The 141,224-nt window shown below is 49.9% G+C and overlaps 4 protein-coding genes and 1 long non-coding RNA gene across 12 annotated transcripts; 3 read left to right on the top strand and 2 right to left on the bottom strand.

The window, feature by feature from the left end:
* On the top strand, positions 60,403 to 70,644 carry JPH4 (junctophilin 4). Its single transcript, XM_018054611.1, has 6 exons — positions 60,403 to 61,104; positions 61,617 to 62,166; positions 62,883 to 63,654; positions 67,077 to 67,195; positions 67,530 to 68,062; positions 68,980 to 70,644. The coding sequence occupies exons 1-6, from the start codon at positions 61,102 to 61,104 to the stop codon at positions 69,061 to 69,063; spliced, it is 2,061 nt and encodes a 686-aa protein (XP_017910100.1). The 5' UTR covers positions 60,403 to 61,101; the 3' UTR covers positions 69,064 to 70,644.
* Positions 70,731 to 79,248, top strand: AP1G2 (adaptor related protein complex 1 gamma 2 subunit). Of its 5 annotated transcripts, XM_005685238.3 has the most exons (22): positions 70,870 to 70,978; positions 71,353 to 71,557; positions 71,968 to 72,092; positions 72,234 to 72,375; positions 72,496 to 72,592; positions 72,760 to 72,836; positions 72,954 to 73,049; positions 73,450 to 73,530; positions 73,815 to 73,913; positions 74,084 to 74,139; positions 74,310 to 74,423; positions 74,591 to 74,731; positions 74,816 to 74,870; positions 74,951 to 75,073; positions 76,407 to 76,496; positions 76,584 to 76,711; positions 76,976 to 77,080; positions 77,371 to 77,494; positions 77,574 to 77,709; positions 78,384 to 78,547; positions 78,774 to 78,872; positions 78,960 to 79,248. In XM_005685238.3, exons 2-22 carry the CDS (start codon positions 71,354 to 71,356, stop codon positions 79,059 to 79,061), a joined length of 2,358 nt encoding a protein of 785 aa, XP_005685295.1. In that variant the 5' UTR covers positions 70,870 to 70,978; position 71,353; the 3' UTR covers positions 79,062 to 79,248. The 5 variants fall into 5 exon arrangements, with proteins under 5 accessions (XP_017910098.1, XP_017910099.1, XP_017910097.1 ...); XM_018054607.1 differs by having other exon boundaries at positions 76,407 to 76,711; XM_018054609.1 differs by lacking the exons at positions 78,774 to 78,872; positions 78,960 to 79,248 and adding an exon at positions 78,223 to 78,295 and having other exon boundaries at positions 70,731 to 70,978; positions 76,407 to 76,711; positions 78,384 to 78,475.
* On the bottom strand, positions 78,185 to 82,444 carry THTPA (thiamine triphosphatase). Of its 4 annotated transcripts, none has more exons than XM_005685236.3 (3): positions 82,082 to 82,437; positions 81,147 to 81,698; positions 78,185 to 80,038 (listed from the first exon to the last, which is right to left on the bottom strand). In XM_005685236.3, the coding sequence occupies exons 2-3, from the start codon at positions 81,691 to 81,693 to the stop codon at positions 79,926 to 79,928; spliced, it is 660 nt and encodes a 219-aa protein (XP_005685293.2). In that variant the 5' UTR covers positions 81,694 to 81,698; positions 82,082 to 82,437; the 3' UTR covers positions 78,185 to 79,925. The 4 variants fall into 4 exon arrangements, with proteins under 4 accessions (XP_005685293.2, XP_013822319.1, XP_013822320.1 ...); XM_013966865.2 differs by lacking the exon at positions 82,082 to 82,437 and adding an exon at positions 81,777 to 82,025; XM_013966866.2 differs by lacking the exon at positions 78,185 to 80,038 and having other exon boundaries at positions 80,045 to 81,698; positions 82,082 to 82,444.
* Positions 85,120 to 113,840, top strand: ZFHX2 (zinc finger homeobox 2). Its single transcript, XM_018054606.1, has 10 exons — positions 85,120 to 85,438; positions 100,067 to 102,156; positions 102,348 to 102,865; positions 103,428 to 103,671; positions 105,092 to 105,166; positions 105,590 to 105,648; positions 107,161 to 107,361; positions 107,704 to 107,830; positions 108,238 to 111,708; positions 111,955 to 113,840. The coding sequence occupies exons 2-10, from the start codon at positions 100,116 to 100,118 to the stop codon at positions 112,932 to 112,934; spliced, it is 7,716 nt and encodes a 2,571-aa protein (XP_017910095.1). The 5' UTR covers positions 85,120 to 85,438; positions 100,067 to 100,115; the 3' UTR covers positions 112,935 to 113,840.
* LOC106502519 lies at positions 88,422 to 120,195 on the bottom strand. The gene is made up of 2 exons (XR_001918739.1): positions 120,143 to 120,195; positions 88,422 to 91,093 (listed from the first exon to the last, which is right to left on the bottom strand). It is a non-coding gene; the product is annotated as an uncharacterized LOC106502519 (long non-coding RNA).

Here is a 141,224-nt window from a genome sequence, read left to right as displayed (position 1 = left end):
ATAAGTATTACATAATATTTAATAATAAATGTCACATTACTTAAAAGAGGTCAAATTATCAAGAAGATATAACTATCCTAGATGTGTATGCATCTAAAAAGAGCTTCAAAATAAAATAAAAACTGGTAGAATTAGGAGAAATAGGAAAATTTGCATTTATAGTTCAGGACTTCAACAGTCCACTTTCAGTGACTGCTAAAGCAAGTAAATGGAAAATCAAAGGGGAATGGAAGACCTGAACAATGCTATTAACCAATGTGTCTTCACTAACATGCCTAGAACCTTCTCCTTACACAAGAGCAGAATATATGGCTTTTCCCTCCAGGCACACTTGGGACACTCATCCTGATAGATTGTATTCTGGACCATGAAATAAATACCAATAAATTTAAGAGAATTGAAGTCATACAAGTATGTTTTGTGGCCTCAAGAGGATTGAACTGGAAGTAACCAGCAAAGATATCTAGAAAATCTCTAGATATCTAGAAAATCCTTAAACTTCTGGATATTAAACAATGCACTGCTAAGTCCTCTTACATAAAAAAAGAAATCATCATCAGGACTTCCCTGGAGGCCAAGGGAAGGTTAGGATTCTACGCACAGAGGCCAGGGTTCAACTCCTGGTCAGGGAAGATCTCACAAGCCACATGGCCAAGAACAACAACAAAAAATCACCAAAGAGATTAGGAAATGTTTCAGTAGAATGAAAATGAAAACACAATATACCAAACTTTGGGAGATGCAAACAAGTGTCATTGTTCTCTCATGCATGTTCTCTCACCCCTGCCAAACCGCTTGTATATAAAAAAAGGAATGATCCACTTCTAGTTGGCTAACTATTGATATCTATAAAACCATCTTGTCGTAGTGTTTTATTGAGAGGAAGCAGGGAGATGGAATTTGACTATTGATTCTTTTTCTCTAATTTTTAAATTCTTTTCAAGTTTTCTTGATGCCAAGCAATCTATTTGTTCTGCCACTGATAAGGTTGCTTCTTTGCTTGCACTTTGAGAGGGTATCATGGGGAAGAGAACCTTCACTGCGCTGCAGACCACTCTGTGGCTGCAGCAACCTGCAACTAGCCTCTACGGGATGGTAGAGGAGCTGGGAACTTCTGCCTTTTCTGGACAACTTGGCTTTGTAAGTGATCCCTTTCCCAGTGAAGTCTACTCTGTAACCTGGTCTACATCAGGAGTCCCCAAACCCCAGTCCTCAGCCTGTTAGTAACCTGGCCACACAACAGGAAGTGAGTGGCAGGTGATGATGGAAGCTTCATCTACCACTCCTTGTCCCCAACATCATCACCCTCCCATCTCCCAAACCAGTCTGTGGAAAAATTGTCTTTCACAAGACCAGTCCCTGGTGCCAAAAAGGTTGGGAGACTGCTGATCTAGATGATATGGAATTCACCTGCAACCTTGACACATGACAAGCGGGTACCAAGGACAGACACACCTCACTAAATATTATTTGTCCCTTCTCTTCTTTCTTTCCTCAGGTCTCCCCTGAGGTTTGTCTATTCTATTTGTCATTTTTAAAGACTCAACTCCTAGTTTTACCGATCATCCCTACAATTTTTTCTTTCTATGAAGACTGGAGGATGCTGGTGGAAGTTTGGTTTGGTGTTATAATTGTTTTGCTTGTTGGATGGTTGGTTTTCAGTTTCTGTCCCATTCTGTTCCACCAGCCTCTCAATTTCCCTCACCAGTGGCAACCAACGTCACGAGTTTTTAATGTACCCTTCCAGAAAGACTTTGTGCCTGTGTGAGCAGCTACATACATTTATGAATCACACTTATGTAGTTTTAACTCCTTTTTATAAAAGAGCAGCATATTGAGCACACTGTCTGTCCCATTATGCTTTTCACATAATATATTTTGGAGATGATGAATCACTACAAAATGAGATTACTCATTCTTTCTAATACTTATGAATAATATTTATATTTTATGGATGTTTGCTATAATGTAATAAATCTTTTGCTTTTATAAATAGGGCAATTAATAGCATTTCTCATATATCATTTTTCTGTATCCATAGACAAAATTAGGAGAAATAAAATTGGCAGATCAAAAGGTACATGTTTTTGTAATTTTACTCAGTTCAGTTCAGTCGCTCAGTCATGTCCAACTCTTTGAGACCCCATGAATTGCAGCACGTCAGGCCTCCCTGTCCATCACCAACTCCTGGAGTTCACTCAAACTCACGTCCACCGAGTCGGTGATGCCATCCAGCCATCTCATCCTCTGTCTGCCCCTTCTCCTCCTGCCCTCAATCCCTCCCAGCATCAGAGTCTTTTCCAATAAGTCAACTCTTCGCATGAGGTGGCCAAAGTATTGGAGTTTCAGCTTTAGCATCATTCCTTCCAAAGAACACCCAGGGCTGATCTCCTTTAGAATGGACTGGTTGGATCTCCTTGCATCCAAGGGACTAGCAAGAGTCTTCTCCAACAACACAGTTCAAAAGCATCAATTCTTCAGCACTCAGCTTTCTTCACAGTCCAACTTTCACATCATACATGACCACTAAGGTCCATCTAGCCTTGACTAGATGGACCTTAGTTGGCAAAGTAATGTCTCTGCTTTTGAATATGCTATCGAGGCTGGTCATAACTTTCCTTCCAAGGAGTAAGTGTCTTTTAATTTCATGGCTGCAGTCACCATCTGCAGTGATTTTGGAGCCAAAAAAAGCAGTCTGACACTGTTTCCACTGTTTCCCCTTCTATTTCCCATGGAGAGTGATGGGACCGGATGCCATGATCTTAGTTTTCTGAATGTTTCTCCATAGATGTTATACCAGTTTGCACTGCTGCTTGCAATGTGTGAGACAAACCTCACATACCCTAAGCACTGGCTAACTCAGTGTTTAATCAATTTATTGGATCATTACCAACTTGATCATTTTAAAATGGTATTTCAGTTTAAAACTGCATTTCTGGGACTTCCCTGGCAAGCCAGGGGTTAGGACTCCATGCTTTCACTGCCAAGAGCCTGGGTTCAATCCCTGCTTGGGGAACTAAGATCCCACAAGCCATGTAGTACAGCCAAAATAATAATAATAACAATAATTTTTTTAAATAAAACTGCCTTTTTTTCTATACTAGTGAAATTGAACATTTACTAGTGAAATTGAACATTTTCTGTGAGCATTCATTCGTTTCCCTTGACCATTTTTTTCTAAGAGTTCTTGTCTTTTTCTTACTGATTTTTAATGATTCTTTATACATTAGGAAATTCAGGCCTTAGTCTACAATATGAGCTGCAAATAATTTCCTCTAGCTTGTTATTTGTATTTTAACTTTTCTTGCAAATAAATAAAGTTCTCTTGATGGACTCTTCCTTATATAATTACGTGCTATCCCTTTTTATTCTCATTAATTCTTTATTGTCTTAAATTTTATATGGTCTGATTTAATATTGCTGCTCCAGCTTTCTCTTGGTTAGTAATGGCCCAGTATATCTTTTCCATCCTTATATTTACAGCCTCTACACTCACTTTTTCCACTCAGCCTCTTGTAATCAGCATATAACTGGATTTTACATTCCTTTTTAAGTCCAACCTGCTAGTCATTTAACGGATGAGTTTATCTACTTCTCACTTATGTGATTAGCAATAAATTTGGACTTTACCATATTTTATTGTGCTTTCCGTTTATCAACTATATGTTTACTTAGGGCTGCTCTAACAAATTGCCACAAACTTCAAAAAACAGACATTTATTTTCTTACAGTTCTGGAGGCCAGAGTTTGAAATCGGAAGTTGGCGTGGCTGAGTTCCCTCCAGGAACTCTCAGGGAGAGTCCATCCCTTGCCTCCTCCAGCATCTGGTGGCTAGGGGCATCCATAGCCTTCTCACTGCATCACTTCCATCCTGCCTCTGTCTTCAGTTGATATGACCATCAACTCCTTATTCCATGTGTTGCTGGACAGTTATCAATGGACTTAGGTCACACTCAGACAATTGAGGATGATCTCATCTAGGAATCCTTAATTTTTTTAAATAATTGTTTATTTATTTGGCTGCACTGGGTCTTGGCTGCAATGAGCAGGTTTCTCTCTAGGTGAGGCACACAGGCTCAGTACTTACAGGTGCATGGGCTTAGTTGCCCCACAGCAGGTGGGATCTTACTTCCCTGACCAGGGATTGAACCTGTGCCCCCTGCATTGGAAGGCAGATTCTGAACAACTGGACCACAGAGGAAGTCCTGGGATCCTTAATTTCATTACATGTGCGAGGACATTTTTCTCAAATAAGTCACACTCACAAATTCCAGGGATTAGGATGTGGGTACATCTTTGGGGGCTATAATTTAGGCCCATTCTTATTCTTTACTCTTTGCTTTTTAAATTTTGGGTTCTTTCTTGACTAATGTCATATTGATAAAGATTCATCTTTTTACCTCTGTTCAGAAGCTATGGCTTTCTACATTAATTTTGATAAGTGTCCTTAAATTTTAACATATAAATAGCCAAAAAATTTTCTAAAAAAATCTAATTTTTCAGTATTTACATTCCACAGAGTAGACCCCCAAATTAGCATACTTTCATTTATCACTGAATAACCCTCTACCCAATCTTCTTTGTTATTTTGTCTAGAATAATGACCTTCAAAAATTCCAAATACCCAATCTGAAAACTTTAAGAGTACAGCTGTAGTGTTTGTGTTTTCATTTATTTTTAGTTTATATACATGTATCACATCAACATATTATACAAATTTATAAAATATTAAAAATATAAAAAAGGAATATAAAGGTAAAAATCTAATATTTTTTTTCTGAACACCAAGATATCATTTTGCTAACCCTCTGGTGTGCAAGCACCCCATTTTGGATACCATTTGCTTAGAGATTTTATTTCACCTTCAAAATAACACATCAAGTATATTAACAAGAAATTTACTGTCCATTCAAAATACATTTACCAAAACATTTTACAGAATTCAATAATTACCATTGCTTCTTGCTTCCTATACCTTCCCTCTCCATTTGCCTTCATTTAGTAATCACTCTTCTGGCTTTCCAGTAAACATATTTGAAGCCTTCCAGGCTTTTCTTTTTCCTCTGTGTGTGTGTGTGTATGTGTGCGTGTGTGTGTGTGTGCTTGCACGCACCATAGGATCATCTTTACTGTCTCTCTTTGACTTTTAATTTGCAAGTGTTCATTCTTTCTTTCTAATTCTACTTCCAATAAAGCAGTGTAATGAAATGATTAAATGCTATGGAACCAGATTGCTATTGTTTCTGAATCCTTGTTCTACCTATGACACCCTGTGAGAAGTGGGGCAAGTTATTTTGAAACCACTAGGTGCCATTTCGAGGGGCTTTGAGAAACTCCAGTCCTTTAAGTCTCAGCACAGAAAGAATTCAGAAGAGGCAAAACGATAGTGATTTATTGTGAGGCTTACAAGTGCGTGGGCAAGGGAATGCAGAGCCCCAAGAACTCAGTGGGCTACAGTTTTATAATCAAAGGAAAAGTGGAGAGGGGGAAAAGACACACCTTCTTCTTCATTCTTGACTAGATGTCACACTCTCATCATCAATGCCTCCTCCAGGTTGGGCACGGGAGTTTTCTTGTCCCTACATAGTCAACTTGGGACTGGCATGCACTATGGAAAAATTATCTCAGGTCTCAGTATGTTGAGGGTCTTTCACTTTGAAATATCACCCTTTCCATAAATGATTGTTTTTTATGGGTGCAGAGAGCATGTCCTAGGGGTCATTAACTTATTAAGCTTACTGGGCAGGATGTGGGTCTCAGGTCACCTCCTGCTTTACTATTGCTTTATTATTGGGGGGCATAGCTCATGCTTCTGTTGCATGGTTTCATTGCTAAGCAGGCCTGCTTTCTTGAGTTATTATTAACTTACAGGGGTCTCTCCCATCCTTCTTTATTTACTTACAATCCCCTAGTTGTATTAACTGTTTAATCAGCTACTTTCTCCCTTTACTCTGCTCCTATCAATTTCACATCAGTTTCCTCATTTGTGTATGATAATACAGCATTCCTACTTCAAGGGATTATTGTGCTGATTAAATGAAATTTAATGGCTTACTATGTTTAAAGCAGTCCAAGAGACTCTCTGCAAGGATATCAAATCAGTCAGTCCTAAAGGAAATCAACCCTGAACATTCATTGGAAGGACTGATGCTGAAGCTGAAGCTCCAATACTTTGGCCACCTGATGCGAAGAGCCAACTCGCTGGAAAAGACCCTAATGCTGGGAAAGATTGAAGGCAGGAGGAGAAGGGGATGACAGAGGATGAGATGGTTGGATGGCATCACAGACTCAATGGACATGAGTTTGAGCAAACTCCAGGAGATGGTGAAGAACAGGGAAGCCTGGGGTGCTGCAGTCCGTGGGGTCACAAAGAGTTGGGCACAACCTAGTGACTAAACAACAATAATGTTTAAAGCATCAAGATTTGTGCCTAGCACTTATTAAATGCTTAATAGAGTTAGCTATTTTCATTTCTAATTTTGCTGAACTGAAGCAAAAAAAAATGTAGCTGGATCTCTCTCACTCTTTCTCTCTCTTTCAAATCTTTCTGTTGGGTGGGAAATTTTTTGACATTTTTCTGTGGCATTTATTTATTTACTTCTCTGTGACATTTACTGTAAAGAATTCCAGGAGCATATTGTTGTGTATTTGGTTTGCAGAATAAAAAGCTGCAAACAAAGCCAAGATCAACTCTCTCTCTCTCAGGACTAAGAAAACTAGACAAAATATTTTTAATGTATTTTAAGGTAGTAGAAAGCTATCAAAGTTACTGGGCTCAAATCCTGGGGATCGATAGGAAAATAGGTAATATAACTTGAAATATACCTGTAACATGTAAAAATTATGCAGTATTAAAATGGAGTAACTAGATTTGTATAGACCAACATGAGTAAATTTTTAAAAATTAAGTGAAAAGTACAAGATTCAAAATATTATACACAGTGTGGTATTAATTACATAAACTGTTGTAATACTATGCATTTTCTGTGAATACAAATATTTGGGTAAAAAAAAAGGTTTATGTCTGGAAGAAAAAATACTAAGTTCTTGAGTTTGGATAATTCAGGTGTGAAGAAGGGTTAAAGGCGGGAATGTTGCCAAAGGGAATTTAGTGTGAAGAGATGGGTGAAAAGTGGTCTACACATACAGTGGAATATTATTCAGCCTAAAAAAGGCAGGAAATTCTGACATACGTGACAATATGGACAGACCTGGGGGACATCATGCTAAGTGAAATAAGCCAGTCACAAAAAGACAAATACTGTAGATTCCACTTATGTGAGGTTCTTAGAGGGGTCAAACTCATAGAGACCGAAAGTAGAAGGGTGGTTGCCTGGGGCTGAGGGCAGGGAGAAATGGAGATTAACTGTTTAGCAGGTATAGAGTTTCAGTTTTACAAGATGAAAAGAGCTATGAAGGTGGATGGTGGTAATGGTCTCACAACATTATGAATGCATTTAATACCAATAAACTGTATACTCAAAATGATTAAGATGGTAAATTTTAAGTGTATTGAACCACATTTTAAAAAATTTTTTCAAAGGACTTTAGCAGTATCTGTAATATTTCAATTTTTTTAAAAAAGCAATTTTTAAAAGACTAAAATGAGAATAGAAGAAAATAGGTAATAATGCTACACTTAGCTGATCTATAAAGTGCTGTTAGGAGCAAAAGAGGGCATGACAGAAGGTGCCCTGGTGGAGTTTGGATACGCTGTCAGGATATGAGGGCCATAGGGAGAGGACATCAGAACCTGATGTCTGCTTATTAATGACAGCTACACTTGTGAGAACTGGTTGTGTGCCTTATTTTGTGTATATCCAAGGTTTGGGGTTCATTATCTCATTTAATTCTCATGGCAGCCTTTTGAGTTAGGTGTTATTTTTATTCGCATTTGACAGATGAAAAACCTAAAGCTCAGTGAGTGTAAATAATTTGTCAAAGTGACAAAGCAAGTGAGCAGTGGAACTATAATTTGTATCCAGGTATGTCCAACCCCAGACCCCTAACCATTTTGCTGCAATGTGATTATCTAGTAAGTTGAAGTAAATGTCCACACAATTATCTTGGCATTAAGATATAATCCAAAGCAATAGCTACAGAAGAGCATGTGAGATATTTGTTCATTAACGTGACTCTGTCCTTAGACCCAGAAAGATAAAACTTGTAGATGCCTCCCCTCTGAGACTTACACCAGTAAAAAGAAATCTTTAATGGATGAGAGCAGCTAGCTAAAGAATTCACTTTAGAGAACAGATCAAAGTTAGAAAAGACAAGTGGATGCAAACTTCAATCAAGATGTCTAGAGTGAAGTTACATGAAGGCATAATTGATGAGAATGATTTGGAGTTTTAAATGTTTATATCCTTTGATGCAGTGATTCTCCTTTTTGGAATCTATACTAGGGGCATAATACTAAATGCTTAAAAGAGCTTTGCCCATGAATATATTCATCATAAAATGATTCATAATAGTAAAATAAAAGTCAATCTAAATATCTAACACTAGCATAATGGTCAGGAAAGTTAAATCCCCATGTGAAAGAAAGTATGAGGCTCAGATACACATACATACATGTATCAGGAGCTTGTTTTCATTAAATAACATGTGTTATTTATATTGTTATACATGTATAAAAGACAACCTGCAAAGTACACAAGGAATTCTAATTGATGTGCTGGACAGAGCCAGGGTGACCCTCCTATGGACAAATACAGAGAGATATCGAATAACATATCGTAATATTAGAAATATGTAGTTGAGGAAGGAAATTAATAAAAAGGAATTTTATGGTAAAACAATAAGAATATAATAAATGTAGGAGGGTCTTCTTGGTGGTCCAGTGGTTAAGAATCTGCACTCCCAATGCACGGAGCCTAGGTTTGATCTCTTGTCAGGGAACTAGATCCCACATGCTACAAGAGTTCACAAGCCACAACTAAAGATCCCACATGGCACAACTAAGACCTGGCTCAACCAAATAAATATTTTTTTAATTAAAAAAATTAAATAATAATAAAAATAAATAGTAGGAAATTTTCAATTCTCAGAAAAAAAGACAGAAACCAAAGGTAGGAGGTAAGGAAGGAGAAACTAGGGCCATCTGTGGAGTGTTGGACCTGCAGACAGACCCGTAGGGTCCAGGGTCTGAGGCTTTAATATCCATGTGGGGATGGAAGTAAGGCCTCAGATCCATGAAAAGCAGGGACTTTATTTTAGTCTGATTCCCTCTAAAACAGAGGCTAAAGCAGGGAGGGGAGAGCTCAAGTCTTACTTAATGTATTAGCCGAGGTTCTCCAAAGAAACAGAACCAACAGGGTGAAGATTCATATAGAAAGTAATTTATTCTAAGGAATTGACGATTGCAATTATGGGCTGACAAGTCCAAAATCTGCAGGGCAGGCCAGCAGTGTAGAGGCCCAGGGCAGGCTTGGCCTCTGAAGGCTGTCTGCTACAGAAACCTCCCTCTCCTGTTCAAAAAAAATCGGCCCTTTATTCTGTTCAGACCTTCAGCTGGTTGAATGAAGCCCACACATATTATGAGAAAGAGTCTGCTTTCCTCAAAGTCCACTGATTTAAATGCTAATCTCACCCCCAAAATAGCCTCCCAAATATATAAATTTATCTCTTCACCGAAAAATGTTTGATACCATGCCTGGGTACCATGGCCCAAACGGATTGAACATAAAATTTACTATTATATTTAGGAAGCGCAAGCAAAGGCAGCAAGGCTGAGAAAAGGAAAAGCAAAGCAAAGAAATATGAGGATGTGTGAAATGGTGCATTGTCCTTCTGGCTGACACTTTATGCCAAGCCTCAGAGATCACAGCAGGGTACTCAGCAAGCATGTCTGGCTGGCATATGGTTCGTCTCTGAAAGGGCTGCAGAGAGACCTGATAGCGGTGGCAGGGAGGAGGAAGGGGGATTCCTCCGCCAATCTCCCTCTCATCTCCTGTTTTCCATTAGCGAAGATTCAGTCCACAGGAAGCTAACTCCCCAACACCACTAGGTGTTGTCAGGTGGCCCTTTTGGCAGTAAGAATCAGTGTGACATTTCATCCAGGTCTGGATGTGGTGGGAGGAGCCAGAAACTCTGGGTTCTCGGATGTTCAGCCTGGCTACCTGGTGGCAGTCAAGGTGAAGGACTGACCGTTTCCGGAGAAAGCTGTGGTCAGCCCCCGGTAGTGTCAGTAGAGGCCAGGAGGCTATCGGTGCCAGGGGAATGTGAGGATGAACATAGATTTGAGTTAAATATAACCCACTCCTCGCACCACTCAGATTCACTAGTTTCCACTGTTGACTCCCACACTACATTGTAGGGACTCCGTTTCTTGTGAGTACAAGATGCTCTAACCCCTTCCCCAGTGGGGAGGTATGGGGTCCAATCAGTCAGAGTCCCTTAAAGTTGGCAGCCAGCTGCAATTCAGACACAAGAGTCAGAAACAAGAGCTGTTGCTGTTGCAGCTGGTCCCAGGTCCTAATTGATAATCATCACCATCCACCATCCATTCTAAATGTCCTTATCTCCTGACTACATTTAACCTGGTCAAGGTTGATTGCCGGGCAGTGTAACCCAGACCTTCAGGCTCCTGTTTTTTCTTGCCCTTGGTGGATTGTAGTTGTAATTTCCAAGGTTATTACAGGACATAGGAATACTAAGAGACACCCAAATTCTCTTCACTGCATAGAAGCAACCCTAGTTCCTCACTGATCACCCAGCTAACACAATAAGTCTTTCCTTGGCTTCCTGGTCCACTGCGGTCATGGAGAAAAGTGGCCAGAAGGTATCTACCACTTCTGATTTGGGGGATCTATTCTCACCAAAGGTCACTTTCCTGTCAGGTGATCCTTTCTTTCCATACAGCTACCTCATCTAGGCTCCAGTAACTACCCCTTGCCCTTGCCTCTTTATAATGGCAGAATAATGGTGCCCAAGTATATTCATGTCCCTAACTCCCTGACCTGTGAGTCTGTTAGTTTATACAGCAAGGGGAGGAGTAAGGTTGCAGGTGAAATTAAGATTGCTAATCATTTGGCTTTAAAATAAGGAGGTTATCTTGGATTATCTAGGTTGGCCCAGTGTGATCACAAGGATCCTTTAAATGTCCGAGAAAGAAGCAGAATCGCCAGAAGTGGGGAAATGGTATCATTGGAAAGACTCGACTAGCCATTGCTGGCATTGAAGATGGAAGGGGGTTGTGAGCCAAAGAATGTGCAAAATTCATGGAGCTCCCCAAAAAGAACCCAGCCCCGTTAACGCCTTGACTTTAGCCCAGCGAGGTCCGTTTCACACTTTTGACTCCCTAGAAATGTAAGATAATACATTTGTGCTATTTTTAGCCACTCACTTTGCAGTAACTTTTTACCACACCAACAAATATACCCCTTAGAGGTGACAGTTTCCAGGGCACTGCCCCATCCTAGTTGATTTTCTAAACTCCTTAAACCTTTGAGTTTTGTTTAATAAAAGAACTGTTTCCAATTACCCAGTTTGAGTTATTACCCGTTTCCTGTTGAGACTCTAAACTGACCCAGAGTCCAAAGCATCACTGTGAGGATTTGAGTACCCTCGCCACAGGAAGGCTGAGCAAACTTGTCCAGAGAGTGAGAGGGGCAGCTGAGGTGTTTTCGCTGAGGTGTCCTAAATGCACCAGTGAAAAGCATAGCCTTCAGGTGGCCAATGAATCTAAGAGATTCTCTCACCCCTGCTCCTCCAAGTCTCCCCACCTTCCTTCCTGCAATCCCAAAGGAAACAACTCTGGACTAGGAATTCTGGTTTATAATCTGTCCTTTACCATTGAGTGTCTTTGGAAAGAGTGGCTAATTTCTCTGGGACATGATTGCTCCATCTGTTAAACAGTGGGCTTGGAGTCACAGCCCCTCAACAAGTCATTCCATCTCCCACATTATTAATCTGCATACTTTCAGATTACCCTAAAGATCCTGTTCTCTCCCCTGTGACCCACGGGACTTCAGGTTTCATTGCCAAGGTCCTCCCGGCACTATTAGTTGGGCTGTGCTGCAATAACCAGCTTTCCATGGTTAGGAGAACAGGGTGTTGATTTTTTTCACATGTTGCACTCCAGGGCAGTTTCAGGTCAGAAAGGCTGGGGTAAGGCTGGGGGTGGGCGTTCTGCCCCATGAAGTCATTCACGAACCCAAACTAGTGGCCACTCCACCATCTTCAACACAAGGCTTTCACCACTCTTGTGGCTGTTTCCATCTCAGTCAACCAGATGCGAAAAAAGGAGCAAGAAGAGAACTCGTGGGCGTGTTTTGCAGGCCAGGACAGGCAGTAAGGACATCACTTCCTCTCCCATTCTGGCTTTATAGCTCAGTCACACGGCCACACCCAACGGCACAGCAAATAATATTGCTGACAGCCTGAAAAAAAAAAAAGAGAATCAGGGGATTTGGGTGAACAACTGTGTGTCTCTGCCACAAAAGCTCACACAGAAAGCAGTCATCTCAACACCAACTTCTCTGAAGCACCCAGGAACACTTACCCTGCTGGCTCCTGCCTCCCTCTCCAATCCAGTCAAATCTCCTGCCACCAACACCCTCACTCACCCTGCCCCCACCCCATGGGCCTTCCTTCATTTCCTGAATCCACCAAGCCCATGCATCACCCCTTCTTTCTGCTGGAACTTTCTCTCACCAGGGCTGACCCTTCCTTGTCATTTATATCTTGGCTCCATATCCCCTCCACAGAGACCTTTCTATGATTGTCTCCTGTAACGTTGTCCCCATCTCTAGACACTTCTAAGACATTGTCCTGTGGAGAAATATGGCTGTTTCCAGAAATGAAGGAATACACAAAATATCAAGCAACATGATTAAAGACAAATCCTCACCTCTGCTGGAGACATCAGAGTGCAATTACAGACTATCAGAGAGAAAGAATGACTTGAAAGAACTTCAAAAGTATTACTTCAGCAAAAAGGAAAATGAATCAGAGAGGAGGAATAGAATGCAAGAGGCAGTAGTGGGCCAAAATAGCAACAAAACACATTAGCAAATCTAATCTTTGATTAATGGTAAATTATAAACCTATACTGAGAGGTTAAAAGCATACAAGAATTTAAATACTAGACAACTATGATGTGGAAGATAGGAAGAAAGATTGCAGAGGGAAATTAAAGCATGCTATATCTTTAGTGGAAGAGAAGAATCACTAGTTTCATTAACTTTTGACTTATATAGAAAAATATAGTTAGGTATGCATGGTTTTAACCTAGCCACAAAAAATGGGTATAGAAATAGAAGTTACTACTTCTGATCAATGGAAGAACCAAGAAAACTTTATTAATCCAACAAAAGGCAAGAATGGAGAAAAGAAAAAAAAAAGAAATGTGGGGGAAAAAACCTTGGTAAAGGTAAAAAAAAATCCAAATACATCATGGATTACAAACTAAAGTCAACTATTTAAAAATGAGGTGTGTCCGGACTTCCCTGGTGGTACAATGGATAGAAATCCAGGGGCGTGGGTTCAGTCCCTGGCCCGGGAAGATTCCACGTGCCACAGAGCAGCTAAGCCCGTGCACAACTACTGAGTCAGCCCTCTAGAGCCCGTGCTCCTCAACAAGAGAAGCCGCTGCAGTGAGAAGCCTGAGCACCTCAGTGAAGCGTGGCCTCACTCACCGCAAGCAGAGAAAGCCCTCAAGCAGCAACAAAGACCCAGCACAACCAAAAATAAATGAATAATAAATGCAGTAAAAAAAAGAAAAATGAGATGTGTCAGACCAGTTTTTTTTTTTAATCCAGCTCAATGCTGTTTGAAGAGTAAAGACTTTGAAAGGTGCCTCAAAAAGGTTGAAAGAGAAAGCTCATCTATTCTTTTGAAGTCAACCGTGACCTCCAGGTGAGTAACATGCATGGAAACCACACCATCATAGCATTGTTAACCTGCAGCAACAAGTTAACAGGGACAGGCGCACCATTAACGAAGGACAAGGCAGGAAAGACCAATGATCTGAAAAGTGGTGAGTCAGTTCAGGTTGTGCTTTCTTTTCTGACCAGAGAGCGTGACCACATGAAAGGTGTTGCTTAGCACAGACAATGGATAATGGTCTGTAAGAAAATGACAAGCGCTGGTAAAATCCATCTCCGGCAGCCTGGGAGAAAATTTAGCACAGCAGTTAGGATGTGCTTCCTTTCATTTGGGTATCAACCTTCCACCTGGTTTTAGGAATAACTTAGCAAGATGTTCTCTCTCCAAGCCTGTTTCTTCACCCATAGAATAAAGCGACACCACCTCTCTGAGTTTGGGAAAAGGCTAACTTAGATGACAGTGCCTGGACCTGGTTCAGTCAGTTCAGTCGCTCAGCTATGTCTGACTCTTTGCAACCCCATAGACTGCAGCATTCCAGGCCTCCCTGACCATCACCAACTCCCGGAGCTTGCTCAGACTCATGTCCATCGAGTTGGTAATGCCTTCCAACCATCTCATCCTCTGTCATCCCCTTCTCCTCCTGCCTTGGATCTTTCCCAGCATGAAGGTATTTTCCGACAACTCAGTTCTTCGTATCAGGTGGCCAAAGTATTGGAGTTTCGGCTTCAGCATCAGTCCTTCCAGTGAATATTCAGGACTGATTTCCTCTAGGATGGACTGGTTGGATCTCCTTGAAGTCCAAGGAACTCTCAAGAGTCTTCTCCAACACCACAGTTCAAAAGCATCAATTCTTTGGTGCTCAGCTTTTTTTAATAGTCCAACTGTATGTGGTTATAGTTAACCATTGGTATGTCCAACTCTATAATACATGGTTAGCCTTTGGTAAACAGCTGTTATTATTGATTACTAAGATAAAGACCTGCTAGCGGACTTTCCTGGTGGTCCAATGGTTAAGAATCTACCTGCCAAAGCAGACCACAAGGGTTCGATCCCTGGTCCAGGAAGATCCCATGTGTCACAGGGGAACTAAGCCTGTGCGCCACAACTACTGAGCCTGCTCTTTAGAACCTACAAACCGCGACTATTGAGCCTGAACGCCCTTGAGCCCTTGTTCTGCAACTAGAGAAGCCACTGCAATGAGAAGCCCTCACTCTCTGCAACTAGAGAAAGTCCATGCGCAGTATCGAAGACCCAATGCAGCTAAAAAAAAAAAAAAAAAAAAAAAAAAAACACCTGCTACAGAGTTCCCTGGTAGCCTAGTGGTTAGGACTCCAGATTTCCACAGTGGTGGCCTGGGTTCAGTCCTTGGCCTGGGAACTGAGATCCCCCAAGCCGTGAGGTGTGGCCATAAAACCTGCTCCAGCACAGTATTGCCACTCCCTGGGGTAAGTGCCTCCGGAGCCATCTCAGTTCTGAACCTAGTTCTCAACCTTGATGGTCTAGAAGCTCACTTTTTTTTTTTTTTAAATCTCTAGCAAAACTAATCTACAAGAAACTATGTGCAAATAAAGTTTGTTTTTGTAAAAGTGTCAAATGGAGAATTTCTCCCCAGATTCAAGAAGAAATTCCCCTTTCTCCCTCCCTTTCCTTCTCTTACAGAGTTGGGTTCCTGATGCTACAGAACAACTGAATTCACAGACTCCTTATCAGTCTTCTGCAAGGGGAGGGTGTACCCTCTATACCTTTGCTTTTGGTCTGTCCTCTTCCCCTCCATGGAAGCAGGCTTGTGTTAGGATTCACTTCTCCTGTGACAGGGAGATGGATGCCCTAAGTCCCAACCTGAGCACAAATCCACTCCTGCCTTGTCCCCATCTATCACCCTGATCCCTGCAGACAGAGCTCCTTATTTGTGTGCTGGGGGGTTGCTGAGGAGCAGTCAGAAGTACCTTCTTGAGCCTAATCTTTACTAGGATGCAGTCATGTCTGGACATGCCAGGCCACCCCGGGTCTTCTTTTTATAAGAGATTCAATGGTAAGGACATGGAAGCGCACTGGGCACTACAGAGGGAAATTAGGGACACAGAACAGGGTCCGTCTGGAAGATTTATTATCTGGCCCAGACTCACTGCAGCTGGAAGACACGGGCAGGTTCCACTGAGTGCTGGTACCCGGTGACCGAGGGCCACACTGAAAACCTTGGCGGGATTCTCCCCCACAGAATGTAACTCTGTGGGTCACGAGTCCACAAGACAAAGCAGACACTGACAGCTAAGACACGTGCAAGATGATGTCAATAAGCATGGTGGGCAGCCTTCCAGATGACCCCAATGGCCCCTGCCTCTCGGCATCACATCCTTGTCCTTTTCCACGTGTGTCATTGTTGAACCACAGGACCAACAGCATACAGCTAGGGATAGAGTAAAGGGAGGAAAAGCACGTGATTAAATCGCTAGTCCCACTAGGGGACCGTAAGCAGAGGAAAAAGCATGGGAGACCCTGTAAGTTAAAGAGCACTCAAGAAAGCAGGTTTGTTTAACCACAGAACCAAGCAGACTTTCTTATCAGCAAAACCATGCAACAGAAGCGTGAAGCCATGCTCCAGAATAATACAAGAATGGTGGACTGAGACCCAGGTCCCACCCAGCGAGGTCAGTAAGCTTATGATTCCGAGGACATGCTCCTTTGTGCTCACTAAAAACAAAACTTAAGGAAAATGTAACCTTATACTGAAACCTGAGATGATTTACCATATTTTAATATATGTTACTGCCTTTTTGCTCATTCCCATTGCACCATGACAGTCCCAGTTTGACCATGTAGGGACAAGAAAACTCCCCCACCCAACGTGGAGGAAAAGTTGATGATGCAAAGAGGATATCTACTCAAAAAAGTCAGGAAGAAGGTGATCTTCTCTACCTCTCCACTCTTCCTTTGACTGTAAAACTGTAGCCCATTAAGCTCTGGGTGTGGCACTCCCTTGCCCACCTGCCTGTAAAGCTCACTAGTGTCCTATTCTAATGAGCCACTTCTTATCATTCACTCTGCCTCTTGCTGAATTCTTTCTGCACTGAGACATAAAAAAATCGGGGTTCCTTGGAGCCCCCCAAGATGCATCTCTGCAGCTTCAATACGGCAGGAGCCATGGCATGCCACCTTCAAGGCTCGGCCATGAAAGACCAAGATCATGGCTTCTTCCCTGCACCCTCAGATCACCCGCTTAAGAGAAAAGCAGCTGCTTGTCTTGAATAGACCTGTGGAGAGGCCTGATTGGTGAGAAACTGAGGCTCAGCCATGTAAGTGAAACTCCTGGAGGTGGATCCACCAGCCCCAGTCAAGCCCAGTCCTGGCCAGCTTCTCTATTGCAACCTCATGGGAGATCCTGAGCCATCAACTAAGACAGTCCTAGATTCCTGATCCTCAGAAACTGTATGAGATAATAAATATTGGCTGTTTTAAGCTACTGTAGCAATAGGTAATAAAATAAGATTAAACTAGCTGCAGTCCATAGGGTCGCTGAGGGTCAGACATGACTGAGTGACTTCACTCTCCCTTTTCACTTTCATGCATTGGAGAAGAAAATGGCAACCCACTCCAGTGTTCTTGCCTGGAGAATCCCAGGGACGGGGGAGCCTGGTGGGCTGCCGTCTATGGGGTCGCACAGATCTCGGACATGACTGAAGCGACTTAGCAGCAGCAGCAGCAGCACAATTATAAACAAATTGAGTTAAATGTAGTAAATCCGACTATGTAAATATGGACAAAACTCTAAATGTATGTAGTGGAAAGTAAATGTTTAATAATAACTAAGATATATTTAATATCAAGGTGGGAGGAAAGTGTATTACCTGAGGATTTATGAGATTTCTTTGGAGAATGCTGATATTTTCTCACTCCCTCATCTCCAGGGAGAGGATAGAAAGCTCCTTTCCAATGTAAATGTATTGCGAGCAGGTTTCCAGGGGACACTGGAGAGCCTGCTGTGCATCTCTGCAGTTGGAGGGGATCTGAGACTCCTGTCTAACCTGGGACTGAGAAAGTGGAAGCTGCCTGTGGCCACAGGACAGGGGACCTGCATTGCCAGAGTTTTTTGGAGGGTCAAGGATTTTCCGTGGAGTGTTTGCCGCTCAGGAGAGGGGAAACCAGGCTGGACCCATTGTAAGAGCTTCCCAAGGAGACCAGGTGGAGAGTGAAGAGACCTCAATCATTGGTGTACCGGTGACCACCAGATCCAGGGGTGGTGTTGGGGGAGGTGGAGGCAGAAGCCAGAGGAGGTGGGAGAGGAGGAGGAGAAGGAGAAGTCTCACAGTGTGAAGAGTTGATTATTATCTTGGTTGGATACTTACATTTTTTTATTATGAGGATGTTTGAGCATACAAAAAGATCCATCACCTAGATTTAATGACTATTTAAGATTTGTATATTTGCCTCACTGTTTTTCCTAAGGTGTTTTGGGGTAGATTGCAGACTTCTGGGATTCCATCCACTTCTGTGGATACTTAAGGCTGCTTCTGCAGAGAACTGGGGCACTTTCTTGCAATCACAGCAATGCTGTCATACCTAGTGGGGTTAATGGTGATCCTCTAGAGTCCCCTGGTGCCTCCAGACACATATATAGTTTCCTTACCTGTCTCCTAGATGCCTTTTGTTTTATATGTGTGTGTGTGTATACATATACATATATGTAGTTGGTTTGTTCACACACAGAAAGATAAACTAGAAAATTTTCGAAGCTGAGGCTGCTATTTGTGACTCAAAGTGACACAATATTGTACCCAAAGAAGGAGCAGAATTCCATTCACGGGTGGAGGAATTTTATCGCTGCTGAGTACACTTGAAAGAAATGACAAAAAACAAGAGGGAAATGTGTATTTTCATAATTTCCAAAAAAAAGAGAAGTTTGCATTTTAAGGTACAGACACTGACAGAAAGGTGCTCTAATAGGCTTATTCACATCTTGATAACCCAGATGTTCAGACACTGCACCGGCATCGCATACATTGCTGATATGAGTGTAAGCTGGTACAAACACTCTGCAGGGTGATGTGTCAGTATCCATCAACATTTCAAAAGCATACGCTCTTTGATCCAGCAATCTCTCTCCTAGAATTGATTCTCTACATATTCTTGCCATGTGAAATGGCTGAGTAAAAGGATATGCCTTGCAGCATTGTTTGCGGAAGACTGGAAACAATCTTCAAAGTCCATCAGTGAGGGATTATATATAAAGTCATATATATATAAATACAAATAGATATAATTATTCATATATATACCTCTATATTTATATAACCATACGTTATAACATTACAATATACAATACTGAATTTCTATATACTATAGGTATTTATATTTACAGAGATGCATTATATGTGGTATATATTATTACATATATTATATACATGGTATAGTGTTCCAGAACAGGAATAGTGCAGAATGCGCTAGGCCAGCAGAAGGAATGAGGCTAGACGGGTGGATTGTCAAGTTTAAACTACACGGGCAGACTCCCTTGGTCTCTGGCGCCTGCCTCCTCCCTGGGTTGCTCCAGCTGGCTTTGTCACTCACCCTGAGTCACCCAGCTCGACTGTTGCTGGCTTGGTTACTGCACCTCCCTGGGCTTCTCCTAGGTCCCGCCCACACTTTCATAAGCAAGCCATTTGTTAAACTGAACTCGAATGACTCATGTCTATGTGCACCACCTGCTTTCTGTCAGGACTCTGATACAGTATTTAGCACTTATGTAAAAAAGCCTGCAAGTTGGGGAGACTGGGGTCATGCACTTATGCATGCTAACAGCTCTGGAAAGCTGCACAGAAACTGCTAACGGTGCTGCCTCTAGCAAGTGGCGGCTTGGGTCGGGGAGCAGGATAGAAGGAAATTATCTTACTGTATACTTTTTTTTTTCCTTCTGAATTTTGTACTATAAGCATGTATTACTCAAAAAATAATTGTTGTGAATTTTTTAAATGAATTTGACATGTAAAATTGCAACTGTAAGGTGTGCACTGTACTACTCTGATACGTTTATATATTGCAACATAACGGCGATGTAGCACTAATGATCACATTACATATTTATAGTATTATAATATCATATTGTCTGTTCATTATACTGTGTATTAGATCTTTATGGCTTGTTTACTACCTGTTTCAAGTTTGTACCCCTAAATACCCTCACTCTGGGGCTTCCCTGTCGGCTCAGTGGTAAAGAATCCATCTGCCAAAGCAGAAGACATGAGTTCGATCTCTAGTCCAGGAAGATCCCCTGTGCTGCTGAGCAGCTAAGCCTGTGCTCCACAACAAGAGAAGCCACCGAAATGAGAAGCTGGAGCACCGCAGCTAGAGAGTAGCCGCTGTTTGCCGCAACTAGAAATAAGCCCAGGCACCGACAAAGACCTAGTGCAGCCAGAATCAAAATAAAAACCCACCCTCACCCTTAGCATCGCCCATCCCCTGGTCACCACCATTTACTCTCCGTTTTTATCTGGTTTAACTTTCTTAGATGTCACATGTAAGTGATGTTATGTAGTACCTGTCTCCGCCTGACTTATCTCACTTAGCATAAAATAGAGTCCATCCACGTTGTCACAAGTAAACGGGAGGATATCTTCCTTTCTCATGGCTGAATATCAAAATAAATTCTAATTTTTTAGAAGATAACTTTAAAAAGCAAGACTGCAGAGGGGCAAGGTGCTAGAAGGCATCACAGACAGCTGTCGCTGCTCACCTAGAGCCTTCCTTCTGTAGGAGATGCTGCCTCTGCTGGCAGATACTCCAAGCTGCCAACTGAAGAGAGAAGAAAAGAAGGGAAGGAAGGGAAGGAAGGGAAGGAGGGAGGGAAGGAGGCAGTTAGCAGGTTTCTTCCACTCTGTACTACAGACAAGAGGGGCAATGTTTTAAGAAAAATTAACACATTAGCTCTTAATGCATTTTCTGACGCTTCAAGACAAGGGCAGGAATTTCCCAACCCCCATCAGCGTGTGTGTTGGCCACACCTTGTCCAACCCCTGTGGAGGTCAGAGTCACAGTGACCAGGACAGAGTCTGCTTGGGACATTGAAATAAGCCCACTCTCCAGTCCCTCTCTGACTTCGCTGCCACCCCCTCTACCAGCCTTGGTCTGTCTGAGTCACAGCGACAGAGCAGGGCGTCAGGCCAGGAGGCCCCGTCCACCTGCTCCGGGCAGGATTCCCCCTCCTCCCACTCCTCCACTGTGGCCTGCCCTTTACTCAGCAAGTCTCTATTTTTATCACACTCATTATACTGCAGGCTCTTCATTTTCATCTCATTGTTGGTGGGGTCATCGGGAGACTTTGTCACCCAGGAGACAGGGAGGGAGGCTGCACTCTGCTCCTCTCCAGGCGTGCCTAAGTCGTCATCTGACAGCGCACAGTGGGCTGTCTTTTCCGGTTATAGGATGACCGCCAGAGTCATCGGCTGTTCCAGCTCTTCCTCTTTTCAGAGTGTCTGGTTCAATAGAGGTTCCCTGCATTGGTCCTTCCCTGCTTATCCAGAAAGGGAGAAATGTTTCTATATTTTATAGGCAGATATACAATTGATAGAGAAAGCAGAACATCCATACAAGCCCTCGGTGTGAGTCTTTCAGAGGAGAAAAGTGTCTAGAGGTGAGTGACTGCAGTATCAGGAGCATGTGGAATAGAAACACGCCTGCCCTGAAGAACAGGTGTTTCTGCCACTTCCGAGGGCTGGGGCTAGAAGAGGAGTCCCCAGAGCACATTTGCACGAAGACTTCTGGTGCTTTTGCCCCAGACTGCACCGCAGCAACTGGAAAAAGATTAGGGTCTCAAGGAGGTGACCACAGGGAAAAGGAGGGAGCGAGGCACTGCTGTTGAGAGGAACTGGTGCTCTGCCTCTCTCCAGTGCGGTATCTGAGGGTGGGCCCCCACTCTCTCCCTCACACTAATGTGCCCCTGTGGCAGGGACCAGGGCCCCAAGCCCCCGCACCTGTACCTTTCCTCATGTGGCATCTCTGCTGGAGCTGCTCCTTCTCATCCTTTGAAACCCCCACCACAAGTGTCACTTTAGGGAAGCCTTCCGGGACCCCTGCCCTCTGCCCCTCAGGCAGAGTTCAACATGCTTTCCCCTGAAATTTCTTATTCCAGGATTGTTATGGTTGGTTTTCCATGGCCTGATTCTCCCACTGCTTTTCTATCGCCAGACTTTGCTGGGTGCCTGATGCACAGGACACAGATTTGTGGAATAGTACTGGACCCAGAATGAGAATTAGAGATGATTATGTAACGGGCCTGATGACTGATAGCTTGCTTTGTGCCAGGCACTGTGCTGAGAACTTCCCAGGCACGCTCCCCCTTAATCCTCACCACCACCCAAGAGGTGGGTGCTGTTACTCCCCATTCTGCAGAGAGAGAGACTAGATGGGGGTAAGTAACACAGTCAAGACCACGCAGGTAGAAACTGATAGAAATTCAGCTTCAATCCAAGTGTGTCTGATTCCATAGCATCTGCTCATTTCTTAAGCTTTTGAAACTCAGAAATAATACCTGAATGTGGTAAGGAATAAAAACAATCCAAACTCCATTAAAGGATCAAAAGTAAGCCATTTTCCTACCTGGATCAGCAGTCCCATTCCCCAAGCCAGCTGTTCTTGCCAACTTTCTTTTCCTTCCAAAAATATTCTCTGCATACACCCCTCTGTGGATTTGCCCTCACTGCACACACAGTAGCACACTCTATACACTGTGCTACACACTTGCTTTTTTCCCTTTTAATTGTTATCTTGGGGATTGTTCCATTATCAGTAGTTACAAATCTATGCCCATTAAAAAAAAAAAGAGTAGTCCATAAATGGATATACCATAATTTATTTAATCCTCTCCTGTTAATGATGCTGTGTTGAGGGGCATTTAGGGTTTCCTGCCTTTTGCTATTGTACATGGGGCTATAAAGTGTATTCTTGTCCATAAGTCTCAACACAAGTTACATCACTTTACACATAAATTGTTGGTCCTTCTGGAATTTCTGGCAAAATGAATGGGGTAGAGGCCCAGTACAGATGTTGACCATTTCGCTCTGCTATGGTCACCTGAGATACAGTAGGTGCTCGTAAATAGTTATCATGATAATTACAGCAGCATCCGCTGGAGCATGCCATCAAGGTATGTTTATTGAATCTACAAGCATGGGGTTAACTGACATGATGCATTAAGGATGGCTACCTGGAAGCCTTGTAACTGTCAGAATGACTAAGTCCTAATAGTCACTTTCACCCATCAGAATGAATGAATTTGCAAAACTTCCTAAGAGCAGGTTTTGACATGGGGAGGGGCGAAAGACATCACATAGGTACAATGATGGGATGCACCAAACAGTGATGACCCAGGAAAAGACGCTTCTGATGACGAATTCTGGGCGAATTGACTGAGACCTGTCTCATGGAATGGTTCAGAAGAACCACTGCAGGCTAAGTGGGTCAGCTGAGGGCTGGAAGGAATGGAGGTATGTACTCGTGCTAAGTGAGGTGATGAGCAAAGAAGCAAGGCCACCAGGAGTCAGATCAGAGTGCTGAACGCAGAACTGGTTATGTGAGAACACACGGGGCTTATGATGGGCAGTTAGAGGCTTGTGATCTGTGCTTGGTGGATAGAAGATGGAAGATGCCGTGAGAGAGAAAGTAATGTCATCAACCATCAAGACTGGCTGAGGGAGATGCTCTCTTATCCAAGATGGGTGGAGGTGCTGATCCCCCCAGCTGGGGATCCCCGGGAGATGCAGATGAATTGCTCCGGGGTGAGATAGCCATTCTCCAGGTAAGACAGCCACTTCCTACACAGTGGAAGAGTAGGCCAGGGGCTGCTCCTCAGCACTGGAGTTGATGGAAAGAAGAAAGCCCCTGCTGGACAGATGCAGGAGCATCTACAGAGAAAGGCAGGAGGAGAAGGGGATGACAGAGGACGAGATGGTTCGATGGCATCACTGACTCAATGGACACGAGTTTGAGCAAACTCCAGAAGACAGAGAAGGACAGGGAAGCCTGGTGTGCTGCAGTCCACGGGGTTGCAAAGAGCTGGACAGGACTTAGTGACTGAACAACAAGTCATGTTCCCAAGCAGTGTAGGAGGACTTGGTAATAAGAATCAAAATAACAGCTGCAACCTACCACAAACCAGGCCCAGGTGTTAATTCATCTAATTCTCATCCCAGCCTTACAAGTTTATACCCATTTTGCACATGAGAAAAATGAGTCACACAGAGCTTGACCCTCCAGAACTGGAGTCATGTAACTTGCATCTACTATCAAAATTTGGTTATGAGTTTAGTCCTAACAGTTGCTCTTAGTGACCATCTGCTGTCTATCCCCTAAGATGTAGCCTTCACAAGCATAGTTCCCAGTAGGACAAGCAGGCCTTAAGTCATGTCTGTGACTTTCCTAAGCCCCTCCAGGAGCGGAGAGATCTCAGGACCACTCTGCTCCTCCCAACCCTTCGGGATGAGGCCTGGTGTAGAGACACAAGCTGATTCTCTGAATAACCCAAGCATGGAATAGTGGGAGTAAGAGTGCTGGGCTAGGGGTGAGGAAGCCCAGGGCCAGGGGACAGACAGAATGGAGAGAGCACCTGGGAGGAGGAAGGAAGGAGATGGGCAAGGCTTCTGAGCTTGTTCAGAAAAGTAGCCAGCTCTGGGATGAACACAGAGGTCATGGGACCCCCATGTGTCTGGCAGGCTCCAGCAGGAGTCAGGCAAGTGCCGAGGACAAGCAGGGAGGGTAGGGCCGGCCTCAGGCCTCATACCACAAACACCTCACCATCAGCAAAGCCAGGATGCCCCAACATGGGAATCCGAGAGCTTCATGTCAACTTGGCAGCAAATTGTCTCCACCATGCTGGGAGGGGTGGGGTGGTTTCTACAGAGAAGCATTTGTTTAGCCCTGAGATATCTCCTAGGGTGTGCTGTTTCCTCCTTCTCATCCCCACCACCACCACCCCTGCCCCGCCCCCCAGAGCCAGACAGATCTGCTCTGCTCTGGCTTTGTCACAGCTTCAGACACATATGAACTGGCCTGGCTGGGGATAAACACAGCACGGAGTCAATAAAAGAATGATGCTGACTGCCTTCAGTAACCCCAAACCTCAACACCACCAGCCACAGGCCTACCATCACACCCATCCCTTGCTCACTGCTCACAGAGAAGAAGGCAGTGAAGAGTCAAGCCATCTCCTTTCATCAACCACACTTGTGACAATCATAATGTCCCCAGGCGTCCGTCCTTGCTCTGGTCTGCGAGGTACTTTGGAGCTCTCCTTCCAGCCCCCACAGGTTGTCATGGTGCCTGCTGCTCAGACTTTTCATTGGACAGAGCTGTGCAGACTGTCTCCATGGCAATAAAAAGGATCTGTGGAGAAACGATGCTGGCCTTGGAAATTAACTCACAGGAACACTCCTGGGAAATAAGCTCCTCTTAGGGGGTCAGGAGACATGCCCCTCCTGAAGACGCAGTTTCTCGGCCATTTCACTGGCCTGGGGAGCCTGGCTTGGTAATGGCCGTGCCACCATCCTTGTCTACTCTCCAGCCACAGAGGATGGAAGCTCCAGGTTTCTGGCTGCACCAGTAAAGACTGCAAGTCAGGACTTCCCTGGAGATCCAGTAGCTGAAATTTTTCACTCCCAATGCAGGGGCCCTGGGTTCGAACCCTGGTCAGGAAACTAGATCCCATGTGCCAAAACTAAAGATTCTGTGTGCCTCAACTAAGACCAGCTGTAGCTAAACAAATAAATGTTAGGGGGGAAAAACTCTGCAAGTCAGGAGAGGACAGTTGAGACAGAGAACAACTTTGCCCTTCTTAGGGTCCACAGGTAGCGTCCCTGCCCACCCCACTCCTCCTGGGTTGCACCCCTCCACCCTCCCCACATGACAGGACCTGGGTTCTCCCTGCTAAGATATGAGCTGATACAGCTGGAGGCACTGTCTCCTCTCTGCCCAGATACCTGTGTATTATCCCAGAACCTTTGATAACAAAACAAACAGCTCTCTGCTGGTCCTCTCCGGTCTTTCTCTGCCCTGTGTCTGCATCTTTCTCTTCTGCCTTTCATACCAAGCTTCTTGGCTTTTGTACTGTTCAGGTTCACAGTCCAACAGGGAGGGAACTAGGGTTCTTTGAAATGCCTAGTCCCTTTCAAAACCAACACTCGCCCACCTGGAATCGAGCTGAGCTAGGCTGAGATGGCCTACATCAGGTCCCTAACCCCTTACCTATCCCCGACACTCCCTGCTTTCACAGAAGGATCAGAGGCCGGTTCACACTTGAAGGTGACTAATAACAGACTGAAGTGTATCATCTCAGGGAGATCAGAAGTTAAATTGTGAGGAATGAGTTCCTATGTGGAATTTTAGGATTTTCAAGGAAGATTTTCAAAGAGTAGAGTTTGGACTTCACTCTTAGAAAGGAAAAGAGAGAAACCATATGGATTTTCTTGTCTCCAAAGCATTTCTTTGTACTTGGTGACTCGCCTGGATGAAAAAGGAAATTTGTTTTGTCTTACCTGCTATCTGTAAAGCCAAAAAAAGAGATTTCTTATAAAATCTTGCCACACTGGGGACTTCCCTGGTGGCCCAGTGATTAAGACTCCTAGCTTCAATGCAGAGGGCACAGGTTCCATCCCTGATGGGGGAACTAAGATCCCACATGCCACATGGTGTGGACAAAATATAAAAATTTTAAAATAATCCTGCCACACTTAAGCCAGGCATGGAGTCACCGTGGAGGACTTTACCTCCACTATCTAATGTGATGATGTCCTTCCCAGCAGTCCAGAGCACCGCCTTGTACCCATCACCTCTGATAGACCAGCCCCCAGTGAGCTTGGTCAGGTTCTATAAGGGCACCCTTCCTGGCTTGCAGCTGGCCATCTTCTCATCGTGTCCTCACACGGCAGATAGAAAAAGAGATCTCATATCTCTTTTATAAGAGCACTAATTCCACCATGAAGGGCCCACCTTTGTGACCTTATCTAACCCAAATTACCTCCTTTCAAAGGTCCAGTCTCCAAACACCATCACGTTGGGGTAAGAGTTTCATCACACAACTACTGGGGGAGGCACACAAACCTTCCATCCATAGCACTCCCTGTTCAAACCCAGAAGCTCCTGCCCTGGAAAAGAGAACTTCTTGGGGAACATCAGTGCAAGAGGTAATGGGCCAAGAGAACCTGGCACAGGACTTTCTTGAGATAAGCTCAGAATCAGGATCAGGAACCCGATTCAGGGACCACTTCTCCTAAACAGCCCATCACATTGTCAAGCTCCTTACCGTCCATGGGACTGTTTCCTCATCTGTAAAATGACAGAGGAGAGAAAAGGTGGAGTAAACCAGATCTTTTGTATGACATTTTCTAATTCTATTTACCTTGATTCTGGGGTACAGATGTTGCCAAGGCAGGTGATGAGCAGGTGTCAACCTCTTTTGGAAAAGATAAGAGACCAGGTGCACTGGAGAGAAGCCAGCAAATTCGGCAAGAAAAACGCAGCCTCTGACAAGCAAGTGGCTTGGGTTTTATAAATCCCTGGGGAGCCACAGCTCCCCACATCTGCTTCAGTTCTTAACTACCAACAAGTGAAGCAAGGAGGAGGGACACTGGAATGTTGGACGTGGAGTTGGATGATGAACTTCAGGAGAATGGGGAAGAGAAGGAGGGAGTTAGAGGAGAATGACGGACACAGACCCATCTAATGTGGGCAGTTGGGGTCTGTTTTGAAGTTGGGTGGTGGGGTGATGGTTTCTTTTGCTTGGCACCCCATACTCCTTCCTGGTGCCTGTTAAAAGGAGCCACCTGTACTCTCAGTAAGCTGTTTAATTGGCCAATGGGACCATGTGCTTTCAGTTCAGTTCAGTTCAGTCGCTCAGCCGTGTCCGACTCTTTGCGACCCCATGAATCACTCTGACCCAGGACACTCAAGACCCAAAATGCCCAGTGCTCTGGTCAGGATCCCTGTCAAGGTATCCAGTTACTAGCCCTAAGCCCCACCCCCCCCATCTCAGTCCCACACCTGGAGTACGACAGGTCACCACGGCCCCAGCCTCACCATCAACATCTGTCAACTGTCTCCAGAAGCTGGGTCACCAGAAATGAGACAAAAGGAAGCTCTGTCTTCCTCCTCTGCCAGGTCTTCACATTCTAAACTGTCCTGATTTTTACTCAGGGAAAAGTAAAGGGAACTGTTAATATGTAAATGTCACTGTACCAAATGCTGCATTTAAACGATTCTGGGTTTTTTTGACAAGTTGTTCAACAACATTCAGTTGTTGAAAGACCCCAGCCCAGCTCTGTTTGTGTGTAATGAGTTTATTCAGACCTTCCTTTCTCATCTTCCTCCCCTGCCTCCTCATTCTTTTTTTTTCTTTTTTAATTTATTTATTTTTAACTGAAGGATAATTGCTTTACAGTATTGCATTGGTTTCTACCAAACACCAGCGTGACTCAGCAATAGGTTTATCCATGTCCCCTCCCACTTGAACATCCCTCCCACCTCCCTCCCCATCCCACTCCTCTAGGTTGTTACTGAACCCTGGTTTGAGTTCCCTGGTCATACAGCAAATTCCCACTGACACTCTATTTTACACATGGCAATATGTGTTTCCATGTAATTCTCTCCACTCATCCCACCCTCTCCTTCCTCCCCATAGTCCAAGCCATGTCCCTAAGTCTGTTCTCAATGTCTGTGTCTCCATTGCTGCTCTGCAAATATCTCAGCCTTTTAATCTGGTTTCTTCTGGGAATCCCATGGGACAGCCATGTGGACCGCTCAAACCATTAACCACAGATATGAGATCTGGCAGCTCTAAAGCCTCTAGTGAAATTTTCTGAAGGCTGTCACTTGGAGGAAGTGGACTAATTGCTATTTGGGGAAGAGGAGAGATTGTGTTTCTCCCTGGGGCCTCAGCGGAGCAATGGTTGAGTGTTTTGTCCCTGAAAGATACTTGAGACCACAGATGGCTACTTCCTGGAGACTGGAGGTAGACACTTATGTGCCCTGACTCATGCCTCTTGCCTTCATCCTGATTTCTGACATGAGTATGTGAACTGTGCCTGTGGCTCTTGACTCGTCACACTGCAGAAAACATCTTCCTCTGATTGGGAGTATGGGAGTGTTGATAAACCCAGTGCAGCCCTCAGTGGATGGGAGATGAAACACTTGGGTAAACACTCTTCCTGCCAGCCTTAGGGTGGACACTTCCAGTCTGAGAGGCATTCTCTACTCTCAGGAAAGGAGTCTGCGCCAGGAATGGCACCCATCACTACACACCCCTGTATGGGCTTTCCTTGCTTCTATGATCACTCACCACTCACTCCCTCACTCCTGCTTCCTCCCATCTCCTGTCCAAAAGCTCTTGTCACTGTTTTCAAAAGAAGCCAAACTAAGACAGATCTGAAGAGAGAGGTGGACTGACAGAGCCTGGCCATCACTTTGTCATGAAGGGTGGTTGAGAGACAGATGTGGATTCAAATCTCAGCCTCGCCTTTTACAAGCTACATGTATTTAGACAGATTAACCTCTCTGGAGCCAGCAGCAACTGGAAAACATCAAAGACTGATGATAAAATGATCAGCAAAGGGAGTCATTTTACTCACTGGGATTCATAGGGACCCATCCTGCGGAAGAACAGCATCTGTTGACCTTCATGACTAAGGCAGTGGAGACTCTAAGTGGAGTCCAGCCAGGGCACACGCAACAGCCCCACCCAGAAAGGCTCCCTCACCTCCACATGGTGTCCCATCGCTAAGGAAGCCCAAGGGCACACTATGGCCTCTAGCCTTAGTCCTGAACCTTTTCCTTGATCCCTCCTGTCCTCCATTCCCATTATATTTCTAATCTTCCATTTATTCTGTTAATAAACTAATGTTTAGGACTTCCCCGGCGGTCCAGTGGTTAAGACTCAGCACCGCCAGGTCAGGGGGCACGTGTTCGATTCCTGGTTGGGGAAATAATATCCCACATGCTGCATAGTGTGGCCAAAAGATTGAAATAAAAATGAATATGAGGAGTAGAATTTTTAAAAAAAAAACTTTCCTGGCGGCTCAGGGGTAACCTGCCTGCCAGTGCAGGAGACACGAGCTCGATCCCTGATCCGCAAAGAGCCCGCATGCCACGGAGCAGCTAAGGCCTATGACTGTTACAGCCTGTGGCCCACAGTCCAAGAACCACGGCTGCTGAAACCCTGGTGCCTTACAGCCCGTGCCCTGCAACAAGAGAAGCCGTCGCAATGAGAAGCCTGCGCGCTGCAACCAGAGTAGCCCCCGCCAGCAATGGGAACCTGGCGCAGCCAAACATAAATAAATAAACTGGTTTAAGAAAAAAACTATGGAAGTATTTTAAATAAAATAATGTTTGGCCCACGGCTTAATCAACCGAAAGGAGCATTCCCTTTAGGTGAAAGGGTTCTGCAACTTCTCGGTAAGTCTGACCCAGGATCTGCACCACACAGCAGAGTTTTACCCTCACCCCACGGAGCCCAGCCTCCATGAAAACTCGGGTAATGGACTCTTTGGCCCAGGTACACTGCCTCAGGCCAGCCAGGGACTTCCTCTTCTGCTCCAGTGCTGTGCCAGGACTGTCCACCTAGGCACTGACCCTCAAGCTGCCTCCTGCCCATAAGTTCAGCCCCATGAGTGGGACCTGGGCAGAGGCAGCCAGGGATGTCAGCACAGGGGTGAATGTGGCCTTATAGGGGGACAAAGGACCGACCACCACAGTTGTCTGGGGTAAAAACAAGAGTAAAATGGCCAGAGGCTACAACATATGCCACTTTTTATTCCCAAGGGACCCCACATCCAAACAAGACAGAGAACCCTCAGGCTGGAAGGGCATCACCCCTGTTTATCATAACCCTCACCTGTGGCCATCTCAGGACACCCCAGAATTCCCCTTTGCCCAAGAGTTCTTTCCAGATCTTTCTTAAGGGATCAGAGAGGAAGAGGTTAACCTGAAATGTATAAACGCAGACAAAATGCTCCCAGGTAGAGTAACATATGCCAAGCCTCAGCGCCAGAGTCTGGCCCATCCTGAGGCCCTCCCTCCCACATCTGTAGGGGCTGCAAGCTAACTAGTCCCCACCCCACCCCACTTCGCCTTCCCTCCCAAACAGGCTTCCCGCCTTCTCCCCCCAGGCCTCCCAGCACACAATACCTGCAGAACAGCAGGAACTCTCCGGTGTGCCAAACTCTGTGGCTTTTTGTTTTTCACTTATTAGCGGGATGAAAGCATCTTGTACCACCTCAAGGGCTATTGGGAACCAAATAAATACTGAGGTGGTTTATTCCCAGGAAGCACTTGGGTCTGGTTACCCCCAACCCACAGCCTCTGGCTAGAAACTTGACCCGAGGAGGACTCTGGGGGGAATGGATGGAGACACCCAAAGAGTCCAGCCCCTGTCCTCACCCAACCAGGGCAGCTGCCTTTTCTGCAGCCCCTGTCCTCTTGTGAGGCAACGAGGTGAGAGCCAGGTGAGCGGTGGACACGAGGGCTGGTCCTTCTCTCTGCCCCTCCGCCTCTCACAGCCGCCTCCACATTGGGGACACTCCCTCATCCCACAGCACTCTTGAGGGAGCCTCGTCTCACAGGCAACTTGAGCCCAGGCTGGGCTTTTCCAGACAGAAGAAGGGCAAGGGCCATAGATCAAGTGCCAACCCTCCCTCTGCACCCCTACCCTTTCTCCTGCTCTCTCCCCCAGCCCTTCCCATCCCTGAGGTCTTTCCACCATAGACACACACCAACAGCCACACACACAAATCCCCTCTCTGAGCATTTCCTTATTGGAAGCAAAGTTCTCTTCTCTCTCTCGACTCCCTATCTCCTGTACATGGGATTTTTCTCAGTGACAGCCATCCCCACTGCTCCCCTGGAATTCAGCACCTTCCCTCATTCAGTGCAGGAGGCAAGGGGTCAGCAGCCCTTACTCTGCTGTCAGACTCTTATTGTCCACCCCTCTCTGCGGCCTCTCTCTCCCTGCAGGCCCCCTGCACCACTCTCAGTATCTCTGCTGCCGGCCTGCGGGGCACTGACCTGGCTTGCCTGGCGACTGTCCTCTCCTGCCTCAGCCCCTGCAGAGTGTATGAGACAGTCTTGGGGCTGGAGAGCCAATGGCAAGATTCTGCCCATGGCCCTGGCTACTAAAGGGCTGGGGGACACCCCACTGAGTCCCCTCTCTGGGCCTGGCCTTCTCATGGAAACATTCTGTCCTACCCTGCCTGTTTGCATCTTCCCAGCATAACCACCCCGAGGCCCCAGTTCTTCCAGGTCTGTAAAACCTACTCTGCAAGGACTGAAGCCTTTGGCCCAGAGTCTTAAATACTCTTGGTTCACTGGTAAATTCTGACTCCCCACTTCAGAGCCCTCAGTCAGGCTGCTGCAGGTGGCACCCTGCCCTGAACCTGTGGCCTGGAACTGTCCCAACCCCAGGGAGACTTCATGATCTTCATAGGGTATCTCTTTCAACTACACCTGAGTTTATGTTAATAGGCAACTTGGAAAACACCTAAGGATGGGGGCTGGTTGCCAGGGGAACCAACAATGTGATTAGAGGGCTGGATCTTTCAGCCCCATCTCCTTGATCTCTGGGGAGAGGAGAGTGATTGGAGGTTGAATAAATTGCCATTGGTCAATGATTTAATCAATCATGCCTATGCAATGAAGCTTCATAAAAACACAAAGGTCAGGATTCAGAGAACTCCTGGGTTGGTGAACACATGGAGATCTGGGGACAGCGGTGCCTGAAGAGGTCAAGGAAGCTCTGCACTCTTTTCCATACCTTATTTTTTTTTTTAATATTTGTTTATTTATTTGGCTGTGTCGGGTCATAGTTGCTGTGCACAGGCTTAGTTGCCTCGAGGCATGTGGATCTTAATTCCCTGATCAGGGATTGAACCTATGTTCCCTTCATTGGAAGGCAGATTCTTCACCACTGGACCACCAGGGAAGTCCTTCTGCCTCACACTTTGCCCTGTGCACCTCTGCGGAGCTCTGTGAATCTGAAGAGGGTGCATGCTTGGGGAAGGGATGGAGGAGAGGTGGGTGGGGTGGAAGACGAGAGATTTCCCAGTCAGTCGGAGACAATGGCGTCTGCCTGAGGGTGGTGCACAAACGGGGTCACGGATAAGATGAGCAAGGAGAAATTCCCCTCACCATACAGCACCCCCCCAAAAATTTTTAACTGGGTTCAGCTGAAAGCAGAGCAGCTTGTTTTGTGAGCATTTCACCTCTATGGTGGCAGACATGATGCGGGAAGATTTCTGTCCTGTGGCCAGAGTTGTTTGTAGAGCATCAAGCCCTTGGAGAGCAGAGGGGCAGCAGAGAAGGTAAGGCGGGCCATCATCCAGTGTGCTCAGCTTCAGCAGGGAAGATTGCAAACAGTTCCGAGAAGAGGCATGATCCCCTGAACTGAGATGCTGAAAGGAAAAATGACTCAGGAGGGTTAGTAGACTGTCAGCAAGAAAATCTCAGCTACGGACTCACAAATGAGACTTCGGAGGCATTAGGGAAGCTGAAGAGACTGGGGAGGCCACAGGGAGCTCGGATTTCAGGTCATCTCTGAGGATGGAGGCAAGGGCACTTGGCCAAGGGCAGATACACAGGAGGGACCAGTCTGAGAAGGATGTTGGCAGAGCACAGAGAACTAGGGAGGCAGAAGGCAAGCTCTGACCAGTGCATGGGCAGAGGGGGATGATAACAATGACAGGACAATTGTGACCTTATCATAGTCCATCTGGCCTATCAGAGGGGGCTAGGGGACAAACCCCCCGAGTGAACAGAACATAGTTGTAGGAGATTAACAAAGCCAGGGATTGACCTCAAGGGGTTTTACAAGGTCTCTCGCGGACTCAGGGGAGCCAAGTGGCCGGACGCCTAGGTGGACTGTAGTGGGTTGGAACACCTGAGCTTATGGAAGGCTGGGGGTGGGTCTAATGCAAGATCCATCTGAGGAACACTAAGAATCCCTTGTCTAAAAATGGAGAATCTTAGTGTCAGGTACAGTCACTAAAGAGGGCCACAAACACCAACGTATGTCCCCACCAAAGGATGTGAAAAACATAAATAGTTGGCAGAGAGCAGACACCTTTCTGTTCTTGACTCTTAGAAGAGCAGAGACTTCATCCGTAACTCTACCCACAGAGGATGGAGCAGGGCCTAGCACAGAGCAAGCCCTCAAAAAATATTTGCTGAATGAATAAATGCAAAAGACATGAGAAAGGAGAGCAGAGAGTTTAGGAATCAGCTTTAAAAGCCAGAAAGGAACATCATGGCACATTCCCAGGGACACGTGGTTCGTGCCTGCTTTTACAGGTCTCAGTGGGGAGTGCCTCAGACCCCTTGCCAACTCCCAGGGGCAGCCTCTCACCTGTCCCCCATCTTCTCACTGGCCCCCAGGGTGCTCCCCACCAATGGGTTGACCACTGCATTGCACATCAGGAAGTCAACGCCCCCGCAGTGCTCCAGAGCAGGGTGGCATGTAAGGCTGGGTAAGCTGGAGATGGCTTGAGTAGGCCTTGCCCTCCCAGAGCAGTCCAGTGCAAGGGGCGTCGAGACAAAGCTTGTTAATTAGATACCATCTCCAGTAGGAATGCTGTCAAGGCTCTGTGAGAACCAAACTCAGTGAAGGGAAGTGCCTTGGACAGGCCCGGGCCAGGCTCTCCAGAGCCGAGGTCCTCAGGGGGGCAGAATCCTATCCAGGAGCCCTCTGGAGGCTGAGTATGGGGGAATCCCCTTAGAGCCCTCTTCAATCATTGATCTCCCAACTTGGGTGGGAGTGAGGCCCTCCCATCAACAGGCCCCTTTACAGAGCGCCAGCGTGAGCAGTGAGGTGGGCTTAGTTAGACCGTGAGCAGCCATGGTCTAGGGCACATTCCAGGGCCTCCAGGTCCCCATCCCAGTCTCCGCCTCCCCCTTCGCCCCCAGGGCTGAGCAAGGAGGGGAAGGCTCTGCACGTTCTCCTCTCTGTGTCCTTCCACCCCTGTGGCCTATTACTGTGGCCACCAGCCACTGTCGGTCTCTGCCATCCCCTGGGCCACATGGTGCCCGTCATGCTCAGCCCCTCACCCTTCAGCTCTGCCGCCGCCCAGTCCATGTTCTGCTGCCAGACACTGAATCATGGTGAAGCTGATCCTGTGGCAGAGATAGAAGGAACAAGGCAGCCCCAGCTCCCTGCTACCATCCTCCTTTCCCCTCTGAAAGTCAACAAAGCCATGCCCTACCCCGCAGCCCTGAGGTCCTTCTGCGGTAAGGATCCCTGTGAGGGGTAGGGCCCACAGGGCAATGGGGCGCTCACCCATCAGTGGACGCTGTGACCGTGGCTACCCAACCGGCCAGGATGCACTTTCGTTTGCTCCCTCTGCTGCTACACTGTCCAGAGAGCTCAGCAGAGGATGGAACCAGCTCTGAGGGACCCAGGCCACTGCCCGGAGCATGTGACTGGTCTGCTCCCTGCTAAACTCTACCCTGGGGGAAAGAATCAAAAACTTAAAGCTTATTACCCCCAGCTCCTCTGGACAGACAAGGGCCAGAAGCAGTGAGTGGGAAATCAACAGGTGAGCCTCAGGCCAGGGAAACTTTTCTGAAATTTTCCTGTTTATAAAAGGGCAAATTAGAATGGGAGACCCAGAATTCAGTAGACAAGGCTATTTTCCCATTCAGTCCATAAACAAGCACTGAGCACCTGCAATGTGTCGGGTACCAGGCAATAGATGTCGTGACCCTGGTGAACCATGCCCTCTGATCCCCACCCATGGCGCTTCCCAGTAGGGTGAGGATGCCAGATACCAAACCAATAATTATACCAATCATCAATTGTAATGAGCTGCTTATGGTCGAAAAAGCAGAATTCAATGAAACTCTCAGTCAAAGCTGGAGAGAATACAAGCACAATCACTTTGGAAAATGGTTCGGCGCTGCCCAGGGAATTTGAACAGACAGCCCTCTGATTCTGCACTTTCACAGCCCAGGAGGGCGGTCATGTGTGCACCACGAGCCTGCACACGAGCGTTCACAGCAACATGCTTTGTGATAGCCTCAAACTGGAACCAAGCCCAAACGTCCATTAATGGTAGAATAGACAAATTGGGTTGCACTTATATACCAGAATACTATACAGCAATGAAAATTAATGAACTGAAGCTACATACTGAACAGCATGTATGAATCTTAAGAAAAAAATAAAGATATCATTGAGGGAAAGAAATCAGACACAAAACATCCGTTATTATGTGATGCTATACACATGAGTTTCAAAAGCAGTCAAAACCCCTCTGTGTTGTTTAAGAATGCAAACAGGTGGTAAAATTGCACAGGAAAACAACAGTACTTATCACAAAAGTCAGGACAGTGAACATTCCTAGGGTAAAAGGGAGGTTACAACTGGGGAGGGGCAAACCTAGTGGCTCCTGGGGTGCTGGTGCGTTCCACTTTATGACTATGGTGTCCATTAAGATACATGTGACTTGAGGGAGGGATAAATTGAGGAATTTGGGATTAACAGATACACACTACTATGTATAATGTAGATCAGCAACAAGGACCTACTGTATATTCAATATCTTATAATCTCTAATAGGGACTTCCCTGGTGGTCAAATGGTTAAGATTCTGTGATTCTACTGAGGGGCTACAAATTCAGCCCCTGGAAGAAGAACTAAGATCCCACATGGTTCCACATATTGCACTGCAAGGCTAAAAAAAAAAAGCCCAGCTCCTCCGCACAGAAAAGGCCAGCAGAATGGAATGATGGAAAAGAGTCTGAAAAAATAATATATGTAACTGAATTATTTTGCAGTACACCTGAAACATTGCAAATCAGTTATACTTCAATAAAAATGTTTAATCAAAAATATAAAAATAAATAAAAAATTTAAAAAAGAATATACCCCCACAAGAAAAAAAAAAGATATGTGTCTCGTGTGTGTGTATATATATATGTGTGTGTGTGTCTGTGTGTATGCATTCATATACACTTTCATGTATTTATTATATTTCATAATCAAAATGTTTAAAAAGTTAAGATTATCTACTCATGGTAAATTTTTTAATTCAAGCAGTTCAAAGCTAACTCATAAACTAAATCTCCCAGTTCTCTTATTGGAGGGAAACATCCCAGTGTCTCAAACACTTTCTCAGAGATGCTCTGTGCAAAGGGCTTTGTTTGGAACGACAGGCTTTTGTGCATAAACATTTGATCCACAAAGGGTTTGCTGGGAGCACCCTGCCAGGCAGTGGAGGAAGCAGAGGATCAGTGGGCTCCTTGAGGGCAGTTCCACTTGCTTCCTCTCTGGGCCCCCAGATCCCTGCCAGGCCTGAAGCCAGGGGTTCTTGGTCAGGCCAACTCAGTACAGGGTGCCTGGCTCCTTTCTGCTCAGGCTGGGAGAACCGTCACTAGGGAGGCTGCAGGAAACAGGACCTGGAAGATGAAGGGGGTCTGGTGAGGGAAGTAGCTGGATGGGTGCTCTAGTCCAGGGGCACAGACTGAGAGGCAGAGCAGAGGGGTGTGAATGCCCATGGTGGCTGGGACAGAGGAGGGTCCTCTCTGTGCCAGGGGAGCAGAGAACGAGGGACCCTTGGCTGAGAAAGCTGGCTGTGGTCCCCAATGCCTGCATGATGACTCTGCCAAGCTGTGCTGAAGTGAAGCTCTCTGAAGGGCAGCTGTGGGGAGCCCAGGCTCCCCAAAACAGCCCCAAGCCAGACTAGTGTGGAGACCCACACTCCACAGAAACACTCGGAAAGGAAAGAGGTATGCCACCCTACCTATGCACAGGGTGAGAACTGGCATGGGAGAATCATGTATTTCCAGTTCGCGGGGATGCTTGCCTAGGGGACCCTCTTTCCCTCCAACTCCCAATTTCCTTGCTCCACATCAGTGTGAGCCAAGGCTCCTGCTTTCCCCAGCATGAGATTCCATTTGCTTGCTGAGGAGCACTGTCCCTTCTTGAATCTAGGAATTTGATTAGCTTCCTGCTGAGGGAGATGGGAAAGGCATGGTTGGAGCAAGGGATTGTCAAGGACACTCAGAGACTTGGGGTATACTTTTGGGGTATGGAGAGTCAGGGAGATGAAGAGAGGCAAGCTCTGGCAGCTCTGAGTCCAGGGGCCAAAAAACATGCCCTTTCAGGAGGCTCTGGTGTGGGCTGACTCTGTCCACAGACCCCTCATCTGTTCCAGACCTGCTCTGGCCACTCCATCACAAGGGACTCTGGTTACTAAGCAACCCCTGCCGTACCTACTGCATCTCCCCTCGTTCCTTAGCAACCCTAGCATAACCCAGTTCCTTGGAGTTAGGGGTTGGTATCTATACATGATAAGTGAATGGGTGCTGCTCAGGAATAGTGGAGAAATTTCAGAGTAAATATCAGTTTGCGACAGTGTCATAATGCAGGTGATCAAATGGTCTGCTTTGGGAAGGACGGCCTTGATAGTCAATTTTGGTCTCTCTTCTGGTACCATACTTCCAAAAACACCCTTTGCAGGTCCTAGATCGCCTGCTTTTTTTTTTTTTTTTTTTTTTCGGTTAAATCCCTTTCACTCTGCTCTCTCTCTCTTCTCTGCAAGGTCATAATATAGTCTTTCTTTTGAGGGGATGAGGGGTTTCAGGTTCTGATGGTTCTACCTTTCCTAAACAGGACAACAGATGCTAAAAGTTGTTCTGATCCCTGGGGGACTCCTTTCCCCTGGAGCTGCAATCACAGGTTAACCCCATCATGTGCCAGGGGGAATCAGTCTCCTTGGCAGGGAGGGCAGCAGGAAAAAGAGGATTCGCATTTTGTCGGGGCAGGACACCCCCTGCTGGAAGGCTGGTTTTATAGCACCTCAGGGAAGCTGTTCCCATCGCTCAGCAAGTCTGCGGCTTCCGGCACTTCTTACCAAGCCTTCAACTTGCAGCAAAGTGGTTTGCCAGAAAGCTGCCCTACTTGTAAGGAAAAGCAGCTCCAGGAGAGACCGGTGAGACTTCCTCTATCTCCTTTGGTTCCCTTTCCTGTTCAAGTTCCCCTAGATCAAGGCCTGAGATTGAGTGACTTCCATGGGCCCAGACTCTGGCAATTTCTCCCTTCATTCTCACTCATCTTCACTCTGAAGCACAGGTCCTGGGAGCCTGAAGTAGCCTCTGAGCCTGGCAATGCCCACTCTGATTCCCCTCCCCATGCAGATCAATTCAGATGCCCCAAATGTGGAGGATGGGAAGCCAAGCAGACATACCCTCAATCTAGTCCCAAGTGGAGGTGGATGGCCTTCACTGATGGGACCAAAGAGAGAAGAGAATGGTAAAGGAAAGCAAACAAAGACTAGGGAAAGATGCGCAGTCATTAGAAACATTGATAATCAGGAGAGAGAAACGAGGGACATGTCAACAAAAGCTGCGTGATCTTGGGCATTTGTTCCTCTCTCTGACTCCATCGGCACCTTGATAAGACTAAGTTGGGTGGTCCTAAGGGCTGTGACAGTCCCAAGAGCTTTGTTATGAGAATCAGAGAAGAAATCAAAATTGAGCTGCAGACAGAGCCAGGGAGAAAGAAGCCCCAGCACAAAAAGTAAAAAGGAATGAAGTGGACAGCTCTGGCATCACAGACCCCAACCTGGGCACAACATTCCTGCCCTGAGCTGAGGTGAGGCCAGCTCAGCCTTACCCTTACCGGGCTGTGCTTCTGTCTGTCCTGAGAATGGGTCAAGGTCTCCTCTGCTGTGGAGTCTGCAACTAAGTGCAAAGATGTGAGCAGGCAGCAGGCTGGGTTTCAGGCACTGCTGATTCTATCAGAAGAGCTAAAGGATGCATGGACTTTACAGCTCTAGAATTAAGAAAGGTGGAAGTGATCACTTTGGTGTACAGTAGAAACTAACACAACATTGCAAAGCAACTATATGAAAAAAAAAGAAAGATGGAAGTGAGAAAAGCCCACCCCCACGGCTAGGGAGGAAGCTTGGGGAGGGCGACCTTGGGGGAAGTACAGAAGGTATTTGTCTAATATTCTGCAGAGTACTGCAGAGAGCACTTACCAATAACCCAGTCCTTCCAGGCCAGCTGTCCCCAGACTCTCACAAACAACAGAGACGGACAGATCTGTGCATCCAAGCAGCCTCCAGACCCCACAGTGGGCGGGGGTGGGGTGGGAGAAGTGAATGGCAGTATGGGCAGCCTACAGGCTCATCTGGCTGGGGACACAGAGCCGAGTGCAAAGTAAGCCCCAAATAGAGACCGTGGGCCTCAGTCCTAAGGCCAGTGACCCCACCCTTCCCCACTAGCTTGGCTACAGAGCTGCAGGTGCTGTCACTCAAGCTGTCACCTGGGCCCAAATATTTAATGAACACACTTCATGCTAAGCACTGTGTCAAGGACTGAGAATATCAAAATACTGAAGACAGAGTCCCACCCTCGATAACCTTACAGATTATTGGAGGAGCCAAATCAAGGCGGTACAAAGCACTGCATGTCAAGGGAAGGAGGTTTGAGACTCAACCTAGAACCCAAGGATATTTCAGAGGAGGTACCCAGGCAATTGGATAACTCGTTCTGGCACTCAGGAGAACAAGCTAGCAATCAGAAGAATGATTTGCAAACGTTTGATCATAGGTAGAAGCAGTCTCATAAAATGGATGAGATATCCCAAGGAAGTGAATCAAATGGAAAGAGGACAGCCAGATTGGGAATGTGGTTGCCCGCCTCTGAGATGGTCCCAGAGATCCCGGTGGGCTGGTCTTCACAACCTTGTTTAGTCCCCTCCGACATAATGCCAGGCTCAGCAGAAGTCACGATATGTCACCACTGAGAGTAGGCTATATTAAATTGAGTGTTCCGTCTTGGGCCCTCTCCATTTATTTCTTTCCCTCCTGGATTAGTCCTGGCTACCATGTTGTGAGCAACCTGATGGCAAGACCCACATGGCAAGGAACGGAGGGCTGCCAACAGCCACACTGCCTGGGAGCAAACCTCTTAGCCTGAGCTTTGAGATGCCCAGCTGGCAACTTAACGACAGCCCTGCTAGACACCCTGAGCCAGAGCCCCCGGCTATACATCTCTCATTCCTGTCTCTCACAACCTTTGAGATAATAAATTTTGAAACTGCTACGTGTTAGGGTAATCTACTATGCAGTAACAGATGACTACTACAGGAAACTCGGAGAAATTTAGCTCATTGAAGAGACAGAACAGAAAATTCTAAAATATAATATTTTAAAAAATAATGTAGTCACAGTTAAAAGAGTGTTGTGTTGATACATGGATAAACAACTCAAAGGAACAGAAAGTTCAGAAAGAGATACATTATGTAAAGTAATTATCCTTCAATTAAAAAAATAAAGTGGAAAAGTTTTTTTAAGAAGAAAGAGATTAAAACACATTTGAGAATTTAATATATTATAAAGGTGGCATTTTGAATCAGTGAGAAAAAAGATCATGTGTATAAATAAATGATGTTGAAACAACTGGGTAGCTCTCTGGGGAAAAAAGAAATTAAATTAGATCTGTGTCTTTCACATCACACACCAAAATATATATCAGATGGATCAAATATTTCAATATTTAAAAAATGAGACCATAAATATAAAAAAATCACAGTAATTTGTTTTTTTTACTTCTACATGGGGAAAAAACTATCTAAGCCAAGGCAAAATAAAAGTCCAATCTACATAAAGTTCTAAAACAGACAAAGCTAATATATAGTGATAGAAATCAGATCAATGGTTGTCTGAGTGTAGGGACACAAGGGAACTTTCTAAGGTGGTGGAAATATTCTGTATCTCAACTGCTGAAACTCTACTACTTTGGCCACCTGATGCCAACCCATTGGAAAAGATCCTGACGCTGGAAAAGACTGAAAGCTTGGGAAGGACGACAGAGGATGAGATGGCATCACCAACTCAGTGGACATGAGTTTGAGCAAACTCCAGGAGATAGTGAAGGACAGGGAAGCCTGGTGTGCTGCAGTCCATGGGGTCACAAAGAACATGACTGGGGTCAAAGTCGAACATGACTGAGCAACTGAACAACAACTCTATATATATATATCACACACACACACACAGATGCTGCAATGTGCAGCTTATGGAATCTTAGTTCCCCAGCCAGGGATTGAACCTAGGCCCCAGCAGTGAAAGCACCAAGTCCTAACCACCAGACCAACCACCAGGGAATTCCCTATAAAATATATTTAAAGGACACCAGTAATATAGGGAACATTCTTCTAGCAATCATCTAAAAAAGACAAATAAAGGAAAAGTTCTCCATTAGTAAGCCACCAAACTCCCATGTACTTCCCCAGAATAACCACAGTTAACAGTGTGCTCTTCTAGAACTTTTTACTGTGCTTGCATACATATATATATACACACACACACATATATAAATGCAGAATATGTAGAGTTGTTTGGTGTGTTTGTATGTATCATATTATAAATGCCACTTCCTTGTTCCTTTTCAACATAATTTTCTCTATTTGTTTATGTAGTTTATTTGGGGCTGGGTTGGGTCTTGGTTGCTGTGGGAGTTTTTATCTAGACACGGTGCTCAGGATTCTTTTTGTGGTAGCTTCCTTGCAGAGCAGAGGCTCTAGAGCTCACAGACTTCAGTAGTTGTGGCTCCCAGGCTCTGGAGCACAGGCTCAATAGTTGTGGCGCATGAGCTGAGTTGCTCTGCAGCATGTGGGGTCTTCCCAGATCATGGATCAAACCTGTGTCTCCTGCAATGTCAGAAGGATTCTTTACGATCACCCACCAGGGAAGCCCTATTGCATCGCTCTTGTTACATGACAGTACATACAGATGTATCTCATAGTTTTTTAAAAGCTACATACTATTCCACAGAACAATACTACCCTAGTTTAGCATATCTCAGAGTGTGGTCTGGGAACCCCTTGGGGGATCCTTTCAGGGGGCCTATAAGGTCAAAATTATTTTCATAACAGTATGCTAAAGCTGAAGCTCCAGTACTTTGGCCACCTCATGCAAAGAGTTGACTCATTGGGAAAGACTCTGATGCTGGGAGGGATTGGGGGCAGGAGGAGAAGGGGACGACCGAGGATGAGATGGCTGGATGGCATCACGGACTTGATGGACGTGAGTCTGAGTGAACTCCAGGAGATGGTGATGGTCAGGGAGGCCTGGCGTGCTGCGATTCATGGGGTCGCAAAGAGTCGGACACGACTGAGCTACTGAACTGAACTGAAGACATTATTTTGGAGAAGACAATGGCAACCCACTCCAGTACTCTTGCCTGGAAACTCCCATGGACGGAGGAGCCTGGTAGGCTGCAGTCCATGGAGTCGCGAAGAGTCAGACATGACTGAGCGACTTCCATTTCACTTTCATGCATTGGAGAAGGAAATGGCACCCCACTCCAGCATTCTTGCCTGGAGAATCCCAAGGACGGAGGAGCCTGGTAGGCTGCCGTCTACAGGGTGGCACAGAGTCAGACCTGACTGAAGCGACTTAGCAGCAGCAAGACATTATTTGCCTTCTGCACTCTCACTCCCTCACAAATACACAGTGGAGTTTTCCAGGGGCTCCATGACATGTGATGACGTCATGGCTCTGACAGCTAATGAAATACGAACGTGTACTTCTAATATTTTCAAAAATGTTCTAAAGAAGTAGATTTAGGGTAAAAAATATGTGCATTTCCAAGAGATGAACTCAGCTTGTTCTTGAACTTCTACTGTGTTATTCCTCACTAACTTCAACTGTACCTGCTTTAATTTCTGTATTATTATACAATATTGTTATTCTGAAATCCTGATGTTTTCTTTGGACCCATGGGGAAACACAAGAAATAAGTATACTTTATTTGGTTTTGTAATAATATTTTTAATGTTTTTCAAAAACCTTTCTAAAATTTGTCGTTTTATGGGATTTCTCTGGCTGTCCAGTGGTTAAGACTCTGAGCTTCCATTGCAGGGGGCATGGGTTCAATGACTGATCTGGGAGCTAAGATTTCACATGCTGCAAGGTGTGACCAAGAAAAGTTTCTTAACTTAAAATAATAATAAAATAAAATTTGTAATTGTATCTAAAATTCCTACTTTGAAATGTTAACAATATTTTATTCTAACACACATCATCACTTCTCTATATGTTTCTTATGTTCAAGAATTTGCCATTGGCTTAAGAAAGACAGATTAGAAGACTTGCTTCTTCAACCCACAGTTGCACCATACGTGTCTAAAAATACTGGAAAAGATGAAACTGACATGCCAGAGTTCTCTGAGTAGCTAAAAGGAACAATAGACTCCAAAGCAATTGGGCAAAATTAAGAAACAAAAATATGATGAAACTTATATTTCCCTCAGCTATATAGATACTAATAGTTTATTTTATTACATCTTATGCAACAGAACATTTTGAATAGTATTATAGCATTAGGTATATTGCAGCATTATTGTGAGACTAATCGCTCAGAGTTTAGAGAAAAAAGGAATTGCCTATTTTAAATGTAGGTATGTTCAGCATGCTTGGGGCTGGTGCATGGGGATGACCCAGAGAGATGTTATGGGGAGGGAGGTGGGAGGGGGGTTCATGTTTGGGAACGCATGTAAGAATTAAAGATTTTAAAATTTTAAAAATAAAAAACTAAAAATAAATAAATAAATAAATAAATGTAGGTATGTTGAGTTCTTTAAAAGCTAAAACTTGTTTCTTTCAGCCCTTCAAAGTAGAAATGAAAAAGTTACTGAAGCATCATACAGGATAAGTTATCTCATTGCATTCACTGCAGAAGGGCACACAATAACTGAGAGATAATAAAGCCTCGCACCTTGACATCACTGAACACCTGCTGGATGAAAAGTCATGAAAGAAATCTGAGCGCTGCCACTTAACAACAATACAGTCACTTGTCAAATAAGATTTAGCAGCAAATATGAAGACTGAGTTAATCTCTTGTCTGAAGAATTCTACTTTTGCTTCATAAATGAATGAATCAACATACATAGGAGAAACATGCTGTGTCCTTGTATTTATCTCATGTCAGCACTAACTAATCATTAAAGATATTCTTTTATGTGAATACTTGGCAGCAAACAAAAGTAGTGGTGAATTCTCAGTGCTGACTTTTTTCAATCTCTTGGTTTCTCCTGAAACAATTGCTTTGATATTTAGCTGCTGGCCCTTACCTTAGCACAAATAAAACAGTGGCACAAAACTGTCATTAAATTCCTCACTGCACATACTTGCAGTTTAGGAAAAAAATGCCAACTTCATATAAGATTATTTCATTAAATCTTAACCTTTTAAAGAATATGTGGTACATATATATACCACATATGAAATGGAATACTACTCAACCCTGAAAATGAAATAATGCCATTTACAGTAACATGGTTGAACCTAAATATACTAAGTAAAGCAAGTCAGAGAAAGACAACTGTCAGGTGATGTCACTCATATGTGGAATCTATGATACAAATGAACTTATTCACAAAGCAGAAATAGACTCACAGACAAAGAAAGCAAACTTATGATTATCAAAGAGGAAAAGGGCAGGGATAAATTTGGAATTTGGAATTAACAGATACACACTACTGTGTATAAAATAAACAAGAAGGGCCTACTGTATAGCACAGGGAACTATATTCAGTATCTTGTAACAACCTATAATGGAAAAGAATCTGAAAGGAATAGAGATAGATATGCATATTTATGTGTAACTGAATCACTTTGTTGTACACCTTAAACACTGCAAATCAACTATACTTCAATTAAAAAATAAAGTAGTTAGCACACACACAAAAACCTTGATCCTTGAAAACACATCTTTTTATCATTCTTTGTGAAGACATGGAACAACAGACTGGTTCCAAATAGGAGAAGGAGTCTGTCAAGGCTGTATATTGTCACCCTGCTTATTTAACTTATATGCAGAGTACATCATGAGACACGCTGGGCTGGATGAAGCCCAAGCTGGAATCAAGATTGCTGGGAGAAATATCAATAACCTCAGATATGCAGATCATACCACCTTTAAGGCAGAAAATGAAGAAGAACTAAAGAGCCTCTTGATGAAAGTGAAAGAAGAGAGTGAAAAAGTTGGCTTAAATCTTAACATTCAGAAAACAAAGATCTGGCATCCAGTCCCATCACTTCATGGGAAATAAATGGAGAAACAGTGGAAACAGTGACAGACTTTATTTTGGGGGGCTCCAAAATCACTGCAGATGGTGACTGCAGCCATGAAATTAAAAGACACTCCTTGAAAGGAAAGTTATGACCAACCTAGACAGCATATTGAAAAGCAGAGACATTACTTTGCCAACAAAGGTCCGTCTAGTCAAGGCTATGGTTTTTCCAGTAGTCATGTATGGATGTAAGAGTTGGTCTATAAAGAAAGCTGAGCACCAAAAAATTGATGCTTTTGAACTGTGGTGATGGAGAAGAGTCTTGAGAGTCCCTTGGATGGCAAGGAGATCCAACCAGTCCATCCTAAAGGAAATCAGTCCTGAATGTTCATTGGAAGGACTGATGTTAAGGCTGAAACTCCAATACTTTGGCCACCTGATGCGAAGAGCTGACTCATTTGAAAAGACCCTGATGCTGGGAAAGATTGAGGGGAGGAGGAGAAGGGGCTGACAGAGGATGAGATGGTTGGATGGCATCACAGACTCGATGGACTTGAGTTTGAGTGAACTCTGGGAGTTGATCATGGATAGGGAGGCCTGGCATGCTGCAATCCATGGAATCGCAAAGAGTCAGACATGACTGACCAACTGAACTGAACTGAACTGTGAAGAAATGGGAAGTATACATAAAACATTGCTGCTGCATGCTGAAGAACAATGGTTATCTCAAGGAAAGCACTTGCGCAATCATCTGAGACAGAAACTGAACTGTCCACTTTCTTCATGTAGCACTATTTTACTGGAAAGAATGACTGATAGGCAAACTATGATTATTTATATTTGGATATTTGGCAGGTACTTTCTCGAAAATAAACAAAGGAGACTGTCACTTCAAGGACCATAAGTGACAATACTTCCTGCCATTCATACAATTTGAATTTTCCAACAAAAATTAGAACTGTAGGAAACCTGCATCTGCCATCCTGAATCTAACAACTGCCTGACACTATAAGAATTTTCCAATGAGATCAATATTGATATTAAGAAATGTGATTTTTAGTATTGTGCAATAAAATATATCAGCGTTTGGAGGGGTATGCATAGCTCAGAGAACCAAAATTTTCCAGAAGACCAACACATGATGTTACAGCATCACACACAGGTGAACGATCCACTCAAAGTATAAGATAGACCAAAGGAATTTTAATATAACAGAGCTGAAAAATGTGTTGATATGGTTTCACATTTCTCACTGAAACTAAGCTTTAGGAAAACCACCAGTTTCCCTGGTGGTTCAGTAGTTAAGACTCTGCCTTCCAGCGCAGGAGACTCAGGTTCCATCCATGGTCAGGGAACTAACCCCGAGCACCAAACTGGAGAAAAGCCTACATGCTGCAAGGAAGACCCGGTGCAGCCCAAATAAAGTAAAATTTTAAAAAAGAAACTATCAGCTGTCAAGTGTTGGTGTGGTATGAAAGAGAAATATTCACAGTTATCTGAGAAAGCTGATACTCCTCTCTTTCCAGCTGCATATCTATGAGTCCAGATATGCTTCATCTACTTCCATCAAAACAGCATATTAGAGTAAATGTAGAAGCAGGTATGAGAGGCTAGCCGTCTATTATTAAGCCTGACGTTAAAGAGGCTTGTAAAAATGTACAGCAATGGCACTCTTCTCACTGTACTTTTGCTTTAGAGAGTATAGCTATTTTTCATTTAATATGGTATTTATGAAAAAATGTCTGGTACAGCCACTATGGAAAACAGCGTAGAAGTTCCTCAAGAAATTAAAAGTAGAACTACCATTTCATCCAGGAATTCCGCTTCTGGGTAAATATCCAAAGGAAATAAAACAATTATCTTTTTTTAAAAAAAAAATCTAATTGAAGGATAATAAAACTCTTATCTTGAAAAAAGTATCTATACTCTCACGTTCATTGCACTATTATTTACAATAGCCAAGGTATGGAAACAATCTAAATATCTGTCAATGGATAGATGGATCAAGAAAACGTGATATATACTTATAGTATGGGATTTCCTCGTAGCTCAGTCGGTAAAGAATCTGCCTGCAATGCAGGAGACCTGGGTTCAATTCCTGGGTCAGGGAAATCCCTGGAGAAGGAAGTGGCAACCCACTCCAGTATTCTTGCCTGGATAATCCCATGGACAGAGGAGCCTGGCAGGTTACAGTCCATGAGGTCACAAGAGTCAGACACAACTTAGTGACTAAACCACCACCACCATATATATCATATATACACACAATATTTTAGCCTTAAAAAAAAAAGAAAACTATACTTTAATTAAAAAGTTGCTTTAAAAAGAGAAAGAGAAAGAAATATTGTCATTTGTGACAGCATGGATGAACCTGGAGGGCATTATGTCCAGTGAAATAGCCAGACACAGAAAGATAAATACTCCATGGTGTCACTTACATGCGGAATCTAAAGAGAAAAGTCAAACTCATAGAAACAGAGAGTAAAAAAAGTCTTTTCCAAGGCTGGTGAGTAGGGGAAATAGGGAAAGATTGGTAAAAGGGTATAGTTTCAATTATAAGACGAAAAGTTCTGAGGATCTAATATATGTATAACATGGTGGCTAGAGTTGATAACACTATGCTGTATAATTGAAATTTGCTAAGAGACTAGAACTTAAATGTTCTCACCAAAAAAAGTTAATTGTGTGAGGTGATGGATGTGTTAACTCAATGGGGGGAATCCTTGCACAATGTATACATATATAAAATCATCACATTGTACACTTTAAATATATCTTACAAATCTTTTATCAGCTATAACTCAGTAAAGCTGAAATGTTATATATATGAACATACAATGGGTTTTAATGAATAAGTTAAAATTTCTCAGTTTTAACTTCTATTACAGTAAATTTTGGGACTTCTCAGGTGGTGCTAGTGATAAAGAACCTGCCTGCCTATGTAGGAGACACAAGAGATGTGGGTTCAACCCCTAGATCAGGAAGATTCCCCTGGAGAAGGGGATGGCAACCCACTCCAGTATTCTTGCCTGGAGAATCCCATCGGCAGAGGAGCCGGGTGGGCTACAGTGCATGGGGTCACAAAGAGTTGAACAGGACTTAGAGACGAAACAACAACCTGCCTGAGACTTCCCGAAGCTACTTCCCATCAGCCTTCCTGCCCCCAGCCTCAGATCTGAGAAGCCCACTCCACAATCTACCGGGCAGAGCAATAGCCCTGCGACCGTCCTGGGGCAGAGGGGAACCAGGGCAGAGAGCCAGGCCCTTGACAGCTCCTCTCAGATTCCCACCACCCTATTTCTGCCCCAAGGGAAATTTCTCAGCGGGCAGGCTCCCTACACGGCCACCGCTTCCTGCTATCCCCCCATGGACGAAAAGCTCCCCCCTCTTCCTCTGGGAGACTCTACCCTCACTGATGGTCTATTAATCCCTATCTATAGTCAAGGTCTCTCCAGCTGAGCACAGGTCAGGCTCCTGGAAACTATAGGTCGGTTTAAGGAAAAGATTGATGGTGTGTCCTCCACGACTGCATACCAAGGACGTTCCAGACGGAGCATTTTACCCCCATCCTTCTCTTTCCTGAGAATATATTCTCCCTGTCAGTCCTAAATATTGCCTCAACAAACTGTTGCTGAGTCATAAATTATTTTTCTCACTGATGTTCATCTCACAACATAACGCATAGAACGTCCCAGGACTCTGCTCACATCTTGTGCTCCCTCCTGCCCTCCCAGTCTCTGCATCTCATCTCCCTCCTGGGTTTCCAGCTCCAGGTGTATCCATGAAGTCAGCCTGCCCCTAAACGTCACATGGTACACAAAAATTAATTCAAAATAGCACACAGATTTAAAAGTAAAACATAAAACTTTTAGAAGAAAACATATAGCAATATTCCTTAGCCTGTTAATATGATAAATTACATGGACTGATGTTTGAACATTGAATGAGCTTTGCATCTTGGTTGATTATGATGTATAATGGTTTTTAGGTGAAGTTGCTCAGTCATGTCCGACTCTTTGCAACCCCATGGACTGCAGCCCACCAGGCTCCTCTGTCCATGGGATTCTCCAGGCAAGAATACTGGAGTGGGTTGCCAGGCACTGCTAAATTCTATTTGCTAAAATTTCATTAACATTTTTCTATTTGTGTATCTATATGCACGGAGGGTTCTTTTTTCAATATTTATTTATTTATTTGGCTGTGCCAGGCTGTGGCATGCGGGATCTTGGGTCTCTTTTGTGGCATGTGGGATCTAGTTCCCTGACCTAGGATCAAACCCAGCCCCCTGCATCAGGAGCACAGAGTCTTAGCCAGGAAAGCCCCTCATGAGAGTAACTGAATTGTCGTTTTCTTTTTCTTTTCTTTCTTCTTCCTATGTTTGGTCTGGTTTCAGTATCAAGATAATCTCTTCATAAACTGAGTTGGGAAGTTTTCTTTCCTTTTCCATTTTCTGGAAAAGATTTTGTAAAACTGGTCAAATCTACTTAGTATACTTCAAAAGGAACTGGAGTTCTTCTTTCCTTTCTTTTTTCTCTCATAATGGTAATGATTACCCGGAGGAGGCAAACCACACATCTACTCTGAGGTTCAACTATGACCTGCTTGTTTTCATATTTCTATAATGCTAGTATAGCTTTTACGATATGTCAGGGACTATTCCAAGTATTTTGTAAATATTAATTCTTTAATCCTCATATAACCATTTAAGGTAGATACCATAATCATTCCTACTTCACAGAAGAGAAAACTGAGGCACCAGATAAATACAGTAACTTGCACAAGGTCACACAGCCACTACAGGCATACCTCAGAGATACTGCAGGTTTGGTCTCAGAGGGGTGACAACTTTCCCAAAGACGCACAAAGATTATGTATGTACAGATGCCAGCGCCCTCTCTGACAGATGTGCTGCTGGGAAAGAGCACTATCCTGCAGGATAGTCAGCACCCACCTGCCATGCAAAGGTCCGCCTGCGGACCAAAAAAGCCGGGTCTGAGGTAAAGCGAAGATGGTTACTGGAAAGTTAAATGTTGAGCGACTTCACCTCCCTCTTCAGGGGCCCCAGGCCTTCTGCCCTTCCCACCGTAAAGCCTGCAGATCCCAAACTCATTTCATAATGGTTTTCAATAGCAGGAAAGCATGCTAATAGGAGGTCCAGCCCAGCTAGGGCTAAGAGAAGCCTCTCTCCCTCAAGGGCTAGAGGCTTAAGCCAGCCTCTAGTGCCTCCTGCCTTCTTTGTCTCCCTCCCACCAGCATTTCCTCTCCTTTTTGCACCAAATTCCTGCACCAGAGCCTGGCATAAGGAACAGTCCCCAGCTCCCAGTAAAGTTCCACAGCAGCCCTCAGCCACCTCCCCTTCACTGGCTGCCTCCCCCTCTCCTGGGTGGCAATTTGACTGGAGTAGCTTGAGCTCTGACTTTTAGAACAAATCCAGATGACCAGGCTCTGGTAACCCAGTGGGACCTGGGAAGGGACTGGTAGTCCCCGGGGCCGTGTGACAGCCTCTGGGCTCTTACTGCACCTTGTCAGGCTTTGCTTAACCCTGGAATGGAGTCCGGGCAGGCCTAGGGATGGGGTGAGGGAAAAACTACCGCAAACAACATGAGGGCAGAAACTCCAGGGCCACCCTAACAACCGAGTCCTGTGTTCTGCTAGGAGAGCCGTCCAGAAACCGGTGAAAGTGTGATGGATGGGGCTGTTCAAGGGGGAAGCTCATAGAGACAAAGGCCCAGAAATCAAATCTGAACTGAGGCAAAAACAGAGGGCCTGGTGTGTCATTGACCAAAATGAAAACTGGCAGACTGTTTCCTGAGTTGTTCAGGGCACTCCTGGGTAGGGTTTGGGGCAAATCCTTCCCGTCCACAGCCTGAGGTCACCACTGTCACTGGTATCTGAAGGCCAGAAATAGAAATGAGACACTTGGCCTTCTAATGTGCTTAATCTAATGCTTGATTTATTAAAGATGAGACAGTGGCCTTTGGCGGTGGAAGCCTTACTAGGCATTGGAGCTGCTGGACGTGGCACGTGGGTCCTTATATTCATGTTGCTCCTCCGTGATGCTTTCTGTCATACCACGAGGTCAGCCACTCCCTCACTCCCACCCTAGGACTTTGCTTTGGCAGGGGAGGGGCTGCTAAATACTAGGGCAATAAAAGCCTCCTGAGTCTCCTTTTCCTGTACTTATCAGCACAGGGACACAGTGGTGGATAAAGTAAAGGGAAGCCCATATCCAAGGATGGGATTATGATCTTATATATATCCCCCAGGTGATGAATGTCCAGTCACTCTGAGCATATTCAGGGCAGCTCCTGCCCTTGCTTAAACATAGCACTCACTCAAGCAGGGAGGGACGTGCAAGATTCCAGTGAGCAGGAGGACAGCACAAGAGCGGACTGGCCACCAGAGGCTCCGGGGAAGGATCTTCAGTCACTAGGTGGTCTGGAGCATGATGTCACAATGACAGACCTAAAGACACAAAGGAACAACAGGCTCACCGCCACACCCGCCACCGCAGGCCTTGCAGCCAGGTTAACAAATGGGAATCATCACTCCTGCCATCCATGGGGCAGAACCAGGCGTGCTCCCAGAACTGAGGGCAGAGGTGAGGGAGTCAAGCTGTTAGGCAGATATTCCCACAGGGTGACAAAGCCACAAGGAAAAAGAGCTGAGAACCTGGGACAGGTCTTTCCAGGTGGGGAGAAAGTTATGGATGTGATTGGGGTCATTAGGAGGAAGCTGACTGCCCTCCTCACCCAGTCCATCCACCATCAAGGGCAGGGTTTGGGGGAATCTGCATGGAAAAGTCTACAAAAAGGCAATGTGTGCAGTGGCTAGAAAACACAGGCTTCAGGGACTTCCCTGGTGGTCCAGTAGCTGGGACTCGGTGCTTTCACTGTTGGGGCCCGGGTTCAATCCCCAGTAGGGAACTAGGATCCTGCAAGCCCCAACGTGTGGCCATCACAGAAAACATTTGCAAAAGAAACAAACAAAAAAAACCCGCAAGCTTTAAACACCAAAGAAACTGTTCTAAAGGTGGCTCAGTGGTAAAGAATCTGCCTGTCAGAGCAGGAGATACAAGAGACAAGCGTTGGATCCTTGCGTGGGAAGAGACCCTGGAGGAGGAAATGGCAAATCACTGCAGTATTCACGCCTAGGAAATCCCACGGACAGACAAGCCTAGAGGGCTGTAGTCCATGGGCTATGGACACTAAGCATGCAGGCTTGCTTACTTGCTAGGCTTAGTAGCTATATGGCCTAGGGCAGTGATTCTCAAAGTGCCTTCCTTGGTCCAACAGTATTAGCCTTACCCAGGGACTTAGGAGAAATGCAGATTCTTGGGCCACATCCCAGCCTTCTGGATCACACTCTGGGGGTGAGGTCCCACTCACTGTTTGATCAAGCACTCTGACTGATTCTGCTGCGTGCCAGAGTTTGAGAACTGCTAACCTAGGACAGTTACCAATCTCTCTAAGGCACAGTTGTTCTCATTGGTAAAGTGAAGATAATAGTGCCTACTTCATAGGGTTATTGTGAGGATTGAATAAGATACTGCAAATACAGAACTTGGCCCAGAACTTGGTAAGCCTTCCGTGAAGGTCAGTTATTAGTACTATCATCTCCCAGCTGTTCTGCAAAATGAAGGGAATCCAGGGCCTAGTGTTGCCCTCTTCCTGGGCCACCTAGTCAGTGTCATTTTCAAGCACCCAGTGCTAACAGGAAGATACCCAGTGCACCTCCCTCTCAGGGGGGTGTTCACTGTGTACTGAGGGAAGGGAAGGGACTGGGAGGTGACCTGCTTCAGGTCCCAGCTAGGGAGCTCAGCTGTGTGTGGGCTTCCCTTTGTATGTCCCACACCAGGGGACCAGGGACTCACTGGCTGCTCCATCCTCACTGAAGGGTAAAAATCAACTTCTCCAAGCCTCACATCAGCCTGCACCACCACCACCTCTTCCAGAGTTAATAGAAAACTGTGACTCAAATAATGGATTAGATAGACAAATGTGCTTGTGCAGAGATGTTATTAGTTGAAACATGAGGAGGGGAGGCTAACCTCACAGTGTGAATGCCCTTGCTCTCTCACCTAACGCTAGTGCAAGGGCACATCCTGGTCTCTATGGTTACCAAGAGCAGCCTCGTCCAGGAGAACCAGAAGGTAAACAGCAGGAACTGAGTCCACGGTTGCCACAGTGGGAAGGAGGTATCCCACAAAGGCAAGGGAGGAAAGGGTGGGGCCATTTTCCACCAGCTCCAAGGGGAAGGATGAGAAGCCTCTTAACCTGAAAATGAATTTCACAGAGAAGGATATTTCCCTGCGTTTATTCCTGGCACACTGTGTTTTGAACAGTTGTTCCCATTTTTCTTCGAAGATGTCACTTAAATTTTTTTTTCCATTTTTCTATTTTCATCAGAGAGAAAGAGTCAAGTAGATGTGAATCTGTCTTTAACACATGCTAATTTTCCGTTTAATAAGGAAATTCTGTGGGAAGTAGCAGTTGCAGCTGCAAGAGGTGAAATTCCACCCTGGAAAATAAGATGGGGAAGCACAGCTGAGTCCAGAGTGAGCATCAGAAACTGAGACACCGGAAGCAGAATGCCAAGTGTTCACACACATGTGATGACTGTAGCTTAAGGTCTCCACCGGCTGCCTCCTGCTGTTCGGGCAGTTGCCAAAAAGGAATGTGGGGAGTGATTGGATTGGCTGTATCCTCAGGTTATCTTCACGTACAAATATAAACCATTATTATGAGTTAAAACAGGATACTAGTGTGGGATTTAGGAAGGTGCAGGGGTTTTTTTCCCCTTCATATCTGATATGCTGGATGACTCTGGCCTTGAATCTCAGCTTCTCCAAGCCCCCAAGCTCCTCCTTCTGAGGCAGGGCCCGCCTGCCCTGCTCTGAGAATCTCCAGGATCGGAACCCCACCTCCCATCCACACATGCACGGGGCTAGGACTCAGAGCAAGCTGTGATGAAATAAGGCACAGTGCAGTGCAACGGCAGAATGTAGCCTGGCTGGTTTCTTTACCTATTGGGCATCTTATCCTGCCACCTCCCATGGCTCAGAGGTACGGACTCCAAGACCAGTGACCTGGATGATACCCAGGCCTTTCCTCCCTTCATCCTCTGATCCCCACACCAGTCATTTAAAGCATGCAAACGTGTGCTCCTCAGTGTGAGGCAGGGTACCTCAGTGTTCACCCAAATCTAATTCAGCCCTAATGACAGCCTGTTTTCCCCTCTCCTTCCCATCCCACCCCAGGAAAAACTTGGGTTCTTTCTCTCAGTTCCACTGGATGATGTTGAAGGCCCAACCCCATAGCATAACCCCCAGGACCACCACTCTTTCCAACACCAAGCTGCTCCCTTCACAGCCACCATAGGAAGCAAATGAGCTTAGAAGGGATGAGGGGGTACCAGATGATGCTGGACTTTGCCGGGCATAGATCCCCTCAACAGAATCTGAAGTTCGTGTCCTCTCCCACAGGGGAAAAATGGATATCCAGGCCCCATTTGCCCATGTTCAGAGGATTCACAGTCCCTGAAGGCCCATCCTTGGGTCTCTGAGTCCATAGACTTTGGGTTAAAAATCCCTGCACTGTAGAGAACCCAACCCCACAGAGAGTGTGGGAAAAGAAACAGAAATAAGGTCTCAAACACCCTTTCCCTTCTCGGCAAGCCAAAACCGGGAGCAGAGAGAGGCAGGAGTGGTCACACAGGGAAAGACAGCATCCTGAACATTCTAGAATCATGATCTGATGAGCAGGGGAAGCTATGTGTCCCAACAGCCGTGGCCAGACAGAGGGAATGCAGTGTCTGGACACTGGCCATTCTTACCCTCTCTTCCACCACAGGGATCTCTGGCCCCATCCTGACCCCTGGTGGCTGCCAACAGGATGAGGCGAGAGAGCTTCCCAAGCTCCTCCCTGCCCTGTGGGGGTTGGAAGGGGAAGCAACATTGGAAGATGAACTTCTAAGCCTACCGGCCCCTGATGGGGTCCCCAGGAGATATCACCATGTTTCTCAGGGTGCTTCAGGGGGTTCACTCCACTACAGTGCCTTCTCAGTCTAAGCTTGGCAATCAAACAAATGTACATGAAGAAAAGCATTTTTCACCTGTTAAGTTGGCCAAAGGGGTGCGTGTGTGCGTGCGTGCGTGCCTGCATGCGTGCGTGCGTGCATGTGTGTGTGTGTGTGTGTGTGTGTGTGTGTGTGTGTGTGTGTGTGTGACTGAAAGAGGAAATAGACAAAACAGGCTCTATCTTGAAAGCAGGACTCCATCTTGGGCCGGACCATGGACTTTGAGCTATATGCCCAGTATCTATGGAAACGACACACCAACTGGAAAACCAGGCCCCAGGGCTGTTCCATAGCCTAAAAGAATACACTAATTACCTGTGTAACTGATTAGAATCATACATTCTATTATACTTACTGGAGTATGACCACAGGCCTATTGATAATTGCCCACTGTTAACTACATAGGCTTAAGGCATATGAATCACCAGTTACCTTTGATTGTATCTTTGTTCAGATTAGTTTCAGGGAATTTGGGGAGGTGGGTTTGGGCACGTACACTTAGGATATATAAGGTTTTCACAAAAACTGGCTGGGGTCCTTGGCTAAGAGGAGACTCTGCCTTGGGCCCGCCGGTGTAATAAACTGCTCTCCACTACCTGCATCGTCTTTCTGAGTGAGTCTGTTTGCCGGAACGCGTGGTTACATGACAAATACATGAAGGCACTAAGACCAGCATTCTCATGCACAGCTGGTGAGAGTACAAATTTGTGCAACCTTTCTAGAAGTGATTCTAGCCAAATAAACCCAAAATCTTACCAAGTGTTTCCATTCAAGAAATCAACAGACTGAAATTACATGATACCTGGGTTTTGAAATAAATAGAAGAGAAAACAAGATTAGCCAAAAGTGGTAACTATTGAAGTTGGGGATGGGCAAATAGGAGTTTTTTATTCTATTTTTTGTTTATCTTGGTATAGGCTTGAAATTTTCTGTGATAAAACTTTATATGTATTTTTGGCCACACCGTGCAACTTGCCGAATCTTAGTTCCCAGACCAAGGATTGAACCCGGGCCACTGCAGTGAAAGCACCAAGTCCTAACCACTGGACTGCCAGGGAATTCCCAAAACATTTTTTAAGAAAACCATCAGAAATGCAAGGATTTGTATAAAAGGTGTTAATCTGGGGGAATTGCCTAGTGGTCCAGTGGTTAGGAGTCTACATTTTCAATGCCAACAGAGTGGGTTCAAACCTTGGTCAGGGAACAAGAATCCTATGGTCAAAAGAAAAAAAAATTAATGTTAATATTTAATGATAAAAACTATAAGTAGCATAAATGTGCTATCCTAGAATGCTTCAACCATTTATGTTGCATCCAAACAGTGAAATATTACAGTCATTAAAAATTCAAGGATGTTTTAATGATATGAAAAATTGCTTACAGTGTAATGCAAAGCAAATAAGTTGGATACAAAATTATGCAGTATTTAAATAATTATGTTAAATAAAATATGCATAGAGGAGAAGACGGTATGAAAACATTAATACACTTGAGTGCTAGTCATGCAATGACTATGGGTGATTTTTACTCTTGATACTGTGCTTTCCTATTTCTACATGTTTAACTTTAATAAATAGGCCCCCAAAATTGCATGTTAAAACAATACTCCCTTGAGAGTCTGACAGATATTCAGCTCCAACGGCTGCCATATATTAGCTGTGCAACACCGAGCACGTTAACCTCTGGGTCTCAGATTCCTCACCTATTAAACTGGCATACTGCCACCTATTTTTCAAGCCCCATTTACTGGGCATTTACTATGTACGAGGCACTAAACCAAGTGGTTTTCCCTCTCTATATAATCACACGTGCTATTCATGCATGATCATTTCAATCCTCACAACAAGCTGAGATGTAGGTGAGGGTGTTCCCATTTTAGAAATACACAAACTGCAGCTCGGAAAAGTTAGAGACTGTGCTCAGGTTTACCCAGCTAGCCGGCAGTAGAGTCAGAGGCCTGTCGGTCTTTGCTAGCTCAGTTCTTGGCCTCCTGTCTGGGCTGCTCAAAGTTACAGTTTTGTAATGAGGGTTGAGTGAAGTAACACAGGTGGAAGACCACCCACAGTGGGGCTCCAAGTCCAGAGCTGCTTCATTTCGTATTGGTTCCCTTTTCTATGACCCTCCAGGCCTTAGTAAATTGTGGCAGAACAAACCACTGCATCCTCCAAAGGAAAAAAAAAAAAAAAAAGGCATCTTGACCCTAAAAGAAGGGTTATAGGACCTGTAGAGACAGACCAGAAAGGAGCTGGAAAACTGCCTTTCAGGGCAATATGAGGGGCTAGGACTGTGTGTGCCCCCAGTTTCCAGGGTAGTCCTGCCAAGGACTTCATCAGACGATACCTTGATTTGCAGCTTAGAATTCAGTACTGAGTCACCCTGCCAATAAGCATTGCTCCCCACTTTTCACTTACCCTGCCACCATTCCTCCCTAAAACACAAGTATCCCCAGACCCATAGCTTTGTTTTCCTCTTCTTGTTTTCTACCCCACTTTTTTTTTTTTTTTTTGGAGAAAAGGGGGATCTTAGGGTCTGAATAGTACAGTGTGCTGTGTAGAGAGCACTGAATCCTAACAACTGGACTGCCAGGGAATTCTCTCAAGTGCTTTCATTTCACACAAGTTCTGGTCTACCCTATCATTTGACAGAGAAGAGAAAGGAAAGTATCTAGGGGTGAGTGATGAAATGCAGTTGGGCCTATTCCACAACTCCCTTCTGGATTCATCTTCAATACCCTTTCCCTAGGGAGCCAGCAAAAGTTAGGCTATTCTCTATTTCTACCCCTAGTTCGTCTAGAATTGCTTGTTAGTTGTGTCTTCTCTACTAGATAATAAGCTCCATGAGGGCAGGCACCAGACTGTTCACCACTGGATCTGTCTCCCCTGCAACATGCCTGATACATTGCAAACTATGTACATGACTCTCCATTCAGCAAGAAAGAAAGAGACAGAGAGAGGAAGGGAGGACCTCTCCATCAGCAGCCTTGTTCCAAGTAGACCCACAGTTGCCCCATTCCATGCTAAGCTCTTAGATATGGTCCTAACCCTGAAGGCTTAACATGTTTCTCCAACCTCATATCCACCTTTAGAAAAACAACGTGCAAGAGAAATTTCCTTTTATTCCAAACTTCATGCTCTTTATTTTACCTCAGTACTCAAAACGGATCTCCTGACTTTAAGGGCAGATTTCAAGTACAAGGGATTCCTGGGAGGAATTATAGGGCTCAAAAGGTGTCTCAAGTCTGTCCTAATCCTAACTCTGCCACCTCTACTGTGTGACCTTGGGTGAGTGATCTCCCCTCAAACCCTGGCTGGGCCTTGTTCTCTTCTCTGTCAAATGATAGGGTAGACCAGAACTTGTGTGAAATGAAAGCACTTGAGAGAATTCCCTGGCAGTCCAGTTGTTAGGATTCAGTGCTCTCACTGCTGGGGCCCTGGGTTCAATCCCTGGTCCAAGATCTAAGATCCTGAAAGCAGCTAGAAAAAAAAAAAAGAAGAAAAGCATTTGCAGTTGACTCTCTACCCTGTTGTGGGTAACTGGACAGTGTTCTCCTTCCTAATGCTTAGGGGCAGGGTAGATTCAGTGTCTGAGTAAGCTGAGGAGAGGAAAGACGAATGTGCCTACTTCTATCTGTAAATGGGAAGATCCAGGCTGTGTGGCCCCTCTGGTCAGGGAGCCTCAGGGAGCAGCGGAAGGCTGAAGGGGACCTTGCCACAATGAAGCACCCCCCCAAAAAAAACACGTCATTGCCTCTAGGTTTGCAAAAGAGAAGACTCCAAACACCCAGGTTCTTCGTGGCACTGCCCAAGCAAGACCCCTGTTCCCTATTCAAAAACAATGTACCCCCTCATGTCTGCCCTTCCCCTCCCTGGGAAGAACCCAGGGAGAAATAGTTGGAGAGGGTGGAGGATGGTGCAGCCAGGCCTCCTGGCAGGGCCCCATTTCAAGCTTGCTCAGAAAGCGCAGGTGCGGATTCTCTCGGTCCACTGCAGCGGTTTCTTAGGGAGGACAGTGGACTTGGTGGACACAGGCGTCCAGGCCCAAAGGCTTCCTAGCTTCAGTCCAAGCAGCTGGCAGGTTCATCCTTCTCTCCAGGGCCCCACAAACACCACTTCTGGCCCTCCAGCCCCTGCTTGGTCTCCTCCTGCCTAGATGTCTCCCCAAGCCCGCCCTCCCCGTGCAGAGCTTTCTCCTTCCCTCACAACCCTTATTTCACTCTCAGTCTCCATATCTATTTCTTCTCCCTCCTTCTCCTCCTCCCCTGCCTCTCTTCTGCTTGCCATCCCTCACCAGCCCCGGAATGGGTCTCCCTTCCTTTCTCCCTCTCCGACAGAATCTCCCCCCGCCTTAGCTCTCATCCCTGCACCTCTTTCTTTGTATTCCTCTCGCCCTCTCCCGGCCCCGCCAGCATCTCTCCTCCCCCGGCTGGCTTCGGCCTCCCCCAGCCTCCCCATCTTCAGCTCAGTCTCCTCCCCCTGGCTCCTCTCCCCTCCTCTCAGCCTCACCCCACGCCAGGCTTGCACCCCAGGGTTTCTTTTCACCCTGGGGGGCTCGGAGCTCTCATCCTCCACTCTCCTGGCCTCCTCCCTCAGCGCAGGTAGAGCAGGCACTCATCCTTTCCTGCCCCGCCCCCAACGCTGACACCGCCGCTGTCTCTTCAGCCCGGTCTCCTCTCCCCACCCTCTCCTCTCTTCTCTCTGCCCCTTTAAATCTGCCTGGCCCAGCCTCCCCCGCGATGCTGGGAGGGAGCAAACATTGATTTGTGCTGGGATGGAATCAGAATTTTGATTTTTTTTCCCTCTCCCAACCATAAGAAGAAAATAATAAAAACACCCCCTCTTGATAGCCCCCTCTTTCTTCCCATCCAGCTCCCAGCTCCTCTTCCTTATCTCCATCCAAGGCAGAATTTTTTTTCCCTACACTGTTCTCATCTCCCCCTACCCTTGCCACTACCTCGCGCCCCCTCCCTCCACCGCCTGCTCCTCCAGCTGGGGAGAGAGGGGACTCTCTCCTGCGGCTCCCCCACCTTTGGCTCTCCGGGTTGGAGCTGTCTCTCCGGAAGGGGAGGGGGCTTGGCTTGCCCGGGCGAGGTGGGAGTGGAGGTCTCCAGCCATGGATGCCGTGCCTGGGAGGCAGCCTGAGCCCCAGCCCACATGGTGAGTAACCTGCCTCCTCCCTTCTGCCTGTCTACCATCCCCACACTCGCCTTTCCCCTGCAGAGCCCCATCCTCTCCCCCACCAAGCCCTCTACCCACCTTGCTCCGATCTCCCCCGTACCTTTTCAACTACCCCCCACCTTTGCCAGGGAAGCCAAAGAACCGGGGCAGAGAGGTCCTTACAGCAGGCAGGGAAGCGGGTGGCCTACGATTCTGCCCAGCCCCCGTCCAAGGACCCCCGCCTACTGCCATCCATACTCGATACTTTGGGGTTCCAGGTGGGAAAAGTGGGACTCCCGCTAGGGGTGAGGACCCCAAACCCTGGGAGCGGCCCTTTATAAGAAAAGAGGGGTGGGGGAGCTCTGTGCCTCCAAAGCTTAGGAGCTGTTGGAAGATGCTGCCGAAGGGTGGGGGGTTGGGGGGCGGTGCTGGTGCCCCGGAGCCACTGGGCCGGGGAGCGGCGGGCAAAGAGGAGGGGCCTCCCTCGCCACTTCCCCCCTCTTTCTCCGCAGCCACTCAGGATGAGGGTCCGGCCCTGCCAGCCCGCGCTGTGGCCCCCCGCCCGGCCCCGGTCTAACTGCCCCCGCCCCCAGGCCTCGCCCGGCTCCCAGGCCCCCAGCCGGCTTCTCCAGCCCCAGGATGCGCTGAGCCACCGGGGGGCTGAGGCCGCGCCAACTACATGCATGTCCCCCGGGGGCAAGTTCGACTTTGACGACGGGGGCTGCTACGTGGGGGGCTGGGAGGCGGGGCGGGCACATGGCTACGGCGTGTGCACGGGGCCCGGCGCCCAGGGCGAATACAGCGGCTGCTGGGCGCACGGCTTCGAGTCACTGGGCGTCTTCACTGGGCCCGGCGGACACAGCTACCAGGGCCACTGGCAGCAGGGCAAGCGCGAAGGGCTGGGCGTGGAGCGCAAGAGCCGCTGGACGTACCGCGGCGAGTGGCTGGGCGGGCTGAAGGGGCGCAGCGGCGTGTGGGAGAGCGTGTCCGGCCTGCGCTACGCCGGGCTCTGGAAGGACGGCTTCCAGGACGGCTACGGCACCGAGACCTACTCCGACGGAGGTGCGGGGCCCTGCCCACAGTCTGTCTGCTCGTCCGCGTGCGCCTCCCCGCTGGCCTGCCCCGCTTATGCTTTCCCCATCCAGACGCCCCTGTGCTCCACTGTCTTCCTACACTCCCCCATCGATAAGCGCCCCTGCGCCCATCTTTCTGCCCTCTCCTCTCATCATCACACACGCCTTCCCCATTTGCCTGTTCCCTGCCTGTTTTTTCTCTCCCCCACCTGCCTGCCCTCACCCCTTCCTTGTATGCCTGAGCCTTACATCCCGCCTCTCTGACCCTCATCACCCCGTCTGCCAGTCCCCCACACTCCCCCCTCCACCTGCCCGTCCCTAGCGCCTCTGCTCTGCCTGTCCCCTCACATTTCCTCGGCCAGCTTGCCCCTGAGAGTTCTCTTTGCCTGCCATGTGTCGTGTATACAGCCCCGTCACTCACGCCCTCTGGACCGCCTGTCCTTCACACACCCCAGCCTGCCTGTCCCTTCCCCTTTCCCCTGTCTACTCGCACGTTCCTAATCCATGCATCTCCTGCTACCTGCCAGTCTTCACTCGGCTTTTCCACACCTTGCGACCCAACTCCTAGAGCCCCTCCCCGACCTCCACGCCAGCTGCCCTCAGCTCTCCCACCCGATTCTGAGGCTTCCAGGGGCGCATGGGGCTGGGGGTGCAAGGAACGGCAGGTCCTGACTCTTTCTCCCCCTCCTACTTCGCTCCCCGCAGGCACCTACCAGGGCCAGTGGCAGGCGGGGAAGCGCCACGGCTACGGGGTGCGCCAGAGTGTGCCCTACCATCAGGCGGCGCTGCTGCGCTCGCCCCGCCGCACCTCCCTGGACTCCGGCCACAGTGACCCCCCGACGCCGCCCCCGCCCCTGCCCCTGCCCGGCGACGAAGGAGGTAGCCCGGCCTCTGGCTCCCGGGGAGGCTTCGTGCTGGCCGGGCCCGGGGACGGTGACGGCGCGTCCTGCCGAAAGCGCACCCCCGCGGCCGGCGGGTTCTTCCGCCGCTCGCTACTGCTCAGCGGGCTCCGGGCTGGCGGGCGCCGAAGCTCCTTGGGCAGCAAGCGGGGCTCCCTGCGCAGCGAGGTGAGCAGCGAGGTGGGCAGCACGGGACCCGCGGGTTCCGAGGCCAGCGGGCCCCCGGCCCCAGCGCCGCCCGCCCTCATCGAGGGCTCGGCCACTGAGGTGTATGCGGGCGAATGGCGCGCCGACCGGCGCAGCGGCTACGGCGTGAGCCAGCGCTCCAACGGGCTACGCTACGAGGGCGAGTGGCTGGGCAACCGGCGGCACGGCTACGGGCGCACCACCCGCCCCGACGGCTCCCGCGAGGAGGGCAAGTACAAGCGCAACCGGCTGGTGCACGGGGGTCGCGTGCGCAGCCTCCTCCCTCTGGCCCTTCGCCGGGGCAAAGTCAAGGAGAAGGTGGACAGGGCGGTCGAGGGTGCTCGTCGAGCCGTGAGCGCTGCCCGCCAGCTCCAGGAGATCGCCGCTGCCAGGTGGGCACCCAGTGCAGAGCCCGAAGCTGGGTGAAGGGGAGAATGTACGCCGTGGATACGGAAGGGGGCGTTGCTTAAAGGGGGACCAAGACCCAAGGACTAGGACCTGGCAGTTGTAGCCCTGGGTATTTGTTGTGTTTATATCTGAGACTACAGGTGGACTTAGGTGTAACTGTGGGTGGCTGGGTATTTGAGGGAAGCCCTGTTAGACTATAAGTGTGTCTCAGTGTCTTTTGTAGGGAGTGTGTCATTGTTGTGTGTGGGAGTAGCAATGAGCGCTGCCTTGTGCCGGCCCAGAAAACCTCTTGGAACTCAGACAGGTTCCTAGTCTTCCTCGTCTTGTAGCTGATCCAGCCTCCAGGACTCTGCTGCTGGGAGCAACAGCCCCAGGCAGAGAGACAAGAGGTGTACATTCCTAACCACATCCAAACCAGCCCACAGTCTGATAACATTTCAGCCTTAGGCCTGGGAAAGGTCTAGTTTGTACAGCTGATCTGGAAAGTGAAAGTGAAAGTAGCTCAGTTATGTCCGACTCTTTGGACCCCATGACTATACAGTCTATAGAATTCTCCAGGCCAGAATACTGGAGTGGGTAGTCCTTCCCTTCTCCAGGGGATCTTCCCGACCCAGGGATTGAACCCAGGTCTCCCACATTGCTGGCGGATTCTTTACCAGCTGAGCCACAAGGGAAGCCTAAGAATACTGGAGTGGGTAGCTTATCCCTTCTCCAGCGCATCTTCCCGACCCAGGAATCGAACCAGGATCTCCTGCATTGCAGGCGGATTTTTTACCAACTGAGTTACTAGGCAAGCCCACAGCTGATCTACCCACCTGAAAAAATAGTCCCTCTCAGCTCTGACTCCCCGGCCTCCCTTAACCCAGCTGATAAAGGTTGGAAGGAAGCAGACTTGCCTGTAAATGAAATTTTCTTTCTGTAAATCAGATTACATTTCATGCATCAGGAACCTCATTATCTCAAGCAGTGCAGTCTAGTAGGAATATAATGTAAGCCTAATACATAATTTTGAATCTTCTAGTAGCCATATGAAAAAAAAAATAGGAAGAAACATGAAATGAATTTAAATAATATATCTTATTTAAACCAATGTATCCAGACTCTTATCATTTCAACCTAAAATAAGTATGAAATAATTAAGGAGAGATTTTTATATCACCCCCTCTTTTTTTTCTGAAATCTTTGAAATCCAGTATATATTTTGCACTTAGAGTACAACATTCAATTTGGACTAGCCTCATTTTAAGTGCTTAATGGCTTGTGACTGAAGAAAGCCAAAAATCTATTTGTAATGAGTTCATAAGCTCCTAATTATACGATTACACATAGGAATTTTTAGATATTGTTTTTATTGAAAGGGGAGGGCACAGTTGAAGGATCTTGTTTGAAATCTGAGAGGGATTCAGAGGATGAAAGTCAAGATATGTCCAAATAAGCTTGGGTGTGAAGTGTGTGTGTGTGTGTGTGTGTGTGTGTGTGTGTGTGTGTGTGAATGAATAGGTCATATCCAGAGTAGAAGCCTGAACCAGAGAATGTCTATGTCTATGTGTGGATATATGTGAGTTTCTGGATGGTTAGAGTCCAGGGCCTTGAGCCAGGGAAGGGGGAGGGCAGAGCACCAGGGAGCACTTTAGGCTCGATAGGGAGTGGGCATGTGCAGGAAAAACCCGTCTCAGTAGCCAGAAAGATCAGGCAGTAGGAGGAAGCTGGTTGATCTCCCCAGCAACAGGCCTGGCAAACTTGATTGGCTGCTGGTTGCCATGGAAACAGCAGAGCCTCAGCAGCAGGTGCACATAGACTACATCATTCAGGTAGCCTGAGCCTTGCCTGACTCCTGAGCACAGACTAGGTCTACTGGCCAGGCTCTGACCAACCATACCCTCCAAAGTGAAAAGCACAGGCCCTTGTCAATGTTGCAGTTTCCTGGCCACCAACAGAACACAATGCAACCCCAAACTGTGATCCTAATCCCCTGCCTTAAACTCTGAGACCAGCTCAGTTTCAGAACAGGGCTAAGCATATAGATCCTGAAAGCCATAAGACAGAAGAACAGGGTTATCTGAGATCCCTCCAAGCAGGTTCTAACAGTCCTTGAGCGACCAGGTCTGAGGGGAGGAAGCTGACCATATCTCCCAAGGTATATAAAAAACAAGTAGACCTAAGGTGACAGGGGACACCATGACCCTTTCCGTACCCTGATACCCAGATCACTTTCCCAGGCCAGATAAAACAAGCCCGGGGCCAGAGGGAGGCATAGGCCTTGATACATTCAAGCCCTTGGCAAGTCTATCTGATTACGTTTACCTCTGGTCCTTCAGTCAAGATTACCTCTGCCTCTGATCCTACACCCTATCTTCAGTCAAGATTACAGAACTAATATGGCAATTAATAAGGCATCTATGAATAACAGCAGAGGGTAAAAGGGAGGGGGAAATTGAGGAAACATCTGACATCAGATGGAAAACTGAGAAATAAAGAGCAAAGGATTGATAATGCTTCAAGGTTACCTGTAACTAAGGAGCAAGGCTGGGCTTCCCTGGTGGCTCAGATAGTAAAGAATCTGCCTGCAATGCAGGAGACCTGGGTTCGATCCCTGGGTTCGATCCCTGGGTTGGGAAGACTCCCAGGAGGAGGAAATGGCTACCCAACCCAGTATTCTTGCTTGGGAAATCCCATGGACAGAGGAGCCTGGCAGGCCACAGTCCATGGGGTCACAGAGTTGGACATGACAGAACAACTAGCACACAAGGAGCAGGGCAGGGTTGAAGGCTGGTTGTGGAAGAGAGATTAAGCGCTCACCCAGAAGGTATGAGCACAATGGTGAGAAAGCATGCATGTTACCAGGGAGAGGGAAGCAGAAAGGGGAGACCCACCCAGTTCTAGAGCTCAGAAAGGAGGAGATGGGGTCAGGGGCAGTGACAGTGATCAGGGGTAGAGAAGGATGTGATAACCGAAGTGGCTGAAGAAAAGATTTTAAATTCTCATAACACAGGAGGTATCAACACAGCAAGGTGGCATAGCTTCTGAGCACCAAGCAGGTGAGCTGCAGAGAGGTGCTAAGAGAGTGAGGCCCCATTTGTCACTGGGAGGGAGCAGGACAGGAATGGAATAACAGGGCTGCAGGCAGCAGGGAGGGCCTGGCCCCTGCAGCTGGAGGAAGGGAAGTGTTACTATTGGGTGGAATGGTGGAGGGGTGCGAGAACGGGAAGGTGTGACAACAGCAAACGCAGCCCAGGTATCGGAGAGGAAAGCAAAGACCAGCTGCCCTGCCAGGCCGTGGAAGGGGAGCAGCTGCCAGAGGTGATCTCAGATCTGGGGCTGTGACATGGTGGGTGGCGGGTTGGGAGGGAGATGGGTCAAGGGACTGGAGTAGGTCTATTAAGACCCTGTCCCCGGAACCCGACAGGGCAGCAGACGCCCTTCTCAAGGCAGTGGCAGCCAGCAGCGTTGCCGAGAAGGCTGTGGAGGCAGCTCGAATGGCCAAACTGATAGCCCAAGATCTGCAGCCAATGTTGGAAGCCCCAGGTAAGGCGGGGTAGGGGGTTGGCTTCCTGGGAGCTGGAGGGACCTGGGCTTGGAAAAGGGGGCAGTGAATCCCTGCAGGGGACTGGGGATGGGAAAAGCCAGGATATGAGAGTCTAAGGGGACAGAGGGTGGGGACCAAGCCCAGTTGTTTGAGGACTAAAGTAGGCATTTGAGAAATAGAGTAATAAGGACTGGGGGTTGGGACCTGGCATTGAGAAGCTGTAAAGTTGGGGTACCAGAGTCCTGAGAGGTGACCAGACAGAGAGAGAAAATTGTATCTTTGGCAGCCCAAGGCTAGTTCAGCACGTCTGATTCATAGCTCTCCCTACCCCAGGCCGCAGACCCAGACAGGACTCCGAAGGTTCCGACACCGAGCCCCTGGATGAAGACAGCCCTGGGGTATACGAGAATGGACTGACCCCCTCAGAGGGCTCCCCTGAACTGCCCAGCAGTCCTGCCTCCTCCCACCAACCCTGGCGACCCCCTACCTGCCGGAGCCCACTGCCTTCTGGAGGGGACCGGGGTCCCTTCTCCAGCCCCAAAGCTTGGCCTGAGGAGTGGGGGGGCCCGGGTGAGCAGGCAGAGGAACTAGCTGGCTATGAGGCTGAGGATGAGGCTGGGATGCAAGGGCCAGAGCCCAGAGATGGCTCCCCACTCCTTGGAGGCTGCAGCGACAGTTCTGGAAGTCTTCGAGAGGAGGAGGGGGAGGATGAAGAGCCCTTTCCCCAGCTGAGCACCCCAGGGGGCTCGGAGCCAGAGCCTGCAGCTTTGCCAGTCCTGAGGGGCCTGTCCTCAAGGGGTCCTGAAGCCGGGTGCCTGGTGGAAGAGGCTGAGGAGGCTGCTGCAACGGAGAGGCCCGCCCAGCCGGTAAGAAACTCTTCTCGCCCCCGCCCTCCGCCCCACCCCACCACCTTGTGCCTTCTGAGTCTCCCATCCTTTCTGGCCCTGCTACCCCTCAAAGTTTGGCCTATCATCACTTCCAGACCTCTCTCTGATCCCCTGTGGGGCTTCGATTTGCACTTGGCTTTCTTTTTGCCTACCCAGTCTTAGACTATATCCCGCCTCAAAAAAATAGAAATAGAGAATTTTCAAGCTGGGAGGAACCTCCAAGACCTTCACATTCCAACTCCTTCACTTGACACATGGAGAAACTGAGGCCCAGAGCAGTTACAGTAACTCACCAAGGTTACAAATGAATAATTATCAGTAGAGCCAGAACATCTTCCTGTGCTCTCCTTTCATATCATTTCCACCCCCACCCCCACCTCCACACTTTCTCTCTTTGGTGCCCAGGAATAAAAAAGGAAAAGCTTGTTCCCTCCCTACCCTGACTCTCCCTCCCTCTCCAGGGAAGAAGGGAAATAGGGAAGAAGGCAGAAAACTGGGAGGGTGGAGTTTCCCTAGAACCTTCTACTCTGATTGGACTCCAGGCCTCCTCCTGTTTCCTAGCAACCACATCCTCACCCCTTCATCCCTCTCTGCTTCACTGCAGTAAAGGCGCCTGCTGCCAACGTCTGCTACTAAGGCCAGGCACCTTCTGCCTGGGCCACGTGCTGCAGGGAGGGGAGAGGAGCGGGGGATGGGCTCACTTGACGGAGCCAGAGGGAAGGCAGGGCTCTGCCTGGGAGTAGAGGGCTGATTTGCAATCCAAAGTAAAAGTTGGAGAGGTTGAGGAGGGGTGTCTGGGACCGTTCTGCTTGGCCACCTCAGCCAGGGCAGGAGGTGGGACTCGTAGCTGCACCTGGTCCTCAGGCGCTGAGGCTGCCTTTTCCCCATCTCTCTAGGGAGCTGCCAACCCGCTGGTGGTGGGCGCCGTGGCCCTCCTGGACCTCAGCCTGGCATTCCTGTTCTCCCAGCTCCTCACCTGAGGCACCTGCCTGGCCTAGTTCCGGCTTTGGTCGCTGCCTCTTCACTCCTCTGACCTGCCTTTTTTCTCTTTTCTTCCCCCTGGTTGTTTTTTTCTCCTGTCTTTCTCTTCTCGCTTCCCTTTCTTTTCTGTCCCTCTCTGGTTTTATCTCTTGCTTTTTCTTTCCCTCTCTCCTTTTAGATTCTCTCATTCCCTCTGGCTCTGTCTCTGTCTTTCCCGCTCCCTTTCCTACCCAACCCTTCTCTCTCTAGATTGTTTACATACGAAGGGCTTTTCTCGCTCAGAGTCTCTTCTCTGAGACACACAATTCTAAGTCAGACCATTGCCCCCACACCCTCCCTGCCTTTTCTTTAGACCTGAACTTGGATGAGGGTGGGGGTTTGGTGTCCTGAGGAGTCTCCTGGAAGCTGAGTGGAAAGGAAGAACGTGGGGAAGGGGTACACTTGATACTGGAGAAGACCGTCGACTGGGCAGGGCACTGGCCGTGCTGCCAGGACTCCCCGACCCAAGGAGCCTGGTGCCCCTCTGAGGCCTGGTGACAGATCTGGAAGGGATGCAGCCTCCATCTCTGACCTCGGAGGAGCCTATCTCACCTCCAAGTACTGAGCTAGGTTCTTACCAAACTCCATCCTTCCCTGAAGGAGATGAGAGAAATGAAAAGTAGAACAGCTCCCGAGCATCTTCTCCCTCTTTCTTTCCCCAACAGCCAGCCCCTCACCCAACCCCCTAGGGTGGCATGCCATGTCAAGAGCAATGTGTAAAGGAAAGATAAAGTCCCATGCAGCCAAGCCCACCTGGTGACCTCTCCCACCTTTCTCTCTCCCCCTAAAAGTTTATTTGGTTGGTCTGGACTCACGTGTGGCCTTTGATTAAATTCCTAAGGGACCTGAAGAAAACATTTCTACTGCAGAGGGTTAGGGGCACCTGAGCAAGGACCCCACTCCCCGACTCTGGCAGTAGTGGCGGGGGGAGGCAGTTCTGGAAAATGAACCACACAAGAAAACAGGAACTCACAGGGCAGGAGAAGCTGGTCAGTAGTCTCTAAGTGGGTTAGATCCCTTCCCCCATCATATCAGAATCTTGTGAACTGGAAAAACAACACGAAGGAGGGGATCAATCTCACACACTTTCCAGGGAGAGCAGAGAGGTGAGAGTCAAACTGGGGTGAGAGGCAGGTAGAGAGCCCTGTTGGAGGTTGTGGCTGATCCCGGGTACTAGCGTTTCCCCTGGGGACAGGAAGCCCTAGGAAGAGGGGGCTTGAGGGTCCCCAGGGGATCTTTCCTCCCTCCCCTGCATGAGGCAGAGGCAAGCTGCCTGCCAACCCCCTCCCTCAAGGAATGGCCTTGCCTGGGAATGCCCACCACACACAAACTCTTCTTTTATTTCTAGTCAAACTCTGTTTACTCCCTGGCCTGCCTCCCTCCTTCCTCCTCTCTCAAACTTTACTTCTGATTTCTATTTCACGGAATTTGGGATTGACGTTAAAACAACAGTGCCGCCAACACCAAGTCTTGCAGGAAAAAAAAAAAATACAAAGAAATTTAACAAAAAAAAAATATATTAATAAAAAAGTTCAAAAAAAGGGGGGGGAATTGTCCTCTCCTTTGGGTGCGATGGATTCAAACCCAAACTCTCAGAAGCTCCCCAGTGAACGAGCCCTCTTGCGAAGTCCCAGGCCTGATAGACAGTCTCGCCGCCCCGAAGTAGTTAATAAGATCCTTCCCTTATACTCCAAATCAGAAAGGCCTAAGGTCAGAGGATTCAAGATTGCTCTGCAGTCTGCAGGGCGGCCCAGGAGGGGCGGGGTCCCGCGATAGGGGCGGGGACAGAGAAGGATCGGACCAAGCCCCAACCTTCCTCGGGGCTAGGACCAGGAAGCTCTGGGGGGAGAGGAGCGGAGTTGAGACTGAAGCCAGGTGAGGCTGGCGTCCTGGTGTGGGGAAGCTGACACCGCCTGAGAAGGGGACGGGGGTCTCTGCGAAAGAAGCAGCGCCGGGCTCTAGAAGGAAGGGAATAACTGAGCTAGGGATGGGAAGCCAGGTGGAGACCCGCCGTTGGGGGGGAAATAGGCGGGGTTCCAGCGCAGGCTCGGTAGCGACGGGTGCGGGGTGGGGCGAGGACGCATGCGTAATGGAGGTCTCGGGCGGCATTTGGGGACAGGGATCAGTTTTAGCGTGTCTTGGGACCCGGGCCCTCGGGAATTTGGTTAATTGCAAGCCTGTGCAGAAAAGGCCGGATGCTTACTGCCAGAGGGTTAAGGCCCTCTCCGTTTCCGGGCTCTGCCCGCCAGGATGGTGGCGTCCTCGCTGAAGCTTCAGGATCTAATCCAGGAGATTCGTGAGGCCAAGACCCAGGCCCAGGAGCGGGAGGTGATCCAGAAAGAGTGCGCCCACATCCGGGCCTCCTTCCGCGATGGGGACCCTCTGCACAGCCACCGCCAGCTGGCCAAACTGCTCTACGTCCACATGTTAGGCTACCCCGCCCACTTTGGACAGGTACTGGGCGTGGACGCCTCCCGTCCGAGTTTGATGAGAGAAGCTGGTGGGGCACGGTAGCGAACACCACCCGCTCGCTTACTCGTTTCTCGATTTCTTTATTCTGCGGAGTTTCTGGGCTCTCACAGGGTGTACCGCAGATCTCCTTGCCCTTTACCACCCCAACTGGTCATCAGATGGACCGAACCCCTCATTCTCTGGCCAGCGCCATTCAAGGCCCCTCCTTTCTCCTCCCATTCTTCCGTTTCCTTGAAACTAACTGAATCTCCTAAACCTCTGTTCATGTTGAACGGGGCGGTCCTGGGGTATGCTGCCCCCACAGGTTAATCTGGTGTAAAGGAGAACCAAAAGCCACGCTAGTGCCTCCGGTTTCACCCCTACCCCTTCCTGGTCTGCCCCCTTCCCTGTAGATGGAGTGCCTGAAACTGATCGCCTCCCCCAGGTTCACAGACAAGAGGGTGGGCTACCTGGGGGCCATGCTTCTACTGGATGAGAGGCAGGATGCCCACCTGCTCATTACCAACAGCATCAAGAAGTGAGAGGGTTCTGGGAAGCACTTGGAATCAGGGAGATGGGAGAGTGGGGAACTGGGAAATCCCAGGGGGTTGCCTGCTGTAGGTACTGGAGGACTGGACTTCTCAGAGGCTTGACTGACTGTCCTCCCCAAACTCTGCAGTGACCTGAGCCAGGGAATTGAGGCTGTCCAAGGCCTAGCCTTGTGCACACTGAGTGCCATGGGCTCTGCTGAGATGTGCCGGGACTTGGCCCTGGAGGTGGAGAAGCTGCTCCTGCAGCCCAGCCCCTATGTGCGCAAGAAGGTGAGACAGCAGGTTCTAGGCTCTTGCTCCTGCACAAACTGTCCTGTCTGCCACATGATAGAGGTGGGGGATTCCATCCTGGCAGACCCTCGCCCTCTCTGAGCCCTCTGACCTCTGCAGGCTGTTCTGACTGCAGTACACATGATCCGGAAGGTCCCTGAACTCTCTGACATCTTCCTCCCACCCTGTGCCCAGCTGCTTCATGAACGCCACCATGGTAAGGCCACGGGGCTCCTTGTCCACTCCCTCAGCTCTGGCTGTGGGAAAGGGAGCCCGAGGACAGGAACAGTAGCTCCCAGGTGAAGGGCAGCACGTGCATGCAAACACGCACACAGTAGACTCCCCTGTGCCCTGTCCACCATTGGCTCCCTCACCCTGACCCAGGCATCCTGCTGGGCACTGTCACGCTGATCACCGAGCTCTGCGAACGAAGCCCTGCAGCCCTCCAGCACTTTCGAAAGGTGGGCTGGTGAAGGGGTGGGCCCCGGGCCAGGAGGAGAAGGGCAGTGGGGTTGGAGGGAGCTGAAGGGAGAGAGGATTAGGAAGAATGCCCAGGTCAGGCTCTGCCCTCCCTCCAGGTGGTACCCCAGCTGGTGCACACCCTCCGGACTCTGGTGATGACAGGATGCTCCATAGAACACAGCGTGTCTGGAGTCAGCGACCCATTCCTGCAGGTGGGCTGATCCTTCCCTGCTATATCCCTGGAACAAAAAGCTTAGGCATCCCATGGGCAGTGGTCCCCTCCCAGACAATACTTTGGTTCATCAGTAACTTGGGCAAGAGGGTGGCATGCACCAGGTCATCCCAGGTCCAGTGTGGGGAGGGGGAGTGCCTGAAAACTAGAAAATCCAACTTGGTAACAATTTTTTTTTTTTTTCTTTTTCAAAAGACTGTCCCCAGATCTCCTGGCCTCACTCACCTCTGAACCCTCCCAGGGCCCAAGGGGACAGAGGAGGCTGGGAGGGGGGACTGCAAGAAGGCTGTTGGGAGCCAGCCAGACCCCTCACAGTGCTCTCAATGTTGGATTTCTCTCCTCAGCCCCTTACCCCCAACTTTTATTTAACCCAATTTCAGGTCCAGATACTTCGTCTGCTTCGGATTCTGGGCCGGAACCACGAGGAGAGCAGTGAGACCATGAATGACTTGCTGGCCCAGGTGGGGGTGGGGGCCTGGGTTATGGGTGTTGCTCTGTGATCCCACTGGCCTGGGCGTCCCTCCCATGACCACTCCCCCTGCAGTGGCCAAATGATCATGTCTCCATTTCTTTCTGGACTGTGATCTCTCCTGAGGTCAGGGACACAGTCTGTTACAGTGCAGTAGTCCCTGGCACATAGTTGGGGGGGTAGGGGTGGAGGGGATGGATAGACTTTTGTAAGCTATTTGAGGGATGACATGAGGAAAGGGTGGAGCCCCTTAGAGCTTCTCTCCCATCCACGCAGGTAGCCACAAACACTGACACCAGCCGAAATGCGGGCAATGCGGTTCTGTTTGAGACGGTGTTGACTATCATGGACATCCGCTCTGCTGCGGGCCTAAGGGTACCTTCCCCGAGGCCCCTCCCCTGGGCCCCTCCCACCCACTCCAGCCGGGCAGACAGGTCCTGTGCTCCGGTTTCTCCTCCCTGCCCTGGGCACCTTGTGCCACGCAGTCACCACTGCTGAATGAGCAGGCTGCTCCTTCCCTGACTCCCAACCTCTGCCTCCCATAGGTTCTAGCTGTCAACATTCTTGGCCGCTTCCTACTCAACAGTGACAGGAACATTAGGTAATAGGCCCAGGTGTCTGGCAGGGCTGTGCCACTGAGCCCTTGATCCTCTGCCCTCCTTCTTCCAGAATCTCCGGATTCACCAGCCCCTTATTTCCATACCCAGGGCAGGACGGGTGGGGAGAGGGCTGACGGCCAGGGTATGCTAAGGACCCTCGTGCTCTGACCAGATATGTGGCGCTGACGTCCTTGCTGAAGCTGGTGCAGTCTGATCACAGTGCCGTGCAGCGGCACCGGCCCACCGTGGTGGAATGTCTGTGGGAACCTGACGCCTCCCTCAGCCGGTAAGCAGGGCAGAGGAACCATAGTGAAGAGCAGAGGGCCCAAACCCAGGCCAGCTCAGCAGCTGGAGAAAGGGGACTAAGGAGACAGGTGCCTGGGAAAGGGGGGCCCCAAGGAATGTCATGGGGTGACCTGGGAGACCTTGTCTAAACACACGTTTCTTCTCCAGGCGGGCCCTGGAACTGAGCCTGGCCCTGGTGAATAGCTCCAACGTGCGAGCCATGACCCAGGAGCTGCAGGGCTTTCTGGAGTCCTGCCCCCCTGATCTACGGCCCGACTGTGCCTCTGGCATCCTACTGGCAGCAGAGAGGTGAGGGGATGGGGCCCAGGAGGCAGAGAGGGTGGAATCCAGGGAGGGTCATCGCCAGGACTAAAGAGCCATGATGTCCCCTAGGTTTGCCCCAACCAAGCGGTGGCACATAGATACCATCCTCCGTGTGCTGACGACGGTGAGGCAGGGGCTGGGCTGAGAGCTGGGTGGGGGCGGGCAGGGTTCACCACGCTGACCCAGCCACATTCACCCCTCCAGGCAGGCACCTATGTGCGCGATGATGCAGTGGCCAACCTGATCCAGCTGATTGGGGGTGCCCAGGAGCTCCACGCCTACTCTGTGCGCCGCCTCTACAGCGCCCTGGCTGAGGACATCTCCCAGGTACTGCTCCTTCCACCAGGCGCAGGGCTGCCCACCCCTCTCATCCCTTCCTGGTCTCCCTGCTCCATACACCAGATTCCCAACTGTTTTTCCCCTAGAGTCACAGCTCTGTCTCTCTCTCTTTTATCCTCACAGCTTTCTACTTGGTAGAGTCACTGAAGGACAGAGCCCTGCTCATAGTTAGAACACCCAGACTTCTGTCCTGGTTCTGTTACTGTCTGTGCAACCACAGATGACTCACTGAACTTTCTTCATACCGGGTCTACTCAGCATTCTACCCTGCCTACCTCCCAGAGCTGTCTTGATGAAACGGGATATAGATAAAAGCTCTTTTTGCATGTATTAGTTCTTATTACTACCTTGAATGCTGAGTGAATTCACAGATGCCAACCAATAACCAATATGCCAATACTGCTTTCCATGTTGCTTTAGTAGGCTAGGCAGAAACCACCCACCCCTTCCTCAAGGGAGGACCCCCTCACTCCGTCCTCACTGCACCCCTTGTGCTTAGGCCATGGCGGGGGTAAGCGGGGTTGTTTTGTTTTTGCTATTTCTTTCTGAGTTTTATCCTACAGTACTTCTAAAAACTGAAACAGTTGATTTACACTACTTAGTTTCAGGCGTACAACAAAGGGATCCTTACAAGATTATTTTTTTTCTAATGTGGATCATTTATTGAATTTGTTACAATATTCCTTCTGTTTTATATTTTTGGTTTTTTTTTTGGCCCTGAGGTATGTGGATCTGAGCTCCCCAACCAGGAATCAAACACATACCCTCTGCATTGGAAGGCAAAGTCTTAACGACTGGACTGACAGGGAAGTCCCAAGATTATTTTCCATTATAGATTTTTACAAGATATTGAATGTACAGTAAACCCTTGCATATTTATTTTATATATAGTAGTTTGTATCTGTTTATCTCCATATTCCTAATTTATCCTTCCCATCCCTCCCCCCATTGGTAACCATAAGTTTGTTTTCTATTTCTGTGAGTGTTTCTGTTTTGTGTATGGATTCATTTGTATTATCTTTTAGATTCCTCACAGAAATGTTGTCATACTGTTTGTCTTTCTCTGGCTTATTTCACTTAGTATGATGATCATGAGATCTGTTTAGGCCATGTAGTTCTTATACTTGGCCACTAGAGGGCAGAGGAAGCCCAGGAGCCAGGACAGCCTGCAACTAACATAACTGCTCCCTGTGCCAAGGCCCTTCCCTTTCCCCACCCCTGCAAACTCCACTATCTCTACACTGCCTGAAAGGATGTCACGGGGTCTGGAAGTGAGGAGAGGACCCAGATGCCAGCCCAGCATGTTTCTCATCCCCCACAGCAACCACTGGTGCAGGTGGCAGCCTGGTGCATTGGGGAATACGGAGACCTCCTGCTGGAGGGGACCTGTGAGGAAACTGAGCCCCTGCAGGTGGGTCCTGCGTTGGGGTACACTGAGGAGGGACATGTGAGGGGAGTCAGGGCCGGTCCCAGGATCACTCTGTGTGCCCCCCGGAAGGTGGAGAAAGAGGAGGTGTTGGCACTGCTGGAAAGGGTGCTGCAGTCCCAGATGTCCCTGCCAGCCACCAGGGGATATGCCCTCACCGCCCTCATGAAGCTCAGCACCCGGCTCCATGGGGACAACAAGTAAGACCGGGTCCCTGCCCCTCCCACAGAGCCTCTTCTTGGTACCTCCAGCGAGAGCTTTCCCTTCACCACGCCCTCCATTTCTGAGTTTCCCTCCAGGCCTGCACCTCCATCCCCAGCCCCCTGTCCTTAGGTCCTTCCTTTTGAGCCAAGTATCGTGGGTCTCTCCCTGCTCTGTGGGGGCCTCTTCCTTCCCTGCCACATCCTAGAGGTGAAGGGCAGGGCAGATGGCCAGTCCCAGTCACGGACCACCCTGTGGCCCAGCCGCATCTGCCAGGTGATGTCCATCTATGGGAGCTGCCAGGACGTGGAGCTGCAGCAGCGGGCGGTGGAGTACAACGCCCTCTTCCGGAAGTACGACCACTTGAGGTGCGCCGCTGACGGTGTGGGACCCGACCCCCAGCTCGCTCCCTATGGCCCTTTCTGGGTGCAGGGTCACAGCCTTACCTGTGCCCACCCACAGTTCATGGACGCTAAGTGGGCTTCCCACCCTCCTTGTTCATCTGAAAGCCAGAAAGACTCTTCCGTCTTAGGAAATCAGAGGGGCATTTCTGACCCACCATGAGCCCAGGTCTCTCATATTCTTACCCTTCCTCCCACACCTCTTGTGAAAAGCCCAGGGTCTACCCAGAGGGGTACACCTGCCTTCTTCCTGTCAGGGCTGCCGTCCTGGAAAAGATGCCTCTTGTGGAGCGGGGTGGCCCTCAGGTCGATGAGGAAGCAAAGGAAAGCAAAGAAGTAGCCCAGCTTTCGGAAGCAGCCCCTGTCCCCACAGAGACCCAGGTGAGAGGGCCTGGGGAGCCCTGGGGGAAGAGCATGGTCCAGCTTCCATACCTAGCCCTGACCCTTCTGCCCTCTCCAGGCCTCAAAGCTCTTGGATCTGTTAGATCTCCTGGATGGCCCTTCTGAGAATGCCCAGCACCCTCCCCCTCTGGATCCCACCCCAGGAGACACTTTGATACACCTCCTTGACCTTCCCTGCGCTCCCCTACCTCCTGGTAAGCCTCAGCAAAAGGGAGATGTCTTAAAGAAGGGACAGTGGAAATAGGTGCTTCCCCTTCTAAGCTGAGGCCTGAGATTCGAAGTCCCTCTTCCCTGCTGTGTGCTACCATCACATCCCCATCTTAGTAAAAGGATTCATTAGATCATACCAGTTCCCTCCTGGACACCCTCCAGTGCCTTCCTTTGTTCAGGTTTCTTAGTTCTGGCCCGGGGTCCTGCTTCCTCCCTGCCCATCTCACAGGCTTTCCCACTACCTGCTCCACTGGCCCCCTCTCAACTCTGAGGTCCTCTCACCTCAAGCCCTTGGTGTTCATATTCTTTTCACATGGAATGTTTTTTCCCCAGCACATTAAAATAACTGGCTCAGTCTCCATCTTCAGTCTCAGCTAAAATGTCAGATACTTCCCCTCCCTCTCCTACTTAAGTTAGTTCCCCCCACAGGTTATTTCCTTCAGAGCACCAGTTACAGACTGTGATTGTTTTCTTGTTTATTGTTTTTCTCTCCTAAGCTGTGAGCTCCACTGGGGACCTCATCTTCTTGTCCACTCGATCACTAGCATCTGGAGCAGTTCCCTGCACCCAGTGGGTGCTCATTTAATTTTTCTTGCATGAATGAATGAACTGTTATCTTCAGCCCATATACTGAGTCACTTCTCTCTCCCTACTGTAGCTCCCATCCCAAATCTCAAAGTATTTGAGCGTGAAGGACTTCAGCTGAATCTTTCTTTTGTTCGACCCCCTGGAACCCCTACTTTGCTGTTAATCACTGTCACTGCCACCAACACCTCAGGGGGTGACGTCACCCACTTCATCTGCCAGGCGGCTGTGCCTAAGGTTTGTAGAAGACCAGGACTCAGAGGTAGCCTGGATACTCCCGGAGAAAAAGCCACTAAGTAGGGGAGGTGCTGGGGGTGGAGGGAGGGTGAGATGAGAAGGGAGTGACTGCAGAGACAGGCACCTGGGGAGTCGCGGGAAGAGGGTTTGAAACTGTTGGGTGTGGAGTGGTTGCCTGAGCCAGCCAGCTGCCTTATGTGTGCTCTGTCCAACCTCCTGTGTTTAGAGTTTCCAGCTGCAGCTACAGGCCCCCAGTGGAGACACTGTTCCAGCCCAGGGTGGCCTTCCGATGACCCAGCTGCTCAGAATCCTCAATCCTAACAAGGTGAGCTCCAGGAGCCCCTGGAGGCTAAGACCTAGGGCAGGGAGGAGCCACCTGTGCTTACCCTGGTCTTCGCTCTCCTGTTCCTAGGCCCCCTTGCGGTTGAAGTTGCGCCTCACCTACGACCACTTTGGCCAGTCGGTACAGGAAATCTTTGAGGTGAACAACTTGCCTGTGGAGACATGGCAGTAACTCCGCCTCCACTCAGAGCCTGAAATCCTCCTGTGTCCCCAAATCAGGAGCCCCAGCTACTTGGATCCATATCTGAGGGTGACCAGCAGGTGGCACTCTGGTCCTGTCCTTGCTGCTGCAGAACTGGGGTGGGGGGAACCCCACAAATGATGAAAGCCCAATAAAGCCCTAGGGGGCAAAGCCATTATTTGAGGTAGAAAATGTATGTGAATAACAGCCAGGGAGGAGCCTTCTTATACAGGAAGTAGGTATCTTGCCCTAAGCCTTTGGAACTGGTTTCAACAAAGGAAGGTTTTCCTTCTACCCCCGTTCTGGCTGGGGAGCAGATGTGCCCCTAAACCTCCACAGGAGGCACTCTACTCTCTAGGCACAGGGGCAGTGTCAAACCAGAAGTTCTAGATTTCTAACAGGAATCCTCACCAGCTTCCCCAGGCTGCTGCTGTTCCCTGTAGCCCGGGGCAGGGAAATCCCTGCTGCCTCCCCTCCTCTCTAACTCAGCTGTAAGGCAGTTTAGGAGCCGCTGGCAGAATCAATGGCATCGACCAAGGGAGGGGGGTGGCAAGGGATTTTCCTGTGCTTAACTACTGATCACGGCTAAGTGGAAATCCTATAAACACGAGCGGAAATCAATGGAGGCTGCTTAGCGGCCAGGGCAGAGGGGCGGCCCACAGATTGCATCTGACGGATGAGGGAGAGGAGGCAGCCAGGGAAGGCTCCAGGAAGGATAGCGGAGGGTAGGGTGAAGGAACAGGCAGAGCTGGAGTGAGAGGGGTCACTGTGGGAAGGGGAGCCAGAAGGGAAGAGGCATGGTGAGCCCAGGAATGAAGCTCCTCAGCCCCATGTCATGTCCAGATTTCCAGTCCCCTAAGGCTGCTCTTTGGAGCCGTACACTTCTAGCAGGCGCTGGTAGTCCTGGGGCCGGAAGCGCTGCAGGTACACAATCAGCTTGGCAGGTGCCTTCTCCTGCGCCAGCACACCTACAGGCAAAAGGAGAATGAGGAGAGAGCCAGACAGCCGCAGATACTGTGCCTCTCCCTGCCCACGCAGCTGGACCCCAGGTTGTTTCCAAGGCAGCACTGGGATTCCGAACGCCGGCCAACCAGCTTAGCTAACCCACCAGCCTACTCCCTGATTGGCCTGGGGAAGCGGGGCTGAAGAGGGCCACTTGAGGCAGAAGTGGGCCTAGGAAGCCAAGCACGAGCCTCTCCTCTGGCAAGGAGAAGTGGTGAAGGGCACTCAGGCGCCAGGAAGACAGAGGGTGCCTCAATAGTAACTCATTTCAGTTACTGCTCCTGCCCCCCAGTCAAGATTAAAGCCTCTCCAGGCAGGCCAAAGCTCATTAGCTTGGTAATGAAGCACATGCAGAGATGCACACACAGAGAGAAACCAAGGGGTGTAGAAAGGAGAAGCAACTACAGCCATGAATGAGGTGGGATTTGCAGAGAATTCTAGCCTCTGTGGTGTGGAGCCGCAATTAGCCAGTGTCTGATTGTTAGTGCCTGGCAGCATGCTGGGCCGATAGGAGGGAACTCAGTGTAGGTTTGCTGAGGAGGCAAGAACAACATTCCAGGGCTGTAAGGCCCCGCGGGATGCATGACCCTGTACTTGCATGGATGAACTGTACAGGGGAGCTAACCTGGGAACAGAACTAAACTGCTAACGTTCGCCCCACTCTCTGTCACATGGGAACAACATTCTTGACTTTTACTCAAGCCAGTAGGACCAATGAGGATTTCATTATAAAAATCAGAGGACAGGAGTTGGGGGGAGAAAGGATGGATGGAAAGACTGAAGAAGAGAGCTGACAAATGGAATCGAAAGACACCTGGAGTGGCTAGAGGGATGAGAATGACATGAGCCAATGGCTGGGAAGGATTAGAGATACATGGAAGGATTCAATGCAGGTTAGACAGCTACTGTAAAAGAAGGAACCAGATTTGATAGAGCCCTGAGCAAATTGGGTCCTCTAGAAAACTGCTAAAATAATTCCTCTTAAAGAAATAGCCTCGAGACGTCCCCCGACAATTGGCCCAGTGGGTACACTCAGAAGAACAAAGGAAGTACAGAAGAGCGTGTCTCCCTCACCAAGCAGGCTGCTGAGGTGGTGGATCTTCTCCAGGGCAGCTGGGACTTCAGCCTCCTTGTCCACCAGCGCCTCTACCTCACCCACAGCGTAGCCAAAGTCAGCTGTATCCAGGTCCACCCTGAGCAGCCGCTCCTCTCCGTCAGCTCCGGACAGCACCAGTTTCCAGGCACTGCGCTTCGTCACAAAACTAGCTACTAACTGCAGCCCCAAGGGGCCCAACACAGCAGCCACGCCCCCAGCCCCCGGGACCACAGCCCCCAGCACCTCACATAGCTGGACCACAATTGAAGGCTCAGCTGTGAGTTCCGTGTACTCAGTGTGGGGTCCTGAGACACTTGCCGCTCCGGGACATTTGAGCTCCCATCCACTGCCTTCTCGCTGTCGCAGCCAGTAATCAGCTCGCATGAGGCTCAGCTCAGGGGTGTCATAGTAGCTGTCTCGGAAAGTGACTCGGTGCTCCAGGGTACCCCCCAACTCCTGCAGCCGCTCCTCTGTGCCGGGCCCGGGAACGAACTTTCGCTCCACTTCAATCAGGCCCTGGGCCATGCTACCTGCAATCAGTCAATCAACAAACACTGATGAGCTCCCGAAGATCCCTCCCCCCGGAAGAACTTGTGAGGGGCACACACCGTCGCAGGGTTGTCTGTCGGGGGTCCTTCCTCCTCCTGTGATGGATGGCCCTGTCTGTCTCATGTTTTTAACGGCTCAGCAACAGGCACAGGTCTCCAGTTAGATCCCTTCTGCTGCTGATGTCCTAAATCCAAAGGATTCCCTGGGAAATCCAAAGGGCTCTCTAGAAAGCAAGCCGTGTAGCGGGTGTCCTTTCAACGCCCCTCCCTCGACATATGCTACCCCGGGAGTACGGCTACTCACTGCGGGAGATGACCCCGCCCGATCCCCCTAGAGCACCTACCCGCGGAGCCTCGGGTCTCACCTGAAAGCCCAAGGGTCTCCCTCTCGCGGGACCTGGAGTAAGGGGAAGGAAGCCCACGCCACGCCCGCGAGGAATGCCGGAAGCAGTCCCTGGTTCCGGACCTCGGCCCGGTTCTCTGCGCAAGGGAGAGGCCCCGGCACAAGCGGCCATATTAGGCCCGATGTAGCGATGCCGAGGGCAGGCTTGGGCCGAGAAGCCTGCTAAGTTATGAGGGGCCGCAACTTCCGCGGTGGGCCAAGAGTAAGGATGGCCCCCTCCGCTCTGCTCCTCATTCCAGACCCCTCCCAGCTCCCGAGGGGCGGCCCGGGTCTCAGGCCGCAGGCTGAGCCCGGCACCCTGGAACCCGGGTGCATGATGGGAGGTGTAGTTCCGAAGGGAAATTTTGTTCTCTTGCCCCACTCGTCGCTATGGTGACAGGAAAGCCGCGATTGACGCCTGTGGGAGTCTTATCTAAAGTTAAGTCGGATGGAAAAGGCACTCAGACCCCATTTCCGCCTTCAACCCTCTCACTTCGTTGGCAGATGGGCCTGGAATACAAGCCACTCACTCAGACCCTGTCCAGCAGATACTTTATTGACTATTGTGGTGGCCCATTAAATGCAGGCCAATGGCAATGAGCTGGGGGAAGAAAAAAGTTAAGACCAGTCTAGTTACTCTAGACTCTGGAGTTTTAAAGGGTAGTTAAAACATCCCCAAGAATGTTCAGGATAACGGCGGATGGGAGAGTTGTTTTTGTGTGTGTGCAGCTTGAGGGATCTCAGTTCCTGGCCAGGAATTGAACACCAGCCTCCCACAGTGAAAGCCAGAATTCTAACTACTAGGTCACCAGGGAAGCCCCCTCCCCCGACGACTTTCTGTAAGAGGAGGAAATGACATTTTGGATGAAAACTAAAGACGTGATGGGATTTCAACGACTGGAGACAGAGAAACAGCATGAGCAAAGACCCAGAAGCTGGAGAGCACCTGGCCAGAGTTTAAGGGAAAAGAGACAAAGCTGGAAGTGCCGCTGAGCAGACTGGGAAAGGCTTTACATGCCACACTGAGGAGTTTGTCTGTTTCCTGCGGCCCCTGTGCAGGCTTTATCAGGAACAGGAGAAATATTGCGTTCATTTAAGATATAGGAAGACATGAGAATGGCCCTTTGACTGCTTTGGGAGGCAAAATTGAGAAGGCTGCTTCTCCTTACTCCCTCCCAGGATTATGATTACCTGGAGGCATCTACTGTATGTCTGGTTTTTGGGGTAAGGTAGCTTACTGAGAAACAGTGGTTCTTGTCAACTCCTGGCTTCCCTCCTATGATGGGTGAGAAGGGCTAGGTTCTTCACACTTATCCTTTCCCCAGCATGTTTTTGGAAACACGTGACTCATGGGAGGTACCATGGAGAGGACACTGGTTTACAGACATGGCATCTTGAACCTGGCATGTTTTGAATGTTTATCTGCATCCCCCCCAACCCGATGACAGGAACCAGTGTGCAGGGAAGAGAGGGACCCCAGCCCCTAACTCCTTTAATTGGCCTGCTTTTCATCTGTCCTTTGCTTTTAAGTTTTGTTGCTCAAAGAAAGTAGACTTAATCTCTTCTTTGAGTTATAGGGTCCAAATCCAGTAGGGCAGAGGCAGCAGTTTAAAGAGAAAGAAAGATTAGACTCCAAAGTCAGTCACACCTGGAGTCAACTCCAGTCTTCATTTCATTGGTGTTTGGTGTTGGGAAAGCTACTCCACCTCCTGAAATCTGTTTTGTCTTTAGTAAAATGTGGACTGCCTCACAGATAAGTATGAGGATTCAGTGACAAACTGTCACATCCTAGAATTCAAAATGTTAGTTTCTTTCTCCATCCTTTTGTCCTGTGAACTCTAGGATTTTTTTTTTCCTTCTATTAATAGAAGTAGGCTGTAGCAGTTAGTATGGGCTCTGGAGTCTGAGCATCAGGATTTGAATCCTGGCTGGGTCATTTACTGGCCATGTGCCCTTGAGCCGGTGAATTGTTTGTGCCCTGGTTTCTGGTGCCAGGGTAAAGAATCTGCCTGCTGATGCAGGAGATACAAGAGACATAGGTTCGATCCCTGGGTTGGAAAGATGCCGTGAAGGAGGAAATGGCAACCCACTCCAGTATTCTTGCCTGGAAAATCCCATGGACAGAGGAGTCTGGTGGGCTATAGTCCATGGAATCTCTAAGAATCAGACAGGACTGAACATACATGCAGGCCTTCCTAACTGTAAAATGAGACTAGTTGTGGGGATTAAATAAGTTAATATACGTTAAAGTGCTTGGTACAGTCCCTAAGCACTCATTAAGTTTCAGCAGTTATTAGAACATAACAGAGTTTATGTGAGCTGATAAACTGAAAATAAGGATGGGAAACCAGGCCCTCTCTCCACCCTACCCGCACCCAACTCTGGGAACTATGTGACCGCGTGAAAGAGACAGAAGCTCCGGTGACTCAGAGTAATTGCTGCCGCAGACAAGGTTCTATAGTGCCCAACTGGAAGGGAGGGGAATTAATAAGGCAAGAAGAAAGGAGTTAAAGTAAGAAAAAAAAGAGAGAGAGAGGTCTCTGGTGGTTCTGGAAAGCTCGCAGAAGCCATGGCTTGCTCTATAGCTGATTTTTATATATATATATATAGTAATAATAACAAAACACATATATGTTTCTGTAGACAGAAGAAAGAGGAGGAGAACTCGGGAAAGTGTTTAAGATGCTCTTTGCGGCACCGGCTTGGACCTGGAGCCACAGTCAAGCAGGTGGCCAGTACCGCAGTCCGCCTGTCATAGGTCCCGCCTACAGTCTAGTGAAGCAGGCAGACACCAAGCCCTAGGGCGGGCGGGCGGGGGCGGGGGCGGGGGCAGCCGGACTACAACTCCCGGCGTACTCCGCGACGGGCGGGCCGCTGCACCTGCTCAGTGGGGCCGCCCCGGGCGCCTGGGTATTGATTATTCCATTGTGTGGGACGCCTCGGCTCCAGCCACTGAATGAGGCGGAGGAGTGAGGGCGAGGAGGAGGAGGAGGAGGAGGAGGAGGAGGGCGAGCAGGAGGAGGAGGAGGAGGCAGGGAGCGAGCGAGTGCCCAGGGTGAATCAATGGAAACCCCCTCACGAAGCCGGGAAAACACTTCAGCCGCAGCCAAATAGCATTGATTATTTTCCTTCACTTCCCTCACCGCCGTGAATTTATTTATTTATTTTTTCCATCTCCGTCCCCGACGCCCCGGAGTGAGCGCTGGAGGGAGGGAGGAGGAGGGGAAAAAAAGGAATCAACACATCGGAGAAGTCCCTTCCAAGAGCCACCCCCTCCCCTCCCCGCCTCGCGCTGCTCGGCGGCCGCGGTTCGACTCCCGTCCCTGCTTCCAGCTGAGGTGTAAGTGCATCGATTTCCGATGCTGCTGGGTTGGTTGGTTTTTTTTTTTTTTTTTTCTCTCCTCTCCCTCTCTTCTTCCCTTCCTTGCTCTTTGGAAGCTTGAGACGGAGGGGAGAGGAGGCGCTCGGAGACTGCCGTTGGAGGGCACAGAGAGGGACCGAAAGGGACTGGGGGAGGGGACCCAGACCGACGGACGGACAGACCGAGAGCCTGAGGAGAAGGAGAGACAGGGTTGTGGGAGGGAAGGAGAGGGCCTGCGAGAGGGCGAAGAGAGAGATGCCGGGGTGGAGGCAGAGGCGGGGAACGGAAAGGCATCGAAGCTGGACTAGGAGCCAGCCGGACGGAGGGAGGGTAACGAGAGGCTAGACGGGTCGCGCCGAGCAGCACGGGGAGCGGGGGTCCCGGAGGGAAGAGGAGGCCGGGTGACTATGGGGGCTCGGAGCTGTCAGTCTGGAGGGGCCTGAGTCTCGACGGCCCCCCGCCGGCCTCAGGATGGGTGAGGAACGGCGGCTAGCTGGCGGGCTGATGGATGGGCAAGCTCGCCACGGGTGGGAGGGTGGGAGGGTAGGTGGGTACCCTTAATCTTTGATTTTTAGGCTTTGCCTGAAGTTGAGTTGTCTGTTGCTTTTTGGTTTTCGAAAGGTGCTACTAGTAGGTGAGGGGAGGCCACCGCTCCTATTCAAGGTGAAGTGTGCCTCTCCTGGCCCCCAACTCTCCATCCGCTCTTGTCTGTCCCTCTCTCTGAATAGCTCTATCATTGAGCACTGGACCACGCTGCGCCTGTTGCCCTGCCGATCACTGTCCGTGTCGCTACCTCTGAATTTTGCCATTCTCATTCATTCTCCCCACCCATCCATCTCTGGGTCTGGGTCTGTCAGTGTGTCAGTCTCCGGATGTGACTTCCTATCCGGGCGATCCTCTCGCTGTGTGTTCTTGTCTCTGTGTGTCACACCTTGGCTGCCTAACTGGTTTACCCATCTAGGACTCCGTGCCCTTTCCTTCAGGGTCTGAATGGATATCTCTGGCCTTTTCAGGCTGCCTTGGAGTTTGCTTATCAGTCATGATTGATGATTGTGGTAGTCACTGGTCAGGGGCCTGGAAGAGTGGAGGGATAGGTGTATCTCCCTCAAGGATTTAAGTGCCCTTTCCGCACAGCCAGGCCGGCCTCGTCTTCTGTCTTCACCCAGGGAACTTTGGGACTTCCTAGCATTGTTAACCGTCCCTTTTGCCATGTGCTTGTGTCCCCCATCAGGACCTCACCGCTGGTGTCCTGCGTGTCACCTGTCTCTCCAGGAGCTTCCCACCACATAGCTCTTCATCACTGACTTGATTTTCCTCCCTTCCCTCACTTTACGATTATATATTTTTTTCATTTCCCCGTTTTGTTTCACCTCCTTTTTTCCCCATCGCCATCTCTGATGATCTCCTTTGCCTGTTCTTCACCTTTGTTCCTATAATCTGCCCTCTTCCTCCCTTTTCTCTTTGGTCACCCTAAGTTTCTTGTATTTTTTACCCTCTCACTCAGCATTTTAACTGCAGCAGCAGAAGATACCAGGGAGCAAAGGGGCTGGAAGAGTTGGGGAGTATGGTTTGTGAAGGCACAAAAACAGGCCAAGAAATCAAGTTAATGGGCTTCCAGGGGCATATCACCCCTTCATCAGTCAGAGCCATTATGTTTCATTCACTGTCAACTCTGATTTTGTAAAGGGACATTCTGTGGGACTCAGAGCTCCACGCTGCTTGGTTGCCCCTTGTCCTCCGGTTCATTCTAGACCCTGGTGGCTTTTTCTCTACTTTCTAATTTGTCTTCTTCCTGGGTCTTTGATCTTATCATATTTGGATTCAGTTTGCTTCTTCAGGAAGCAGTTTTCATCCATGTGACAGAAGCTATCTTATGCAAAGGGCCAGAAAGGTGGATAAAGAGTGGGAGAGTTTACCTTGTTTTAAGCTCCTCATTGTTTTTCCAGACTTCAGAGGCTTGAAGGGTAAGAGGAGGAGGTAGACATGGGCAGAAGACGGAAGATTTCAGAGGTGAACAGCGACAGAAAGGAAGAGGAGAGAAATAAATGCACAGGGTAGAGAAATGCATGATGTGAGGAACACGCAAAGGAAGAGAAGAAAATTCATGCAGGATGGGGGCAGGGGAGGAATCAAGGGGTGATTCATGAAAAATTGGGAGAATGAAACAAAAAATGAGTTAATAATGATACAGAAGGAGACAGGGAGAGAAAGGATAGACTATTTCTCAAGAGGAAGGTCAACAGAAAAAGCAATATGAAATGAATAAATACAGTGTTAAGATGGGGGAAGGGAGGAACTGAAGAATAAGATGAGGTGGGAAAACAGTATGGTACAAAGGGGAATGGAAGGCAAAAAGAGGACTGGTGAAGCAGATCAGAGCTGCACAGAGCTTGGTAGGGAAGAGGAGAGGATGAGGTATCAAAGGAAACAAATGCCTCTGGTGTGAGAAGGACACAGCATGATGGATGCAAAGAGAGCGCCGCAGGAGGGGCAATTTGGAAAAAAGGCAGAGCAGAAATACCATTGGGCGAATCCCCAAAAGAGAGAGATGCCAAAGGAGAGGAGAGGAAACGCAAAGATACATGGTGAAGAGGAGAGATCTGGCTCATTCCCTTGGCCAAATCCTTCACTAACCTACTGGAGGCCTTTGCATTTCATTCCCAAGCCAGGGCAACATGAGCACAGAGATTTAAAAAACATTAGAAATTCCCATTTACTTTAACTGATAGGAACAGGAATCTTTCTAGCCCCTGAGCGCCAAAGACCTACAGCCTCTGATGTCATAAATTGCTGATGTTGCCTTGGCAACCTGACAGGGTTCCTCCCTCCATGATGTCAGAGCAGCGGGTGTTACCTTAAGACCCACAGAGGAACAACTTGCTGCTTTGCTGGGGAGCTATACACATATTGGCGAGGGCCATAGTAAAATCTGTAGGATTCCTACATTGGTAGCTTGACCTTGCCTCCCTGCAGCTATTCTTAGCTCTAAATGAAGTCTTGTTTGTGGGCACCTGAGGTTTACTAGAGCCTGCAGGAGCAAGAGAAAATGATCTCAGGAGACAGGGGCATTGAGGATGGAATGGTAGGACTGAAAAACAGGCAAAGAAGGAAGAGAGTGGAAATGGGCAGTTACAGAATGTGAAAGGAGAAGGGCTTTGGGAGCAGGAAGGAGAGTTACTAAAAATGTAAGATGAAGCTCGCTTTGGGCTTTGGGTTTAGGAATGGACACGAAGCTGGAAATGCAGATTAGAGGGGATAGGAGCCATGTGAGAGCTGTGTGAAACAGGGATACAGGAAAAGGAAGGATCTTGAATGGAACTTGGCTGTGAAGGTAAAAGGGGGAGGTAGGGGGGGACTCTGAGAGAAGCTGTCAGTGAGAGACCCAGGGTTAGTCCTGATGGCCATATGAGCAGGCATTGCCTGTGTCTAGCTTCTGATGGTTTTCTAGCACCTAGCACAATGTCTGTCACACAGGGGATGCTTAATATCTATTGATCAAGATGGTGAATAAATAAGAGGAGGCTAAGGAAGAGGTGCCCGCCTTCTTTTCACCCCAGCTCTCAGGCCTAAGTCTGCATAAATGGGTGAGTTGAGAAAGCAGACACTGGAGGAAAGGACTGGAAGGCAGTTACCAGAAGTGCCTGTGAAACCTGAGGCGGAGAGAGGAGATACTGTGTCAGGGGCACACTCAGAGGCATCCAGGGCTGATTCTAGGGGCTGATCTGGGGAGTCTGCAGAGATCCTGGGAGAAAACATGAATGAACAGTCTTAGAAGCCCAGGAGGAAGATACGGAGGAGGCTAGAGAAAGGAGGTGGTTTCCAGAAAAGGTTAAGAGTTGTTTCTAAAGACAGATTCGGAGATTTGAATTGGAAGTAGCATCCTTAACCCACCCCATTCCCAGTCATGAAACCACAATGGAATCTGCCATATGTAAATAAATAAGTATACACGCATGCATGCACACAAACATGCTAGCCACAGAGTTCGTATCAATACAGACCCAAAATCTTGTCCAAACCTAGACAATTACAAGGAATTCAGTGTTGGCCAAGTGGGCCAAAAGGCAGAAAGAAGCACAGACTTATATATGTAAGAAGCCCTGAGAGGGATGGCCTTGACGTCTGGCTATGCATTGCGTTGTTGGGACTCTAGAGGTATAGAGTAAAACAGGAGATGGCAAGAGATGCACAGCTCATCACAACTCTGAGATCTGTGAGCAGGCTGCTAAACACAGAAGCCGCAGAGGAAAAGGATGCACCCAATCAGGAATTATAACCTGTGCCTGTGGTGAAGAGTCAAAAATGCCCTGAATGGATCAAAGGAATCTAGGAAAGAAGCCCTGGCGGAGAGGCCGCAAACTGGGAGCCCTGAGGGAGAGCCTGTCTATAATAAGAATGGCCAGGGCAGCTGGAGAAGGGTCTGGCGGGCGGGGGCCTCCAGCGAGGATGGTGGCAGCTGGATGCACTGTCAGCCGCTGCCATGGACTTGGGCAGCTCATATTTTGCAGCAGGCGACAGGCTGTCGACACGGCGGTCCTTTACCTCACCGTTAGAAACTCATTTCATTGATTTTTCCATCTTTCTTCTCTGGCTTCTCAGTCATCCCACCACTCACTTTTCCAGAGCCCCTTGCCTCTCTGTGGAAAGCTCCAGGGGACTGCCTGCCCACCCCTCCTCCACCTTAGGCCAGTGAGATAGGGTGAAGGATTTAGAGGTGCCTTTCAGCACCCTGAGGTAATCCCATTGGCTCTCACTGCCCCCTCTTATAGGCACACGTGCAGACCAGGGCCTCTGTGTCCAGTTGTCTAGGGTACCCAGCTAAGGGGTTGACAGAGCCGAGATCCACCTGTTCTGGCACCAAGCCGTACATACTTGCAAGAAGATACCTTTTCCTAATCTCTCCCAAGACAGCATGGCACCCCCTCAAAATATCTCTTTCAAAGTCAAATGAGAGAATAGGAGCTGCCTCTGTACTGGGGCAGGAATACAAGGTTCCAGGTTGGGAATCACAGCAGGGCCATCCACTGGAAGTAGCGCGTGGTTTCTGCAGAGAGAAGAGGGCATTCATATGCAATGTCCGGTCCTGTGTAGCGTGTGGAAGTGCGCAGTTGGAAGGGCAGGGGTGGGTGAAGAAATGTTTTCGTCATGTGTAGATATTTCCGCCGTGCCTCCTCCAGTTACAGCCAGCTACCTTCAGTTTCTCCCTTTGGGGCTGGGATTGGGCTAAAGGTCAAGAGTCAATTGTCAGTCATTTGGCTTCTCAGTGGAGGAGGGCAGAGGGTGGGAGGGGAGTGTTAGTCTGTGTTTCCCTGAGGAACTGACGGGGTGAACACCATTTCCATCCTCAGATTTCTCATTCCCTGTTTTGTCGGTGACCCCTCCCACCCCCCACCCTGAGGCCCTCTGGCCCATCTTTCTCTGGACTTGGTAAGGTGGTTTCTCTGGGACCCAGTGTGTCTTGAGTCTGTGTCTGGATTCTGCTGCTTGCCTTGACTCAGGCGCCTGTCATCCTCTATCACAGTTGTCTTCTTTTCAATCCAGCCATTTCCACCTTCTGTATCACTTTTCTTGCTTGTACCGCAGGCTCCTCCTTCCTCCCATTCCCAGCGTCACCAGGCTATGTGGTCTTCAAACCTAGAGATAAATCCCAATGCTTTAGGGACAGGAGTGTGCTTGAGGTTAGGAAAAGGGAAGACTGAGGAAGGCCAAAGGGAGTCAGGGGAGGCAGGGCAGGGAAGAGTGGGAAAAGGGGAAACCGGCAGAATAGAACAGGAAAGGTAAAAAGGATGTGACTTGGAGCCAGGAGAGCCGGAGGGAAGGCCACAATTTAAATGAAAAAGGAGGGCGGTAGGCTGAGGCTGCGAGGACGGGGAAACGGAAGAGAAAAACCAGGAGCCTGACCCCCTGCAGAGAAATGAAGGCCGCGAGGAGGAGGGAGGCCGAGTGGCTGTGGGAGAGGCTTAAGGCGGAAAAGGCAGGCGGCCGGCTCGGCCTCCGCCTCAGTCCTGAGTTCAAGCCGTGCCGGCTCTGACCCTTGTGGGAGGAACTGAAGTGGCAAATTAACGACGATAATGAAGTCACTGCTCCTTGTTTGTCTTTGCAGGTTTCCCCTTGAGATTTGTCCTTTGGCCAGACGGGGCAACGTGGGGGAGGGGAGGGCCAGCAGCAGGGAAGGGCGGAGGAGGGGAGCGGAGAAGGGGACTGGGAGATGGAGACGCAGCGGACAGACAGACCGGGGGGAGGCAGAGGGAGGGGTAATGGGAGCTAGGAATGGAGGAGAGGAGGGCAGGGGAGGGAAGCGCGGAAAGATGGGAAGGGAAAGAACAATGGGGAAGGGGAGAGGGAAGCCTGGAAGGAGGAGCAGAGGCCCGGGAGGGAGAGGACCGGTGGCAAGGGGAAATGGCGAGCCGGAGGGGAGGAACGTGGCCGGGGCTGTGGGAGCTGCAGCTGGCGGGGCTGGGGGCGGGGCCTCATCTCCATCTCTAATGGCTGTGAAATGAGGTTAGCTCCATTAGAGGCGGTGAGAGTGTAACGAGATCACACTCATTAGGGCTGGGCCATCCCAGTAATTACCACCACCCCAAACACGCCCGCGCCAGCCGGGCCACCGCGCACAAACAGGCACGCGGCAGCACGCCCGCACAGGACACCCCCACCTTTGAACGGGAAACCCAGGGCCCCAGGGGGTGTAACCGAGAGCCTGGGGAGCCCCTTCGCTAACCCCGAAGAGGTGCCCGGACAGGGCTATAGCCAGGCCCTCAGCCACACATAAGAGCAGAAAGCAGTAAACACACACTCCCCAACTAAAGGAGTTAGGTAGGTGGATGAGCAATTATCGTTCCCATTTATTGATCACATACAAAGTGCCAGTCTCAATAATGATCATCTCAATGGGCACAACTCTATAAGGAACTATTCCCCATTCTGTTTATGAAGAAACAAGCTTTAAGCAACCCACCCTGAGGACATTCACACCATAGGGAACAGAACTAGAATTTGATTCCAGACAATACCATACCTTTTTTTTTTTTTTTCTGAAGTTCATATACTATTGAGACTTCCCTGGTGGCTCAGACGGTAAAAGCGTCTGCCTACAATGTGGGAGACCCAGGTTCGATCCCTGGGTCGGGAAGATCCCCTGGAGAAGGAAATGGCACCCCACTCCAGTACTCTTGCCTGGAAAATGCCATGGACGGAGAAGCCTGGTAGAAGTTGCCGAGTGGGACACGACTGAATGACCTCACTTTCACTTTTCATATACTATTACGAATACACATGTGTAGACTTTCAGAATTTATCACAAATCTGTGGTAGCTATCTCCATTTCACCTCCAGTAGCCAGATAGACACAAACATGTACCCAGAATGGCCAGGGCCCCTGCACAGACAGCAGTGTGAATAGCACTTCCTGGAGGTGCACAAAGCAGTGGCCTGTTGTGGCCCATCTTACTGTAACAACTGGGAGAAGGCCCTGACAAGCTCAGAGAAGAGTGTGACAGCACGTATGCTCAAGGCCACACACACCAGGGCAGAGTAGCACACTCAGACTCAATGATCTCATTCAAAATACTTAGCAGCCCAAGCTTAAAGGCTTACCGTTAACTTGAGAGCAGAGTGCTGGAGCCAGGCTACCTGAGGCCAATCTCTATTTTCCAAGTGAGAGACCTTGAAAATTACATAACCCGTCTAAGTCTGCTGCCATGTTTGTGAATGGGAATGACTAGCGGTATCTATCAGAGTGTAGTGGCAGATTAGGTGACGTGAGGCTTCCAGAGGGCTCAGCACAGTGCCTGACACATGATAAACATTATTTTATTTATTTATATCATGATAAACATGATATTACTGTTGTTGTTTTAATAGTATTTAGATAGTCATTACCATCACAAGGGTTCATGAGAATCAAAGAACGAGAAGGGTTTTATATACACAGCCATTTACAATGGTATCCTTCCAAAATTCTAGAAGAATTGCATGTAATTCTGTTCAAGCTCAGGGAGATCAAAGATCTTTCACAGAGGTCCCCCGTGTGAGGATCAGACAGGATCTGGAATCTGAATTCAAGGGTGCAGCCCCGAAGAAGAGTTCAGAGCTGACTTGGTGAGGTTATCTAAACCTGGGTCTCTCCAGTGCGCCTGAAGACCACACAGCTCCGCACTGCTCTCCTCACACCTGCAGCATCATTGAGGGAGACACACTGGCAGGAGGCTCCTGTTCTCTCTGGGACATCCTCAACTCCAGCAGCCGGCACACTGCGGCACATCTCAGCAAAGTGCACGATGTCCCTCTCCACTCGTGGTTTTAATCCGTAGCTTCCCTTTTAGCCCCGTCTCCTCCCTCCCCCATCTTCTTCCTCTCAGCCTCTCCTTTCTCCTCACACCCCATCCAGTTCCCTTCTGCCCACCTTCAGCATCTTGCAAAGTGTAAGAGATAATCTCTTTGCTCCATCCTTCTCACTGGGGACAGGCCCCTGCCCAGTATGATGCCAAAGCTGGGAGGTCTTGAGACTCAGGTTGCAGCATTTACCTGTGCAGATCAAGACCCAACTCCCTGCCCCTTCCCTACCTCTCCCTTCCTTTTCCCTCCCTCCTCTTCTCTGCCTTGGCTGTCCCTTTCTTCACTCTCTCTGTTACTCCTTTCCCTGCCTGCCTCAATCCCTGCCATTCTTATTTTCTCTCTTTTGGACAAAACTTCTCTTGCACAAAGTAAGCACTCCCTAAATGTTGGGGTGCCGGGGAGAGATCTAAAAGAGATAGGTAGAATTAAAATGGAGGAATAGGAATACCTTTTTTGTTGTTGTTGTTTTCTTTTAAATATAGAAGGTGAGCTTTAGAGACAGAGGCAGTGATAGTTTTAATGCAGGGAGAAGACATAAGAGTTTTGATCCAAGTGTGAACCTGGGCAGAGCTTCCAGTCTCTGGTCAGGGATAATGGGGTGTATCTAGACCCAGCCATCAAGAGGGCCTGTGAGAAATGAACACTGCTGCTAGGCCGACTAGATTGAAATCCTGCTCACCAAAGACTCTGCCCTCAGTTAAAGGGCAAGATGAGAGGAAGAGGCCAGGTCAAGAAGGGGCAAGGCCAAAGGAAAACACTGGCCTAGCTGCACACATCTTGCCCAGCTCTTCTGGGAGAGGTGGGGTGGGATGGGGGGCAGTGCAGGGAGAGCCAGAGAGAAGGAAAGGAACTGACCTGAAGGGCACTAGTACGGGCACTTGTCACGTTACCTGCACTAGTCTTCACAAAAGCCAGGTGAGGACAGCTGTGTGATCCTGCAGATGCTCTGGAGAGACCCAGGCTCAGCAAAGGACACGAAGCCAGCTCTGGACCCTTCTGTGTGAGCACTCTAGAGGGCCAGGGAGTTTCCAGGTGAGGAAGCAGACTGGATAAGTAACTTACCAAGGTTACACAGCTGGTGAGTGGGGCAGCCAGGACTGAACCTGGGTCTGCATGAATCCTTAGCCCCTGTTCTTCCACTGCCTTAGAAAAGATATCTCATCTGGTTAGAATTTATTTGCTCTTGGTACCAACTGATCCCCCTAAGGTGGGCACGCAGACTCCCATCCTCCCCTTCCCTCTGTGGCTGCCTCTTGAAAGCAAGAGGTTGAAACCAAAAGGAGAGAAAGGCGGGGCAAAGTGAGTATGGAGGGGGCAGCCTGGAGTCAGGGGTTTCAGAGAAAGGAAAGTTCCCCGAGATGGGCTCCAAGGAAAGAGAATAGATGGAACAATTGAAAAGTTGGCAAACAAGTCTAGAGGGCCCGGACTGGAAATCACTGTATGCAAATTGTAAGCAAATATGTCTGGTGTCCTCTGGCTGACTTTGCTGGGAAAGACTTTGCCCTGCCAGTGGATTTGAAGATGTGAGGAGAGGAGGCTTTGTTTTTAAAAGGAAGGGAGCTGGGAGGAGAAAGCCACTCTTTCACCAGGCAGGCCTGTCCCCTCCTCAGTGATGTTCCCTTTGTAGCCACTAGGGGGCACTCCTGTTGCTTTCCCGCTCCAGCTCCGTCCGAGATGGGAGGGGGCTCCAGCTCCAGAGGGAGCGCCCCTGGCCAGCCTGGCGCCACGCCTCTTGGTGAGGGGCACATTCTTTCCTCAGGCCTCACTTTTTTGCTCCTTCCTTTGCCCTTATCCCTTTGGCTTCTGTAATTCTCAAGATTCTGAAGTCTGTTCTGCCAAGTGTGGTCTCAGAGACCCCTTTGCAGTTTTCCACTTCACATCCAAGCCTTTCTGTCACTCTCGTAACATCTTCAGTAGCTCTCAGGTCCTACAGGCTGTACTGAAGGTTCCTGGAAGTTCCCTGGCTTCTTCCTGTTCTAAGTAAAGTGTATCTGCCCCCCTGAACAGTGAGGGCATATCAAGAAGTAGGAATTCTTGTCCAGCTCTTTACAGGTTGCTTCTCAGCCCTCCTCCCGTTGAGGAATATCTGTTCAGAGATTCTCATGATGGGGCACCTAGCAGCACCCCCACCCCCGAAATTTGAAAGCACTCCATCCTTTCCTTCTCACCTTGAGGAACAGCCAGGGACCGGGGTCTGCACTGAGGAAGAGAGAGGCAATACCAAAACCAATCTCTTCTGTCCCCCACAGCTTCCTCTCCATCTTCCCCTCTCTCCCCACCCTGTCAGGGAAGGGAGCGTTAGGGAAGGAGATGGAATGGACGGGCAGCGAGGGGGCTCTGGAGACTGAGGGCCATTTTGGAGCTGGAAGATTCATCTCCGGGGATGACTACACCCTCAGAACTCTCCACCCTCCCTTGGCTCCAGGCCTGCCTCCTCCCATCCCCCTCGGTGGCAGCAGCCTTGTAATTTAAAGCTCTCTCTGTCGCCTCTAATGTGATCCTCTCGTTTTATTGACTCTCTCTGCCGTCTGTGGCGTCCCTTCACATCAATCTCTGCTCTAATCACACCGCCGCCACCGCCTGCTCTGTCTCCCCTAACCCCTCTCCTTAGGGCCCCCGGCCCTCGCCTCTACCCAGGCCCTTCCTTTTGACTGCCCCCAGTTCCACCCTGCACCTGATGTGCTCTCTTCCTCCTTCCGTCCTCCACACACAGAAATGCCAAGACCTTGGAGGGCTTGCCTTCTCCCTAGCCCCATAGATGTACCCTGAGGGAGAGGAGAGGCCCTTAGGGAAAGCCTGAAGCCACAGCAGGGATGGTCGTGGTCTGAGGGAGAACAGGACTCTGGTCCTGGGGTGGTGAGTGGGGACCTGTTATCTGGTTCCATACTGCAGTCCATGGGCTCACAAAGAGTCAGACACGACTTAGAGACTGAACAGCATCTCCAGAAGGAGGGGAAAACTGAGGTCAAGATAGGAAGGGCAAAGAAAGGGACACAGATTCAGAGCGGGGCAGAAGAAAGGATTGAGGCGGAGGAAAATGGAAGGAGGGGGAAAAGTGAAAAAAATAATTGCTGCAGTTAAAGGTTTGTAATAAATAGTGGGTGATGGGAGAAGCACAGAGAAGAAAGGGGGAGAAGGGAGTGGGGGGGGCGGAGATGCACTGAGGCAGAGATAAATTTGCAATTGAAATTCTTTCCTGTTGAGGAGGAGGGGGAGGTGGGGAAGAGATTTGCAATTTTAAACAGCTGCAGACCTACCCTCCCTCCGCTGATCCAGATCTCACCCACTAGCTAGCCCAAAGCTAAGCTCCTTTGGTTTCTAGCTGGGAATGAGCTGTCTGTTTTCTGTCCTGGGAAGTAGAAGCTTGGAGAGAGGATTTGGGGCTTAGGCCCTCGTAGCCCTCCTCTGCAGTGTGATATAGAGTTGTGCGTCTGGGGCTAGGGAGAATCTACTGATGGATGTGAGGTGGGCCAGCAGGGACACGGCACCCACCAGGTTCAGCCCTCAGCGTCTTTTGCCAGGCCTCAGTTCTTCCTAGCAGGTGAGCCCCATTATGGGGGTGACAGTGGAATATCAGGCCCTCCAGCCCAGCACATGCACCCCCCCCACTTCCCTCTGCTCCCCACTGATTCCATAGGAGGAATGCCTGTATCCCACAACTTCAAGGCTGCTGCTTTCTGGTTATCTAAGATAACACCCCGCCCCTACTTCCAGTTCCTCTCCTTCCCTGTTAGTTCTCCACCCCCCCACCCCCCATCCTTGGCCCAGGTGCTGATTTGCATTTTCATTAGCATGCAGAGCCAGCCCCACGCGGGGCTCCTTAATGGCCCCTTCCCTGACTTCATGCCTGGCTGGTCCCCGAGGAGGAGGAGGAAAGTGGGAATGGAGGCTTCCAGGCTGACTGGGGCCAGATGGAGGACCCATTCCAAATCAAGGAATCTGAAGGTGAGGGTAAGAAGTGGTCCGAGCAGGGAGAAGCCCCACCAGCCCCACCACTTCCTGGAAACACTCTGGCCTGAGCACTAAAGGTTTAATCATTAGGGACCTGCTAATATTACACACTGAAGAGGAGTTAGGACACGTGGGACACTGGAAGAGGTATGGGAAGGTGAGGCGTGGGAAACTGGAGGGTTAGAGGGGGAGGGAACCAAGATTAAAAAGGTTGGGAGCAGCATGCAGGGCTGGGTAGTGTTAATCAGCTGGAGGGTGCTCAGGAATCCTGGTTTCTAGACTTGGAGGCTCATTTTGCCAGTACTCTGTCTGAGGGCCAGTCCCGGTAGAGGGCGGAGCCCAGGCCACAGCTTTGGGGTCTAGCTCTGTGCCCACCAGTCCTTTCCTAGTTTTACCTTGAACTTCGTGACAGTCAGCAGCTCATTCAGCCTCTCTTTCTTGGTTGCCTCATCCATAAAATAAGGTTGTTGTGAAGTTAAATGAGATAATTGATTAAAGTATTTAACAGTGCAGGGACCATAGTATATGTACCTTGACAGCTTAATATTATTACTGTTATTTTTTTTTTTTAATCTCTGGGGAGGAGGAGGCGTTTGTCTTTCAACTGGCCAACAAGCTCCCACCTGTGACCAGAGGTGGAACTGGAAGGCATCTGAGAGGAGCATGGTGTCTGTGGGCCAGAGGAAATTCACTATGGCCTCTCTGGCAAGAGGATCTTGACTTAGGGAAATTACCTCTTCAGGGTGTGGACAATCTGAGGGTCTTTTCCAGAGTTTATCTACTCAGCAGATATGTATGAATATGTGGCAGGCATCTTTCTTGGTACCCATGATGGAACAATCAATAAAGCAGAGTCTCTGCTCTCATGGAACTTAGTTTCTAGAAGGGAAAAATAAGGAAACCAGGAAATGTCAGGTAGTGATAGATCTCTGGAGAAAACAGACCCCCCCCCAGGCTGTGTTAGCTTCTGTACAGAGGGGAGGCTTGTTGGAAGAGGTGCTATTTAAGCAGACATGACAAGCAGCCATGGGCAGAGACTAGGGGAGGAGCACGGCGGGCAGAGTCGACAGCTCTGGCCAGCCGCTATGGTGGGAATGAACTTGCTGTGTTTGAGGAGCCAAGAACGTCAGTGGGCTGGCGTTGGCCAGCCAGGTGGGTGGAGAGTATTAAAGATGTGCTGGAAGTAGGCAGGTGCCAGATCAGATAGGCCTTTTTGTAGATCAGGAGTGGTGTTTGGGTTTTATTCACAGTGCAGTGAGAAATCACTGATGGGCTGTAAGAATATAGTATGGTTTACATTTTGAAAGGTGATTATAATGTCTGAATTTTGCTTTTAAACAATACAGGAAAAGGGGAAGGGCCCGATTATACAGATGAAACAAGACGCCCCAAGTTAACAAGACCCTACTGTGTAGCACAGGGAACTATATTCAGTATCCTGTGATAAACCACAATGGAAGAGAGTATAAAGAAAGAATGTATGTGTATATATAACTGGGTACCTTTGCTGTACATCAGAGATTAACTCAACATTGTAAATCAACTATACTTCAGTTAAAAAACAAAAACAAAACAAGGACTTCCCTGGTGGTCCAGTGGCTAAGATTGTGGACTCCCAATGCAGGGGGCCCAGCTTCGATCCCTGGTCAGGGAAGTAGATCCTGCATGCAGCAGCTAAGAGCTGGTGCAGCCAAATAAATAGATTTTTAAAACCCACACTGGCCCAAGTTTGGAGACCGTTGAAGCTGGGTGATCAGTAAAAACAAAGGGATGCCTTATATTTGACCTGTCTTTATCTATGTTTGGCATTTGTCATAATTGAGATAATTAAATGAATAATTAAATAAATAATTAGAGGAAAGGTCATTCTGAGAGGAAGGAGGGGCTGTAGTGGAAATGGAGGCCAACGTGGAGTCTCTTGCACTAGTTCAGGAAAGAGACAGCTGTGGCTTTGGCCAAGGTGGTGCTTGTGGGGAGGATGAATGGAGAGGACTGAGAAGCTCACTTGAGAGGTTACTGTCGAATGGCCTGCCTGCAGGCAGGGGTGAGAGGAAACTGGGTTTTTAGCATAAGCAACCAGATAAATGGTGGTACCAATTTTTGAGACAGGAAAGGTGGAGAGGAACAAGTTCTGGGCAGAAGTAGAGTTCTGACTTTGGACATGTTGAGACCGAAGTCTGTTAGACACTAATGGCAAATGGGTACTTGAATGGTGCCGAGGGAAGAGGGTGGGCCTAGAGAATCAGGAGAATCAGCTGCCTGGCTGAGCGTCTCCCCTGCCACCTCACTGCTCCGCTCTCTCCCTGTCTCCTCCCACAGGGTCCTGGCTGTCACGCTGAAATGAACCCCCAGCTCTCCTCCGTCTGCCATGGCCACCCTTAACCTGTCCTCTGTCACTGGCACCACCCCCTCCCCTGGGCATGATGCCCCGTCCCTGCCTCCGGACACCTCCTCCTCCAGCACCCCTTCTGATCCTGTCACCAAAGATCCCCCTGATGCCCCCTCCCCCTCTGAGAGCATGAGGTCCTCAGAGGCAGGGGGGCAGTCCCTGGAGTCAGGCTGTGGCCTCGTCCCACCAAAGGAGACAGGGGAGCCCCAGGAGGAGCCTGGGTGTGGTGGCTTCCCACCAAAGGACGTGGGGGTGGACGAGGCCAAGGAGCAGAAGGAGGAGGAGGGAGGGCTTCCTCCCGTGGACCTGAGTGACCACTTACTCTTCACAGCTGGAGGTGAGGCCTGTCTAGTGGCCAGGCTGTTCCCAGCAGGTGACAGTGAGCTCCCATTACCAAAGGGCTTCCCCCAGGGTGAGGCAGGCGTCAAGCAAGAGTCCAGCCTGCCCCTCCTTGCCCACCCGCCCCCTGTTCACCTCACTGCCCTTCACATCCAACATGGCTTTGACCCAATCCAAGGCTTTAGCTCTTCTGACCAAATTCTGTCCCACGATACCTCAGCGCCATCTCCGGCCACCTGTGAGGGAAGGGACGGAGCCTTCTGGAGCTACCAGCTGGCTCCAAACCCACCCGGAGATCCCAAAGATGGCCCCACGGGGAGCAGGGGAGGAGACCCCAGGGCGCTCTTCTGGCTCTGCCTCCTATGCCGCCTGGGCTTCAGCAGGCCTCAGGCCTTTGTGGGTCACACACGGTCTCACGGGGTGAAGCTAACCGCTGCTCAACACCAGGGCCTGCTGGGCAACCCAGCCGTGCTCCAGGATGGGGACGAGGCCTGCATGGCCCTGCTGAGCTTCCTGGAACCAAAACCACCTGCTCCCCCTTTAGAGAGACCCCTTGACAGCAGCACCGTGAACGCGGAAGCCAGTGCAGCCCAGACCAAGCACGGGCCCCCTGCGGCAGAAGCCCAGGCCCCCGTCCCGCCCGTGGAAGCAGTCATGGCCCTTAGCCCACCCTCCCCCCAGACCACTCCAGCCACCTGGGACCCCAGCCCAACCCAAGCCAAAGATTCGCCAACACTGGCAGGCGAGGCGGGGCCAGACTGGCTCCCTGAGGGGCACGAGGAAGATGGCGGGCTCTGCCCCCCACTCAACCAAAGCTCACCCGCCTCCAAGGAGGGGGGCACTCTCCCTGCCTTGGGGGGCTCCCCTGAAGACCCTGGCGACCCGGCCCAGCCCTATCGCCTGGCCGATGACTACAGCCTGGCCCCATCAGCCTTCCAGGGCCTCAGCCTGTCCAACCACATGTCTCTGCTGCACTCACGCAACTCCTGCAAGACACTCAAGTGTCCCAAGTGCAACTGGCACTACAAGTACCAGCAGACCCTGGACGTGCACATGCGGGAGAAGCACCCTGAGAGCAACAGTCACTGCAGCTACTGCAGTGCCGGGGGCGCGCACCCCCGCCTCGCCCGGGGAGAGAGCTACAACTGCGGCTACAAGCCCTACCGCTGCGAGGCCTGCAACTACTCCACCACCACCAAGGGCAACCTCAGCATCCACATGCAGTCCGACAAGCACCTGGCCAACCTGCAGGGCTTCCAGGCCGGGCCCGGGGGCCAGGGGAGCCCCCAGGAAGCTGCGGTCCCGCCCCCTGCAGGGGACAAGGAGCCCAAGACCAAGTCATCCTGGCAGTGCAAGGTGTGCAGCTACGAGACCAACATCTCCCGCAACCTGCGCATCCACATGACCTCTGAGAAGCACCTGCAGAACGTCCTCATGCTCCACCAGGGGCTGCCGCTGGGCCTGCCGCCCGGGCTGGTGGGGCCCAGCCCCCCTCCCCAGGCGGGGGCTGCCCCCGCCACCCCCCCTGACCTCTTTCAGTACTTTGGACCGCAGGCCCTAGGGCAGCCTCAGGCTCCTTTGCCTGGCCCCGGGCTGAGGCCAGACAAGCCCCTGGAAGCCCAGCTGCTTCTGAATGGCTTCCACCACCTCGGAGCGCCTGCCCGCAAGTTCCCCGCACCTGGTAAGCTCTCTGGGTGCTCTCCTCTTTTCCCTTCCCCAGGGCCAAACCTGGTTCCCTGCTTTCTCCCGAGGGCCAGCACCCCCACCCTTGGGTAATGCTAGCTCCCTCAGCACCCACCCCTCCATTGCCACACAGCAAGCCCATCCTGCCCCATTCTTTCCCGGGGTCACTAACCTGTCTCTGTTTCCTAGCCCCTGGAAGCCCTTCCCCAGACACCCACCTGCCTCAAAGTCAGCTCCTGGGAGCCTTGTCTGAAGGGCTGCCCACCTCGCCACCCCCAGACGACAGCCCGTCCCTGAAGGTGTTCCGCTGCCTGGTGTGCCAGGCCTTCAGCACAGACAGCCTGGAGCTGCTGCTCTACCACTGCAGCATGGGCCGGAGCCTCCCGGAGGCCGAATGGAAGGAGGTGGCCGGTGACACCCACCGCTGCAAGCTCTGCTGCTATGGCACCCAGCTCAAGGCCAACTTCCAGCTCCACCTCAAGACCGACAAACATGCTCAGAAGTACCAGCTGGCAGCCCACCTGCGGGAGGGGGGTGGGCCCATGGGCACCCCCTCCCCAGTGCCTCTGGGAGACGGGGCTCCTTATGGCTCTGTCGCCACCTTGCACCTGCGCTGCAACATTTGTGACTTTGAGTCCAACAGCAAGGAGAAGATGCGGCTGCATGCCCGGGGGGCGGCCCATGAAGAGAACAGCCAGATCTATAAGGTGAGAGTGGGGCAGGAGGTCTGGAATCTGAAGGACACTGCGCAGAGCCTGGGGGAGAGAGAGGAGGAAAAGGGGACTGGGATGGAGTGAGGAGATGCAGAGTGAGAAAGTGATGCAGAAACCCAGGGGAGCGGAATTGGAGAAAGAAGGCCCGGGCACCAGGGTAAAAGCTATTTGGAGTCAGATGTGGAGAAAGAGAACAAGGATGGTGGATTCTGACCAGGTGACTCCAGTACTTTATTCAGCTTTTCTCGTGTTTGGGACTAGAGGGGAGGGTTCTCGTGTCTGCTCAGTCCATCTCGTCACCAGAAGTTCAAGAAGACAGAACCGATTCTATTCGTACACTAGGAGGAAATCCAGGATTGGTGGGAGGAAGAAAGGGAGGCAGGGGAGCAAAAGCAGTCACACTAAGGTGGCCAAAGGAAAGAAAAGGGCTCAAGAGGGAGGAAGGGAAGTGGGGGTGCTGCTGCTGGTCAGGCTCCCCTGGGGGAAGCAGAGGAGCCCCCTGGAATCGGGGGTGTCCGTCCTTCTGGGCCTGAGTAGCCTCTTTCCATGCTTTCAGTTTCTGCTGGAGATGGAGGGGACCGCGACCGCGGGGCCGGAACTGGGGCTGTTCCGCTGCCTGCTGTGCGCCTGGGAGACGCCCTCCCGCCTCGCGGTGCTGCAGCACCTGCGGGCACCTGCCCACCGAGACGCCCAGGCCCAGCGGCGCCTGCAGCTGCTACAGAGCGGCCCCGCGGCTGATGAGGGGCTCCCGGCTCTTCAGAGCATCCTGAGCTTCAGCCATGGGCAGCTCCGGCCTCACGGTGAGGAAGAGGGGACAGGAGAGGAAGGGAAGGGAGGCCCGGGCAGGAGCAGGGAGCCCAGGAGAGAGTGGCGCAGGGACGAGAAACGGGTCTGTGTGCAGTCCAGAGCACGTGGAAAGGTGCCGTGAAGGGTGCTGAACTCGCTTTCAGGGACACTGGGGCAGCCGAGGGAAGTGGGGACGAGAGGCTACTGGAGGAGAAGGAAGAGAAGAGCAGAGATTTTGTGGAGTGGAGAAATAGAGCAGGGAGGGAGGTGAGAAGGAACCACCCAGTGAGTCTGAGTAATGACCGGTGTGCTGGCTGGGGGTTTTGGGGTGGGGTGGCAGGAGCTGGTTAGGAAGGAGAAGGGAGAACAGAAAAACAATAGACAGCTTTGGGCTGGGCCAAGACTTGTCAGAGGAGGTGGGAGCCGGGGGCGTGGCCCAAAGGCAGCAGGATGGGATGCTCTTGATGAGCTCCCCAGCCTCTTCCTGTCTCTGAGGAGCTCTTCAGCCCCAAGGCTGGGCTTAGGGCCCCCCTTAGGCGGCTGCGATTGTACCAGAGAGACTGGGAACAGCCTTCTAGGTACCACTGATCCAGGGAGTGCAGAAGAGCCTGAAAGGGACTATGACTCGTGGGCACAGGCATCCGGGCTTTGCAGGGGCCGGCGGTGGGTGAGGGTGAGGGCACAGGCAGCAAGAACCAGGAACAGGCAGCATTGACTGGTGCTAATTGAATTGCCAATACACTGGCTGGAGTTAAGTGCCGGAGGGGCCCAGATCAATAGCGAACGATTCCGGCGCAGGGCTGAATGGAGTTAAGGAACTTTAACACTTTAATTAGGCCGCCACTGAAAATAAATTCCTACACATCTGTCAATTCTTGCTTGAGTGGTAATCTCCTTTCCCAGCCAGACCTGCCGCCTCCTACTCACTGCAGCTGCTTCCCTTCAACCTCACCTCCCCACTTTGGTGCCTCTCACTACATTTCTGGGCTCCCTTGCTTCCAGGATCAGTCAAGACAGGGAGCTGAGTTTGGTCTTGTTCCTGTCTACTGCTGGGCTTGTTCCCTCATCTTTTAAGTGTCAGGGCTAGACTCACAAAGACGTCTTGGGCCCTGCAGAAGGAAATGGCAATCCACTCCAGTATTCTTACCTGGGAAATCCCATGGACAGAGGAGTCTGGCAATCAAGTTCAAGGGGTCGCAAAACAATAGGCTACAACTTAGGGACTAAAACAACAGTAACCAGTCCTAACACTGTAATTTTGCCCCTCAGACTCTTTATTTCTTTTCGGCAGTTTTTTTGTCTTCTCCTGCCTACTGATTTATCTACCCATCTTCTCCTTCATTGCCTGGCTGCTTGTCCTGCTTCCTCTGCCCTTTTCCTTCCCTTCTGTAGTGCTTCATCCTTTTAAATTGACTCTCCCTTCATCCTACACAGGGAAGACTCCTGTCACCCTCTTAGCTGGGCCACCCACCCCTGAGAAAGATGCCCAGAATAAGACAGAACAGTTGGGTGAGTTGCTCATCTGGCCCATTTTCCCTCCATCCCTTGTCCTCCTCACCACCACCACCCCCCCCCCACCCCACAATTCTCATATATTCTGAGGTGCTCATGGAACCTCTCGGTAATCCAGACACCCAGCAAGGCCTCCGGTGCTGAAGGAGCTACCACGATCAAAAGGGAAGGGAGGCGGAGCCACAGAGAGCCGGGTGCTTCCGCCCTCTGGCCATCCCGCCAGCCTGGGGTCAGCCCTGCCAAGCCCAGCTCCCTGCTCGAGTGCAGTTCTGTAGTTTTCCGCTCTTCCTCCCTTTCTCCAGGGCCCACCCTCTACCTTGCAAGCCCTGCGCTACAAATCAGACCATCTTAAGGGCCCGGGGTCTGTGAAAGGAAGAGGGAGGGCTGTCACAGTCTCTGAGTCTCTCTTTTCATCTTCAGTTTCTGAAGAGGCAGAGAACAAGACTGGCCCTCCTGGAGACAGTACCAGCCAGACCACGGTCAGAACTGGGGTAACGGGGAAGAGCTGGGGGGGCTCTGATTTACTGAGATCTGCTCACACTCTAAAGGCTGAACTGTAGATCTTTACAGACAAGGGATTTCAGACCGAAGGTAGACTTAATTCTGTCATGCTTGTGACTCATGTCACTCTGAATACAACAATTCCGCACCCAGGTCTGGTTACATATGTGAGCACAGTTGACCCTGAGGGGTGGAGCACAAGGAAGATAACAAACAGAAAGCAATGGTGGGAATTTGAGGGAAAGGTGATGAAAGAAACTCTATTGAGGGGAGGAAAGACTGGAAGTAGATGGAGGGAGGGAAGAAGTAAAGAAACGAAAAGAGAAAGGCAAAAATAAAACATTAGCTGCTGCCCAGCTCTTTATTTCTGTTGGGAGTAGAAAGGTGAGGCATGAAGTTCACCTCCTAGAGAGCCCTGGTTGGCACTGCCCTGGCACCTCCTTCCTGGGGCAGAAACTGGCCCATTGACCCAGGTGATCCGGACAGCAAGCTCTGCCAGTCTGGATGCCTGACCTAGGCAGGGCCCAAGGGTAATTTAGGTTGACTCTGGGGGGATCCCCAGCCTCTGGTCTTGAGGTGCCACCCCCTGCCTCCCAGCTCTCCACACTGGGCCGCATACACCGTGTGTGTTATGACTGCAGACACTGCAGTTAACGGCATATGTCCTCGGCTCCCTTGCATCCTGACTTCGAGATGTCCACTCCCAGGCCTGAGTGCATTAAGCTGAGCATCTGGATACCCTTCCATTCTGGCCATTCCCTCCCTGACGTACAGTCCTGGACCAATGGCACTGGCAACGGGAGGAAGTGAGCCGGGAAGACAGAAATGCAGGCTGGAGGTCAGGCAGTCAGGTGACAAAGGCCAAAGCAGAGGGGCCTCTCTGCCCCGCCTTCTGGAGGTGTGGGCAGGAATGTGCCAGCCAAGCCAGGCCAGAATTCTTCTGGGCCACTGGGGGAGCTGTCGTGTTTGTTTACATTAAAAAGGGAAGGGGAGAAAAAGGCAGGCGGAGAAAGTGGGAGCTGCTGAGTCTCTGAGGGAGAATGAGGCGGCTTCTGAGCAGACAGGTAGGGAGCGCCAGCTCCTCAGAGAGGCAGAGCGGGCAGGGAGCCTGTGGGGTCCAGGAAGTGCCAGAGGGGAGGGTGGCATTTCATGGAGCAGATACAGACAGGGTGGGGGCAGGTAAGAAAAGAAAACTAAACCAGAGGGGTAGGGACAGGGCCCTGTGTCAGCTGGAGACCTGAGTAGGCAGCAGAGACGGAGAGAGAGGAACCGGGATGAAGGAGACCGGAGCGGAGGGCAGGCTGAGGAAGGCAGGCGAGGGCAGTTCAGCCTGGGCCTTTGTTCCCGTAGGAGGGAAGCAAGAGTGGAATCAGCTTTCAGGACTGGGGCTCCTCCTCCATCAGGAGCGGGGACCTGGCCACGTCCACAAACCCCAGGGCCCAGAGGTGGTGGGGCCCCCCGTCCCTGACACCCCACCCGTGTGCCCCCAGGCATTCTGCTGTCCATACTGCAGCTTCCTGAGCCCGGAGTCCGAGCAGGTGAGGGCTCACGCGCTCTCCCAGCACGCGGTGCAGCCCACGTTCCGGTGCCCGCTATGCCAGGAGCAGCTGGTGGGCCGGCCTGCCCTGCACTTCCACCTCAGCCACCTCCACAACGTGGTGCCCGAGTGTGTGGAGAGGCTGCTGCTCGTGGTGAGTCCGGGGGGCGGGGGCCAGTGGCTGTGTGGCTGGGAGTGTGTGCTGAAGGAAGTGGCTCTGTGGGGATCTGACAGGAGTCGAGAGCTGGAGGCAACCTGGGGGCTGAACCTGTCTGGCAGCCTCTGCCCGCTGGTGAGGAAGCACCACTGAGGCGTGCGAGGAGCTGGCTTCCACTGCAGGCACGGCTGAGGCTGTAGGACAGCAGAGGCCGCAGCCAGGGGTTAGGTGGGAAGTTAGAGGAGCCCAGAGCTAGGCTGGGCATGACCACGCGTGGAGCCGGGGGGTCTGGAGTAGAGGGCCAGTGGGGAGAAGTCACTGACCGCTCTTCCATCTCAGGCCACAACTGTAGAGATGACCTTGATGACCAAAGTGCTGCCCGGGCCTGCTCTAAGCCCTCTGGGAGATGGCCCAGAGCCCCCCTCTCCCGCACCGGAGCCTGTGCCCAGCAGAGCACACGCCGCAGGTAAGGACTGGATGGCAGACCTCCCAAGGTGGCAGGACAGGGGACCTGGGTTCCTTGAACGAAGTAGATCTGAAGACAACTGAGGCAAGGACCATGTGTGCTAAGTCCCTTCAGTCGTGTCTGACTCTCTGTGACCCCATGGACTGTAGCCCGCCGGGCTCCTCTGTCCATGGGGATTCTCCAGGCAAGAATACTGAAGTGGGTTGCCATGCCCTCCTCCAGAGGATCTTCCCAACCCAGGGATCGAACCCACGTCTCTTATGTCTCCTGCACCAGCAGGCGGGCTCTTTACCACTAGCGCCACCTGGGAAGCCCGAAGCCAGGAGGAGTTACCCTAGATGTTAAGTGGGTGGGGTCTGACTCAGAAATGGTTCCCTTCTCACTGCACCCCCTTCTCTCTCCCCTAGAAGGCCCTCAACTGACCCCAGAAGCCAGTCCCGATCCTCTTCCTGAGCCTCCCCCACCCTCAGTTGATGCCCCAGACAAGCCCACGGGAAGCCCTGACCAGCCCCCATCTCCAGCCCAGTCTCCAGCCCCTCGTCCTGATGCCCAAGCTGAGGAAGTAGCGCCTCCACCCGCCATGGCTGAGGAGGAAGAGGGGGCTGGTGGGGAGCCCCGCCCTGCAGAGCCAGCTCCAGCTGACTCTCGACACCCTCTGACCTATCGGAAGACCACCAACTTTGCCCTGGACAAATTCCTCGACCCTGCTCGGCCCTACAAGTGCACTGTGTGTAAGGAGTCCTTCACGCAGAAGAACATTCTCCTGGTCCATTATAACTCAGTCTCCCACCTGCACAAGATGAAGAAGGCCGCCATTGACCCCTCCGGCCCAGCACGAGAAGCTGGCGCCACGCCTGCCACCGCTGCCGCCACAGACAAGCCCTTCAAGTGCACAGTCTGCCGCGTCTCCTACAACCAGAGCTCCACCCTGGAGATCCACATGCGCTCCGTCCTGCACCAGACTCGCTCCAGGGGAGCCAAGACCGACGTCAAGGCCGAGGGGCCAGAGCGAGGCCCCGAAGAGCCCAAGGAAGGCGAGACTGAGGGGGAGGCAGGCCCTGAGAAGAAGGGCCCTGAGCCTGGCGGCTTCCTATCGGGACTGCCCTTCCTGTCCCCTCCCCCGCCTCCCCTGGACCTGCACCGATTCCCAGCCCCGCTCTTCACCCCTCCAGTCCTGCCCCCCTTCCCTCTCATGCCAGAGTCACTGCTTAAGCTCCAGCAGCAGCAGCTGCTCCTGCCTTTCTACCTCCACGACTTCAAGGTAGGGCCCAAGCTAGCACTGGCTGGGCCTGCACCCCTGCTGTCCCTGCCAGCGGCCGCCCCTCCTCCCCCACCCCCGCCTCCGAAGGCTGAGCTGGCCGAGCAAGAGTGGGAGCGGCCCCCTACGACAGAAGAGGGGGCTGAGGCAGGGCCCCCCTCTCCCCCACACCCAACACCCAACGAGGCAGCCCGCACCGCAGCCAAAGCCCTTCTAGAAAACTTCGGGTTTGAGCTGGTGATCCAGTACAACGAAGGAAAACAGGCTGTGCCCCCACCCCCGACCCCACCCCCCCCAGAGGCCCTGGGGGGCGGGGACAAGTTGGCCTGCAGGGCCTGTGGGAAACTCTTCTCCAATATGCTTATCCTCAAGACACACGAGGAGCACGTGCACCGCCGCTTTCTGCCCTTTGAGGCCCTGAGCCGATACGCTGCTCAGTTTCGCAAGAGCTATGATAGCCTCTACCCGCCCCCTGCAGAGTCCCCCAAACCGCCCGACGGGCCCCTGGATTCCCCTGCTCCCCAACTGGGCCCACCTTTCCTGGTCCCAGAGCCTGACGCAGGGGGGGCCCGTCCCCCTGAGGAGCGAGGCCGGGCCGGAGGACGCTGGCCCCCAGAGGAGGATGAAAGTGCCAGAGGGAATCTTCCTCCCCTGGTGCCTGCGGGCCGCCGCTTCTCCAGAACCAAGTTCACAGAGTTTCAGACCCAAGCCCTGCAGTCTTTCTTTGAGACCAGCGCCTACCCCAAGGACGGCGAGGTGGAGCGGCTCGCAAGCCTCTTGGGTCTGGCTAGCCGTGTGGTGGTGGTGTGGTTCCAGAACGCCCGCCAGAAAGCTCGTAAAAATGCCAGTGATGGTGGGCCTGCACCCAGTGGAGGAGGCACCGGGGGAGCCTCCGGCTGCAGGCGCTGCCACGCCACCTTCTCCTGTGTTTTTGACTTGGTGCGGCACCTCAAGAAATGCTATGACGACCAGCCTGCTGACGAGGAGGAGGAAGAGGTAGAGAGAGGGGAAGAAGAGGAAGAGGCAGAAGATGTCGCAGAGGAGGAACAGGGCCCAGAGCCCCCAGCAGGGCCTGAGGGCCCACCACCAGAACCCTCAGACAGGGAGGAGCTGGGCCAGGCAGAGGCCACAATGCCAGAGGGCAAAGAGCCCGAAGGCAGGGCCCCTCCCTCGCCTTCCCCAGTCCACACCTGTGACCAGTGCGCCCTGTCTTTCCCCAACCAGGACCTCCTGGCCAACCACTGCCGGCTCCACTTCCTGCCACCCGTGCAGCCCAGCACTGCCCCCCACCTCCTAGACCTGCCCATGCTGGTGTTTGGGGAGCGAAACCCCCTGGTGGCAGGCACTTCGCCAGTGCCAGGGCCACCCCTCAAACGGAAGCACGAGGACGGTAGCCTGTCCCCCACGGGCAGTGAAGCGGGGGTGGGTGGGGAGGGCGAGCCCCCCAGGGATAAGCGCCTGCGCACCACCATCCTGCCCGAGCAGCTGGAGATCCTGTACCGCTGGTACATGCAGGACTCCAACCCCACACGCAAGATGCTCGACTGCATCTCCGAGGAGGTGGGGCTCAAGAAGCGCGTGGTGCAGGTCTGGTTCCAGAACACCAGGGCGCGGGAGCGCAAGGGCCAGTTTCGCAGCACCCCTGGGGGAGTGCCCAGTCCGGCAGTCAAGCCCCCCGCCACACCCAGCCCTGCACCCTTCCCCAAGTTCAGCCTCTTGCTGGGCAAGGCAGATGACGGGGCTGGGAGGGAGGCCCCTAAGAGAGATGCGCCTGCTCTTCCCTACGCCACGGTCACCCCAGCTGCCGGGCCCCTGCCTTTCCTGCCACCTGGGAAAGAGGCCCCCACTCTGACACCAGAGCCACCTCTACCTCTCCCAGCTCCCCCTCCACCCTGTGAGGACGAGGGCCCAGAGGAGCCATCAAAAGCTTCTCCAGAGAGTGAGGCCTGCAGTCCATCAGCAGGGGATTTAAGTGATTCGTCAGCTTCCAGTCTGGCCGAACCAGAGTCCCCTGGGGCTGGAGGGACCAGTGGGGGCCCAGGAGGTGGGGGTGGAGTTCCAGATGGGATGGGGCAGCGGCGCTATAGGACCCAGATGAGCAGCCTGCAGCTGAAGATCATGAAAGCCTGCTATGAGGCCTACCGCACCCCAACCATGCAGGAGTGCGAGGTGCTGGGCGAGGAGATCGGGCTGCCCAAGAGAGTCATCCAGGTCTGGTTCCAGAATGCTCGCGCCAAGGAGAAGAAGGCCAAGCTCCAAGGGGCAGCAGTTGGTGGGGCTGGGGGCAGCAGTGAGAGCCCCTTGGCAGCCCAGCGCACTGACTGCCCCTACTGTGACGTCAAATATGACTTCTATGTCTCCTGCCGAGGCCATCTCTTTTCCCGCCAGCACCTGGCCAAGCTTAAGGAGGCAGTCCGAGCCCAGCTGAAGAGTGAAAGCAAGTGTTACGACTTGGCACCGGCACCTGAGGCACCCCCGGCTCCCAAGGCTCCGCCCACCACCGCACCTGCCTCTGTGCCCCTCGGGGCTGCCCCAGCCCTGCCTCGCCTGGCCCCGGTCCTCTTGTCTGGCCCAGCTCTGGCCCAGCCCCCACTGGGCAGCCTAGCTCCTTTCAGTTCAGGTGAGTGAGAGCTTGGGAGGAGCTGGGCTTCAGAGGGCATCTCCTTCTAATGGGGTGTCCTTCCTGTTCCTTCCTGACTCCTCTGCCTCCAGTCTCCTCCTGGGCCTCCCTGTGTTTCCTACTGGTGTGGGAGGGAAGGGAGCATGGAGGCTAGGTGGTGGAAGGCCTGAGCGTGCAGGAGGTCATCTCCAGCAGGCAGGATGGTGGTGCCGGGAGGTGGCTGATCGACACTCTTCATCTTCCTAGGCCCTGCAGCCTCCTCAGGCCTCCTTGGCCTCGCCACTTCGGTCCTACCTGCTACCACAGTGGTCCAGACCGCTGGCCCAGGCTGCCCTTTACCTCAGAGACCAGTTCCTGACCAAACCAAGCCCTCTCCAGCAGGCACCACTGACTCTGCCCCGGGCCCACCCCCTGAACCCTCTGGGGACAAGGTCTCTGGTGAGCGAAAGCCAGTCGCAGCCCCCACCAACTCCTCCGCTGACGCCCTCAAGAACCTCAAAGCATTGAAGGCTACTGTTCCAGCCCTGTTGGGGGGCCAGTTTCTGCCCTTCCCATTGCCTCCTGCAGGGGGTGCCACACCGCCAGCGGTCTTTGGCCCCCAGCTGCCGGGAGCCTACTTCCAGCAGCTCTATGGCATGAAAAAGGGGCTGTTCCCCATGAACCCGGTGATACCTCAGACCCTCATCGGACTGCTCCCCAACGCCCTCCTCCAGCCACCGCCCCAGGCCCCCGAGCCCACAGCCACAGCGCCTCCGAAGCCACCCGAACTGCCTGCTCCCAGGGAGGGGGAGGCTGGGGAGGCCGATGAGCTGCTGACGGGCAGCCCTGGCATCTCCACCGTGGATGTGACCCACCGCTACCTGTGCCGCCAGTGCAAGATGGCGTTTGATGGGGAAGCCCCGGCCACTGCTCACCAGAGATCCTTCTGCTTCTTTGGGCGGGGCTCTGGGGGCTCCGTGCCCCCCCCGCTGCGGGTGCCCGTCTGTACCTACCACTGCCTGGCATGTGAGGTGCTGCTGAGCGGGCGAGAGGCCCTAGCCTCGCACCTGCGCTCCTCGGCCCACAGGCGCAAGGCGGCCCCGCCCCCGGGGGGCCCACCTGGCACGGCCACCAACGCTGCCACTGCCGCCACAGCTGCGGTGGCTTTTGCCAAAGAGGAAGCAAGATTACCTCACACGGACTCCAACCCCAAAACGACTACTACCTCTACGCTTCTAGCTTTATAAACAGATAAACCAAGATGTGGGGTAAGGGAGGGCCTTAGGTCTCCTCTTACTCCAAGGGGTGTGTGGGGAGCTCAAATTCTTCACCCCCGGCCCCGCCCACCTCACGGGACTCTCAGTTCCCACCTCCAGTGGGCTTCACACCTCACCTCCAGCAGAATCCTGCCTCCTCCCCCACCCCCGCCGACCCTTCGCAAATTCTTGCCCCTTGGTCTCCATGGGCGCACACACCCATCTTCCCATCTTGATTATCCATTAACGTCCGCCTGCCCACCAGGCACAGTCTCTCCTTGGTTTCATCTTCCTCTTTCCTACTGAATTCCCAGTCACCCCTCCAACTCCTATAACCATGCTGTTCCACTGACTGAGAAAACGCCAAAAGAAAAAAAAGGAAGAAAGGAAAACAAGAAAACCCAAGACAAAGAAGGGGGAAGGAAAATAAACTTTGCCATTTCCCCTTCTTTTTCCTTCCCCCCTTGGCCAGAGTACCATACAGCTCACAAACTCTTCCCAAATACTCAGCTGGCTCCCAAGGCTGAAGCCTGAGATGGGCAGGGAGCCCACGAAACTCTAACCAAACTGGAGGTGAGCAGGGAGAGGTGCTCCAGCTCACTCTCCTCACAGCCCGCCCGCCTCACGGGACAGGGGAGCCCCTGCGGCCTGGACTTTAGGCAAAGCCGCCACCAGGAACCCCTCTGCCAACCCCCACCCTGCACCCTGGGAACTGCAGTTAACTTATTCTCAAAGGCTTTAAACACAGAGATCCTCTCAGCAGCCGTGGGCCTGCCCCTTGTCCCAGCCCTGCCACGTGGGGATCCAGCCTCTGGGACTGGCGCCCACCAACGGCAAATCCAAAGTTCTTTTGAAAAAAACTGAAACACACACACAACCAAAAAAAAAAGAGAGAGAGAGTACGAACTCTCGTGTGGGAGAGATGGAGAGACCAGACCAGAGGAATGAACTAATGACAAACTTGGAAAACAGAAAAAAAAAAAAAAGCCTGAAAACTCTCCCATCAAACAAGTGTTGTTTTTTTTTTTTTTCCTGTTTGTGTCACTCCCCACCCCACCCCATTTTAAGGGTTTCTTTGAACTACCTTGTCTCTGGAAGATCAATGGCTTTAGTCCTTGCTTGGGTACAGCGGTCCTGGAGACTGCCAGCAGTATAGCCCTGCCCCGTACTGTGCCCAGCCACAAGCTGGTATTGGGAAAAAGGTTGAAGGTTTAACCTTTAACCACCTTTACCTGGAAGCTGGGAGAGACCCATCCTTGCCCCTGAACTGAGTATTTTCTCAGGACAGGTAACATCCCCTCATTCTCAGCTGTGGGTTAGAAAAGTCAGTGTCACTGAAAGTGGCTTGGCCATCTCAGGAGGAAAGGGGTGGGCTGGACTGGGCAGTCAGGTTTCTGAATCTTTCATGTAGTTGCCTCCATCTACTCATTCACTTCTTTCACAAAACTCTTCTGTTCCCTTCCTGGTGCCCCCTTCACATTTCTGGCACTTCTTGAACCCTTCCTCCCCATCTGTGTTCTTAACCCCCCAACCCTATCCTCTGCCCTGGCTTCCAGCTTCCTCCAGCCACATCTACCTCCTCCAGGAAGCAGCAGCTTCTGGAGGTACCCCCCAAAAGAGGTGCTCCCTATGAGGCTCATAGGGCCTAGAGCTGATGACATCCAAGGAGCTGGGTGGGCAAGGAGATGACTGAAGCCCAAGGTCAATCTTTGATAGGATGAGATCCCCCAGGGAACCAACAGATGAGGAATCAGCTAGAAGAAGGGTTTAACCTTTAACCACCTTTAAGCTTGTTTTTCTGTAAGAATCAAGTGGTAACTGTGGCAACCTCAAAGCCTACCTGCCGTGGCACTGGGTGGAAAAGCAGGTATTTTAGCAGAGAAAAGCCTGAAGAAACTTTCCAGTCCTCCAGATGGCTTCTCCTCCAACCCTTGCCCCTAAGACCTCCCCTTTCTAGGTGGTTTCCTTCCACATGCTCCCTTCAGGCTGCTTCTGCTACCATTATCCATTTCATACACACATGCTCATCCAGCCAGCCCTGGGACTGATTTTGTGGTCTGTCAGTCACTCCTCGAACATATTTATGCTGAAGCAGTGGCTCATGTGCAGAAAAGATAGGAGGGGAGAAGGGGAGGGAAAACTGCTCGGTCCCCAGTCCCTATTATGTTCTGTGAATCTCACTTCTGGGCCCATTCATTTCTGAAATTAAAAGCTCCAACTCTAGCAAATCAGGAGTTGGGTGGATTAGTTATCCTTATGATGCTAAATACACCAGTTACAAATGCAGGCAAGAGGAGTGAAACTGCCCAACCGTGGGCTCTCTCTTGCAGCCCCCACTTTTCCCTTTTCCCCACCTTTCTACTTTTCTCTCATGCACACCTCCTATCCTTTGCGCTCTCCTGTTGAAATTCTGTGTATAAAATTATTTTCTTAGCAGCATGTATATGAGGAAAGAAGCTCTTTCACTCTGTGCTTTCTGGGAATGTGATTTGTGTATAAAAGTTACAAACAAAAATTAGGAGAAAAAAAAGAGTAGGAAAAAAGGAAATATTTTTAAAAACACACTGGCAAACACCTCAGGTGTGGCATGATTAGAGGTGTGGTATCATGCATTTTAGGGATTTACAGCCAGGGTAGGTTGGCTTTAGTTTGAACCATGAATATTTTCTCCAGGAGTTAATACAGCCACAGATTCATCCTCCTCTTGCTCTTCAACACAATTTCTTACACCCAGATTCCCTGGTGCGAAGACACCATGTATGTTCACAGTCGTGAACTGGAGCTGACTATGGAGCTGTCCTTACCAGGAATCCTATAATCTGGGGACACAAGAGTCTGACCAACTGCTGACTAAAGTCAGTCAACATGCTTCTTTCTGGAAGGTGCCATTCCACGTTCCCAGTGGCGTGAAGCATTCCTCCCCAACCCCTTCCCGAGACAAGTCCTCCACTTATGCTCTGGAGATTACATGAGTGGGTAGTTCTGTGGAGAGAGGCTGAGTCGGCATGGCCCTGTGAAGAGTGCTACAGATGAACGCCAAGTTGCCCAGATTAAAACCTGTAGCTTCTGCGAAGCAGTAGACCAACTTGCATGGGCAGTACACCCACTCCTGTAGCGGATACAGCACGTCCACCACATCCTGTAGTACCCACCCCGCTCCTCCCCCAGCTCTAGAGTGAGCCTCAATCAATGGCTCGTAAGATTGGTCTTCCATGGCTTGGGGCAAAGGCCTAGGGTTTCTGACATACATAAGTCCTAAAGCACCCAAATTCTGGTCCATCCTGCTTATTGTGATCTTAGCTGTCTTTGCTCTAAGCCAGAGCCTATGTGGGGATGGCTTAAGGTACCCAATTCTCAACTAGGAGCAAAAATCAAAGTCTGTAGAAGAACATAAGAAAATCTGAAGACTTGTTGGCCAAATGGGTCAGTCTGCAAGAGGACCACAGAAAGAGAGCTGTTCTTCCCTGACCTTCTGGCCCCTGGCCCCGACTTACAGAAGCACGCACAAGAGCCAAGAAAGCCAGTTCCCCCTGGCACAGTGGCACCCACCTGCTTAATTCCTTCTGTTTGTTCCTTCACCATATTCAGGGCTTTCAGACCACGTCACTGTTCCCCCAAGTCTCGGTCACTCTGATCACTCGGCCATCTAATCATTCACCCCTGTATAGACATAGACACCTGAAATACAGCATGCTGCAAACGCAACGGCACCAACAGAACAAGCAAGCACACCTTCAGAAACAGCATCGGAACCATGTGGAAAGCTGCATGGATACACACAGATGCCAGCAAGGAGAGGCTGCACGGGCTTACAGGCACAAGGGCCATGCCCCAGAGTCACCAACTGCCCTCCCGTTTAGTAGAAACACCCTCCAATACACAGCCGTTTTCTTCACACACTAACTCAGAAAAGCTTATAAACAGAGAAATGTAACCAGTATCAGGAGGAGTGACCAAATGTTGACCACTAATCCATGGAAAGGATCTTAAACTCCTCTGCTGTGTGATGCTGGGAAGAGGGAGGTAGAAGAGAAGCCAGAGAGAAACTCCAGGGAAAACACAGGGGTAAACTGGGCTGGGAGCCTGTGTTACAGGAAGGGCCAGGTATTGGGGAGCAACTAATAAGAAACTTGTAAGCCCTCAGGATGTCATTCCTAGAGGACTGAGTAAGGAAGAAATGCCCTGATTCCAATGAAGCTCTGGCTCTGATAAGAAAGTCTAGTGTCCCAGCCTCAAGGGGTTACAGCGTTATAGCATGGCTACATCGTGAAAAGATCAAATGAAAGAAAACCCAGAGAGGATGTCTGCAGAAGACCTAGACCACCACTCATTAAATTTAGAGCAAGATGGGAAATGATCCTCAGAGGAAGCCTCCCAGGGAAAGACATAAACTCTGAGAAGACCATAAAATTGAGTGAGAACACACCCCACCGTTTTCCTTCGTGTAGAGAATCCCCACAGCCTTCAGACAAAGGAGAGACAAGGGGTCAACGGCATTATTCCCTGTCAGCAGTCTGAGCCTCATGCTTCCTGCAGCTCCCAGCCACAGTGAGGTGTCTGATAGAGGCTAGCAGAGAAGCAGGTAGATTATCAGTGGACCAGAAAGACGGTGAGGCGGGGGGAAGTTGACCGGCATTGACTCATACCCACCCTGGCCATACAGACTCTTACACAGACAGTGGCTAAAAGCCTGGAACAAGTCATCAGCAGGAGCTCAGCACTGTCCATCTATTGGCCCTCCCTGATATCCCAGCCTGCGGCATGTCCTCTCTGCCAGCTTGCCCTCCACTGCGCTCAAACCAGGAGAGCCCCGGCAAGTGCCCAAACAGCCGTACCGGCTGCAACTCACTAAGCACTGGCCTCTGCCGAGCCCTGCTTCCACTTCCAGGGACCCTCACCTGCCTCCAGAAAGAAGCCCAGCCCGTACTGAGCTGCACGGTCCACACCCAACTGCCTGTGCCACAGACAGCCATCTCCCGACAACACTAACCTAAGGGGTTCTCAGTGGTGAGGTTTCAGAAACAGGGCAGCCAACCATCAAACCTGGGGGTTGAAAGCGTCCCATGAGGGATTCTTCTGCAATAATGCCTGCCAGTGAGAAACCTAGTTCTCACAAGTTCAATCTACCTGATTTGACCTCATAATCTCTCCTTTTCCTCCTGCTGCCCCCACCTAAAACACACATCCCCACAACCCACAATACGTATATCCCACCACAGTGACCACATAAGGACACAAAAATGGTTGGGGAGAATGAAGGAAGATGCAAAAGACGTGGGAAATCCAGACCTGATTAATTGTCCTCTAAGGTGACTGCCATCTCTTAGGACAGTGTTCTCAAGAGTTTTGTCCCTCTGCATCACAGTCACCTGAGAGCTTGTCTTAAATGCACATTTCTAGACCACACCGCAGACCAACTAAGTCAGCCTGCAGCATAACCTCTCTGCAGGCTTGAAGTGATTCTGCTTTCTGAAGTCTGAGCGTCTGATGTATATTGTTTAGCCCCACAGACATCTGTGACCTGTCACCACTTTCCAGCATCCAAGGCTCAACCCTGCTACACCCAGGGCTGCCACAGGGGGCTAGCATCACCTCAGATTGTCTTCCTCATTACCCTGACATTTGGAAGTCTGTGTCTTTTGCTCACGGTGACTGTTCTTGAACAGGAAAAAGTTACAGGCATCACCCACTCACCCCCTTGGCTGAGTCCTCCCTGTTTTCTCCTCTGCTGTGGAAACCACCTTCTGAAGCTGTGTCCACTTCCAGAGGTGCTGAAATCAGAATACCCCCAGCCTGGGCAATGGCTTTACTCGCCTCTGGGCAGGTCCTACCCTCATTAGAGCCACCCAAGCTCCCATGGCATCATCCAGAGCCGCCAGTTCTTCTACTTGAAGACCTTCCTAGTCGCTGACTACCCAGGAAGCAAGGAAAGCCCAACCTGCTACATGGAGGCCCATAGTCCAATTTAGCAGGACTGCTGGTGGCCCTGCATCGGAGGTGCAGGGACAGTCTCTGTTACCACAGATGCTGGGGTTCTGCTCCTAAGAGCCTTCCGTTCTACCCCGGAGGGCTCATTGCTGATCTGTGGTCTCTCTTCCAAGAGTGGACTTCAAAAATAGAAAAATCTGTCCACCTTGAACTGGGAAGCCAAGGAGAAATTTGTAAACACAAAATCTCCCACAGTGGTCTTTCTGGAAGGATAAGTTCAAGGTGCCTTTGTCTTCCCTACGCCTTTCCACCACTCTAGGCCTTGATCATCTCTCCATCTTTCTAGGACTGTTATCGAATATGGGCCTTATCACAAGGGAGAAAGAACCGGTTCAACTCAACCACAGATCAGCCAATCACACATAGAGGGCAGAACGAAATCCACCCAGGCGCCAGCCGCCCCGCGATCCAGCAGCAAGGCCTGAGGGCCCCTCCCTCTTTCTTGTCTTTCCCTGCAAGTCTCTCCTGGGACCATCTTTGTGACAACAGAGCTGGCTGGCCTCTCTCCGGGATCTCATTTGCCCTCTTAGATTTTTTTTCTTTTGTCCTTGCTCCCCAGACAGGAGTGGAGTCCACCAGCCTGGCGCCTTGGCCATGACTCTTGAACGTGCCCTGGTCCCTCCATGCTCTAGCTTCCCTCGGAACTCTGCTCAGATATGGATAGTGGCACCACCTCAACCCCTTTCTTGGAGGTGGTGGAGGTAGAAGGCAGGGGGCTCTGGCTGGGAGGAAGGCGGAGTCGGGGCTGACTAGAGGGCTCAGATTCAGCCCCGCTGTGGAGGCCATCCCCGCTGTGGAGGCCATCCTTGTGCTGCCCCACAGCAGGGCTCCACCCAGTACCTGGCATGCGGTGTGCGCCCCTCTCCCTGCCGCCAAGTGGCAGTCGTGAGCATGTTCGGCGGCTTTGGGTTTGCTGCAGTGCCAGGGTCTGGGATGCCGTTCACGTGCCAGTGCAGCGCTGCCAAGCGTGGCGGCATCTACTTGGTTGGGTGCCAAGCGGTAGGACCCAGGTGGTGATGGAGATGAAACGGGGCTGGGGTGCAGGGAGGTGGGGAGGGGCGGAGGGCCCTAGGGAGAAGACCAGACATCTAACTTGTTAGAGTGGAGCGTCCAAATGGGATCCACAGCAAGGTGCCCTTCTCATTCCAGATCCCGGCTAGCAAGCAAGCCCTTCCCTCCCCCGCCACGCCCGCAGAGTAACATATACAGACCAGGCGAGAGGATCTGGCCATCTTTAGCAGGAAACTGGCTGGGGGCCAGGCAGGACTGCCAGCCTCTCCATCCTCCTTCCTTGGGGTCTTGGCAATGGCGTGCTTTCTCCTTTGTGTCCTCACGCCTCTCTCTGTCTGTCGCTCTACTCCCCATGCCTAAGAGGGAAAGGGAAGGAGGTCCTGGCAGAAAAAAGTCTGTGTTCCCAAACAACTCTCTCTCTCATACACACACACACACTCACACACTCTCACACCCAACATCTTGCCTCCTCCCTTCTCACTCCTGGCACAAGCCTCTCAACCAGATTGGCAAGAGGCACTGCCACCCTCCCCCACTCCACACAACACCAGAGCCCGTGCCAGGCTCCCTGGGCATTCATTGCCAGCACCCGCCCGCCTCCTGCCAGGTCCCCTTGCCTCTTCAGTGCTCCAACAAAAGGCTGGCCTGCCAGCCCAAAAAGTCTCCCTGGGGAGCGGTGGCACAACCTCTTCTCTTGGCTCTTAGAAGCTCTCTGGGCACTTGCCTGGCCTCTCCCTCCACCACTTCACGTTCCCAGGCTGGAACAGGACTAACCACCTCACAGTCCAACCAGTTCCCAGAGCTGAGCTATAGATGGACAGCGACATCAGAAACACCCCTACCCCTCCTCTCTGCCTCCTGGGGCCCATGCCCGCAGCACCCGCTTGGAGCGCCAGCCTGACAGATATGATGCCAATGGCTCCTGGGTATCGAGCCTTCCTCCCAGAGCACCAGGACTCCCGCCACCACCCCCTCCCCATTTGCCTCCTTCCATCTCCACAGGCACAAGGGTGGCAGCTGCAGTGCCATGCCTGTAAGCAGGCAGCGTGAAGCAACTCAGGCACCTGCTTCTGTTCGCCCAGGCCCCAAACCTCTCCCCTCCTTCCACCCCATCCCTCTGTCCTTCGGGTGGGACACTAGACTGGCGACCGCAGTGCCAACCCCCACCCATGCCCAGGAGGCTCACATATAGCACTCACTTCTGCGTACACATACGCACGCGCGCGCACACACACACACACACACACACACACACGGCCCCTTGAGTGCCAGGCAGCGGTGGCAGACACACAGCAATGCATAGTGACTGGTATACCCGAGGAGGCAGCCAGATTCGGCACCTGATCCAGCACCCATTTGGGATTGGGTGGGTAGGCGGGCAGGCAGGCGGGCGGAGGGGTGATGGAGGCAGGCGATGGCCCTAGGTTGGCAGCCGATGGAGCTGGGAGAATGGAGGGAACAGATGCTCTTTGCCCAGCCTCCCTCCCTCTCTCTCCGAGATCAGTGCCAAGCTGGGGGGATGGGGAGAGGGAGGATGGGGGAAGGGTGGCATTTGGAGGCTGGCAGAGGGGGGAGCTGGGTCCGCCCAGGCTGGGCAGTGCCGGCACTGGCTGCTGCCTCTCCACTCTGCCATCTGTCTCGCTCCCCCCACCCCCTTTCTCTCTCTTTCTCTCTCTCTCCTTCATCCACAGCAAAACGAAGGGAGGAAAACAGGGTCCTCATTCCGCCCACCCCCAACCTCTGCCGGACCCCTCTCATCCTCCCACAACTCACCACACTATACCACCACCAAGCCATCTGTGCTGTCTCCTCTGGCTCGGTCACCTTCTTTCCTTCGCCTTCGCCCTCACACCAAGACGGGTGCAATGTTTTTAAAAAACAGATACATGTATATTTTACAAAGCAACTTAAAAGGAAAACTATTTTCTTTGGGAATGTCGGGTCCTTCTGAGTCTGGGTCCTCGGTGCCAATGTTTATGGCAGGCAAAGGGAGGGCACCCTGTCCTCAGCTGGTGCCCATGAATCCCATGCCAGGGAGGAGGGGTGGCTGGGGTGGGGTGGGGGCGGGGTGGGGTACCGGGAGAGCTCTCTTCTCTCTGCGCCTGTGGTGGTTTCTTTTTTTTTCCTCCTTTTCCACTTCCGGAGCAGATTCAAATAGATCTAGAGCCTTCCCCACCCCCAGTTCCCAGGGCCCCTGTGCCCTTCTCTCCCTGCTTTTGATTTTATTCCTCGATCACCCTTTCGTTTTTTGTGTATGAGTGTGTGCGTGTGCGTGCGCGTGTTTGCATCCATCGTGGTGGGCACGGTGCCAGCCACCGCACAGCCATCTGCGATGCCTTCTGCAGCCTCCTCTTTTCCTCCCTGCCACCTCCAGCCCCCAACTCCCCTGCACCCCAGCTCTCCACTCCCAGCCCCCAATCATTAATTAGCTACTGAATTAATTAAACCATGAATGCTAATTAACATTCCTAAAGGGCAGGCTGCCAGGCTGGGGGGACAGAAGGGGTGTGAAGAGGAGACTGGGATGGGGGAGGAGGAAAGAGAGCTTGTTTGCTTAGGAGCACAGGGGGGGCAGATGGAAAGAACCCAAAAGAAGAGGAGAGAGAAGGAAAACACAGTGATGAGACAGGGACATGGAAAACAGCATGGAAAGACTGAGTCCAAGTGAGAGCAACCCAGGCTTTCCTGCCCAAATGAGACACAGTTTGCTGCTCGTCCCCATCCAGCCTGGAGAAGGCTCAGTATCTATTCCTAGGGTGGGAGACTCTGGCTGCTTTTTTCCTGTCTCTGAGAGAAAACCAACTCCAAGCCAGTCAACAGCTACTACCTCTCCATCCAACCACAATGACCCTCAGATTAGGTCACCAAGACGAGACTCTGGGCTCACAGGAGCCCTCTTGACTTGGCCTTCCCTACCCCTTGTCAAGGTCGGGGGGGCGCCCTGTGAGCCTCTGCTGCTGGGAGACATACGGCAGTGTATGGGGACCCATGAGGGGTGTCAGTTTCACAGGAGTCAACAGCAGTTCGCTGAAGATAAACGACTGCCTGCAAGGCTGCCCTAGGAAGACTGTGACAAAGACAGTCCCTTTAGGATTCCAGAGGAGAAAAAGTGGACACTCCTACCCACCTTGAAGACCAAGAATTTGGGGAAAAGACAGTAAGAGTAATTTTGAGTTGTTGTTTTTAAAGAAAAAGATACCAGTATAGCAAGACTTCTGAGGGTGCTCTATGACATGCGAATCTGATGAGATGCACCTCAGAAAAATGGATCTCACTATCAAATTATTTGGGAAATACTCTATATTCTCCCTCTTAAGAGATTCAAAATGTACAGGGGTGTGTTAAAGGCGCTGAGAAATTCTGTTAAAAAAAAAAAGTGTTGAATGCTTTTAACCCCAATTCTCAAACTCACTGGGACCTGGAGCTCCGATTTAAAATCTTTCTAATGTAATGTGTTTATTCCCATAGAAGCAGTGCCCCACTTTGGGGAAAGCCCTATCAAGTGCTCAGGGGTGGTCCTGGCCCAGAAGCCAGCAGCTGGACAAGCTGGCCCCAGGTATGGCATTCCAGAAAGAAAGCACAGGGCCCAGGCTCCAGTCTTCCAAGTGCAGTGCAGCAAAGCACCAAACCAACTCACAGCGGAGAGACGGTATCACTCTTGGGGTCACAGACCTGTATCTTCAGAGCTGGAAAGACACCTTAGCAACCATTAAGCCTAATCCTTTCACTTTAGAGTAAGAGGAACCAAGACTCAAGAGACGTGAAGTGATTTGTCCAAGGTAACGGAGCCTGTCCAAGGTCACTGATAACACTGAGGTTAGGACTGGGATTTTCTGACCTCTAGCGCTGCTCCTCTATTTCCTGCTGTTAAAATTTCAGGCAAGGCCAGCACAGGTTTATCATAAACGTGTATCTAAAAGTTTCACCCAGACCTCCTTCTTCCTCTGTGACTAAGGCCTGGGCCTGTCTTTCCCACCCTGCCCTGGCCCTCACGGCTCCCTCTTCTAAACCTCCCCCCGCCCCCACCCGCTTGCCAGAACCCACAGCATCCACCTGCCTTCAGAGAGTATATTCCCTTGGAAGTGTGGATGGGTGGCAGGAGTTCACATTTTACAGACTCTCCCCAAGTGTTCCTGATACCCTGGGTTCACAGCATCAGCTCTGAGCCATCTCTGCCTTCCCTTCCAGGACACCCCAACCCCACTACGTATCATTGGTATCAACCTCAAGCTTTTACTCCCATCACAGACTCCACCCTATCCTGGTCAGGTAATCCCAGATGTCTCTGGGACACCTCCTGCTATATTCCTAGCAACTTTCCCTCTTCCTGTCCTTCTCACTTTGGCACCTGCAGTCCCCAAGGTTGCCTGGCCTTGCCATCAGTCCTTAGGAGGATGGGCTGTCTCCAACCTGCAGGGACACATGACTCACGAGAGTGAGGAGACCCCAGAGCCAGCCTTGGAGATGTGCCAGGGCCCACAGCCCCCCAAGTCTCTGAACACCCATCCCTCTGCCACACCATGGGCCTATCTTTTCCAGCATAGACCTTTGGGGAGCTGGCGGACAATGGAGATAGATGGGGTCAAGCACATCTCAAATGCTGAAGAACAGTATTAAATTGTGGGTTTGTTTTTTTTTTGGCCGCCCTGCATGGCTTGTGGGATCTTAGTTCCCTGACCAGAGACCAAACCCGAGCCCTCGGCAGTGAAAGTATGGAGTCCTAACTGCTGGACCTCCAGGAGAGTCTCACTATGTGGGAATATATAGGGGAATATGGGTCCTACTAAGGGCTTCTCCAGTGGCTCAGAAGGTAAAGAACCTCCCTGCAATGCAGGAAACTCAGGTTCAATCCCTGGGTCGGGAAGATCCCTTGGAGAAGGAAATGGCAACCCACTCCAGTGTTCTTGCCTGGAGAATTCCATGGACAGAGGAGCCTGGCATTGGGCTACAGTCCATGGGGTCACAAAGAGTTGGACATGAATGAGTGACTTTTACTTTCTTTCATGGGTCCTATTGTATAAGTCTGGCCCAGTTCACAGCCACGCTTCTAATATATAAACTCCCCCACAACTACACAAGAATGATGGCCCTCTTAACAAGATAACTCACCACACCATTTAAAGAAAGAATAGCTTTGATAATTTTGATTTGCTTAAGACATCGACATCCAAATCTGCAGACATCACAAGGTCCCTCGGAGCTCTAATCTCAGAATCTATAAGTGCACGGGCTGACTCTGCTCCTCCTTCCCTCCCATGTGCCCAACAGGATGGCCTTTCACCCCTGGGCTCACAGAGCCACTTCAGAGTGTGCCCCACTGTCCAGCTGCTGGCTACACCCCCAGCTGAAGAACAATGTGATAGAGGGGGGACAAAGTAGAGTCAACTATCCAACTAGGGTGGGCAGGAGGTAAGACCTAGATGTGGTCACAGGTTCCCGCCCCCTTTTTTTAACATTGTTTTATAGAAAGCATTTTAGGGCTGCTTTTATCCTTGGGGGACATCCCTGCTAAATTCTCCCCTTTCAGAGATCAGTGAGAGAGGCCAAAGTCCAGCTTTCCAGGGTCATGGATCCCAAGCCAGTTCACTCTCCCTTCTAGTCTGTTTTATCTCCCCAACACCCAGGCACTGAGTTGCTGTCAGTAGCAGAGGCACTCTGAGCTACAATATAAATGATGATTATTCTATTATCAAATAACATTGCCAAGCCTGGCCGGCTCCCTCCTACAGTGGCAGCAGAGGCGAGCTACAAAATTCAATATTGATAAAGCGTATATTGTCTTCTAGAACCATTATTCTGCCTGACAGCCACTCTCTAGGGCTCCCACCATTAGCAGCAAAGAAGGGAGAGAGATTGGTTAGCAATGGCCTCTGGGAGGGAGGACCCTCAGGGAAAAGTCCTCTGAATCCACCACTTCCACAGCCCAACATGAGGGTTAACCCCAAACAGAACTCCCCAGAAAAATCTAACACAGTGAACAGGAAGGGGGCCCACAGCCTGGTCCCACCTCTGCCACTCCTTCAGCGCAGCCCTGGATGTCCTGTATTCTGGTAAGAAGGGAATGAGCCGGAGGTTCCTTCCAGTGCTGACCCCCAATTCTGCAGCTTAGCCCCTGCCTACTAAGGCTACTGTCAGTTTCCTTTTTGGTCCCAAGCACAAAAAGAATTAGGGTCATGGTAGTAAGTTTCCTAGTAAAAGGGCTTAAGACTTTAAGCCGCAGACCGAAGGGCTCACCCGATCTGCTCCCCACTGCAGGCCTGTGCACTTCCTTAGACAACTGCACAGCCAGCTCCCCACCCTCCTCCTGCCCTTTACACAGGAGGTCTCCCATTTAATACTGACTCCTGACCCCACCCAACCCCTTTACCCTGCTCTACTTTTCCCTTTATCCATTGCATTTGTTACCTTCTATCTGACTTATTATTTTCTACTTCTCACCTCCAGCAGGTAAACTCTACAAAGGTAGGGATCTTGGCTTTGTTCATGAGTGAACCCACCAACAATACTGCCTGACACATAGGTGGAGCTCAAAAGGATTTGCTGAATGAAGGAAGCTAAAGCTAGAAGGCTGCGTGTTTTGGTCAGCCCCATCTGACTAGTTCCATCACTTGGGGTTGGGGACAGGGAGAGATGGGTCATCATTTCAGCAAGATGGCTAGTGAACGCCCCACATCCTCCTGTCTCCATCACAGCCTCTAGAACATGCCACTCAGGAAAACCTGGATGTTTAAGTGGGATATTTTCTGCCGAACCCCAAGCACATTGCTATCTGGTGCTCAGTCAGATTGCTAAGCCTTCTTCCCAAGACTTCAGTCCCCTACTTCAGGCTGCCCCAGACTAAACACCAACCTCTACAGCCGTGATTTTCCAGCTTGAGTAAGCACAGGAACCACCAGATAAGCTGGTTTACAATGCTTATTCCCCAGCCACCTTCCCGGAGACTCTGATTCAATGAGACAGGGGAAGGACCCAGAAATATACATTTAACAACACTCTCCATTCCCCAAGGTGATGGCAGTAACAGGAATTGTTTGGGCCACACCTTGAGGAAATCTGGTGCAGACTGATGCTATTAATAGATTAAGTGAGCTGTATTTCTGTTTCCTCTGCATCTCCCTAACTTCAGGATGTGACTCTAGCACCAGAAGAAATGGACCTGTGAGGTGGGTTTGCCATTTTCTTTCCTACCAGAAGCACAAAAAATTAAAACAGCACTTTGGAGAGACATGGAAGGAAGGGAGGAAGTGGAGGAAGGCAGCAGCGTAGAGTATAGAGCTGAGGCAAAGCACGCCCATATCGCAGCGTGCTGACCCTTACCTCACGTTCTGCACAGCTTCTTCAGCAGTTAGGTTCGAAGTTTAAGCATCTTATCTTGGAAAGTAAGCAGGTAAAAATGACCATGTCTAGAATGACGGAACCATCTGCCTCTGTCCATTTTATATGGAGAAATCCAGCATATATATCATGGCAGTGGCCTGGGCCTGAGCTCAGCTGGAGTGCCTCCAAGTACTGGGTCCAACATACACTCCTGCCCAACAGGCTCTAATGGACAGAGCTGAAAGGGACTCAGTATTCCAAACACTGAGGCCACTGCTCCCTGGGGCAACTATGCCTGTCCAGGAAGGGTAACTGCTAAGCAGGTGTTCCCAAAGGTATGGCACAACCACCAATCAGACCTCAGCACAGAGACTCCTGGATTCTCTAGGATACAGGCCTGGGAGAAGAGAAACATACCAGGAGCAAGAAGGGATATCATGGCCATCCCAGAGTCCAAGGAGCAGCATGAGGGCTCTGCGAGCCCAGGGTACAGCATCTAAGAGGAAGATGCAAACAGAGACAGGGAACACCCTAAGGGCTTCTTTAACCCCTGTTCTCTTTCTTCTACTCTTCAGGAACTTACTAGAGACAAGCATTACTCATGCCCATTCCACTGAGTCACTCAGATATGATTTGCTAGGTCAGACCCCAGGACTAGGGACTGAAAAGGAGCCCTCAGTTCCCTCTATACCTCTGCTAAGTTAAGCTCACAACTATCTGTCATCTGGAGGTCTCCTAAGGCCAAATATTAATATATTTCCTGCAATAATGACAACAATAATAGCAACCAACATTTATTTGGTACGTCCTTTACATCAGGAACTATATTAACTCATTCAATTTAACAACTATGTGAGATAGGGACTACTATTACCCATTTTACAAATGGAGAAACCGAGGCAGGAAGAGGTTAACAATAGGGAGGAGTTCCAACCAGGCAGCTTGGACTCTGGAAATCATTCTCTTAGCTCCTTTGCTCACTGACTGCTTCTGGGCCTGGGGATGGGATGGGATTTGCCCCAGGTGACAGATTTAAGACTAGGTCTAAGGGTTCTGAATCTCAGAAAAGAGCTGAGACTCAAGTCCCGACCACAAAATCAAAGAGCAGAAAAGAATTTCACAGGGAGTTCCCTGGCAGCCCAGTGGTTAAGACTTGGTGGTTTCACTGCTGTGGGCTGGGGTTCAATTCCTGGTTGGGGAACTAAGACCCCATAAGCTGTGTGGTACGATTTTCTAGTCAGTAGAGTCCACACCCCCTCTCAGTTGGGGGAACTTTCAGGCTAAGCTGGTTCGCTAGTATCCTATTCTAGAAGCTCCAACCCTGGGATACTTCTGGTTCAGTGGGTCTCATATTTATACTATTCACCATCATTTGACTAATGAGCACTTATTCTACTCTAGGCACTGGGCTACACCTGCAAAAAAGCAGCAGTGACGCGTGGGACCAAGAGCGGATTGTTGCTGAGCAGCATAAAGTATAAGACACACAGGAGAAGGTCCAGAGGTCTCCTGTGAACACCACATTAAGAAACCTCAGTGTTACTCTGCAGCCTATTAACAGCAACTGAAGGAGTTTAAGCAGGGGGATAATGCTAAGATTTGTGCTTCAGAGAGATGACTTTGGTGTTTAATTGGAGGCTAGATTTGAATGACGTGGGGGTAACTGGAGGTTGTGGCTGGAAGAAGTTAGAGCCGATTAGGAACTGAAACAGTGGAAACTGAAGTAGGAAGGGCTTTCCTTAACTGAAGGCATACAGGGTAGAGTGGAGAGAAACATCCAGGGGATGCTCAGGTTCTGTGATCAGCACCTGAGCTCAGTGATCAAGAAGATAATGGAGCTACCTCCTGGGAAAGTGAATACGAGAGGTAGATGAGATGGCAACATGACGAAGCTGGCTTTAGAAAAGTTATGCTCAAGTTTGTTGGGTCATCCAGACAGAGATACCCAACAAGCAGATGAATATAGGGGTTGGAAGCTCAACAAGAAATCTGAACTGAAGATAGAGATTTAGAAATTATTAGGAAATTCATGGAGTTGGAACCTTGGGAATGAATGATATCACCCTGGGAGAACATGTAAAGTAAGAAATGAAGAGGAGGACAGACTCCTTAAGATATCTTAACATAAAAGGGTGGGAGAAGTTGCTTGAGCCAAAAGAGACCAAGAAAGAACAGAGGGACCCAGAGACTAAGGGAGAGTGTGGGTCACAGAGCCAAGGGAGACACATTTCAAGGAGAAGCAGTCAACAGGTCCAACGCTGGGCTCAGCTGGGTTCAGGCAAAGCCCAAGACCTGCTAACCACTCTAATCTATACACCTCCCCACTCCCCTGCTGCTGGCAAAGAACACTGCTTAGGACTGCTGTGTTTTATGATCTCCATTTTAATACCACTGAATAACAAAATCTATTTATTTTTTCATCTTGAAGCTCAGTAGAGAAGCAGTTGTGGGTCACCTGGAAGTCTCCTGAGGGCCAAGGCCCACGTCTGAGAAAGGAGCTCATGCAGCAGACCCAGAACCCTGAAAAAGTTCCTGACTCTCTAAGGACAAACCCCTGGGCCTCAGTTCCCTTGTCTGAAAAGTGGTTGTGAAGAATATCTGAGCTAATTCTCCCGATGAAAACATCTTATGCTGTGGCTGACATTAGTTTAGTTGCTAAGTCATGTCCGACTGGTCTTGCAATCCCATGGACTATAGGCCACCAGGCTCCTCTTGTCCATGGGATTTCCATGGCTGACACTTAGGAACCACAAAATAAGTGCTAATTAATATTCCTTGTCCTCCTTCCTTCAAAGGCCTTCAAGACCTTTAAACCTGTCATGATTCTTACAACCTGAAGAAACACAGGGAAAGCCAGCCTTAGAGAACTGACGTGCCTTCCATAAAGCCACCCAGAAGAAGAGCTGCCGAGCCAAGATGAGAGCCTGGGGCTGCTAAGTCTCAGTCGAGGATTCTGGCATCCACAGCACAGATGCCCAGAATCCTTTCCTAAGTGAGTAATCCCTCCCTCAATAACCATCACATCTTACGTATATCTGAAGTTTATCCGTAACTGGACAAACCTGTAGACTTCACTCTAGAGAATCTGAGCCCTCAGAGCCCTCCCAGCCTCCCTCACCAGAGCAGAGCCCAGGACCAAGCACAGGAGAAAAGGAACCCAAGAGTCCTACCACCCACATCACTTCTTCCAAATATTATCTACTATTAGCTTTGTCCATGACCTGAAGCTGAGCTCAGCTAAGCAGACTTCCAAGACCCTTCTGCTCAGCAGAATCCCTTTTCAGACAGAAGGCAAGGCCCAAGACTGACCATGTCTTGGGTCACTCTGATCACTGTATTCCTTCCTCGGTTTCTGAAATGCCAGCCATAGTGTGCCATAAGGCAATGTTCAGTAGGTAAGCCCTCTCTAAGTATATATAAATGTTAGATAGTGATAATGCTGTAGAGAAAAATAAAGCAGAGAAGGGGAATTGGGGTCTCTACATAGAGAGAAGGGAAGAGGCAATTTTGAATGGAGTGATCACAGAGAAGACATTTGCCTAAACATCTTTCTCAGAAATAAAGATAGGGTCAACTCAAAACATAATCTGGAAGTCACGGAGCCTTTCTCAGCCTCAGTTACTTCACCATGTACTGTTATGAGATGTGAGATGCCTATGTCTTCAGTTCAGGCCACATGGGGTAGAGAAAAGTGCCTTGGATCATGAATGACTAGACCTGGGTTCCACACGTACTTCCACCACTTACCAGCTGGGTGAATCTGGGGGAAATAGCCCGTTTTTCAGTTGCCTCATCTATAAAGAAGAACCAGTATCTCTCTACCTATCTATGTCTGTCTGTTTATCTATCACAGAAGCCTTTTTCAGTAGCATGGGCCAGAGTAATGATGGCATTCTGCCTTTAGTTCACCATCTCCTCCCAAATATCCTAAAGTTGAGGGAGATTTCATCTCAAGGGATGCAAATCACTTAACCAAGGTCCTCAGAAATGACTTTCCTATGGCACTTCCCCGGTGGTCCAGTGGTTAAGACTCCGAGATTCCAGTGCAAGGGGTGTGGGTTCAATCCCTTGTCCGGGAACTAAGATCCCATATGCTGTGCAGTGCAGCCAAAAAAAGTATTAAAAAAAAACACACAACTTTTCTTTCATTGATCTTACTCAATCAACTATTTATTAAGAGCTTCCCTGGTGGCTCAGTGGTGAAGAATCTGACTGCCAATGCAGGAGACAGAGGTTCAGTCCCTGGGTTGGGAAGATCCACTGAAGAAGGAAATGGTAACCCACGCCAGTATTCTTGCCTGGAGAATCCCGTGGACAGAGGAGCCTGGTGGGCTACAGTCCATGGGGTCACAAAACAGTTTAAACGACTGAGCAACTAACACTTGCTCCAAGTAAAGAGCTACAGAGTACTTATTAAAAAAGAAAAAAAAAAAAAGACATCATTATTTGTAACTCAATTCCTGTCATTAAGTTGTTTTAATAGTAATTACTAAACATTCGCCCTTCCTTTTTAGGTCCTACAAGATTTGCTCTGAACTGTGGCCATGGGCTTTTGGGGTCAAGGAAGGAGTCTGTGTGTCTGTTTCCCATATCCACTCTGCACATGACTGGTGCTCATTAAATTTACTCTCTAGGTAAGAGCTTCCCTGTAGCTCAGACAGTAAAGAATCCACCTGCAATGCAGGAGACCTGGGTTCGATCCCTGGGTGGAGAAGATCCCCTGAAAAAGGGCATGGCAAGCCACTCCAGTATTCTTACCTGGAGAATCCCATGGACAGAGGAGCCTGGAGGGCTACAGATGATGGGGTCGCAGAGAGTCGGACACGACGGAGCAACCAACACTACACTACTGCTCCTCGCTAAGAGGCCTGGATGAGACATGAAGACTGTCCCTACCCCTGGGTGTGACTGAACAATGCTATTAAGGCTTCTACTCCACCAAGAAAATTCCTCTCAGATGCCAGGCTGTGCTTGTTCCAGCATAAACTGCCCACAACAGTTCTGCATCCACCACAGTATCGGGTCTTCCTAAGACTCTGAGTCCACAGACAGCAAAAGTGAGCCTCTCCATGGCTACCACGCAGGCCAGGACCGAGGCCCCGCGATCTCCCTGATTAACGGATCTGCTCAGTTGATCTCACATAGGGCCGCACAGAAATGATCTGCTCCACCACACACTCTATGCCACAGTGACCATCTTAGCATGCCTGCCTCCCTTTTCTTCCTTTAATAACTTTACTTATTTTTGGCTGTGTGGGTCTTCGTTGCTGCCTGGGCTTTTCCCTAGCTGAAGCGAGCAAGGGCTATTTTCTAGTTACAGTCCACGGACTTCCTACTGCAGCGGCTTCTCTTGTAGAGCACAGGCTCTAGGGTGCACAGGCTAAGTAGCTGTGGCACAGCGGCTTAGCAGCTCTGCAGCCTGTGGGATCTTCCCAGATCAAGGATTGAACCCGTGTCTCCTGCACTGGCAGGAGGAGTCTTTACCACTGAGCCGCCAGGAGAGCCCCTGACTCCCTTCTAGACGTGAATTCCTCCATGAGGGCTGGTGTCTTCTCAGCGCCTGACAGTACCTAATAGAAAAGACCGGGTGCCTGCCTAGCAAATGCTGCCCGCTGCAGACACCATGCCGCCCCCGTGACCCAGGCCTGGAGTCGTGCCCTCAGGCCTTCTGCAGGCAGATACGCTTCTCTTACCCAGGCTAGGTCACAGCATTTGGGACCTGGGAAGGATACCATGAGAAATCAAATTCATTAGCAGTGATTAGCTGATTTCATTGTTTCATTGTCTCCTAATGAAAACAAGGCTTTTTGCGGAGGGGGGTGGGTATGAAAAAATAAAATATGATCCAGAAAGGCAGGTAAAGGTCTAGAGCAGAGGGTGCCACAGTGACGCGAGTTCTGGCAGCCATGCTCATCAGCACAGGATCCAACAGTCTCTGACACAAGCTCAGGAAGGAGGGTGGGTGAGCATTTCCGACTCCCTTCACCCAGGGCAGGATCTGTGCAGAATCTGGCCATAAGGGAGCCATGGAGTCCCAGGCATTTGCATCTTCTTGCTGAGACCAGAACCTCAGGCTTGAACATTCCAGTTTCACCCCCCCCGTACCATTTTTTCCCTCTGCAGATTGCAGGAAAATCAGAGTCCAACCGCACATCTTCCTCTCAGCAGCTCCCGGTTAGCAGGAGACAGAGGTGGCCCATAGGAGGCTGGCTCCAATCAGCCTCACCCATTTGGCAGTCCCGGCAAGCTCAGCTGGCGGGAGCACAACAGGACAGAAGGGAGGAGCTCAAAGTGCATCCTCACTGCTCAGAGGTGCAGCTGGACCCAGCAACACCGGTTTGCTGCCAGTTTTGTTAAGCTAGTCAACGAAGCTTCTCCAACTGAATACTGCCTCCTGTCCTGTACTTCTCGAGGGTTTCTGTCCCAGTTTGTCTCTCTACACCCAAAGAAGAGCAAAGAATAAGTATGGGGGAGAGGAGAGAGGAGCGTTGGTGGCATGTTTTTTTCTTTTTCTACTTAAAAGAATGAATGGGTTTCCCCAGTGGCTCAGTGGTAAATAATCTGCCTGCCAATGCAGGAGGCACAGGTTCAATCCCTGATCTGGGGAGATCCCACTTGCCTCGGAACAACCAAGCCTGTGTGCCACAACTACTGAGCCTGTGCTCTAGAGGCTGGGAACTACTGAGCCTGCACCGCAATGAGAGGCCTGCACACCGCAACTAGAGAAAAGCCCTCGCAGCAACCAAGACCCAGCACAGCAAAAAATAAATAAATTAATTTTTTAAAAAAAGACTGCGTTGTGTGGTGGTAGAAAGGAAACTGGGCTAAAAGTCTAGAACTCTAAATCTGGGGCCCGGTTCTGCTACTCACAAGCTCATGAGCTTATGCCCTCCACATCACTCCCTGAACCAGTCTCTGCATGCAAATGATGGTGCTGGTCCATGTGACAACCACATGTACAAAGTACCTTCAGTAAGCAAAGGAAGCGACTGAGGCTCAGAGCGACTGCCACATACACTGTTAAACCAACGCTAAACTTCCTTTCAGCTCTAATGCTCTGGAGTTTCTTGAATGACCCCTCACTGTGACTTTTTTCTTCCTTCATCAGTTCATGGCACCAAGCTTTGAAAGCTAAATTCTCTAACTGCTCTATGGTCATAAAGGCAAATACAATAAATTATTCAAGGACACGCCCTCACATAAACACACACCAAGATCCCTAGGGCTGCAAGAGCGCCTACCCCCTCCATATACTTATCCTTCCATTACTTACAAGGAAAATAATCATGGAAGGCCTTAAGGAACAGAAAGTGAAAGTCGCTGTCGTGTCTGACTCTTCGTGAGTCCATGGAATTCTCCAGGCCAAAAAACTAGAGTGGGTAGCCTTTCCCTTCTCCAGGGGATCTTCCCAACCCAGGGATGGAACCCAGGCCTCCTGCATCGCAGGCAGATTCTTTACCAGCTGAACTATCCGGGAAGGAACAGAAAGTTTCCTGAACTCACCTGTCTCCTTTCTTTTTTCGTCTAATAACTACTTAGGGCAACTACTAAAGAACACTGTAATGTAGCAAACAATGCTTATTTCTTCTCATTTACTTTTAGAACTGTTTGCTTCTCTTTGTTGTCTACTAATGCCTGCTTTATGATCTAAAAGTCAGCAGGGCAGGCACAGTTTGAGTCTGGGTGCCAGCCAAAGGTACCATATAATCAGGAGGCCTTTAGACGAGCTGGTGATGATCTTACCCTTTGGTGGCTTCCACACAAGGTAGCCCGACCCACTCATTCTAAACAGATCACAAATAGCAAATAGCAGCAGCTACCAAACAAAACAGTAAAGCAGAAAATAAGCCATATGTTAAAACCAAGTGTCACGTAATTCTTCAACTCTCTTCTCCCTGTGCCAGCAGGCAATTGAAATTACTCTGGCTGTAAGCAGGGCTATGCCTAAACCAGGCATAGTATTAGACTGCAAGAGGGAGATGCAGACAGGCAGTGAGGATATTCCAGAAGAGACACACGATTTAGACAATTAGACTCTTCAAAAAAAAAAAAAAAAGAAGTCTGTATCTCAGAGAACAGGCCCAGAGAACAGGACGGAGGTCAAAAATAATAGGGGAAAAGTTACCCTAGAGTTTAATCAAAAGAGATCTGTCAATATTTGGCTTGTTCTGCAAGAGACCATCCAGGAGAAGCAATTAACATAAAGCAAATTCAGGGGAAGAGCTGTGGTGTGTCCTGTACTGGCAAGGGAGCTGGCACTCTCATGGACTGCTGGTACAAGTATAAACTGGCTTACTATCCTTTTTGGAAGGCAACTTCAGTCTCTATTAACATTTAAAACTTCTACCCAGCAACTGTAGGCATTTATGAGAAAAACTCAACACTCTTTACACCAGCAGTGTTTCCAATGACTCCCGTAATTAGGGCAACAATTACATAAACTGTAGACATCACAGAGCAGTGAAAAAATTGAGAAAGATCTTTAGGCGGTGATATGGAAAGATCTTTCAAGATATATCAAGATTGAAGAGCAAGTTATAAAACCCTATGTGTAGTGTGCTCTCACTCATGTAAAAATAAAATAATAACTACAAGGCCCTCACAAGGGCTTCCATGGCGGTTCGGTGGTAAAGAATCTGCCTGCTCATGCAGGAGACACAGGTTTGATCCTTGGTCCCGGAAGATCCCACATGCCTCAGAGCAACTGAGCCACACCTACTGAGCTGTGCTCTGGAGCCCACGCTGTAGAGCCTCAGGGAACCTCACCACCGAGCTCCTGTGATGCAGCTACTGAAGCCCGCATGCTGAGAGCTTGGGCTCCACAACAAGAGAAGCTGCCACACAAGAGGGCTGCCCACTGCAACTAGAGAATAGCCCCTGCTCGGCACAGGTAGAGAAATGCCTGCACAGCAACGAAGACCCAGCATAGTCAAAAAAAAAAACCACACACACAACCAAGAATCTAGGAGACATACATGAATTCAATTATAGTGGCTATAAGAACTGGGGAGTGAGCATCAAAGGGGGTTTCCCTTATCTGTATTATTTGAAATTTGTTTTAGAAATGTATTTTTGCATAGTAAATAATGATTTTAAAAAAACAAACAACCCTACAAATGAGCTAAAGCACAAAAGCCACCTTTATGTATGAAACGAAAGATGTTCTAGACACATTTTTAGTGAAAAAAGCAAGTTACCAAACACCAGGTATGGTATAATCTAATGACGGTGAATGAACATCAGCCTGGAGAGAGAGGCCTGAGTTCACATCTGCACTCTGCCACCTGACAGTCCCTTGATCATGGGTAAGCTGCTTAATTTTTCCAAAGCCTTGGTTTAAGGATTACCCAGTTCATGAAGTTTAAGTGAAAATGGATAAAAAGTACTTTTTACAGGGCCTGGCATAGATAAGCACTCAGTAAATGGTAGCCATTATTTGTATTAACAATAATAAATTCAGTATCAAAAACTGGTTCCCAGGGAGCATTCCAAAGAGAATCTTTATGATATATGATGATTGAGTCTTAACATTAATCAATATTATTTTTCAAATTACTAATTCTGTGAGTTCTAGTCATAAAATTTTAGAGCTGGAGAGAATCCCAGGAATTGATTTAACTTGATGGTTCCTAAATCTGGCTCCCGACAAAGGTCCATATAGTCAAAGCTATGGTCTTCCCAGTGCTCATGTACGATTCTGAGAGCTGGACCGTAAAGAAGGCAGAACGCCAAAGAATTGATGCCTTCGAACTGTGGTGCTGCAGAAGACTCCTGAAAGTCCCTTGGACAGCAAAGAGATCAAACCAGTCAATCTTAAAGGAGATCAACTCTGAATATTCACTGGCAGGACTGATGCCGAAGCCCCAGTATTTTGGTGATCTGATACAAATAGATGACTCATTGGAAAAGTCCCTGATGCTGGGAAAGACTGAAGGCAGAAGGAGAAGAGGGCGTCAGAGGATGAGGTGGCTGGACAGCATCACCGATGCAATGAACATGAACTTGGGCACACTCCGGGAGATGGTGAGGGACAGGGAGGCCTGGTGTGCTGCAGTTCACGGGGCTGCAAAGAGTTGGACACGACTGGGCGACTGAACATTAACAACAAAAAATCTGGGTACACGGGAGAATTAGTGAGAAAACTTTAGGGGAGGAAAATAGACATTCCAAAGACCCACTTCAGACCACATTAGAATTTCTGGGAGGTGGGACTGTGATCTCCATATTTACAAACCTTCATCCATCCATGTGCTTATACATGCACAGGACACCTCTGGGAGGGGAACTGAGGGATGGAGGTGGTAGGAGATTTCGCTGTAGTACCTACTCCTTTTTGTAGTGTTTACTTCATTTACCTACTCAAAAAATAAGTTATTTTTAAAAATAAATAATAAGCTCCTCTAGGGGCATTACTCCAGAGACCAGAATGGTGTTCTTTATCCTTTGCCCCTGAAATTTCACTTCAGAAAATTGCAAAAGATTTCTGTATAAAGATGTGGGTGTCCATCACAGAAGGAAAATACAACAAACCTGCAAACGTGCTAAATGTCTAACAAAAAGAAACGGTTTTATAAATTATAGTATATCCATGATTGAGATATTACATGTTCATTAAAGGATTTTTTGAGACAGATCTTTATTTGCTTTACACAGCATTAAAAAGTATGTATTATACACTGCATGTGTGTGGGCTCAGTCATAACTCACGTCCAACTCTTTTGTGACCCCCTAGACTGTGGTCCACCAGGCTCCTCCGTCCATGGAATTTTCCAGGCAAGAATACTGGAGTGGAATGCCATTTCCTTCTCCACATTAAGCATTCTTTAATCTGATTTTTTTAATTGCATAAGAAAATGCGATACAATATGAAGTGAATAAAACAGGATACAAATGTGTACAAGAAGCCTAATCATAATTTTGGAGTGGGAAGGTGGTGAGAAATGTCTATAAAAACATAAAAGGAAATACAGTATATATGAAAACAAGCCTGTGCCCTTTACTCTTCACTCCACCACCTCTCCTCAGCCCTTGCCCCTCTTCAGAAACTGGCTTCAGTTGAGGAAGGACCTCCCTGGTAGGCTAAGACTCCATGCTCCCAATGCAAGGGACCTGGGTTTGACTCCTAGTCAGAAAAACTAGATCCCACATGCTGCAGCTAAGAGTTCCCGTGCAGCAACTGAAGAACCTGCATGCTGCAATGAAGGTCATTGCAACTAAGACCCAGCATAGCCAAATAAATAAATATATATTTAAAAAACAAACCCTACTGAGGCGCCTAAGCCACATTATACTGTGGAGTGACCTCCCTTAGTCATCACAGAATTATCTTACTCATCATACTTTTTGTAACTTTTTGTGTCCTCCAGAGGACAAATACTTGCCATAACTGGGAATGTCACTGACTCTAAAGCAACTAAGACACCTTGATATGTGGCTCTATGCCAATCAATACTTTTGCTGAACAGCTGGGAATTGCCAGGCTTTAGGCTAGCACTACATGTGCTTCACTCTAAAGACCTGGATTTCTGCCCTCATGGAGCTAGCATCTCATCTCTGTGGACAGCTAAGACACACATACACAAGAAAGAATAAGTAACAGTATTGTTATTGTTTAGTCATTAAGTTGCGTCTAACTCTTTTGCAACCCAATGAATTACAGCCCACCACGCTCCTCTGTCCATGGAATTCTCCAGGCAAGAATACTGGAGTGGGTAGCTGTTTCCTTCTCCAGGGGATCTTCCCGACCCAGGGATTGAACCTGCATCTCCTGCATTAAAACGCAAGATTATTCACCGAGCCACCTGGGAAGCCCACGTAACAAAACAGTACAAGAAGACCCAAAAGCAGCACATGGGATAGGTGCTACAAGGAGTTTGCACAGAGACACAGAATAACTTACCACCCTTTATTGTATATTCTCGGAGAAGGCAATGGCACCCCACTCCAGTACTCTTGCCTGAAAAATCCCATGGACAGAGGAGCCTGGTGGGCTGCAGTTCATGGGGTCCCTAAGAGTCGGACACAACTGAGCGACTTCACTTTCACTTTTCACTTTCATGCACTGGAGAAGGAAATGGCAACCCACTCCAGTACTCTTGCCTGGAGAATCCCAGGGACGGGGGAGTCTGGTGAGCTGCCGTCTGTGGGGTCGCACAGGGTCGGACACGACTGAAGCGACTTAGCAGCTGCAGCATTGTATATTCTCGTATATTCTATTTTCCCCCGAACCAAAATATAAACCCCTTTGAAGTAACAATTCTATCTCATCCCTTCTTTTCATATCTAAACCTAATGCCTTGTGTGTCCGGCAGATAGTAGGTGCTTAACAAATGTTTCTTAAATTTATGATACTCTAATGCTTTGTATAGTGAACATGCAAATTTTTGAGTGAATTAATTACTGTACTATGAATAACAGTTAGAAATACCATCTAAGTGCACAGTGGTTAGGAGAATAGATAAGATAGAACTTGCTTCTGGTATATTTCAGACTGAAGAAGGTTGGGAAACGTTGGGGTGGCTGCTGTCGGGAGGCTCTGCTCACCCAGTGGAGTCCTCACAGACTTCAGTTCTTTAGTGAAGGGCTAGACAGGGGCGTCTAGATCTGCACTGAATAGTTTCTTTCACTCTTCAGAGGAGAAAAACAATGACAAGCAAGCTGTCCCTCTTTTTTCCAGCTTGGATCATGGTAGTGACCTTAACAGAGTCCTTGGCACCAGCTACAACACACCCTTGTCAATCCACACCCCAACCTCCTTCTTCTGCTGCACAGATATATCTCCAGCTGTTCTCCTATTCTCCTCTCCAGCCCTCTGTCAAGGACAGAAGCCATGCTAGTCATCAGAGAGTCATCTCTTTGAAGTCTCAGCTAGGAATCAGTGCTCTAAACCCTCCAGGGAAGCAATTATCTTCTTTGAAGAGAAGTCTCATCCCTAAAATGTTGACAGACCACAAAGATCAAACTCAAAGTTCACCCTGAATGCAATGAGGAAAGGGAACTGAGAATGCACCCTGAATTTTCCTATCCTGGATTTTCTTGGTTCTCTAGGACACAGTACATATTTAAGGATGACTATGTCTATCTAGAAAAAAGTTCCAAGTTCATCCGGCTTGGGGCAAACTTTAACCACTCCAGGCAGATACGCATCTATCTCCTAAAGAGTTCTTTCACTAGAGCATGTCACTGACTTGCAAGGAGGAAGCTCTCCTTCATTTCTAACCTAAAGCACTCCCATTAAAATTGATATTTATTACTTCAGAAGATATTCAGGGCAGCAAATCGGCATCCTCTGTAACATTATTTCTCAGGCTATTCAAGCATGCTAATGTTTGCAACCCACAGTTCTACCTCTAACCTTTAGAAGCTTCAAGATACTCTCATTTCTCCAATGCTACTAATTATTTCCCTCTTCAGTAAGTTCCACTTTTCACGATTTCCCATCTCTGTCTCTTCACACCTCCCTCGATTTCTTTCCACTTAGGCTGTTCTTCCCTCTTCAACCCTTCAGCCTCCTTCCCCCTACCTGCCCATCCCTAAGTTTCCCATCCTGAATGGACAGAAGCCCTGCTTTATCACCTCCTACTTTTCTGACCTAGCATTCTTCCCTGTAGGAATGTTAATTAGCATGCAGGATTTAATTAATTCAGCAGTTAATTAAAAATGAGAGAGAAAAGAGTGGGCGAGGAGGCGGGCGGGAGAGGCAGAGCCCATCTCAGTGCAGAAGGCACTGCAGATGGTTCTGGGTTGGTTGGCACCATGCCACCGCCCTCCAACCCCCGCCCCAACAGCACGTACAGTGAGGGGGAGGGGCAAAAGTAAGGGGCACAGCCTGGCAGAGCCTCTAGACAGACTCATTCAGTCCTGCCGCCGCTTTGTGCTGGGGAGAGATAGAAAGAGGGAGAAAGCGAGAGAAAGAGTGGAAGAAACGAGGACAAACCACGCTCAGGAAGAGCAAAAGAAGTGGGT

Source organism: Capra hircus, chromosome 10 (genome assembly GCF_001704415.2).
Source record: "Capra hircus breed San Clemente chromosome 10, ASM170441v1, whole genome shotgun sequence".
Taxonomy (NCBI): domain Eukaryota; kingdom Metazoa; phylum Chordata; class Mammalia; order Artiodactyla; family Bovidae; genus Capra; species Capra hircus.
The sequence above is the reverse complement of the archived record's forward strand: the minus strand, read 5'-3'. Positions and strand labels throughout refer to the sequence as shown.

Bases quoted from the DNA above. Each gene is read 5' to 3' on its own strand.
- JPH4 (XM_018054611.1), top strand. The intron at 63,655-67,076 runs GTGGGCACCCAG...GGAACCCGACAG, and splicing joins CAGGAGATCGCCGCTGCCAG to GGCAGCAGACGCCCTTCTCA. The intron at 68,063-68,979 runs GTAAGAAACTCT...CCATCTCTCTAG, and splicing joins CGGAGAGGCCCGCCCAGCCG to GGAGCTGCCAACCCGCTGGT.
- AP1G2 (XM_018054607.1), top strand. From the start codon at position 71,354: ATGGTGGCGTCCTCGCTGAAGCTTCAGGATCTAATCCAGGAGATTCGT. The intron at 71,558-71,967 runs GTACTGGGCGTG...CCTTCCCTGTAG, and splicing joins ACCCCGCCCACTTTGGACAG to ATGGAGTGCCTGAAACTGAT. The intron at 72,837-72,953 runs GTGGGCTGGTGA...CCCTCCCTCCAG, and splicing joins CCCTCCAGCACTTTCGAAAG to GTGGTACCCCAGCTGGTGCA.
- THTPA (XM_013966864.2), bottom strand. From the start codon at position 81,840: ATGAGACAGACAGGGCCATCCATCACAGGAGGAGGAAGGACCCCCGAC. The intron at 81,699-81,776 runs GTGTGTGCCCCT...GACTGATTGCAG, and splicing joins CGACAGACAACCCTGCGACG to GTAGCATGGCCCAGGGCCTG.
- ZFHX2 (XM_018054606.1), top strand. From the start codon at position 100,116: ATGGCCACCCTTAACCTGTCCTCTGTCACTGGCACCACCCCCTCCCCT. The intron at 103,672-105,091 runs GTGAGGAAGAGG...CATCCTACACAG, and splicing joins TGGGCAGCTCCGGCCTCACG to GGAAGACTCCTGTCACCCTC. The intron at 105,167-105,589 runs GTGAGTTGCTCA...TTTCATCTTCAG, and splicing joins GAATAAGACAGAACAGTTGG to TTTCTGAAGAGGCAGAGAAC.